The 144,179-nt window shown below is 40.0% G+C and overlaps 1 long non-coding RNA gene across 1 annotated transcript; it reads left to right on the forward strand.

The window, feature by feature from the left end:
- The first annotated feature begins 25,179 nt into the window (after positions 1-25,179).
- On the forward strand, positions 25,180-102,726 carry LOC131576757 (uncharacterized). Its single transcript, XR_009277064.1, has 5 exons — positions 25,180-25,305; positions 51,101-51,253; positions 80,888-81,079; positions 95,132-95,196; positions 95,760-102,726. It is a non-coding gene; the product is annotated as an uncharacterized LOC131576757 (long non-coding RNA).
- The last annotated feature ends 41,453 nt before the right edge of the window (positions 102,727-144,179 follow it).

Genomic DNA, 144,179 nt, shown 5'->3' on the forward strand with positions numbered 1-144,179 from the left:
TCATGTAGTCACAAGGAGGCAATAGCACTATATTAGAAATTAGAATTCTAGCCATATATAGAGCCTTTCAATGTGGAGCCTCTGTGAGATGTGAGCAGTACATACTTCCTAGAGATAAGGAAGGATTTCTCTCAGTGTGCTGCTGGTTTGTGCAAACACAAGGCCACAGAGTGGACCATAAACTAAAATCTCAGCTTTGTCTTGGATGTAGATGCTCAAAATAAAGGCTGCCTTTTGATACTCCTAAAAAATCCCAGACAGTATTTTGAGACATGCATTCATTTTTTTTTTTACTACATTACATGGAATAGAGAGCAGACCAATACAAATATGTGAAAGAGAAAACAAAGGATGTAGTAAGTGGCAGGACTTTGTAGCTGGATGAAATTTTTGGCCAGTGAAAGTCTAGGGAACAAAATCTGGGCATTTATTTTAAAATCTGGAAAAGAAAAGGGGTTTTGCCCACTTGATTGTTTCCTTGCCTGATGGGTCTGGAGACCTGCCAATGCTGGATCAGCTAAACCTGGGCTTGACCAAGCATTTCATTTCCAGAAGCCCTGTTCCTGGCAGCATTGCACCCCTTTGCTTCTGCCCTTAGGTGAAAAGGCTCATTACTCCAGCAGGAATGGAACCACAGCCTGAGTGTGGTGAGTGCTGGTGGATGCCAGAGCTGCCTCCTGCAACTGTGTTTGTGGGGAAAAGTGTCCAAAAATCTCACTCTTTGCCTCACACCTGTGTTTGCACATAGCAGTTCTGTGGCCTGTCTGGCACCTGCAAGACAGCAGACTGTAAGTTAATGAAAGTTTGCCACCAGAAGGATGCATCACAAAAAGAGAAAGTGAAGTGGGAAAGTGAAATCCTTCTTGCTCTGTTTGGATTAGTAAAATTAAATAAAATAATTGCTTGAAATCAAGTGTGAAGGAATATTATTTTTCTATTATCAGTATTAATATTTATGTATTCTAGAAGGTAACCCTGTCTTAGAAATTAAATAGCTTGAATTGGACTATAAGATTTTCTCTTTAATTTCAGGGTAAGTTTGAAAGAAATTAGGCCTCTAAATTTTGGACAGCATTCTGCCACCAGCAGGAGTAAGAGAAATTAAACAGGAATCTCTTTTTCTGGACCTTTGACTTCTGGAATATTTTTTGAAAGCTCTTCCTGGCTACTGATGATGTAAGAATGAAAATTAGAGTATGATTTTTCAGTCCTCAATTGTGCAAGCACCTTCCTTTAGACTGTGAATTCAGCAAAGTTCATATTTGAGTAACTGAGAGGGAATAAACAGGGAACCCCACAGCGGCATTTTTCCCATATTCAGAATATAAGTTAAGTTAAAGATTTCCAGGAACTAGAAATGCATTGCTGTCATTTCTCTCTTTATAGACCATAGCAATAAACTTCCCTTTCATTTTCACAGATAACCTAACTGTTCAACTTTCTGGTGGTTATTTCAATGATTAAGACACAGATCTGAGATCAAATTTCTGGCCCTGAAACAGATTCCTGTGTGACCTGGGGCAAAACAACTACTGTTTCTGTGATTTCACTCCTTGAGTGTAAAACAAAGATGGTATTGCTTTTACCTGTCTACAGAAGTACATTGCCAGGTACCAGCAACATAAAATTTTGGAAGGAAAATTATTTCCTTTTTCCTGCTCTTCATCTTCCAACTCTTTAGTGTTAGTACAAGTATTTGTAGGATCCAGCAGGTAGGGGGGAAAAAAAGAAGTTGTGGGCATTTAAACCTGTATCAGATCACTAAGCTGGTGGATACTAAACTGAGGAGATAGTGCTGGGGACCTGGGGAGAAGCAAGAAAGCTTCAGCTGAGCATCTTTACTGAGAAAAAGCTAAATGGAATTGTACCCCATCTTCCAGTTGCTCATGAGCCCCACCAGCACAGTTGCTGTTTATAGCACCGTAGCTAGACAGCCAAATCGCTATTGGACTCAAATTGTGATAGAATCTAGAAATGAAAGCATTTGTTAAATGACTATTGTCCTGAACAGCTACTTTAGAATTGGATATGTTGATCAAAGAAAATATCTCTGTTTTCCACTTGGGACAGTGAGTACAGGCTAATGAAGTAATTTGTTGACAGTTGAAGCTGCATCAACACTAAGAACTGAATTCAGTTCCCTACAATTCCTGCTTAGTGCTTTTCTCAGGGGGCTTTGTTTCCTCCCCATCAGGTTGGTGCACATAAATTAAATGGACTCAAACGGTACCTTTAGTGGAATTAGTGAGTGTTTCTGCCAGGAAAACATTAATCTCCAGGGGATAAGTTTTGGACAGGGCCTCATAATATAGCATAAATGCAAATGCTAGTCCAAGTAGATGAGGTTATGAGGAGGGAATAAATATTTCCTGCCCCAGAAAACAGAGGCGTTCCCATTCTGCAGGCAAACACTGCAGCTTTCAAAAAAAGGGTAATAGCCAGAAGTGGAAGTTTATGGGTTAAACAGTTAACAGCATCCCCCACCCAAGGGCTCTGCAATTCAAACCAGGTGCCTCTGCCCCCATCCTTTCATCTACCAGCCACTCCTGCTGCCCTGCTTGAGGAAGCCCGGGGATTTTAACAGCAAAAGAGATGTCACAACTTCCGCTGGGCTTCCCTAGGTGCCTGCAGTTCCATGTTGGTCCAGGCAGTAATTGTATGATCTTGCAGGGCTGACAGGACCTGCCCTTCTCCCACCTGAGTGTGGCAGGCTGCAGAGCCATACTGGGCCCAGCAGCTGGGAATCTGAGGAGCTGGAACAGGCACCCTATCCCAGACAGGCACACAAGGTGTGTGGCTCTGCCCTTCACCTTTTGTAAGTGGAGAAATGGCTTTGTCAGCCGATTCCTGGCATAATTACAGAGCGAGGGCACGGCACCTTCTCTGGTGGAACTCTACAGCCTACTTACAGCATTAGTATCTGTGTATGGTTGATTGCTCTCTGTTGGGGCAATCATCTTGCTTTAATTTAGGACACTAATGATATCATAAGATAGTTTGATGACAGTGTAATTCTTTCGATGGTTGTTGTTACTGGATATAACAGCTGGTTTTGATACAATAAAACACAACATTTCATGTCCTCCCAGGGAGTGGAAAGGGGAAGAAAGAGTGTGGTAGCAGGGAGACAGGCAGAGGAGGAGGGAGAGAAGGAAAGCGAAGTCATTCAGCGCTTGCCTGATCTGCTATTTGGAGTGAATGATAATTTTTTAGTACAGCAAAGCTGGCAGCAGTGCTTTTGCTATCAGGGTTTTACCGTGCTTCTCTGCTTATCTCTCAGCATGACCACTGAAATCTGTGAGCGCACACTACGAGCCACGGTGTCCTGTCAGGTTTGAAATTATTTCCGACAGGCTACAAAAACAATTGGGCCCTCACTTTGGCTGCTTTTACACTAGTTGAAGTCTAATTTATAAGATAGATCATTCGCTCCACTGGTTCTGTCCTTGATACTTTTCAAGCTATGGCTGGTGTTGGTGACTTTTGTTTTGTGATTCTTGCATCTTCTGTGGGTTCATTTTATTTGCTTTGGGTTTGGGGTGGTTTCCTATTGTTTTTCCAGCTCATATCCCTATTTCATAGGCACAACTTCTTTATCCAAATGCATTATTTCCCTGCAAGTAGCTACTTCACTGTTCATATCAGCTGTGACCTTCACAATACATCATGGCCTGCCTGAGCCGAGATTTATTTAATACTCTCTAGAAAGCTCTCCAGTTAGATTTTAATAGTATTTGTTCTACCTTTGTGTATGAAATAGGAGAAAGCTTATTTTCCTTTTAGACCACAGGGCAATGCACAATTACTGCTAGGGACTGCTAAAGAATTAAATAATAATCATTTAAAGCTCCAATTTTGCTGAGCTCCATTGGACCTGCCTAGTTATAATCCTACTCTTTGTTATGTAAAATCAGGTATTAAATTGAAATCATACTTCATTTATAGAGAAATACACAGTGAGACTGGGCTTAAATAAACTAACTGGGCTGCTCTGTTCCCACCAAAATGCCTTTGAAAATCTCACCTCTGTGGGATTGACTGTAAGAATTAGATATTCCTTTTGATCCTTTTGTCTCTAGCACAGAACACAGTGAAATAAAATTTCAGTAAAATATGAAAAGTTAAAACTTGCACCTCATCTATGCTCCTTTGTGAATTGAAACCAGGTTTTATTTTATGACTACTGAAATATAACTGTATTTTAAAACTATTGCGTGCAATATTGTTTTCCTGGTGACATTATGAATATTTAGCATGTGAGATAGTCGGGGAATGACACCCATATAAGTAAAACAACTTTGTTCCTCTTCACAGCTTTACTCTTCAACTTTCTAAAAATCCAAGGGTCCATTGAAAATCCATGAATTCTTTGTACTTTACGTTTTTCAAATATTGTGCATTAATTTCATCATGAAGGCTTCTGATCCTGCAGTACTGAGCCCCATATTTAAATGAAACATCCCAGTAGACTTCAGGGAGCTCTTCTTATGTGAAAAGCTCAGTAAAAGGAGCACTGTGGTGAAACTCAGGAGGTGCAGGTTTCATCCTTCTTCCTATATTTGCCTTGTGGCTTTCTGGGATAAAGGACTCAGCTTCACAAAATGCCTTGTTATGTTTGATGGATTACTGCTATAGCCTGATGTTGTTCTAGAGTTTCTGTTTCACCATCCATTAAGCAAGATCTGTGCTACCTAGGATTTTAGTGAAGTGCATGGACAAGTTTTTGATGAAAAGAGTCCTGTAGCATGTAGCTATCATTAATTGCTGGCCAGATCACTGCGCACTTTGTAAAACATTTTTAACCAGGCTCTAAAATCAATGAGAAGACACAGGAACTTGAATTTCTTCGGTGCTAAAGAACTTTCCTATATCATGGCAACAGTTTTTAGGGCTTCATGGTATAAAACCCAAAGCCCAGAAGATGCCATCAATATGCCATTTGTTATTTTTGCAGATGTGATACAGATATGCCATGCTAAGACCATTCCTCTCAACAGCAAAACTGTTCAGCTCAAGAAATGTGACATTTTTGTTTCTACACTTCTCTTTCTATGATCTTTTTGACTGATTCCAAGGTGACAGACGACTGGGTGGCAGAATGTGTGATGGATAGCTTGATTATTTTAACAATTAAATATGTAATGAAGAGCTGGAAAGGTTCCATGTAAGTCTCATTTTCACCCTGGTTAAATATGGTGTGCATAATTAATTTTCATATATGAAAGGGCTCCAGCAAGGAAAGAAATGAAAGAAAGTTGAAGAGATGGTGAATATTTTATCAAACGTCACTCATTCAAAACTCATTAATATACATAGTCCAGGAGTAACCATCTCTTATGAAGTTAAATGCAGCAGTGCTTATTTTCTTTGCAGATTATCCAGTTTATTGTTGAACGTAATGGTTTAATATCATCTATGGACCAAACCCAAACTTGCGTTCATCTCAGAGAGGCCATCAGAAGGTGAAAAGTCATGGCTTTCTGTGGGGAGGTCAGAGACAGTGCAAATTTAAAAGAAAGGAGACTTTGTGGTTTTGGTCAATACACAGGTTTCTTTAACAGTAAAGCCAAATGAGTCGCTTTTCCTCATCCACAAGGGATTAATCTTGTCTACGTAGAAACACCTCAGAGCTCTGACCTAAGAAAAATGACTTCTTCACACTCAGTGAAGTGAAACAGACATGCTTGGGAAGATTTTGACCCACCTGTGTCAGTCATGCATCTTGTGCAGAGACCACCAGTAAACCTCCTTCTCCCTCTGAGACCACTGGTGACCAAGGATGAGTGAATAGTCTTGTGTTCCTGTGCTGGCATGCTGTACTTACATGCTTTGCTGTACTTACATGCATTTGAAGTTTGGAAAAATCCCAAATCCCAGTACTGGCCTTTCCCCACTTAAGAACACAATTTCCTCTTTGTGCTCTTTCTTCAGTTGAAGACAGTGATTTCCCCATTTGCTTTCTGAGACCTTGGTTCACAAAGCAACTGGTTAGAGATGAGGAAAATGGCACAATGCTCTGTCACTGTTTTGGACTTAATGGAGATGATGAAAACTCGGACATTCATCTTGAAGGAAAGTCCATTATTTCAAAATTTATGTGTTCTAAATTACAATATTTAAAATGCCTCTCTATGCCATTCTATTTTTTTTCCTGTCTGTTTATCTTTTCATAATTGTGAAAGTGTTTTTAAAAATAATCAACTAAATGTTCTATTTCAATTTGTTGGGCCAAATCTACCTATCCCTGTTCAGTATTCCTCTGAGTTGTTTGAATACCACACATGGAAAGGCTGTGGTCCTTATCTTTTCCCAAAGGAACTTTGAAACTGAACTGAAAGCTCCAGATATTCTGGTTCAAATATGAGCTAATGATACTGATCCACATCATAAAATCAGAACTTTAAAAAACTGTTTTCCTTTCAAAAAATATCAGGGAAATCCTAGCTAGTTCTATAACTTGTGAGCAGTGTGATTCATAGCTAGAGAATGCTTTGAAGATATAGTGTTATGTAAATTCTAAGAAATAATAATTATTATAATTAGAATACTATTAACTATGGGAGGAGAGAAGATTAAACAATGGGCTTCATTATGAAATGCTTTTGAGTGAACTAAGGCTGAGGACATTACTAAATGCAGTGCCATTCCTCTGCAAAAGAAACATCCTTGCTCCTGCATGCTGCCTTCTGATCTTAGCGCACATCCTTAGTCTTTCGGCATGAATCAGATATGAGCAAGAAACCCAGCATAAGGAGGAAAAATGAGTGTAGTAATAGAGGTATTACTGTATTCCTGCTGCCAAGAAGTGACTGTTTTTATTCTTAGTTACCCAATCATGGTCACCAAATTCCCAGATATGTAATCCAAGAGACTTTGAGCTTGTCAGTAAAGTTGGATGCAACATCCTGGTCCATCTGAAAAGTTAAAATTTTGTTATATTGAATTTTCCATACGTTATTACTTCTCACCTTCTGACATTGTGGACATAAACTTCAGAATTCCTTTCTTCTTTGTTATTCTGAACATTCAATATTTTTAGAGGAGCCACTTATCACTATGATTATTATTTACTAACTTTGTTTGCTGTAGTCCCTAGAAGGGACTAATCAAGCTCAGAACACCTCTCTGCTATGTGCTCTTATTTAGCATTTTACCAAAGCCCAGAGTAACTGAAAATTATCTTCCAAACAGCAAGGAAACTGATCTTCATCACCTTGCTAAAATAAGGATTCAATCTCACATAAGGAGAAGCAGTGATATCCCTTCGCAATCACTGTCAGCCTACCAATTATGGACTCCATTTTTTTGGCTGTTAACCACAGTGCTACAAAATTCCTGGTTGATTTAGGGTTTCCTCTGTATCTCTGGACACAGCTGTCAGAAAAAAGACAACTCCACCATAAAGGGTGTACTGAAAAACATTCCACTGGCTCCCATCAATCCCAGTTTACCTCAAAATGCACTGCCGTACAAGACAGAAAGTGGAAGAGTAAAGGGGGCAGCTTCAAATGTTGTGTAGGCAACTGTAACTGCATAAAATATGGCCCCTGTGGTAGTCAGGGGTATCCTTGATGTTGACTTCAATGAGCCCAGACACTCATTGTCTGTGGCTGATGAACAGAGATCCAGGCTGGGTGTGGTGGGCCCAAAGGAGACAAAACTGGAATGTGGTGTATCGATGGCTGGCTGGCCTTTATAGAATCTTCTTTATGTGTGCTTTTAGCTTAGGACAATCTGTGGCTCCATTCATCATGAAAGTAACTGCATCCAGGAAAGCAAACTGAGGTTTGGGGCTCCTTTGCAGCTCTTTGTGTGATAATTTAGGTGGGTCATTTCTCCAGCATTTGTGTGACTGGTCAAGCTCACATTTTGTTTCTCTGATCTCACTGGGTTAATTCTGCCAAGTCAATGCTGAAGCTTGTGTTGACTTCACAGACAGCACAGGCAAACTCTCTTCTTCTAGAGGAGCATCATATGCTAAAATTTTTGGTTTATTCCCATCAAATTGTGTTATATAACAAATAGTTGTATCAGTAATTCTTGCTAAGAATCTGAGTCACCTTGTATCTCTGCAGATTACTTAGCTGGATCTAATGATCCAAGAACTTGTTGATTCTCCACATATTTTTGTAGCATTTCTTATGGGCATATCTGTAAAAGATGTTATTTTTGGTATACAGTAAATTTTATCTAAAATTGCAGGTTTAGCTGTTGGTGCATTGGTCTTCTATAAGGAAAACAAGTCTTCTAAATGTGTTCTTTGTTGTTGTTTCCCTTGAGTCCCGTTTATTGTTTCTTCAGTTCACAAAAGTCTTCTGTTCTTTAGAATATCTTAATAAATTCTGAATTCCCAGAGTCAATTGTCCAAACCCACTTATTTATCCACTTTCCCATGATTCTGTCACTGAATCCAGCTTGCTGCCATAGAGCTATGTGGAATTTATTGTAGAGAAAATATTAATATTGCCAGTAGATAAAACAATCTTCAAAAATAAATAACTTTTTGAGAAGTGAGACAGTGCAACTTTTTAAGCAGCACCATGCACTGTCAATATCAGCAAGGGACTGCGTAGCCACTGGCTGTTGATAAAATGGAGATCAGCAATTCCCTGAGTCAAGGTCACAGACGATAGAGTGACAAAGGCCCAGAAGCAGGGACAGAAGGCCTAAATATCAGAGCAGCTTCTGTGTCTTTCAATAGCAAAATGCTTTCAATATTTAACTTCCTTTTCTGCCTAAGCCTTCAAGGTCCACAGTGGGTAAGAAGTCACTTGAGTTGTCCTCTTCGTCAGTTTTAAATCATTTCAAGAGCTGCAAATCACTTCCTAACAGAGACCCCTCCTGAGCTGTGTTTGCATTTTGCAGAATAATAATAATCAAAGCTTTTTAAAGCTTTCCACTCCATAAAGGGGCTAATATCTTCTATTCTCTTTGTCAAGTGACTCTTGAGAGAATATGTGGTACAGTACCTTTGGAACATTAAAATGAGAGGAGATAATCCCTTATTCTCCAGGGAGTTTGAAACCCAGATATTGCAGATCAAAAAGAGCATCTTGAAGAGATTTGCTGATGTGAGGCTATTATGAAACATCATTTTTATGGATTTTAGCTCATGTCAGGAGCAGTTTATTTACAATAATTGATCTATTCCAACAATGCTTCTGGTTAGTTTGGTACTTTATTGTCATTATTTTTAAAATATTCACATTGTGCCCAGTTCTGCCTGGATGCTCTTTTAGAATTCAGTTAGCATTTTTGACTAAATACTCATTTTAGGACTGTGCCAAGATAACATGAGGCAAAAGTGCCAAGGAAAGAACTATACCTAGAGGTATACTGAATGATGTATCTCCTCTAGATTGCATTTAAATAACTATGTGTTTAATCACAATGACAAAAATCCCAACTGTGTATTTCCTACATTTCTTCTTAAACTGGCAGTGCAGGAATAGGGTCTAATTAGCAATAGTGTCCTTGTCTGACGGAATAACATAAAAATTCCAATAAAGTGTTTATTTTCCAGCAACATTTATACTAATCTTAATAGACCTCTTCCAACTCCATCCCAAAGACAAGATGGTTTGCCAAGCAGACGGTGGAGAAAAGTTAGGCTGGCCAAAACCCCCCAAAAATTCTATTTAATGACAAATTTTGAGATTTCAAGACCTGTTTTCACAACAATGCAGAATGAAACCAAAACCCCCAGCATTTACACACACAAACAGTGACTCCACAGTAGTCTCTATCTTACCTATTACAACTCAGCTCAGATGTGAGAAATAGAACTATGAAATGTTGGAGAAAAAAAAAAAGAGATAAAACAGTGCAAAAGTACCACAAGGAAGACAGTAGTGTCTCTCAGTATCCTGTCTATCACTCTGAGATATGTAGCATGTGATGGCTTCTGAATGCATCCTGGTCCAGAGCTGTCATGAGCCTGGAAGGTAGTTTCCAATAACTTCATTTAGAATTCAATCTGCATGGATTCTGAGAGCAAACCAAACATGTCCAGCTTCAGGATCTGGGTCTGTGATGGTATTTTACCACTGTTTCACTTAAGTTAGTATTTTCTAGTTAAAAATTAAATCTGCGCAGCTTGTGGACGTTCTTGATGGCACCTTAGAGCACACTTTGTGATCTGTGGCCTGCAAGACTTATTGTAATCAGTGAGTCATACTTTTAAACAATCCTGATGATATGCATCCTTGAAGATTCAAACAAACTCTGAAAGTTTCTGGTGAATTTATGAATTACTGGCTTCAAGTGCTGCTAAATATTTGTGCTTTTTTAATATCAGGTGAGAAAAGAAATTTTGACACAGTCTTAGAAAAATGCATCTTCCAACCAGAAAAAAGGTTTTATTCCATCACCTTATCGAGTTATTTTTTACTATGTAGGCTGGAACTACTTTGTATGAAGATTATTTTTCCTCTGATCTCTATAAAATGCTCACCACAATATAATCCTCATTTGAGCCTAATGACATAACTGGTATCAACTGCATTCATACAGATTTCTAGCATGAAAGAAAATTGCCAAGCGAATGTCCTGGTCCCCCTGCTAGCTGTACATATATGTATAAGGACACACATGATTACATATGTATATGTATGATGTACATATATGTATGTACATATATGATTAAATATGTACTTTGCATCTGCATGTACTTTGGAATTTTTCTGTATATACTTTGAGAAACAATTAGGCAAGGAATGTTGCGACATGCATTTGTCTCTGGTGGAGAAACACAGAATTTATAGAGGGAAAGACAGACACTTGAGTATCTTGACTAGTTTATAAGAAGAGAGAAAAGTTTCAAATTAAATAATTGTCTCTAGCAGACTCAAACACCTGCTACAAGTCAAAGGAAGAGGATGAAGAAACATGCCTATTTTCACAGAGTTAAAAGGCTTCTTCTGCTACATGTAATGCAGACAGAACTGATTCTGGAGGACGGTGTCTTTCCATCTGATTTGGGATACCAAATGAAAAATACAGTTTGCATGCTAACCACCATTTCCCCATAAACCAGAAGAGCAGAGGTTTGGGGGAAGGTGAAGGAGAGAGCTGTGGCTAAGTAGAATCAAGAAGCAAAAAAATTAACTGAATCAAGTAGTTGACCAGCTGTCTTCACAGCATCATGGCTTCTGAAGACCCTAGTAGAGTTAGGATGTTGCAGTGCTCTACAAAACACTCCCTCACCTTGGTTTTAAAAGGCTTCATTGCACGTTATCACATCAAAGCAAAAAGCATCTGCATGTTTCAGTTGTGGGGCATCATGTGTCTGGCTCCCCTCTGGCTCTCACTAATCCCCTGGATTATCACAGCTCTCTAAAGCGGCTCTTAAAAACCCTGTGAAAATAGGACTCCAAGTGGGTGTGTGAGAAGTGGGGACTGAAGCAATAAGGCTGCCTGTGCCTATGGAATTCATATAATCACAGCCTACGTTACCCAAAAAAGGTGTTGAAAAGTCTGCCTTTGCCCCAGCTGATCCCAGACAATACTGGTTCTCAGTGAGACAAAACAAGATTCGTTCATTTGCTGGAGCACATCTGAACTGCTGCTACGAGTTATAGCTCATGCTGAGCACAAGAGGCAGTGCTCCTCAATGATCTTCCATCATTCAGGTTTTTTGGTGACTTCTTCAAAGTCACCATCTGCAAAATCAGGGAGTTCTGCAAGGTGATGATGCCCTCCCAGAGGGGCTGTGGTTTGTGCAGGGTAGTCTTTGGAACAGGCTGCAAAGAGAGGAGATGATGTGGGAAGCCTTTGCTATAGAGGTGACATCTGACTCTTCTGTGTCTGTCCCTTCAGATCTGTGGGGAGGAGATGGTCTCATAGTGCTGCTATCCCAGCAGTTCAGGTGTGAGAAAAGAGAGGTCTCCAGTCTGTACTGTCAGTCCAGTGCCTTTCATAATCCTCAAATCCACTTCAGAGAAAAGAAGCCAAGCAACAAACACAAAAGGCAAAGGTTTCACAGTGTAAAGGGGCAAGAAGTTTATACAGACAGTATGGCTCTTCCCCTCTCTTAGATCTGTTGGCTGCTCATTCCCAAAGGAAAATATAATAATCCCCATGAAAGTCATGGTATTGAGAACTAAATGATAGTAAACCCTAAAATCTCCAGTAGTTCATGAGATTTTTTTTTTTTCCTTTTCTCTCATTTAAAAATAAAAAAGATTATGCGTGTCTGACATTGACACAAAGTCTGGAGAACTGACCCATAAAGTAATTAGAAGAGGAATTCACCCTCTGCTCTGCCCCCCTCCCCAACCTTTCCCATCTCAAAGCCAGATCAGATGAAAGGCAAGCTCTGTTTACTTCCTGATCTGTCTAATTTCAGTAACGAGGACCATCCTGACTTCATCTTCCTGCAGCTGCTAGAAGTGAAACTCAAGAGGCTGCCCGAGGCACTGCAGCACCTTCTCAGAACTGCTTGACCTTAATGGATTAGCGTTTCCCTGAGCAGGTGGCAATATAACAAGAGGAGACAAACTTTTACACTTAGGAGACCTCTGGTGAATGGCATCAAATTTCAGAAGGCTGAAACAGAGCAGAGACTTCTGATGCCTTCCCACCTTAACCCTGTGCCACCTTAACCCCCTTGCTATGCACATAAGTTACAGCTTTCCAGTTAGGAGCCTAAGTCCGTTTATTAAAGAATCAAAGTAAAAACAGCCTTATATTCTTAACATGTCCTACCCTCACAAATCCTGTTGAATTACAGGAGAGCAATGGGTGCTTTGATTTCAGTCTGCTTATGTCTGAGTGTCTGAATAGGGTGTTAGGAGTATTACTTTAGGCTCTTCATTTTGCAAGTATGTGCCACAGTAAATGCATCATAGTCAAAGCAATAATAACATCTTTTGCCTTGAGGTTGTAATTCTACCAAATAATTCAGCTTTTAAACTGGCAGTGCCAAATGCATTGTACTGTATGCTTTCAGTAGGTAGAAAAGCAGAAAAAAATGCTGATTTATTTTAAAAAATAAAAAAGTATTTGTTGGTTCCTCCTACACACATCAGCCCAAGTAACAGACCAGATTCTACTTTAACCTAGTGTACTTTCCACTGTCTGCTATGGTCTGTTTGTTTAAGGATTCATCATAATAATTACATGTCAAAACTGTCAAACAGATGTCCAAGATCTGATAGCCAGCTGTCCGTTACCATATCAAAACCTAAAGACAGGTTAAGTAAGTAGGTAAGTAGCTACCTCTACTTAGGCTTCTTTTCATTATCTCTTCATTTGCTCAGCACCTGCAGCTCCCACTATGATGACTTACAAGATCAGACTGTGCATGTTTTCAAACAGGTTAGTTGCTAGATTTTCCAATCAGCAGCTAAGAAATGTGAGATTGGCTTTTACCAGAATACAAAGGAACACTTCAAGGAGACAGACAAGGCAGCAAAACAAGAGCAAGTAAAACATAGTGATAAAATTTCTTGTTTTTTAATAAGCAAACCTGCTGCCCTCTGAATAGTTCTTGTCAATAATGTGTTGGAATCTTACGTAAATACGCATATGCATATGTTTATATATTTAATTTTCTATATGTCTGTGTGTCTATTATTACACATACATGTGCATATATTTGTTTGTGTATTTTTAATCCACATAAGGTGCCATCAGATACTTATTTATGAGGTATTTATTTTTGGGCTCCAGTAGTTAATGCATTTCTTCTTCAGCAGAGTAAGTCTTTTTTGTATCTAAAAGTTGTCATGTCAAATGATTTCAGTGGAAAGTACTGACATCACTTAAAACCTGCAGTCATTCAAGATCAAGGACATTGTCCCTATAAGAAAATAATGTCCTGAGAAGCATTGCTTCTGGGATCACATCATGTGTTTGTCCAGTGACATCCAACTGTTCTGAACACATCTGGCTCTGTATTGTCCTGTCCCTAGAGACCTGTATCACCATATACCTTTCATGAATATTAAAAGCACGATTATACTTTTCACCCCAGCATAGTTCATCTGTCTTTCCAGATATGTATGTCAGCTATTTTAACTGAAACTGTCTCCCTGACTAGTACCTCACATACAGTATAGTACTTTCATGACTTCATGAATATATCAAAATTGTAAAGCTGCATGTCCTACATGCGCATTTTTGAATTTTTTTAGTAAGGGTGAATTCCCCAGGGCCTGCACAAAGCAGGAGGAGAAGTAACTGTCAGACAGAAAGATCAGCGAAGATGAGATCAGTGGATTTCTCCCCTAGTCTGGTGGAGGCCCCTCAGACCCCTTGCTGACGCTGTGTCCGTGCTAGTTTTGTGGGCAGTGATACACAGCTTTGCAGGTATGACCACCTAAAAATCCCTCTCCTGTCCTCTAGAAGGAAACAAACTACTGTAGAGCTTAGAAGCAGAGGCCAGCAGGTTTCAGCATGTGGCTTGATTTCACTCGCTGCAAGGCAGACCTCCATGCTCTCAGACCTCCTCTGTGGACAGCCCAACAGGTGGGTCTCCTGCCCAGCATATTCAGATGCTTTTTCTGCAAAAGATTGGAAAGAGGAAAATATTACATGAGTGAAGCAAAGGCAGAAGCATTCAAATTAATACACAGCACATATCTTTTAACTTCATCAGAAATCTCACATACAGGTGAGAGTCAGGGAAATCCTGGAAATTTCTGGCACTCCCTGAGATTTGGGGGTCTATAAACTAATTAATGGATGATATCATCTCTACAATGTTATAGGTAGATTTTTTATTTGTGGCAGATATAATAATGACAGTTTCTTTCATTAAATTTTAGTAATAATCTTTATTTAATAATTAATACAAGTATAATTTAATACAGTACAAATTAAAAGTATTCTTCATTTCTCTGTAATGTTTCAGAAAGCTGTGTCAAAGGACAAACGATTATAATTGCTTACAAAATACACGCATTAGCCAGATTATATGTAGACATTTACTTTGCAATACCTAAGGGCCTTATCCTGATGTTAGTTTACAACACTGTTACTACTCTGAATAGTAAACTTTTGGTTTGTCGAAAGAAACCAGTCAGATATAGCCCCTACCCTTGCATGTTATAGCTATAAAATATGGACAATCACTTTTGCTTGAACATTGAACTTCATGGTAACTGTTGGTCAGATTTCACCCAGAAATCCTTTCATCAGTTGCCGTTTTAATTATGGTATCAGTCTTACTGAATAAAACAATATCTCTCTTTTCCGTAGTCAGATAAGAAGTAAGACATTTTCCAGGAAAGTCTATGCAGACAATTCCCACCAGCAAAGGCTGGTCACATTATTTAGTGGGGCACATGTAATTTCTCAAGTGTCTCCACCACAGTATTACACTGACATGTCACAGTCTTGAGGTATTCAAATTAGCAGCGCAGATAAGCCATTATTCTGCTGTGATGTTATCCCCAGGCCAAAATGAATCTTCCACCTTCAACCAAAGCCTTTAGTTATGCCAAAAGCCCACAACAAGGAGCGGTAAAGTTGTTGTGACGTGATCAGTTAATGAGGCTTATGTATCTTTCTTTACTCTATGGTTTGGTTCTTACCTCTTCTTCCAAAATCATTGTATGATAGCAGTTATGATTTCCCAGCACTTTATGATTTTGGTAGAGAAAGGATAAAATCATTTCATATGACTAAAACTTAGCATAAGGCACGTTAAACATTGTTTTATATTCATTCTGGAAGCTAAAAGGAAAAATATGAGTATTTTTCAATCTTTATTTGAATTTCTTATTGTTCTGCCATATAAAGGAGTCTCAAGAATTGGTGTATGACTACATATATAATATTAGGATGGGTCTTCCACTGCAAGTGAGTACTTGCTGTCTTTAAAAGAGCTAATAATTAGGCTGTGTGTATACCAAAATATTTGGTTTTCCTCATAACCATTAGAGACCATGGCATTTTCGGTTCAAATGCTTCCTACCCACAGATAGTATCTTAGTTTTGGCTGGCTTTTCAGTCAAAAAACAGGAAAGGAGTGGCAAAGAACAGTGAATTTTTAATAAAGCAATAATGGCTTTAATCTTCCTTGCTCAACAGTTGCAAAAGACTGAAACATCAAAGAAATATAAGTAAAAGATGAAGAATATATAGCAGACAAAAAAAAAAACCAACAAAACAAACAAAAGAACAAAAGTTGTCTCTTAGCATTCCCTTAGAGTTGTTCAGTTTTCCAGCTTCAGACTCAATTCCACAAGTGGTCACAGATAAAGAAAAGACTGGGAACCTTTTACAAAGAAGAATCAATTCTGAAATAGAAAAGAGATCAGTTATTGGTGAGGATGCTTTCAGGAAAAAATAATGTAAATTTTTCATTATGCAGACTTCAAATGTTGTAAAACCAGCTGCTAAAAAAGTGTCTCTGGGGAAAAGGCTTGACTTGGGGAAAAAAATCAGAGTGGATAAAAGCTTTGTGAAAGAAACCTCTTTCCTCACCTTAGGAAAGATGTTTATTGTGACAAGAGATGGCATTTGGAGCTCCTGTGTGTTGCACCATATTTGTGCACCTCTCCTGATAGGAAAAAAAAAGGAAGATATTTGCATGGAGTTGTGAAGAAATTCAGTCCTAGGCCTAATGAAGATAGGAAAATAATTGCTTTGATTACTGTGCATGCAAATGCAGGGTCTTTATGTCATGTGCATCAAGATGATCAAACTCATGGATGTAATGAGCTTAAAAAGGAAACATCAATCCTGACACCTTTAATCCGTGAGATTTTTATGGTGCCAGGAAGCTGTGTATTTTTATAATGGTCTAAGTCTTCAGATGATGCAAAAGACATCTATTTGGTGGATTTTCAGAACCAGAGATTTTAGAAAACTTGATTGTTTGTATTTCTCCAAAGTAAATTTAAAAGGAATTGAAATTGGCATGTATATGAGACCTTAGACTACTACATGTAAAAATACCATCTTTTATAAATCGAAGGACATTTTTGTTGCTTGGCATGTTTAGAGAGATATAGTACTCACTTTTGGGCTTTTTAATTTTATCCTTTTTTAAAAATTACAAATTCCTTGTTTTAGGAAAACATTCAAATAACTTCATGACCATCTATCTCCCAAAATTCTCTTATAATTTCCAATTGGCTGCAATATGTTTTTCTATATTTCCTGCCCTAAACTACCATATCATGTCACATCATGTCACATCCATTAGCTGCCAAACTTGTCCTTGTCCCTGTCTCTGACAGGAGACAACAATATTCTGTACCAGATCCTGAAGGGTTGCTATCGCATCCTCACATGAAGGCATAGGGATCAGGTTTCTTGTTGCCAAACGTCAGCTGAGAAATTTATCCTTCCTAAAGATCTGGGTTTATTTATCACATCTAGCATTTTATTTGGAAAGATTTCGGGGGAAAAAATAGTAAAAGGACAGCTCACCATGCCAGTGGACTGAAACACCTTCAGGACTCTTTTTCCCCCATCATTTCTCTGTTGCCTTAAATTTAAATTGTCTAAGGCTTCTGAGCACACAGTGAAACTTCTTTTAAAGAGATTTTGCTTGCCTTGTGTTTCTCAAACTCTCTACTCCATCTCTGACTCATTCCACGTGGGAGTATTTGCAAAACTCTTTGGCTCACCCAGTCTTTGATTGACGTCACCATTGTCTCCTTGCTATTTTTATCCACCTTGTCAGGGCTAGTAAGCACAGTGCAGCATGTTGATTCTGAGTCAATTTTTCATCAATGTTATGCAGCTTGAAGGTTTTAGTGATGTCTTTAAAGCTGCTTAGTTGATCTTTATGTGGAAGCTTAAATAAACGCTGTTTGCATTTAGGACTAGTAAATCTGGAGGATTTCTGTTCCTCATTCCTTGCCACCTCAGCAGCAGTAAGGTGCTTTGCAGAATTTCAGCCAGTGCCTACATGTCATTTATACTTAGTTATGTATTGGTATTCTCGTGATTCATCACAGAAGAGGGAGGATGGCAGGGAATTTGTGAGAAGAAAAGAGGATGAAATAATACAACTGCACCTTGCCACAGTTTTCACATATAACCTCTGGCAAAATCACTCAGTCTTTCCACCCCTGTGGTTCATGTCTGCAGCTGGAGATTCAGCACTCATTTCTCTCTGACTTGCAGAACTCAGTTCATGCTTGATGGAGAGGTAGAAGAAGAGCAAAGTTCAAACAAATCCTGAGGGAGAACCTGAAAAGTGGGGTTAACCTCTATTCTGTTGCTGTCATCAAAAAGGGACCTGTAAATATATAGGTTACTATTATGTTTAATTAACTCTTGAAGGCTCCAGGCACTATGGCCCAAATCCAGCTTCCACCTCTGCAGGCTTTGAAGTGCTGGAGGAAGCGTGTCTATGGTAGCGTAATCAATTTCTTCTCACAAGGTGAGAGGACTTTAATGAAGGAAAGAATGATCGATGGATGTTTGCCAGCATGCTTGGCTTTGCTTCACAAATGTTCTCATTGCTGGCATTAAACCAAGCCAGAGGATCCACTTATCCACCCACATGTTGCTTACTCGTGGTGGGAGGTAGAAGAACATGGCAGAATGAGCAAGAGAGATCACATTTCCTTAGCTTTCTATTCCACCAAGTAATCCGTTCCATTTCCTAGTATGCAGGTCTTACCAAAATCACCTCTTTTTCTTTAGACACTTGTTTATTCTGTCTCCCAACCTGCCTGCATTGTGGTCCTTGTATAGCCTTGCAAGCAGTTGCAGGATTTTGTCCAGAGTAGACCTACTATCAGGGCTGGCAGGATCAGATGCATGGGCTAGTCTAAAACAGCTCAGGAAACACTTGCTGAAATTCCTGCTTGTTCAGCTGCTCTGTGTGCTCAGATAGCCTTGACCAGCTGCTGATTGCTACTTCAGCTCTACTCCCTGCTCATGTGTGGAGGACTTCCTATTAGACAGCTTTATATCCTTGGCACAAGAGCCAAGTGTTGGAGCAAACCTCTTCCAACTGATCATACTGCACTTAACAACTTCCGCTCCTTGATTACTGAGGAAATTATTAGAAGAAGAAAGTGTGTAGATCTTTCATCGTGCCTGCCTTAACTTAAGGGAGGTCAGGAATGGTAAGGGGAGGAGAGACTTGAGCAATCATTTAACTTTCTTAAAAGCTCTCATTCCTCTATTTTCTCTACTTTGCATATTGTCTGCTATCTAATTACTTCCATATCAATATCTTTAACCCAGCATCCCACCTCCTCTGCAGGCTTTTAAAATTTCATACAGGTCTGTGTCTGAAAGTGCAGTTGTTAGACTCTTCTCACAAACATGGAGCCTGTAACTTCCAAAACCAGATGCATTACAGCTGCAACTTTCATCCACACTTGATGTATTCCACTCTTGTCCCTGTGATGTCAATGAAACTGCACAGTTCAAGTTCACTGCAAATGCAAGTCTTTCCTGAAGCTGGTCCCTTATGTGCTTGTTTGTGATCCTCAGTAAAATATTTGAAACTAGAATAACTGGAAAGGGTTTAGGTAATTTCAGGTGCTTGTTATGTGACTTGGGCATTTGTGTGGTAGGATGTAAGAGGTTAAAAAATATTATTTCATGCAGAATGAAGGAAGCCCTCAATAAAAAGCAATGAAAAAAAACCTGCAGTACAGCATGGTGTTTCTGCTCTTCGGAGCAGATTTCAGAAGCAGAGAAATACAAATTCCTGTTGCTATATTTTAATTCATATAGAAGAATGAATTAGCTGGGAAGGTGTATGGCCAGTAGAAGTTTCATTACCATGGAAATTACAATGATTTTTAAACTGCTTGTAATAGGAAGAAATTTTCTTTGATGAGGACTCGGTCTCTTATGTGGTGCTGAATTTAGACACCTTAGTGGTGAAAGAAGCAGTTAAAATCAGTGCTGACAGATAACAACACTTATTGGGCCAAATAAATAGGACTAAGACCCATATTTTAAAAGATATTTATCTTCAACTTCCAGTGTCTTTGATTTCAACTTTAAGTAGGCAAATGCTCATTTTCCTGAAGACTCTTTCAGGTATCAGAGCCTGATCTTGTATGAGAGGTATTGTGCTCAGTATTCAATTTGGGCAACACCAGGAGATCCAATATTTATAGGTTGAAATAATCTTTATACATGCAAATCAAGTAGTTTGATAGCTAAATGTCAACAACTGTATTTGTAACTGATGACACATATATTCCTTTAGGCTAAGACTGACAAGTCAAGCCTTTGGGCTATGTTTTTCAAAAGCTTTGGGATTTGTATGCATACTTCCCTGTAAGAGAATAATAAACCAGGCACTCAGGTCCTATAGTGAGCTTTAGTGATGACTTCCTAAAATCATTCAGCCTCTTTCTTTCTCTTACCAATACAGTGAATGCTTGGATGCCTTTTGGAAACAATTCCTCTGAGAAAATGACCATTTTAACTAAACTGTGCTTAGATGAATGAACCAGGCTGGACAGCAAAAGAGCTAAAAGTTGCTCTCTGATCTTAAAGTTAGTAAAAAGACTGATCCCAAGGAAGAAGAAATGACAGGATAAGCTGATGGAGTTCTTTCCAACTCACACATACAAGCTAAGTACAATGATATGCCTCACGGCCCTAGAGGACTTCCAGTAGTTTCAGGGAGAATGGATCTCCTGTTTCTTTTCTCTACAGCAAAGTTTTCCAACAGCATAGATAATGCCCAATAAACGAGGGTTTTTTTCCCTGACTATTTGTTATTGCAATATTCCATTTTATTTCATATTTTCTGTACCATGTAATCTGGGCCTTGTACACAGTGTTAATACATGCAATAATTATAATTCTCCTTGACTGCATCATATTTAAAGGTGTAAGCTTCTCAATTCATCTCCTTGAGGCAGATTACCCAGGAGACAACCCGCACATTACAGATGGAGCTACTCTGATCCCATTAACTGAACAGTGAGGAGAGCATTTGAATCACAGACTCCAGAGCCTAGTGAAACCCTGATCTCATTAAAAGCAAAGCCGGCAAGACTGCACCATTGGGGTGCCACTTTGGGTGTGCCTTTGAACTTCAGACTGCATCCAAGGGGCAAGTGTTGAGTGGAAATGGGACTGAGACATCAGGATGAGGTCCCTTATACCACATGCACCTGTGCCTGTGAACTTCTGATCCTTTCTACCAGACACCTCTCAGTAATATCTAAAGGTGCCAGGGGGCTCAAACCACCAAAGTGAGCCACAGAAGGAAAATAAAAGAGCAGACAACTTAAAACCAAGTGGATTAATTAAATAATCTATATATTTACCAGTGATAATTCTACAGTAAAAAGCCTCCAGGGTTAGATATTTTATAGGGATTTCAATTCCTTAATTTGGAAGGTTTGAAGCCCTGAGGATTGTTACTCTTTTTGGATTTTTAAGTGATTTTGTGGAATTGTCATGGTGCAGGCTTTGTCTTTTGGGCTGTTTGCTGTCAATACAAACATCTTTCAAGGACAAGCTGTAAGACACCCCCACTGTTGTAATACAACATGTAGTTCATTGATTTTTGTGGTGCTTAATGGTCTATAGGTACACATACTGATCTGGAAAATTAGGAAATCTGGACTACATTTGCTGCCTCACCAAAAAAATACGTTTTCTATGACTAGGTTAAGAGACTTGTTTACCAAATTTTGCATTTTTCTGTCTGATCTACTGCTATGGTGAAAAATATTCTGTGTAAGAATTAAGTACTGATCATTACTGTGGTCACATTAATCCTGGATGTGCATAAGTACATTGCATCTATACATTGAGTAACGCTCAAAAAGAAAAACATATAGATCTCACTTACCCTTACTCTCCTTCCTTCTTTGTCCCAGAATATCTCCTTAAAATCTAATAATTGTACACCTTTATCATTGGGAGACACAAGTTCAAATATATTTTTGTTTTCCTCCCCACTTCTTTTTCCCAATCACACCTCTCCTCCCACCCCTTTCAACTGTGCTTGTCAGAAATGAGAATCCAATATCCTGTTTGACTGGTAGGCTTTTCTAAAGCATGGCTCTGGAATTGTAATATAATGACAGTGGATACAGAGGCATAAAACTCTTCTTTCTCCTGCAAGGAACCTGAAAAGTTTTAAGATGAAAATGTTAGTGAATCAGCTGTTTAAGTAGAAATGGAAGCTGTGTTCAAACTCCAGCAGGACATTTCAGTATGGGGAAAAAAAAATGGCAGCAAGGTTAAAAACAGTGGCATTGCAAGTGTAGCTTGAGCCTCAGGAAGCTCATTTTTCCTTATTATGATACCCCTGTTAGTGTCCCTGTTAGTTTGAGTCTTCCAGTACAATGAAAGGAAATTGCAAATCCTATTAAAAAAAAAAAACCAAACAAAAAACCACCCAGTTTTTTATTTCTATTTTTCTTTTTGATAAAAATGCAGAAATCTTTCCACACCAAGAGGGAACAGGGACACAGCATTATGTTTTTCTTTTAGGCACTTCAAGGATGGAAGAAAGCAAAGGCAAACTAAATGCCTAAACTAAATGAGAGTTAAACTTACCTTAGGGATAAAGAGAATCAGAAACTAGAAATAATATTTGCTTTTAAGCAGCGATGTGCTATAGATAAGACTGTTTTGTCCAGCCTCCAATAAGTGCTCTGTCCTTGAATGCTCCCACAGGAGGGGAGGAGAAATCAGCCAAATCAGTAACATTTCCTGCCATTTAAGTCACAAAAATTTTGCATAGAGAAGGTGAGGTGAAAGCACTGCTTAGAAAGCTGGCAATATCACATTGCTGTGAAGGGGATTTATCTGTATGAAGTTATATATTGCAAGAATAGGTCAGATGAGCTCTGGGTGGGCAGTGGAAAAGGCTCAAGTGAGGTGCTGATGTTGCTCAGAGGAGCAGGAGACCCGTGTGACAGATGGGAGCAGCTGCCTCAGAGGTGATGGGAAGGCTTTCCCAAAACATCAGGCAGGTTTAGCTGCTGGACAGTGAGTCATAGCAAGCCAAACATAGAAACTGCAAAGACATAGTGGGAAAAACTGGAGTTGGATTTAAGCTTCTTCCTTTCTTCTTCGTGGGGGAGTTTAGTGGTGGGGGTTTTTTTTGTTTGTTTTTGTTTTTGTTTTTGTTTTTGTTTTTGTTTTTTTTTTTGTTTAGTTGGTTCAGGTTTGGGGTGTGTGTGTTATTTATTTATTTAATCTGCTACCTATTTGGCATATGTGCTTTTAACAGCTTCTAGCTTTTATTCAAGTGAAGTTACGACTATTTTTTCCCTATCTTCTCTGTGAATCTCCTTCAAATATTGGGCAGAGGAACCTCAGCTGCAGCTTCAGCTGCAGTCGTATTTCTCTCACAGTTACACAGTTCCACTTTCCTGGAAATAGGTAGGTACTTTTTCCTTAAAAATATACTCTCTTTTAGAAGGTATTACTGTATTATTTTGACAGTATTATTGTAGGATGAGTGTCAGAGCTAGAAGACCCTGTGGAATGTCAGTATACTGTAAAAACACCTGTTATCTTAATAAATCAAATTAATTGCAGGGCCAAAAATTATTCTTATGAAGTGTAGAAAAGGAAGGGATAAGTCATTGCTCACAGCAATGTTTTAGCCTCTATCCAGAGAGTCAATGTGTGTGGAAGAGATCTGAGGCAAAGAAAGTGTCTCAAAAATCCCTTTACTCTGGTTGCAAAATTTTAAAGAGATGCTTCCCAGATCCCCCTCTTAATATGTCAGGAGTATTGGGGTGGCCATACCTGCATCATGGTTGTTTTATTCATTTTTCTAAGAGAATTACTAGAGAGCTGGAAGAGAATAGCTTATTAATTTGCTTCTCCCCATACTTCAGGCAGCATAGCAGTTTAGAGACTACCCTAGTGTCTTTCCTGAGCTCTCCAGAGGTCACACAGCAGAGCTTCTGTGGAACTGACACCTTCTGTGAGTGGTAGGGTTGAGTTTTGTGGCAAGAAAACTTCCCTTTATGGAGCAGGATGGACAATGCAGGCCAATAAAAAAACGCATCCATTGTACAGCATGAAAGAGGCTTCTCAGAAAAGATTGTTGTGTGTTTTCCTTTATGTCTTCTCTGCTGCCAAACACAGACTTCTTCTGCTCCTTCTCTCTCATCACCATCTCCCACTCAGTGTGCCTCCTTAGCACGCTCTGTGATGGTGACACACACTCTATTGAACCCTGCTGGAGTCTGAAATTCCCCAGCATGAGACATATAAACAGCCTTTTTTTCTTTTTTTTTTTTTTTTTTTTAATTTTTCTTTTTTGTCTAACTTCCCAGGCTGACATGCTGTAAAGTAAAATAAACAAGGATTTTGAAACCTATTTTGATCAACACTGGTGTGGTATGCAGAAAATATGTTGTGAAACAAATGCTTTGAATTAGGACAAATGCAGAGGCTTAGGGCTGATTAATAGCTACTGCAGTCAAAGACTTCTGAGATTTTTTTTTCAGTGCTGTGGGCCAGGATAGAATTTCAAACATATTAATTAGCAATAGTGTGCATGTTTGTTGCTGAGCCACGAAGCAAAGGAAAGTAAGTGCTAGAACAAGCCAAGAAATACTTTTGGATACTCTGTCACAAAGTAATCAAAGCAAGAGTACCACTGTCAGCCTCTGCATTAATCAGTCTCTAGAAGAGTATGACTTTGAAGATAGGGAGGAATGAAAGACAGATAGACTAAGGATAGATTTCACTTGCTAGTCATGCACCAATATTTGGTGGATTGATTCAGTCTGACTGATGAAAGGCTCTATCAGCCTTCTGCTGCATCAAAATAAAAACATGTCCAAACAGGTAAAAATGTTCATCTGAATAAACTTGTCATCCTAGTGGTGTATGAATAGGACCTCTACAACAGCTGGAAGAATCCCTCACTGTAAAAATAATATTTCACTCTTTGATGTGGTGAATATAGATTCAATAATTGTGGACTTTTTTTTTTTTTTTTTTTTAATCAAACCATCCACTAGGAATGGGTTGATTAGACACCCTTTTTACCTCCTCATTGGACTGGGATTTCACATGATGAAGATAGAGGTAACAACAGAAAGTTGTTGACCCTCTATGATCTCTTCACCTAAAGTTAGTCAGAGGTGAGGAGCTGGCTGCCAACCAGAAAAATCACCTGCTCTCATGAGCTGGTAACTGAGTAACTGACTATCTAACAAAGAAATCTGGTGATTACAGTGGAAAAGGTCTCAAGGTCTTTTGTCATCTCATTTATTGGGAAGCAGAAATGCCCTGCAACCTCAGTGGCTGCCGGAATAAATGGGATGCCCAGTGCTTAAGAGAAAATAATACCAGTCTATATGCAAGGGGAAAGGCAAGATCCTGAAAACCTAAAAGGACTCAGATGAATGTTGAAGAATGGGGAAAAAAACTTAGGTAAGTGAAGGCATATACTTATATCACTATTTCCTTTAGCTCCATTTAGCTTTTCTCCTAAAGCATGGACTAATGGCATAAAAGCCCTTAGAGAAGCCGTTATGTTACATGTTCCACAGCATCTGTGAAGAGGTGAACTGTGATCCAGAGCCTTAACAAAGCTGGTGAAAAATTATAAGCTCAAGCAACTGTGTTGCAGTGAGGGAGCAGCACAGATCCTGGTTCCTTGCTTTAGCAGCTGAAGCCAAAGTGCCCAAGTTGAAAGAGTACTGAGACATGCTCTGGTTAAGGGAAGCAGGAGATCTTTGTTCACTATGGTGGGACCCACCACTGCAGACTTGAAATTGTTTGCTAAGAGACAATTATTAGGCTCCTGGTCTCCATAATATTGACACCACTGAGAAGTTTCTCTGTCTAATTTCTCTCCAGTCTGGAGCTGAAGCAGATATTTAGATGTCCTCTGAAATTCGTTGAGCACCCATTCAGGGCAGGAGATCCATACTGGGAAAATCAAAATATGCCTGTGAAACTACTGTGCAAGGCAGTCAAGCTGGGAAATACTTTCAGTTCTGACCACATGGTGCTCCTTGATCTGGGAAGATGTCTAACTGTTCAGTGCTGTAAAAAAAAATAAATCTTTGGCTTCCCCAGGCAGAAGAGAGTCCAGCAACAAAGATACTGCCAGTTTCAAACCAAGCATAGTGAGAGAGGCAGAAGTTAGTACAGATGCCTCCAGAAATGGTATTGTTAAGGCTCCATCTCCTGGAGTCATGCAATTATGCAAAACACTAATGGTTTAACGGTTTGGACTTATAACACCTTCTCTTATTCTGCTTGAAAAGTCAAATTGGAAATGGCTGTAGAGCACAAGACAAACAAAGGTAACCAGCCACTTGTTGGCCAGTTGGTTTTCAACTGCAAGATTAGGGTAAAGGTTTGGGAGTTCAGAAAACCCTCTCTTCAGCAGTAGTGAGAGCTCCCTCTAGAAGATTCTGTAGCAAGCACTAGCAGCAACTCTCATAAGGTCTATATCTGACCCCTTTTTGCTGTGATATTATTTACTTCATACCAGTCCTGGTATGTAGTGAATGATGATGCCATTTGGAGGCGTTCCAAGGCCAGCACAGCCCTGTATTCCCAGCACAGGACTGTATTGTGCCATGTGAAACTTTCAAGTGCTGAGTAACCACTGCCTGAGAACCCACCTCTTCCCTTCCGGTCACTTCTAGAGACCAAAAGCCAGAATTTGCTTTAAACCACAATTTGCTCCTGCAAAACCTCAGCTGTGCAGCACACAAGTCCCTCCCCAACAGAGCCACACTCCCCCACAGGTCAGTCCTGGTTCTACGTCCCAAGTGCCACAGATGCCCTTTGCATCTGTTAACACCACCCTTGTCAGGAAAGTGGACAATTACCTGTGATTACTCCAGCTTAAAATATTAATGTTGGGGCTCCATAAGTAAGGACATCAAAGTAGTAATGAAATCTATGCTATTCAAAGAAGTCACAACTTTATCATAACACTAAAGGTTTCTCGTATTCCCTGTTTTAACTGGTGGCTGATGGCTGTTGCTTTGCTAAAGCTTTCCTTTATATACAAATAACATGCTGAATTTTCTGTTATGAAAACTGATTTTCCTAATTGTTGTATTTTCTTCCATGAACCTTTGGGCTGTTTCTGCAGTTATTAACCAGGTTGATTTTTCCAGTAACAATTTGTATCAAGGTATTAGAGTCCTAATCAGTTCCCAGACACATATACACCTATCTTCCAGTGTTTTTGCAGTGTGATGGCAAATACAGTATTTTGCTTTCTAAGCTATAAAAGCATTTTTAAAAGTTCAAATATATTTAATCCATAAAACTAATTTATGCCTGTGCAAGTAGGAGAAACAAAGGTTACCAATTAATGGCCTGAGTTATTTAAAAATTACTGAGGTAGGCACTTTTCCTCCCGATTTTTGATGACTTTTCACATGCAAATGTTGGCCTATATTATACAGGCGCTTACTAAAGGTAGACTCATGCAGATATGGAATTCCTTGCACAGTATTGAAAAGATAGATTTAATGTGCACTCTGACTACACCATAATGTTGTGGTGGTGTAAAGTACATCTGTTATGCTTGCACATTACTCTAATCACATGAACAGATGAGAAAAAGCCAGGGAAAAAAATCTGGGCCAAATAAAGTAAATGCCAAAACTTCTCATTGATTTGGGATGAGGAACATGTTTTCATTGCCTTGCAATCTTTCATGGCTAGCACTATCAGCATAAGATACAGTTACAGTAAGAACTGTTTTATTTAATCAATAGTGTTACTTCATTCTCCTGAAGTTTCCTACATATTTCTTTTTACTTCTTTAAACAGTCACTTTTCCCCTGTGATACCCATTAAGTATATTGGACCAAAATCAGTAAAACACCTACATGCATATTTAATATCAAAGACCTCTGAAGCTTATTTAGTGAATAGCATTGTGCTGAATGTTTGGAGGTTGTTGGTTTTTTTTGGTTTTTGGGGTTTTTTTTATCAAAAATTTGGTTGGATCATGTCCTTACCTATCATAACAATGATACAACACAGAAATGTGTTTGATTATGTTTTCTTGATGGTTACTGAAACTAGTTTAAATAATGTGATTCTACTGAGATGTTACAGAAGTATCATCTCGGGGAGCAGATTGAGACAAAAAAAATGTAAGGAAGAGTGGTGGGAACTCAGGGTCACTCATGCCCTTCCACAGGATGTTTTATATATAGAAGGTGGTCAGCTAGACTAGTCAACAGCAGGGCACATTATGAAATGGGAAAATAAATACCTTCTTAGAGGTTTTCATTGACACGTTCAAAAAGAGCATCTGTGGATCCAGAGAGTGGATTAAGCCCTCGCTGATCATAGTATTTTATGTGAATAATATTGAAAACTTTAGCCTTGATTTGGTAATACAAGCTTGGTTTTGTTTATTCAAATACTACTGATTTATTAGGTACCCTTAACTCTACATCACAGACCAAGAAAGGGGAGGGAAGGAGTGAAAAACTACTGCTTATTCACAGCTTTAAAGAAAGTCTTTAAGGCATTTTGTTCTGGGAGGTGAAATTATCTATTCCCCTAAAGGTTCAATGCAGACTAGCTGAGCTTTTTTAATTGGTTGAAATTACACTTAAGCTCTGCGGTTTTTCTCTCCTTCTCTCTCTCTCCTCCTTTATTTGCTTATTTTTTTCTCTCCTCTTTCCCTCTCTTTCCTGCCTCTCTTTTTTCCTGCTTTTCCTTCTTTCTTCCTTTCTGTCTCTCAGAGGTTTGTATTTTTTTCCTTCTACATCCTACTAAAAAGAGTCTCAAAATATTCCTGATGGACTGAGGCTTCACAAGGAGAATAATAGGCATAATAACTATCATACAGTTAGAGTGGAAAAGAGGCATGCTGGGTATATCTGTCTCCCTATAGATGCTGTTCCATTTTTATTCAAGTGGAAATTGCAAGAGTTGTGTAGATGGGTCCTCTGAAGATCTCTGAATCAAACCAGTTTTAATTAATCTTATCAATCATTTCAGAATAATCAAATTAATGAAAAAAATGTGGTTGACTCTTTGATTCCAGCAGCAGCTACATTTTATCATATGAAAAAATGGCTTTTCCCTTTGTATTCTAAATGACTGAAATTTGAAAAATAGATTTGTTAACTTCATAAAGGGCAGTAAATGTTATTACAAAAGTGGTTGGTTAACTTGTCACTGTTCTGTTCTGAGGTTTGGAGTAACACTCACAATGGTATTATTGATATAAATAGCATCTTTTTAGGAGGAGGAAGGCAACATGTTCCTTTGCAGCAGTTCATTTATTAAAACCTCAAGTAATCTTCACCCTTTCAGAAGATGGGAGCTCCCTGAAAATAAAGGGTATATTAATGAGGGGCATATAACTCACCAAGCTTAGAGATATTCTATCACTCTTTAGGACCATAATATGGATTTTGATGGAGTCAGGTGTATGATGAAGAGCTGTGGTCGCTGCGTGGCACTCTGCAAAAGCAACGGGAGTACCTAGCCCATCTGCTAACTGCAATTTAATAGCTTGACTTCTGGCACATTGCTGGCAGAAAAAGTGACAAGCACTGCTTTATACGCTGAGCAATGTGCAGTCTACACTGGTTCCATTTTATTTAGACTGTAAACTCCTTGCGGCAAGGTATCTTTCTGTGCTGTGTTTGTCAAACCCTCTGCACAACGAGGCTCTAGGTTTGGGACTAGATGTTTTTACACGGTGCAGAGATGCTCAGGCCAGCAGCACCTGAGCTCCTGCTGGGAGCAGAGACAGCCCAGCTAGAGCACCGTAGCACTGTGCTTGCATGGCTGAGACAGTGCCAGGCTCTCGTGTGTCTCTGACAAGGATGGTGCTGTGCCATGCCAGCACCACCACGCCACTGTGGGATCCGTGTTGGTGGAGCTGTGCCCACCTGATGTGCCAGCTTGGATCTCCTTTGCTCAGGCACCTTTGTGCCATGACTTGTATCCCAGGACAGAATGGCACTTAGGCTCCAAGGTGCAGTGACACTGCTAAAAAACACAGCCCTGCAGACACTGCTCTGTGACCTGCGCCCAAGTAAATCCGCACAAGCAGCTCCTTTTGCCAGACACATCCAAACCATTCCAGGTTTCCTGCCTGTTTGGGGGGAGCTTGGTTCCACCGTGTGCCTGCTCTCGTGAAACTTTTAGGCATGGAAGTAGCACCAGGGATTTCATCAGATCATGTTACCTATCTAATATATTTAAACTCGATTATGGTGCTTTCTTGATGGCATGTCTGAGCATTCTGTGCTTTATAGGGTGTTTCTCAGATTGGTTTAAATGGGATTAAAGAGCTTTTAGAAGTTGTTTCTATAGGAATTTGACCCAAACTTTTTTATGCTATAAGATCTACTTTGACCATAGGAATTTATTGATGTCCTTCAGATCCAGGGTATGTTGGTTCTCCTCTCTGACCTTGTGTCTCACCATTGACCTGAATGTTTTCAATGACACATTCTTCATTCCATTTCTCTGATCACCTTTTTTTCTGTACCTTGCAACTCATCCTTGCTTTGGGAACAACAGTGCAGTTTGGGCAGTGCAGTAGTGACAGGTGACAATGATTCTAAGTGCTGATGCCAATACTATGACATGGTAATACTAAAGCAGCATTCATAGCATTAGTCTTGAGTCCCCTTCTTTCCATGGACATGTTCTCCCATCTCTGTTTTTCACCTTCCACAGTATCTTTCTGTGAGCTCCCTTACAGCTGGGAGGCTGCTACTTGCACTTTTCCCAAATGAGAGAAGGAGAAGGGAGAGGCAGGAGACTGGCACATGCACTTCTCTGCATGACTCTGTGGCTGTGCTAATTACTGAGCTGCAAACAGGTAAGGAGCAAAAGAGTAGGAGAGGGAAGGAGGCCATGCTAGGGAGGGATACCCTGTATCACAAGAGATTTGGGTCAAAAAAGGGTTCAGGTACCTCTGGTAACACCTTGTTAACATCCCTTTGAGTGACAGATGCAAGAACTCAATACCTAAGTTGAACTATTTTTTCTTTTCTAATGAATTTTTCTTTCTAAAGAACTTTTTAAATATAGCTTAGAAATGGAGTGTCCCACAAATATCAAGAAAAAGTAAATTAAATATTTTTACCATTTCAAATCATCCTAATTGAATGAGAAGGCTGTGTATAGAAATGTAATTCTGTCCAGAGGCTGCTTGTCAAGTCATGTTTTTATTGTAATTACCTGATTTGTTCAGCTTTAATCGTATTTACTTTCGAAGGTCAGCTGTCCTGCTCTGAAATGGTTAGTGAAGGCTATGAGAATACATAATACCCATGGGGAGAAAAGCAAAGACCACATATGCTCTTTTAATATTTACTTCACAGCAGAAGAGGTAGAATTTTTTTTCACTTCTTAGCATATTTCTTCCATCAATACTATTTATTATTTGGTACATAATAACTCCTATAAGTGCTGCTTGTGTCTGGTCTCCAGTGAATACTTCAAAATATATGTCCATAATCAGCATCAACCCATACTTCAGAGACCTTATAATTTGAAGTGGCAAAACAAAGCACAAGAAAATCAGTATCATTCTCTTCACAGAGAACAGAAAGGCCCAAAATGTTGTGCTACACCCTTCCAACTTCAGTTAATATCATAATCACAGAGTTGTCAGTTCTCTCTATGTCACATGACTGTGTAGGTGAACAAATCATGTTCTGTCTTCCTGTCTGTGTGAGACATGTACAAAAAAATACTTAGTTTCCCTCCTCCAAAATAATTTCTACAAACTGGAAGAAGACCAATAAGTTTACTTAGTTACTTACAGTTTACTTAGAAGCAATCAAATATACATTATGAGTTTTCAAAGTTAATCCGAGATTTTGTTGTTGTTGCTTACCGTTAGATGTTACAAATTCAGCTGTCTAAAAAACATTTGAAGAAAATAAATCCATTCCCCTAGGAAGATGAGAGGAATTTTTATTATTCTTCTGACTCAAAAACAGTTTCAGGTTGAAAGCTAAACTTTGAGCTTCTAATCATTGGTGTTGGGTACAGGTCTCTCTGTAAGGCAAACCTTTACATTTCAATTACCACATATAACAAAGGAAAAAAGAGCAGCTTCAATCTTTCTTTTCAAAATAAAACTATTTTTAAAAAATAAAGCTAGCTCATTATTTTCTTTGTTTAGCAGTCCTTTTTTCAGTTAATCAGTTTAGTCTTCAGTTTAGTTTCCAAACTCCGGCCATGCAATGGAAGACCACAACTGCAAGGAGGGCCCAGTGGCACCTGACTTGTGGGATTTTCCATGGAACAGCCATTTGGTGTGCAGCCTGCCGATTAACTGTGCTACAGCATAAATCCAGCAGATAAAAATCCCCAAATAACAAAATAACCTAACATGTAAAACCAGCAGTAGACTTTTAAATACACTTCATTATTTTTAAAGCCTTTGTGTTCCTTACAATTTGAAAGGAACGTTAATATATTCATAAGCACTAACCTTAAGTCAGTGCTGCGTGCTCAAGCATAAATTCTATTATCAGTGGATCTACTGCAATTCTTGGAAGAGGGAAAGTTGCTGAGTACTAACATTGTTGGCAGTTTCTTGTTGAATATAAGAACTTTATCCTAGAGCTCACCTAAAGAGAAAGACTTTTGTAACTCCTTTCTCACCTACATCTCCTCAATTACCCTCTCTCCTATTCCTAACCATATTGAATTGCTACTTTTAAATAAAATCTTCTTTACTTTTTACTTTACTTTTAAGCAAAATCAAACAAAGTTAAATTTCTGTATTAAATTTATCTTAAAAGGATGACCACAATAATTTATAACTTACAAGTAAGTTATACTGTTTCTATTTTTGTAGTGGACTCTTCTTTTCTCCAAAGTATGCTCTATAAGGAAAAAAAAAAATAAAATCTAGCTGGTTATTCAACTCAAGTAGCTGGACACTGTGTTACTCAGTGGTGTAGTGAAAAAATTAATGGAAAAACTCACCCATTTGCTCTTCCAAAGTGGGCAATGTGGGAATAATCACTCTTCTACCTACCCTAGAAACAGATGTATTAAATTTTCCTATGATTACCTATAACTGCACTCTTCAGGCAAGTGGTCCTTTCTGGAAACCTAAAAAAATCCCACTGTAGTATCTCCCTTTCCAGGCTTGCATGAGCCTCTTTGACCCTCTGCTCAAGGAGATATATTTCCAGTTTCTTTTCCAGTGAGATTCTTAGAGGACTGGAATAAGGATTTTGTCAGTTTGCATTAGCAAAGCTGGGCAGAGGAAATGACACCACACCCGCTTATGCAAAGCATATTATATATCCATAGGCACACCTCAACAGCATTAAACCATAATCTAAAGAAGCCAGAGGAAGTGTGGGACAGGGAGAATTAGGTCCATCACAGGGTTTATCATGGTTCCCCCAGGTCCTCACAGTAACTCCCTGTGGCAGTTTGAGGTCCATCAACACAGAATTTCCTGCAGCACACGCCTCCTCACCTGCTGCCGGCTCAAAACATGACTAGAAGAGCCCTAGAGGAAGCAGAAACAAGGTAAACCATGTAAATAAGGATACTGTGGTTCATCTCAGCTGTGGTCTCCTCCTGCAAATGAGAAATGCACCCTGTTGAAACACTGGACTCTTTCACTTTCAGTTAAAGAGTTGTACACATCAAAGGATATTTACACCAAAAGGAGACCAAGTCCGGGCTATTCTATCTACTGGAATATCAAAGGATTGCATATAGAACTCCTTTGCTTAGTGACATTTTAACAGCAGCCCAAGATACACAGGAAGATGCCGATTCCATAATAAAGAGAGCTAAAATTTAGAAATAAGGGCTTTCATCACTATAAGATAGGAATTCTGGAACTATGCTTAAAAACAAACAAACAAACAAAAACAGTTTTCTAATTAGAACTGAGATAAATTATTTTTTCAGTAAAATCCCTTCCCTAAAACTGAGCTGTATCCATTAACAGTGCAAATAGTGACAGCATTGCTAACACTCTACTTTCTGACAGACATAATTTCATATCAAAATCAGACCAAATTCTTTACTTTTATATATGAATAAGGAGCAGTTTTCTTCATATAAACTCCTCCAAATTTTACCCACCTTCACTTCTGACTGCTTTTTTGAAAAGGATATGCTGTAATGAAAAGCTCACATATAGGATTATGGGGTTAAACTAAGCAAGCCCGTAAAAAATAATAATTCTATTGTACGTAATTCAATACTTTGCTACCTTCCTTTCAAACTGTAACCTTATATTTTGTTTTCAAACTTAGACCTCTTACTCTTTCTCTTTGTTATATTGTATGGTTAACAATTTCAAATTGTACCATGTCTCCTCCCTCACTTAGAAAGCTTTTGTTCACTGCTTCATCACCACCTGCATGTAGAGACAGGTAACCATAGTCTGTAGGCTACAATAATAATGGCACACTAGATAACATCAGATCAGCTTCATGCTACAAACACATCTGAAATTTACCATGCTTCAGAACTGCTAGGAGGCTCAGTAATCTCATGAGTATTAGGAAACTCCTAATGATTACAATGGGATCTAGTTATGCCAAGGAAAAAAATGTCTTGCACAGAGAAGTTGACACCTGAAATATATAAAAAAGGGGGAGACTAGAATTCATAAAAAAGTAAGAGCAGAAATAAAAATGGCAACATGAAATTAGGCCAAAAAAAAAAAAAAAAGAGAGGGAGAAAGATAATTAAGAGCATAATCATACTACTAATCCCCTCAGAAGGCAGAATTTCACCAAACCCTGACTTTTCCAGGTTCAACATTTCTGCCAGAAACTTCCCTGACTTGAATTTGAAGACAGTACTTAGCATTTGTGTGACACAGGGGATGGAGAAGAGGTAGTATGTCTTTTAAAAGTAAGGGGTGACCAGTGGGTAATGATGCAGTTATTTCCCTTTTCAGCTTGTGTTTTCAAGATGTTACTAATCATGATTGGGATTTTCTAAAGGTGTGAGCTAACTGTTTTGCAAAAAATAAGACTAGAACCAAAATGCAATACAATTTCTTAGGGAATTTACAGGAGCTGAAGTTCTGGGGACATTAAGTTACAAATTTATTGAGTGCAAAGTCACACAGGCCACAGGCCAAATATGACTCTCATTTCTCAGTCATACTAGGCCCTCGTAAACCATATGCATGGTTTATCTGTATGTTGATCAGTAATTTGTTTTTTATTAAAATACCTCTTCAAAGAAGACATAAGATCATGATTTGGTGCTCGGTTGTGTCAATTTATCCCTACCTACCATTACTGTTAAAGATGTGCCCCTATCTGAATGAGACTCCTGCCTTGTCCTTGAACTCTATTGTTCTTCTTAGATAGAAGTAATTAGCTGTATTCAAAACAGTTCATTTGAACAAGCTTAGCTACAGTTGATCCAGATCACTTTGTGTGCTTGTCTCCATGATGTCTTGGTTGTCTAGAATCCCCCACACCTGCAATTCATTATTTCCCAGTTACTGATTGCCAGCACCAAAAATGCTGAAGAGTACCGGCCCAGTATTGATCCTTATGGTGAATTCCCAACGTTAGGATACAACTGTTCAGCAGCAAGTCAGCATTACCCATTGACCACTGATGACTGTGATTTTGAAAGCTGTCAGGTGGCCAACTTTTAATCCATTTAACGTGTTCATTATTGGTATTGCATAGCATTGATTCCATAATCAGAATACTATGCACCACTGATTCAAAGGTCTTTGAAAAGTCTGTTACATTTACAGAATATCCCATCAATCAATTCTCAAAACCAAGAAGTGAAATTATACTTTCTTCCTCAAGTGTAAGAGATGCTTATTTCCTAGGAGTTGTTTCTGTTATTCCATTAGAAATAAAGGTTAGTAATATACCTCATTATCAGATAGAGGGATACAACCCCCTCATTTCCAAATGCAGGGAACAGAAGAATTTATTGAAGTTCTCTGTTCTTTTCACATCCTGAATAATACTGCCATTTCCCCTCTACCGTGTTTTGTTGCCATCTTGATGGAAGAAACCTTCCAAACATTTTAGATCATCCAACATCAACAACATCCAACATCATTTATCCTATCATATGTTTGTCTATTATGACAAATGTAGATGAATACGCTTTTTTCTCCTCTCTCTGCATCAAAATATGATTTATGGCTATGGAGTTTTTTTCATAGAATTCCAACTTTTCATTCATATTTTTCTTTCTGGATTTTGTTTAGGATTTTATCAATTTTTTCTTTTAATCACCATGCTGTGTGCATATATATCATCATTATTATCAATCAATGTCAATGTGAGAGTAGTGGCTTGAGAAACCAAATCTCTTCGTGTTTTGCCTCTTATTAAACTTGTTACCCGATTGACTGAATATTGGAAAAATTGGTATGACAAAAGACCTTAAAATATGGAGCATGTAGTTAAAATGACAGTCACTGAGGATGCATGAAAAGAAAAGGCTTATGTGGCTTATGCGCATGAACTGGGCAAGGGACACAGAAGAATCAGCAGAACTGAGAGCCATTGTGGTTCTTGCTTGCTTCTGTGAAGAGGGAACTTTGACAGTCTACAGGTTCTTTCCCAGATCCTGCTCTTACCTTTGTAAACGGCTATTCTTCACACAATTTCTTCCAGCAAAGCAAATTGCTTTTGTTATTTGCTTTCAAGCTGAGCCTTCAGTTCATAATGAATCTTGATTCATAATGAATTTTCTAGGTCTGATATTGTCAGGTCTTTTTCTGAAAATCCCATTCACAAAAATTATCTTGAATAAGACTATAAACATAAATTATCTCTTCCAATTATTGAAGCTTTAATTCCTGCTAAAACCTTTTGGGTAGTATATGCCCGGCCAGAGATACAGTTGCCTGCCCTGAGCTTGTAATTCCTCTGTGAACAGGGCAATCGGTACTTTTCCTTAAATTGTTAATAAACCATTATTTCACTTGCTAGGATCTCTTTGTGGCCATCTGTGTTAGTATACTAAAGAGATAAAGCAACAGCAAGCTTGCTACCTTATCCTTTTCTGGAGTACAAACCACTTTCCTATTTTTTCACAGTAACACGTCAATTAAGCATGTAATGTATCAAGTAAACATGGTGGACATACAATCTTCAAGTCAAAGCTTTTTTTCTCATAATTAAATCCTTTAAAATCAGCTAATCAGACATATAGTTGGGACTAGTATCCCATCTGATGATCTCTTGTGCCCCCTTCTTGATGTGACTGGCATGTGTTTGACAGCTGTTTGCAATTCCTACTTCTTTGGCTTTTACCAGCCTTTCCTTTGTAACAGCTGAGGGACCTCTGTGCACTCTTCCTAGCTGACTTCCTGAGGCACCAGCATGTGGAATGATCCTACCAAACAATCTCATTTCACCATATGTAACATAACCGTGCTTTGGACTGAGGCTACCCTATATTCAATGTAATCAAATCAGGCTCACTGATCCTTAGACAACCACTGGTCATTCCAGCAAGAAAGGAATTAATTTTTACTCTATAAAATCTAGTAAGTCTATATATCTGAATTGTAGTTCAAAAGAAAAGCATTTGAAAATATTTGTAATGAGCATCCTTTGATTACAATGGGACCATGATTTTTTCTTTGACCAACTTTTTTGTTTCCATTTTGAAATGCTGAAGAATGGATAATCCATCAGTACTGTCTACACAGTTCAAGAACTATTGTCAGGACATATAAAAAATGCCTGAAATGTGAAGGCCTGACACAATGCACATTTATGCCAATAACAGTGCATTTTTCTACAGAAGTCATGGACTTTGCATCGGATTTCATCACGAAGGAAATGATAAAATGCTTGAGAACTCCAATCCTGTTCTGTTAAATTAAATGAAATTGCTATAGATCAAAGGAAAGCCCAAACAGTTAGTATGGAGAAACAATAGGATCATGCATTCTTAAAGAAAATGGAAAATAGTAATCATATTCAGAAGAAAAATGCAATAAAGAAAACAATTTGACGTAATATTCTGTTGGCAAAAAAGATATCACATTTTCAATTTAATATTAAAAAATTGCTCAGATTAATTCTCTTCAGTTTTCCAATATACATGTATGAGCTACAGATTGAGCTGTGCAATTCATCATAAGTGTTATTTGCCAATATAATGTCCAGACTACTGACTCTGACAGGAGGGAACAACTTACTTGGTACTTTCTACTACATCCTTCATATTCTCAGTTCCTTATCCCTGTCAGAGACTGAAATAGCTCGGACCTCAAACATTGATATAAAGTTTCACTCATTTTAACAAAAACTGTACAAAGAGGCTACAATCAAAGAAGCCTCCCTGAAGATGCCTGACTGAGACTTTGGACTCAAAGTCAAACTGCTGAGATTAGATAAAGTGAAAACCCATTATTCAATCACCTGAAACAAACAACTAAAGAAGGAAAAGAATGTGAGTCAAACCCAGCAGCCATGCCAAGAATCATCTCTGGGTTGTTTTGAGGTGGGGGAGGCCATAGCCCACTGTCCCAGTTCCTGGGAGCAGGTTTGTACAGATTCTCCCCCCAGCCAAGGTGGAGGGAGGAAGTTTCCGTGTGTTGTAACCTCTGCTCAGGGGCAGGGAACCCATCCTCCCTTACACAAACTGGCTGTGGAACCCCCAGCCCGGGGAAGGCCACATCCATGGGACATCCAGGTGAGAGGCAGCTGAGAGGGTGCCTTAATCCATCAAAGGCCCCCCTGAAGTAACCCCTAGAGTAATTCCTGAGGCCTTGCACCACAGGACTACATGTGATGCAAGAAATCCCATGTGCTGTAAGAGACAGTGGCAAACTCCCCCTGTGCTCAGTGAGCTGCCTGGATTTTCCTACCTGGCCTGAGCATATACTAACCCATCAGATTCTAAGCTTTTCAGGGTGACCTTCACCACCAAGAAGATGAGCTGGAGAGGATCAATGGTTGTGATCCAAGGAGTGGTGATATTTTCCTTACTCTCTTTCTGTCCCCACAACCTTTTTCCTATTTCCTTCTTTCTTTCTCTCTCTCTCTCTCTCTCTCTCTCTCTCTCTCTCTCTCTCTCTCTCTCTCTCTCTCTCTCTCTCTCTCTCTCTCTCTCTCTCTCTCTCTCTCTCTCTCTCTCTCTCTCTCTCTCTCTCTCATACTTACTATCAAATAAAACCCTTCCTATTGTCACTGGCATAAGGTCCGCACCTTAATTAGGACAGGGGCATTTCCAAGAACCTTAGTAATCTAAGTAGATCTTGACAACTCCTTACATATATTACAGTGCAGTAGTGTTATTTAGTTCATTAAAAAAAAAAAAAAAAATAAAATATATGTAAAATGGTTGATATTGCCCGCCAGTGTTTTTTATAAGCAGCAGTGTGAATAGTATGTGAAGTCCAAAGTGAGGGAACAGTAAAGACTAGGAGTACTGCAAATACGTTTTACACTGCCTGAACATCAATCCACGAAATGTGTACATTATTTGGTTTTAATCAGGTAATTTCACTTATTTACTGAAATAGTTCAGTTCTTAGGATCATGAAGATAGATAGGTGAGAAAAATGGAAGTATTACTTAAAAAATTTACACAAACATGCCTACAATGGTTCAGACAGATCTCTGTCCAAATAGAAGAACATGGACAAAATGATCCCTTCATCAAACTACAGTTGTCCAGGATGTCTTTTTTCTCCAGTTTTTCAGTGCCCAGATTACATAGCCTAGCTTAAATCCTAACTCTGCTGTCTGTGTACTCACAGATTCTGGGGAAAACCTGAATAGACCGTATTTATTAAAAACCCAATCTGCAGAGTGCCAAAATCCAGTTTCACTGAGACCCCTGATCATTCCCATAATGCAAACTTATATTATCTTTCAAAATAGTAATGGGAGAGTCAACATAAACCACACTGAGAGAATTGTTTTCGTGTTGAGTTTCACTGGGTATTTGTTCTTCCATAGCCTGGCTGCATCAAAGGTGCCTTCCCTGTGTGTCATTTAGGTTAATGAGATCCCACACATTGATGAAAATTTGACTGTGACACTGTAGATGAACAAAACCAACATTTTTAGTCTCTAAAGTAGGAAAGCTATTCAAGGTTACAGTTTTGGTGTGGAATAATGTACATTGAGATTTCAGGCTTCACAGAATGTCAAGTAAGTGTAGTATTGGTTTTGGGGCTGTTTTTCTACTCTAGTGCAATCTTTGGCAGAACCATGGTTTGAACTTAGCCCACCCATATCACAGGCAATATTGTACCAACACAAATATTGGCCTGTTGCAGTTAATGCCACAAATACAGCTCTTAATTGGGCTACAAAAATATGTTCAGCCAAGAAGGAAGACATGCTGTAGACATAGGTTAAAAAAGCCATTTCTCAGGGTAGCAGGCTTCCATAGACACAGAGAAATGACACAGGTCCCAGTGCCCATTTCCATCTGTACCTCTGTGGATGGCAGGATGGCTGCAGCTGCCACCTGAGAAGCAGCAACCAAATTTATGATCCAGTCATGCTCTCTCTCAACCAGGTCCAGGTTTTCTTGTCTTATAGACACAGTGACTGTTCTTACCTCTAACTTCTGGATCTATAAAACTAATTTTCTGCCTACTCTACTGAGGAGCCTTGAGTTGGCTCTGCCACCAGCTTAGTTCTTACCACTTCAAAACTATTATGAATAAATAGATGTGCTTACAACCCAGCCTACAGCCTGAATAGCAATTTGCCTTTCTTTTTTTAGAACTAAATACCAAAGAGATTTTTTTCTCTCCCTGTTTGTACCATATCCTGGCTTCTTATACACAAAGCAATTCACTGGAAATAGAACTCATCTCTATTTTTAAGTACTTTCATTCTTTACATTAATCAGAAGTTAATCAGAGTAAGTGGGAGTCCCACATTCCCAGAATACCCCCAGAAAGCATTTAGGAAGCAAGAGCTGCACTGGTACTGTTCTGCAAAAGGCTGCCATGACAAGAGAACAGTTCCTTCTTCTAAGTATTTTTTGATTGTTTCTGAGGTCATCTTGGGCAGCCAGCACTATGTGAGAGAAGAATGAGAAGCTCAAAATCATCATAATAATACCAAAATAGGCTAATTTTCACATTTTGTAACTAAATGGGAAAGGAAGGAAATGAAGATAGCATTGGATTAAATTAATGTAGTTGCAGATCACTGTAGTCAGAGTAATCATCTTGTGTATGATTTAAAAAGGAGAGGGTGTTGGTTTATTTTAATGGATCCAGCTGCAAGCAATTGTGAAGAAACTAAATAGTCTAAGAAAGAAGCAAATGTTTCTTTCTTTCTTTCTGGGAAAATTAAATAAATAAATGACTCAGAACTTGAGACAGTCAGACTCCGCAAAGAGAACATTTGATAGGTTGTCACAAACCCAACCAGTCCTCCATGAGATGTCTGAAAGGTGGTGTACAGAAAGATTAACTTCAACATCCTCCAAGTCAGTGGGTAAAGAAATCTTCTTTCAGAATAGAGGTTTTATCTACCTGCTGGGATTTACCTCTTTGGGCAACCTGTGTCTCTCCACTTTCAGCATTTCCTCACTCGCTAGGTTATCACTGGTGACTATGATTCCTTCTTTACCTTCAACTGCTGTAGAAGTTAATCCTGATGATACTCAGATAAACCTACCAGTTTATTAATAAAACCACTTCTAACTTTTAAAAAAGATCAAACAATATAATCAGTTAGAAACAACAGCCACCAAGACCCAAAATTTAGAAACAGAAGCAGGCCTTGGTCAAACTCGTAAGTCAGTAAAGGGATGAAATATACTGCTTGTCCAACAGGGATCCCTTGATGTTCAGGCAACTGGTCTCCGCACTCCAGGGAATTATCTCTCATCTTGCCTGTAGTGTAGCCAGCCCTTCACAATGTATTGGCAAAGAAGTAGGGGGGAAGGCAAGAGAGGAAAGGGGAGGAGTTGATTAATTTTTCCCAGAAGCTATAGAAAATTACTCCTTCTACCCTTCCAACTGAAATAATTTCAACCTGCCTGGTGTGATTTACTGCATCAACCCATCCTTAAGGACTACAGTAATCAAGTTGTCCTTTAGTAACATGTAATTGTCACCTTTCCTCCATTGTCTTGCAATACAGGAAGGACTATCTAAATAGATAAATGCTGGAGAGGGTTCAAGGCTATGAAACAAATCCTGGGGCAGCACCGGGTGTCTAATTATCAGTGAAATAATTAAATGTCTCTTTTCTTCCCCCAACAAACTGGTCACCTCTGAACATTTCTTGGTTGCTCCTTGCTGTCCTTGTAGCAAGGCAATGATATGACTTTCATAAGGAGCAATCCCACTGATGGCAACAGGACCACTCAACTGCTTGTACAATCTTTGCAGATCTGGGCTTCTTGACTTGGCCAAACTCCCACATGACAGAGCCGTCACACACTGGGAGAAGCACGATTTACTTTTTAAAGTGCAGAATGAGACAGAGAATGGGAGACAAAGGAATTATAATGGCAGATTAATTTCCTATCAGAGAACACAGATTATAAAGGGTGATATTTTTTGGACCTTTTCAAATTCACCATTTTGTAGCAGTCTGAATGTAAAATGCTATGAGGAAACACAAACTATTACAGAGTGATGCTGTTTGGCCTGCCTGTTCAATGGGCTCACTTTTTTGTTTTGTTTTGTTTTTAGTTTAAGGGGAGAAATTTAATTTTTTGCCTTGGAGATTATTAATTTTACGCAGCAATTTGAAAATAGTGTTTGTCAAAAAATACTCTGGGATTTGTAAATATTAGACTGCTTGTATTCAGAGTACTTGTGACTTTTCCAAACTATTCTGCACATATGAGCTCTTCTTAAAAGGAAGTATAGAAACGCTTTGTTGATTCTTAACACTGGTAGCAGTTTAAACGTCACCCTGCAATAGCACTCATTAGTGAGGTATAATTTCTCTTTCCCATTCCAGTAATAATTCATTTAAACAAATAAGCCATGCATCTGTTGGGCATGACCGTGCTGAAACTAAATGTAGAGAAAACTATATGTTATTCAACTGGAATATGTTATGGGTAACACTAGTTTTCCCAAACCTTTTCTATCCAGTAAATCACCTCTTCTCCAAAGGATACTTTATGGATAACTGTGCATTTTCAATAGGTTGTTCTCCTGTGTTTCTGAGATAAACAGCATGAATTTTATTGTACCAAATTCAGTATCCAAATATGACAAATAGAATAAAAGACCAGAGAATTAGCAGGTGATTTATTCTATTAATTGCAGCTGTGAATTGTCAACTACTGAAATACTGTTTTTCTTTCATTGACTACCTGTTGCAAATATTCTGATGTTTTAAAAATCATTCTTAATCACTCTTAGCTTACCATTTACTCTGGATTGGTTGACTGCAAATGAACTAAAGTAGAATGAACTTTATTGGACTATGGCTAATTTTTCATGTTTATGTCACACATTGACCTTCAGTTTACTAATGGTTTATAGTACAGATTCTTATTATGAGAAATGCAGATTTTACTCCTTTTTTTGTTTGTTTTTGGTGTTTTTTTTGTTTTGTTTTTTATTTTTGGGTTTTTTTTTTGGTGAGTTACCTGGACCTTAAAATATTTCATTTGGACAAACATACCTACCAAGAAATCATTCACTAGAATGATCAGATAAATGTACATGAAATATGCATTAACATAATTGGAATAAGTTAAGAGCTCAAATGAGTATTTGTGTGCAGCTTTCTGAAGCATTTATCCAGCACTTTTGAAAACAGCATAATTATTGAATAAAAAGAAATGACACCTGATAAATGTAGGGCTCACAGCACACTGGAGGAAAACTATACAAGATATTACTAAGAAGGAAAATCGTTTCATGGATAAAAACCAAACCCACCAAACAATTAATTCATTGCATATCCTATACTGAAAATGTTCTTACTTGTCTGGGCAAACACAAACTCGTGTTGTTAAAAGGGAGTTAAAATCGGAAGGAAAAACACATGGTAGAATCATCATAAATGCCAGTAATGCAAAATGGGGAGACTGAAGACTGTTTGATAGAATTTTGAATTACCAGGGTGTGTTCCAAACCAGATTTATTCAGTCACTGGTTCTTTATACTCTACAGGAACACTGATTTCACATTCAACTTGTTCACTCTTGTTTCTGAGGGGGGAAAAAAGAGAATGTTTTGTATATTTATATTATTTATATATTTTTCACCCTGCATTTGGGATGTTCCTCACTTAAAAAAAAATCCAAACTAGTTATTTGGTGAGGCTTCAAAGCCTTTTGGAGACATTGCCTAGTTAAATTTCACAACACTTCTCTGAGGCAGAAAATTAAGTTTTAAAATTCCCAATTGTTGAATAAGGAAATTTAGGGACAAAGGTTAAGCAATTTACTGAGGCCACAGGAAAAAGTACAAGCAGTGGAATAAGCCATTCTGCGGCTGGTAACATACCGGAGCACAGGACAATTATAAAATTTCACACACTTTATCCATAGTCTACCTTTTTGCTCCTTCCCCTTTCCAGCCAGACAAAAAACATTTTCAGCCAAGCATTATCCCACATAAAGTCCTGGTATTTCTATTTCTTTCATCTTGTTTCTTCAAATGAACTAACTTTTTGCTCTTTGTTTAAAAGGCTTAATTATCTTATAGGCAAGTTAGTCTTCTCAGGAAAAAATAAGTGTTTGTGGATACTGAAAATGTGACCACCACCAAAGTGTCCAAGAACCACACTCTCAGAGACCACAAATGATGGCTTCACACCTTTGTTGGAGCCTTTGGAATAATGCAAATCAAGTAGTTAGTCAAACCAAATGGCTTTTTTCAAAGCTAAAATGTTATCTTATTGAAAAGAGTTACTGAAATAAAATTAATTAAGAATACATTTCCAAATATTTTAGACTGGAAATTTTGAAATCAGATTAAATTTCTGTTTTCTGACTTAAGTATCTACTTATGGATTTAAAAGAAAAATATTAACACATTAAATCAAAATTTTCCCCACTCTTTATTCTTATCATCTTTGTTATGGTTGCAAAAAAAGAGGACAAATTGTGGATTTAGTTCTTTTATCTTCATCTGTGTGTCACCATTGTTTCCTCCTCCCCTTCATTCCTTTTACATGTCCCCTATGTTCAATTTTCAAACCTTTCTTGAATTTGGAAGGCAGAAGGGAAAAGTGAAATAGTGTGAATAAGCTACCACATATCCTGAAGTATTGAGAAAATGGTAAAAAAGTACAAAAGGTGGAGAGAAGAAGAAAACCTGATGCTTCATAAATTAAAGGTTTTGAGGTAAAGTGACTTAGAACAAAAATTTTGCCTGCAAGTACATTTGAAATGAGTATTTTTAAATTGTTTGGGGGGCTGGGGTAGGGATCAGGTAGGGTCTATATTTAAAATTCCCCCTGAAACTTTCATGACTGGAAAAGGTGAAGAGTATTTTGGGAAGCCTTTTCCATAACGAAACCTGAGATTTTAAGTGAATGGGGCAAACTACACAACACCATTTAGGGCATTTTTATTATGTTCACTAAAAGTAACTTTCATTTTTCTGCATTCAGGTAACTTTGTTTACGTAGGGCACATCAAGAAAACGCAGTTGTCAAGAAGTTAATTGCCATATAATCTTTATATAAACTTGCTCTAACAGGCCAAGCTTCCTTGAAAAGTTTCCCTCCCCCTCCTGCAAATGTCTTTCAAATACACAATTTGTGTAAGCAGTGTGTTTTGTCAGATGGTTCAGGCTGCCTAGAAACAGGCTCTCCTGGGCAGGAGCTGGAGACCAACCCTAGCTCCTCCTCCACTGGATGCACCCTGCCCCAGGACACCTGGAGCCTTCAGTGAGGCAGTGCTGTGTGATAAGCACAGCAAACACAGGGCTGCAGCGAGAGGAGGTTGCAGCAGACAGCCTGGGAATCCCTAGAACATCAGCTGGGCTTGCACACATTTCAGTAGTGCTCAGGGTTGCCCTCATGCAGGCAGAGACTTGTTTTGGCCTGCCTGCTCTGAGAACCTTTCATAGGATACATAGCCCCTCAGTTGTTTCTCCCATAGCTTCCAAGAGAGAGCAAAAGCAACTCACAGCATACGTTAAGTTTGTACTGGGTACACGTGGATCTGTCAACCGCAAAACAGGAAAAAAAAATGCTTTCACATAAAATTCCTTTTTATTTCAGTTAAATTGCAAAGTTAATTTCTTGAATACCTTATCACAGCAATATGACAAATGGGATATAATGCTTTTGGTACTTGATGGAGCTTCCCATGTGATTCACAACATATTTTAAATAATACCTAATTCCTTTTAAAAGTTGATTCATTTAGGTAATACCACCAACTGAAGAAACACCTGAACCCCACATGAAGCACTTGCTAATCAATGTGTTGGTTAAATCCAAAGATCTAGTTTTAAGCGGCATGTGGAATGTGTGCCAGAAAAATGCAGCAGGCTTCCATCTGTACTTTGCTTCGATTTGATACAATTAGATGGACCTTTGTGTGACCTCCCTGACCTATCCAGAACTCCCACTGGCTTTCAAGATTGACCATAATGCCAGCGAGAATCTTATGAAACAGGGAAAATCTGCTAAGGCATGTAAACCCCTTTTCCAATAGTGCCTCAAGCATTTAGGCACAGATCTTGGAAGTGATCTTAGTAATAAACTTCTTAAAGACCACAGTCTCAATACCTAAGTTTTCCAGTCTTTGACATAACCTACCCAGCCAGGGGTCTTAAGAGTCTAAATCATAAACAGGCCTAAGGTGCTTTGAGATGCACAGAGTGCAACATACAGGTTTAAACAAGTACATCCTTGACAAATCCCAAAAGCATGCCAAAATCCTGACTCAGGACTCTACTGAGTAGAGTTTCTAACTCACAGAAAATGGACAGAGATTGCAGAAGTAAGGCTGTGTTTTGTTTTGTTGGACTGTGGGTTTTGTTTTGTTTTGTTTCTTATAATGCTTCACATTATGGCCTTCCACTGAGCTGTTTTGTGTCCTTAGAGACAAAAAGCCAGTCTAACTCAGTATTGGAATTATTAATCCCAGAGCACCATGGAGCTAGTGTGGTCAGTCAAGAGCAGTGACTATCCTGTAATTGAAGGTGTCTAAGAAAAGCCTTATATGGTTTTGACCTGCAATGAATGCATCTCAAGGGCAGGGTTATTATGCTTTAACTAAACATTTCACTTATGAATGTCTCTGCTGTTATCTAAATTGTTGATATCTTGTTGAGGAGCAAACCCAGGGGAGTCTAGTGTGAAGAGAACACCACAAGAATGTGGAAATAATGGTGAGAGACAGAAAGAATATTAAAACAGAACAGAGAAATCGAATGGCAAGAGATACAGAGGAATAAAATATGCCTTGCAAGAAGCAAGTCACACAAGGCATGAAGAGGGAGGTTATTTTGGAAAATGCATCGAACCCACCTCCATTTCTATTTACAAGCTGATTCAGCAGTGCCTGTCATTCAAATCATGTCTCAACAGCAAAGGAATTGTTGTGAGAAGCAAATCATAAAACCAACAGGTGCAGAGAACATGCTGCTGCTGCTGCTATGTTTGAAAAAAAAATAAATTACAGGTCTCACATTTAACATCAACTACAAAAAGTTGAGGTAGAAAAAACTGCTATAAGAATGTGAGCGAGCAAGCTCCTATCCCTACAATGGTATTTTTTTTAACTCATCACACCTCCCATGCAGGATCTCTGTGTGTACGTGTGTTTGCATGTATGTGTGCATTTGTCTTTCGGGTTTTTTCAATCTACTTCACCAAATTTCTCACTGGTTTCTCTAATGAAAGGTCTACTGCTAGAAGATAGAATCTACTTTCTTCCTCTTATTATTTTAAATTACATTTTGTGAGCTGCTTAGGGACTTTGTGGCCACAACTGGCCTATTTACTTTGCTGCCTTCTTCTTCCTTTTTTCATTATTATTATTATTATTATTATTATTATTATTATTATTATTATTATTATTATTATTATTATTATTATTATTATTACAAGCCTGTGAATGCTGTGACTGAAAATGCAGAATGCCTCAGCCCACACAACTGGGGCAGCAGAGGTGTCTGTGTCTGAGGGAGGACAGCTAACCGCACTAACCGGCAAATTTTAGCCTTTTCTACCGCAACCCAGCACAGATTTCATGTGAGCTACTCTTCTCCAGCAGCAATAGCAGCAGTCACTGGGTGCCAAACTGATAGCACCCACACAAGTCCCTGCCCTTTAGCCGTGGCAAGCACCCACGCACCCGCACACAACTTGGGCAGCAGGCAGAGGAGTGTCAGCTGAGCCCGCCAGCCAAATCCAGAGGTAACACGGTGAGAGGAAACCTCACACAAGCTGCAGTTAGCCAACTGCCATATGCCCTGACAAAGCTACTGACAGCAGTGGCGAGCCCAGGGAGGGCTTTTGTCATTAGCCCCTCACCCAGCAGTGGAGGAAACTCATTTAGCCCCATGCTGGACTTTCATTAGGAGCGACTTGCATCAGATGGTCGCAGCGTTCTGGCACTGGTGTCGCCTGGTCCGTTGCTGGAGACGTGGCCATATCTCACCCCAGCAGGGATCTCCAGATTGGAGCAGCTCTTTGTCGACAGATGCCAAGACAGCAGCGGTAGTAGTGACAAAGGCAGCTTGGTTTGGTGTTATCTTTCATGCTGGCGTGTCGCAGCCCTGAACTTTTCAAGAGGTGGCTTTTTTACAAACTACTTCTTCCTGTTGTAGACAGAAAGGCAGGGAGTTTATATAGATGGAGAAAAATAATCTAAAACAAAATATGCTTGAAATTACCACTTGAAGCTGAAGCAAGCAGCAAAGAAGCTGTCACTGACAATCATTATTTCTAACCTTGGGACTGTAATAAAAAATCAATGAAGCAAGAGATGTCAATATTCCAGTAACTAAGATGTGATACCAGCACCCTCTCCTCCCAACATCCTAGCTGCTTATGGTAAAAATATACAAAAGCGGAAGGACAGGAATGGAAACACTTCTCTTTCCAAAAATATCCTATCATTTTGGGACAACTGCTTGCATTACTTGCAGGATAGGGTTTTCAAGAAATGAACCAAAACAGTATTTTTTGACACTGAACTGCCAATTCTTTGAAGAGCATAGCGACTCTTGTCAGATGTAATTTGAAAAACACCAAAACACCTTGAATGGTTCACTTCTTTCCTGCCTGCTTCCAAAACATGGATATTCAGGATTTAAATCCCTCACACATCTTGCAGTTGACTACCTCACCATGAAGATTCAGTATAAACTGATACGCGCTAACAAAGAAACCCCTAAATACATCTCCTGATTTTTATCAGTACGTTTTAATGAATTTCTGTGTTTAATTAAAAACTAACACACCCTAAGAAGAAAATGAGCTTCTTAAAAATCTATAGTTTCCTTCCCTTACTTTTCTCATCACCATGATAGAAGGCCATCCTACGCCATTTAGTGGGGTTGACTTCGGGGAAGGCAAAACATCAGCAGCCCCTTTTCATAGTCAGGGAACAAATCCCAGTAGTACAAACGAGGCCCTGGCTTCTTGAGTGGAGCTTGCAGCCCCGATTTGCGCTGAGAGGGACTGATACAGCCTGTGTGAAAGGCAGGCACTGCGGGGCATGGGACGAGGCAGTCGGGAAACTGAGTTGGGAGCTCTGGGAAGAGGGTGCAAGGGGCTCACATTAACTTTACTTGGTGCCTAGTTCTCCCCTGCTTCAGGTGGCGACCCACAGCACAGCAGCCTCTCCTGAGACAGCAGCTTTTCATCTCCAAAAGGGAGATCTTCGCCTTTCCACTGAGCCAGTTTTGTGCCAGTACAGCCCCGCTGCACGCATCGTGTGATCCCAGGGGATGGGAAAACCTCTAATGCCCGGGCACCGACTGCAGCAGTGACCGGTGCTGCAGCTGGGCAGGCTCGGGCAGGCCGCGCTGACCCGAGACTAGAGTGGTTTTAATTCGCTTTTTTTTTTCTTCTTCCTTAAGCCAAAAGCCCATTGGGGGCGGACAGCCGGGCAAGCCGGACCGTGGCGTTGGTGTCCTCACGCCGGCAGCGGGCTGCAGCCCCATGCTGCCGCTCCGCTCTTCAGAAGAGATCGCGCAGGGGGCGCAGGGGGGAGCGTTCGGCAGCTTTGCTCATCCGATTTATTACTTTAATATTTTATTTTATTCCGTCCTCCCGAGCAGGCCGGGCCGGGCCGGGCCAGGCCAGGCCCGCGCAGGTGGGCGGTGTTGAGGCGCCACCTACCGGGCGGCGGCGGCAGCGGCCCCTCAGCGGGGCGGCGGGGCCGAGGTGGGGCTGTGGGCGCCTGCCCGTACACACGGACATGGCGCAAAACAAGGAAATACATCGCCCCTTCATTTCAGCAGAAAGACCCCCCCGAGCCCTTCTGCCTAGCCGCGGGGCCCGGCAAAGGTCGGTGGCGCCGCCGCGTTCGGGGCTGGGCGGCGGCACACGGACATCGTGGTTCCTGGCTTTAATTGCTTCCATTTGGCCTCAGCCAGGGGTGGGCGCGACACGGACGTAAGCGAATGTGTCCTGACCACAGGAAGGAACAGTGTTAAACATTTCAATTATACGGGGAGTGAAACAAAGTAAAAGCAGAACAATGAAGAGCAAATATAAAGAAAGGGAAGCTAATTAATGGAACATGAACGTAAGAGTTTAATGCAACCAGGCTGAATCTGTTTTGCAGCATGAAAGGAAGGAACACAGTGCCATTGTCCTGGAAAGAAGTGAGCGCTACCCAGCTCCCAGCCTGTCGTACTGCCCTGGCCCTGAGCGGGTAGATTCCACTGGAGAGATGCTTTAGATCCACTTTAGGGATCTGAGAACCAGCTATCTAGCCTTGAAATCCATAGAAATTCCAGGTACACAGCTGTTCATTCTGATTGCTTAATCTCCATTGTCAAAGTGTAGCTCAGGATATACTCTAAGCTACCCTTGCCTCTTGCTGCAGACCTACCTTTACGATGAGTCATATTTGAGAAGGGCCATCCAGTTGCCAGGACACCATTTTTAGCACATATCACACTTGGTTATTCTTGTACCCCAAATGTGGGCATTTCTTGAGGGTCAAGTTTCCCCTGCTACTCCCTGTGGTCAGAGGGAAAAAGAGGCTGTGTTAATGATATATTAATATAATTATAATGTACTAACAATGTCAATATGCTGGTATTGTGCAATGTGCTAATATGATTGTGGTACATAATAATATGATGCTAATGCCAAAATTTACCTTCTGCTCTTCCCAGGGGAAAGCCACTCTCTTCCACTGGCCTGCTGACTACAGAGGGAGCCCAGGGTGACCACCTGGCTGGTTTAACTGCTCATCAATGAATCACAATGCTGCACGGAACTAGTAACTTTCCTTAAAGGACCCCCTCTAAAATCTGTTCAGGTTTCAGGTAAACTCTTTCCTATTCCAAGCGTCTTTGGTTTTCCCACAGTTAGTGTGAGGCATTACAACATATGTGCATGAGCAGAAGAGATGGAGGTCAGGTTAAGGATCCTTTGCTTATTTGTCCCAAATGCTGTCTCAGCTTGTGTGACAGCTGGTGCTGTGATGAAGTTTTCATTACAGCCCCTGAACTTTAGCCAGGTTTTCAGACCTGTTGATGACACTTCAGAAAACGCAAAAGAATCAAAGCGTTTTCAGCAGAAAGCATTTACGTGTCATGAGATACATATTCTAACCAGAAACTTGCAGTTCCTGGCAGACTGTGACTGGTTTAGTTAAGCTTCCATAAATCAAAGCACAATGCACAGACTATGAACATCAAAAACATCAGAATCCCACAGACAGGTATGTCAGTGCCTGGCAGCTTTGGCTAAAATTTGCAAAAAGGGATCAAAGAGTTTCTATTCAACATTTAGGACTTAATGTAAATCATAGTCATCCTAGTGGGGGTTTCGCAATTGCCTTTACTAGGAGGCAAAGTCATCCTTCTGTGGGGAGGCAGAAAGCAAGAGGAGTCATCCTTAATATGAAAGGGTGTCCTAATATATTGTGCAGTCACTTGAACAAGTAGTTGTTTTGTGTCATGTTTTTTAAAGCAGCTAACTAGCTGGTATCACCAAGTCAGTATACAAGCAAGTCAATAATGCAAGCAATATGTTATTTCATAGTCGTTTTTTAATCATCTTAATATGCTTTTGTGTAATGCATATTCATAGCAAATGCACTACAGCTTTGAGAAAATGCTGCTAGTGAACAGTGAGATGGTAAAAACTTGTTTAAAGTTATATCATACTTTTCCAAATTTCACTGCGATGTTTAGATCTGAATATTTTCCACTGAATAGTAGGACCTTTTCCAAATGCCACTTCAGGGACAAGTGTTAGGCTGTTTATGCAATGGATGGATCAAAGCTTAAAGTCTCAAGTCTTCAAGTTTTGAATATTATCTGATACTAGACCTAGGCCAGGATCAAAATAACCTTCCCCCAATTCTAAAAAACTTTCATTTTAAAAGCTGACTGTTGCCAAACTTCATAAAATTTTTAATCCAGAAACAGATATAGTTCTGATTCTTTCAACATTATCACTCTAATGCAGTGTGTCTGGATATGGGAGGAATATTTAAGCATTGGAGACAAAATGAATCAACTTTTTTGTGTCTCCCATCTTGTAGTTTATTCCATCATAAATACCTGCATTGTGTCACACTCTGTGTAAAGCTTCATTAAAATAAGCCATTGAGCATGGAAACCAGAGTGAATGTGGATAACCAGATTTTTTTTCTGTTTCTACTGGAAGTCTTAATCTAGCAAAATTAATGTACCGCCACAGAAGGCCAATGTTTGCTCTTCTGCTCTACATCTTCTAACCGTATTTATAGTCCATTTCAGAAGTGAAACTAATTAACACAGCTCTTGACTTTTCTATTCCATCATCAGAATGAATGAAGGATGGTGCGTAAATCTATTTGGAATTATGGCCTTTTTAGGAACATTTCTTCTTACTCAATGTTAAGCCAGTTAAAACAGCTGTCAGTTGAGCAGAGCTTGGAATACGTTCCTCAGAGGTTTACCTGCTTCACCTTCTACTGTCCTAGTATTTCACCTTCTACTGTCCTAGTATCCACAAATTTTCCCCACAAGCCACCCAGTGGAAGACTATTTTACTGCCATTCCTCTGTTCCAGGAGTACTTGAGAAGGTTGCAGAGGCCAGGCCAGTTATCCTGATGGCTAATGGAGAAAAAACCCTGTGCATTTCAGGGGAGTCTTAATGGGAGTATATCTGAAATCTACAGTGCATTGCATCAGTAGTGCCGGGTCAAAGCTTTTGGGCCCAGATGTTCTCTTGCATGTAAATACAAAAGTGCTTGCAAAAAATGGAACAAACTTTCTTCCTGGAGCTGATCATGTACATAAGCAGTAATTCCAATCACCCCTGTGGTGTCAATACCACCCTCTGTGGTTTCAAAGCCTTCCTTCTGGAGAAGATCAGACTCTGTTCTTCACTGAGGATAGTTTTCCACAGTATTCAGGTACACATACAGCTGGTAAGGCAGAGGGCTTGGCAGCACTTCACTGCAGGCATCCCAGCTCTAACAAGAGGCCCTTCTAAACTCCACTAGAAGCAAATTGGTTTGCATTTTCCTTGGTATGTGCTCTGTACCATAAGGCCACAACCTCAAGCAATGAAAGTGCAGCATTGATGGAAGCTCTGCAATGTCTGTGTGAAGGGTAATGAAGTATCAGCAGTAAGAAGCAGGAGACATGCATGAAAATATTAATCTCTGGCTTCATCTATTAACATCCAGTAGGATTGATGCATGAACATAGTAGATGAAGGACATAAGCAGGCAAGAGACTAGCAAATATCTCATTAATAGCTGATAAAGCTGTGGCATCTTCTTTTGGAAGATGGTTGAGCAGAAGGTACTCGGAAATACTTCCCAGTGTTATGAATGCAAGTAACAGCAGGTAAACTATAGCAAACTGTACAAATGTTGGTGGTTAAGCTTGCTTCAAGTCCAGAAAAGTTAAAGACCAGGGAGTGTTATGTGCTGGAAAGTATGTCTGTGGCCTTTGTGGTTTTCTCTCAAATGGACTACTGACTCCTGACCATTAAATAATGTCTGTCTTCAGCCTAGCTCATATTCTGAAACTGATAATGGGTTCTGAGGCTACAATACTAAGGATAAATAACAGATTTGCAAGTCCATTTTACCATCTACCTCACACATTTTAATGATGGGGAATAAATACAAGGGGTGCAGTGAAGGTGAACACATTTTTAATGCTTTTTATTAAAGTGCCACCTCCATTCATTCACATGAATGAAATTTAGCAGCAAAACATGTGTGAGTATGTGTCTCTGTTTCCATGTATTTAAATAAGGTAAACTTCAAGAAGGACACATGGAATGGGCTTTCCAAGATGATGAAATAATTCAGTAGGGTATCAAGACAAAAAAACTCGAGTGATTATTACAAATAGAGATTCCAACCTTTTTTTTTAATGCACTAGAAGCAATTTTGCCAATACATATGATTTCTTTGTAATTTCTTAATGGAATGATGTAATGTGCATATTTTACAGAAAAATCGGGATATAGCAAAGTCCTGCTTTGAATGTTATTAATTTAAAAGTTTCTAGAGTTATTTATAGGGATCTGTAGGGATTTTGAATGCAATGCAGTTTTTCAGAGTAAATAAAAGGTATCTCTTAAATAATACTGGCAACTAAAATCACCCATATGTAAGGCGATCTCCAAATGACATTTCTATGGGAATGACCAATAATTATCAAAATGCAGAATATCTGCCAAATACTCAATAACGTAGCAAATTTTTATACAGAAATGAAAGCCTATTTTTGGAAAAAAAAAAATTAAAAACAGTCTACAAAATGTGGAGCAACTTTGGAGTTTCTCCTTTAGTGTAGAAGTAGTAGCAATGGGAGAAACAACCTGGAGAAAAAACAGATGTATAGATAGAATGTAAATTCAGGACATAGTGATGAAAGCATCTCTTCGTGTTTTATATAGTTCTAATGAAAGACAATTGCTAATAAGAAGTGACTGGTTAAATTGTGTCAATGACCAATCCTATTCTGCATGTTCTGCTGAAGCCAGGCACCCTCTGAGGACAGCTGGAGCTAAGCCAGAATGCCATGACCGTGGTCAAGGTCATAGGTCCTCATGTTCCAAGCAACACAGTCTTGTTCCTAATCTTTACAAACTCTTTTTTTTCCATGGGGAAACAGACTGGAATATACTCAGTTAGACACCATTAGTATTTTTAATCCTTATCTCCTTTTGATATAAAAATAAAGCTACCAGTTATTTTTTGTTTCATTATTAAGCCCTTGTTTTTTACAAGGATTTCAGAACTTGGCCTAGATTAGAAACAAAAATAGTAAGAGCTCTTTTTCACAAGAAATAAGATTTAAAGGTATTAGGGGGCATATGCCCTCCTTTTTAGCAATCAGCACAGGAAGTTCTTTTATTCTGACCCCGAAAAAATCAACTACAGTAGATCAAAATATGTTTTTATGGTTTTGGGTTTTTTTTGTAAATGCTGTTTGTAGTAATATTCCACTAACACACATACACATGAGTCCTTTCATAGCCTTTTTCTGGCTTAAATTTGACTTGCTATGAATAGTTGGTAGGCAGCCCAGTGAGGGAGATTGGACTGAATGTTGAGACAGGTGTATTTTTGGCTCAGCTAGTGCCTCAGTATGTAATTGTGGTCTCTGCATTTTCCATCTACCCTAGTTTTTCTGTTCTACTTAAACAAAAGCTTTGAGTTTTAAGGCATGACATCTCACTATGTATTTGTAGGTAACCATACCCAAAACAAGGGTTTGTAATTGAATTCTCATGCTCCATTAACATTGAAATAACAGCAGCCTTTCAATGGTTGCCTCTTCAGAGGACTTGGGCAGTTTTGACATCATGCTTTTCTATTAAACTGGGCTTAGTTCAGAGCTGTAGCAGTCAGGAACAAACTGTTATGTGTGGGCATGTGAATGCAGTAACAAATGGAAATGGCTGCATCCAGGACTCTGGAAATCATTATGTTCTTGCCATCATGGGCTACCACATATTGCACAGTTCTTTCCAGAACCAGAGCCTCAGCTTGAAGGATGATTAGACTCTCCAGATTTTGCAAAAACCAAAACCTGGCTATTTTTTTGGAGGTTCCTGATGGTTATGATTCTACATCCTGAACCAGTGCCACTGCTGAATGTTCAGTGGCCTCATCAGTCTCCAACACTGATGCTGGCCAGTTCCCTTTCATTCCTTGGTGCTGGCAGCAATGTTCTGATACAAGACTAAATCTGTGTCCTCAGTGTATTTTTTAGAAAAGGACGAAGTGCCGGACAATATCAGACTAGGCCTATGGCTCAAGTACTGTAGCACCTGTTCTCTGGCTCTCTGGCATGAAAATAGCTCTCATCTTGATCTCTAAGTTAGAAGAATTAAATGTTCACACCCAGCTTTGCATGGTTTATCTGCCTTTCAGGAGAAAAGGTGAAATAGTTTTGCATAGTTTTATTACTGTTCAGAGAAATTTCCTTTTCACATTCCATGTCTTCTGGGCCTCATTGCCTAGGCATGTTTCAATCCGAGGTGCATTTTTTATCTTGCAGTTCAACAAGGGCCTTTCTTCTCCTTGCACTGTGAGATGTTAACTCCTCCCAGCCTTTCTTACGAATATACACTACGTTCCCTAATCTAATTTTAAAGGGGAAAATTTATTTCCTCATTAGATGTTTGAATTACCTAAGGCCTGTTTATCATGGTCCTCTTTCTTAAATATTCTTTAATCCTGCAATATCCTTTTGAAGTATATGGCCATATACCACAGCTGAGATCAGGCATTGCTAGTGATTTATGTAACGATATTCCATTATTTCCTGTATTACTGTCCGTTCCATCTCTAATTTACCCTGCTTGGGTTTGCCAAGCAAAATGGCAATATTGATCATGGCTTTTCTAGCAATTGTCTGCATCTGTTTTCTGTCCCATACAGTCATTATTAAAGGCAGCAAACAAAGCCTAATGAGTTTCAGAAAGCCCAGTTTGGAACTCATAGTACTTTTTTTGTGCAGACACGAAGAGTCGGGTTTGTCCACAGACTCCATTTAGATGCACAAGACTAGATCATTTGCAAAAATTGCCATTCAGACAAGTTAGACAAGTGACCTATGGAAACACTTTTCATGACCAAATTCCCTGAATCCAAACCACGTAACACTTTTGCTATGCCATCCCCATTGGTATCCTTTTGAAAATATATATATTTTTTTGTGAGCTCAACCAGTCAAATAAGCAATAGCAAATAAGTTCTCTTTCCTTCTCTTCCTGCACTCCCATCTTACAATGTAGCTTATTCATAAGTAAGTAGAGTAATCCCAGCTAGAATTGCTGCTGTTGTCTGCTCATTCATTCCTAGATTTTTATGACTTTAATCACCATTTTCTTACCTTACCTGGACACGAGGAAAGTTGTGCAAATTGCCTCCAGTTGATGAAATGCAGCAAAACCATGAAAGACCAACAGAAAGACTATTTTACCACTAGGCTGGAAGAGAAAAGACAGCAACCTTACTTTTGTATTGAAAGAATGTATATGCTATAGTCCATAAAAATGGACTATTTAACCTGCTCTTGAACTTCCCAAAAATGTTCTCACACCAAGCATCCATATATGAAGGATTCTGCTTGTTCATATTTCTGAGCTTAAGTTTTGGTCTTCTGGTACAACTGTGCACAAGCCCAAGAGCCTGGCATTTTGTCTCTCTTCCTACATCCAGATAAAAATGGAACTCCAGTCTTGCCCTGGAGACTCTTAACTGTTCTGCATGCATGGAAAAGTGATTTCCAAAAAACAAGCTGATAGAAATAAGCTATTTTGTCCAACATGCACAAGAGTTTTGTGCACAGGCAGCTGTGTTGTATGAGTGCATGCCTGTCTACAGAAACAGGAGCTTGAGAATTGTAGACCTAGTTGGTAAAAAGAAAGAGTTAAACAAGAAAAGCTTTTCAGACCTCACAGTTTTTTTCATAATTATAATGTAGTTGGCTTCTCTGGAGAAACAGAACTATTTGCCTCTTTCTCCTCAATGGTTAAAACTACATTTCTTGGGAAAGGCTAATAAAATGAACAATAGAACCCTGGCGCCTGCAGAGCTTGGGTCCAGTTCGTACAAAGAGAAAACAAAAAACAACCTCAGAAAAGGCTGTCTTCTTAAATTTTGCCACAACAACCTCATGCCTAGAACCGCAGGAGGAGGTCCACACACAGCTTGGCTATTAATTACAATTTTTGCATCCTTTTGGTTGTATTTTTTAATGACAAGAGCAACTACAGAAAATCAGAACAGAGTTTGGAATCATTCTGAGTAACTTCTTGCTTTCCCTGTCTCGTCTCAGGGGGTGGCAGCCCCTGGACTTATTTCTGCAATTTCCTGAACATTTTCCATGAAATGCTGACTTGCAGTCTGCAGTCTGTATCACTTAGAGCGATATTCAGCATCACAAAGGATCAGATCCTGTAGCAGAACCCAACCAATCTGGACTTACAACTTGTCAGCAGTAATCCACTGTGAGCAAGGTGACGGAGTACCAAAGATCAGCATGGCTGGATGGTTGGCACATGTGTCCCACATTTTTGGGGGCACATGTATGACTGTGTGTTACATTAATATGCTCTGACTTAGTCTTACGGTAAAGAACCATCAGCCTCCTTCAATAAATTCATTGTGGTTGAGTGCTCACTGATTATCTGTAGGAGTGCAAATACAGCTGTTTGTTAGACATGAGACATTCATTTAGTTCTCTGAATTGTCAAATACATTATTAGCTAACTTGTAGCATGAGAGTCTTTACCTTCAGTATGTGTGATGAACCTCATTTGAACCTATTTTCCACCTTGCTCTGGGTAATGGGTAGTGATGTGTGTGAGCCAGAAAGAGCTGCTTGACTTTCATAAACATAATGAGTTTCCAAGAGTGGCAATTAAAAAAAGAAATATGCATAAATTAATTTCTAATTTCTTACTGGTAAGTGCAATGTATTTTGTGTTGATTAACAAAGACACAATGCCCATGAAATCCTACAAAACCAGTTTTTTCCCCTATCATGTTTCAGAATATAAATTTGCTTTAATACTTAGTGCTAAAAACAGCTCAAAAATGAGACATGACAGTCCTAGAAATCGTAAAGCACCAAATGTGAATTTCTCCAAAAGGATTTGATCTCAGTTTCCTATTCAGCATTTTTTTCTTACTGGTTTATTTGGAGCATATAAAAGTATTAATTTATTTCTGCATTTCATATGGAGAGTGGTGAGTAGCTGGATTTTGAACCAACTTGTCATTGTTGAAAATGTTAGGGCCATTTCTTCAACACTCATTGAAATTTTTGGTTAAACAATGACAGATATATATAACAAACAAGCAGTCTAAGAGAAGCACACCTTATGTCAATGAAACAGTGCATAACATCACCTTCCCGTGAGGATAGAAATTATTGCTTTTAGAGAAATCACTCAGATTTTTCAGGTTTAAATCAAAGATGTGTGAGAAGCCATATCTTTCCTTTTCCACCTAAAGGCCACAGGACATAATTCAGCCTCACAAGTAGGGAGATTCAGATCAGATAGAGGGAGGCCAGGAAGAAGCAATGAGAACTACGAAGGAGCATCCCAGGGCACATGGGATGTAAGGAAACAGTGATAGTCTGCCAGTGGTGGTCAAAAGCAACTGCTAAAGAAAACTAAACAGAGAAAAAATGGTAAGAGTCTGGCTACATAGAAAGGAGTGAAAAACATCTTTTCATGTCCACTGAAGATAAAGGAAAAATTTATGTCAAGTAAGAGTGACTTAGGTTTAGATTTCAGGTAAAAAAATTCTAGTGATACAAGTAATGAAATACCAGAATACATTGCCAAGAGATGCTGTTGATTTTCATATGTCACTCAAGTTTTTAAAAAATGCATTGAGAAGATGCTTTCATGTATGGATAGTTATTCCCATCAGAAAGGTGGAAGGAGAGATGTTTTGACAAACAGGATCCTACATTGAAGCCTATTTTCCATGTTTCTGTTATAGTTATTTTTTCTATGGTCTGGGATTAAACTAACGTCTAATAGCTTTAGACCTGGAGATGTTGGAAACAAAAAAGAAAAATCTTACTTTTTTCACATGTTCCTGCTTTCTTTTAATTTTTTCTATTCTGTTTTTTCTTCTGGATCCATTGAAAAGGGATTGTTTTTTGTCTCACTGCTAGACTAACTGTAATCTTTCTTCCACATCTGTGCAAAGCTACTCTCTTTTTCTTGTGTGTTTCCAGAGTAGATCCCTGCAAAGTTATGCTAAATCACCCAGTTTTCAATGACAGAAATAATCCTGTTCCTGTAGAAAATACCAAGATTTGTTCCCAGCTTCTGATCCTCAAGTTAGCAGAAGCAGTTTTTATTATATGCAGCTTTGGTCACCATGAACTTGGCAGTGAAAGAGGATTCTCAGTCACTGAACTGCTGTGAGGTTTTTTTAAGAACCAGGCCTATACAAAAGCTTGAAGTTACTTGCTGGTCTTCCAAAATACCCCAGAAGTTTTGTTACACATTTCAGTAGCAGCAGTAGGACTACTTCATTGTACTGGGAAGATATTATTTACCCTCCTTTATTTTTTTTTTTTATTTTTATTTTTTTTTTACTTTGCATGACAGTTCTCATAGAATACTAAATAATGCCAGCAGGATTTAAAATTGAAATAAGAATTATTTTAATTACCTTAAATGTTTTACTTTTTTTTCAAACTAAATGCATAAATAGGATCTTCTCAAACATGCCTAGCAGGAGGCATTTAAATGCTTCATGCAGATAGGCTGTTCCCTGCCTCCTTGTTTGGTTTGCTTTTCCCTTTCTTGTTTAAAAAAACCCAGTAGTGAATGAATGAAACATAATTATGCAAATATGCTAAATCCAGTTGACAGGCAGGATGCAGGCAATGCTAAAGCAAAACTGGTGAGCTAAGGGCAACGTCTATGTTTCATTATTTATTAGGGGCCAGATATGAAAAGGCATTTGAGCACCCAGAGAGACAGCCAGTCAGTAATATTTACAAAAACACCTCAGCGAATGAGGTGCATTATTCCTGTACAGTTTTACTAGTGGCAATGTGGGGAAATTAGTGGGGGAAATTAGTAAGCAGTGGCCCTCCAAATTAATCTACTTTATGAGTCAGCAATCTTATGTTTTTCTCTGAATGCAAATCCCAAGTGCAAACAAGTGTTATGAATACATCTACGCTCTCATTTTTTTTAAATTACTGTATGCTATATGTAAGAAAAGAACATTTTGTGCAGTATATAGACACTCTGCTAGTGACAGTTTTACCAGTTCCTATTGAAATGCTGTAGGAAATTATAGATCATGAGCTATAATTTCAGTGGTAAACCCAAAAGTTATTTCCAAGTCTCTGCAAAGGTGTGTCATAAATCTGGTCAAAGAGAACATGACAAAGAACCTACCTAGTTTTTCTCCTGTAAGGAACTGAAGAAAAACTGAAAAAAAAAAAAAAAAAAAAAAAAAAGCAAGCGATGGCACTATTGCTTCTATGTGCAATTTATGAAAGACATTGCTTCTGCCCCAGCTACTTATGGATGCTGACCTTTGTAAAGGAATAAGGATTCAAACCTTCTTATGTTGAGGTAGATTGGCTGTTATAAGCAATTGAATTAAGTGGGGGATTCCAAACAAATTAAACTCTAAAATTTGTTAGTTTTAGCAGTTTGCTAGAAAACTCACACAACAAATTTGTGTTGGGTCCAATCTATTGAACAGTCACATTACTGATTTGGACAATGAATTATGGATTACACATAAAACTGGCAGATGGCATCTTTCTTGGAGGGATTCTAAGCATCTGGGAGGACAAGATTAGTACTCACAGCAATCCTAAAAATGTTACTGAAATACTCCAAAACCCAACAATATTAAATTCTAAGGAATACTATGCTTGGGAAGAAAGAAAACCAACAGAAAATGTGAAATGCCCAAACGGAAAAATAACTAGCAGCAATAATGAATTAAAATGTTTATTAAAATCTTAATATGTTTGAACATTATATTGAGTAAAAATACCAGTGTCATTCTGGAGTGTGCTAGGGTATGCCGTAAGTTAGAGATGGATGTCTGTGTTCTGTCCTGTGCAGCAGTAACAGGACTTCACCTAAAATATGTGGTCAGGTTTTGAGCATGGCATTTTAAGAAAAGATGCAAACTAGCTAGAGTGTAGGCCGAGAGCATAAACACTGCTAAGATATTTAAAAATGTGACAGAAGGTTGAAAGAAATGGGTTTGTTTAGTTTTGAAGAGTGAGGAGCAATTCAGTAATCATCTAAAATAGTAGTAATATGGAAAAAGATTCTATAATGAGCACAGTCATCAGTTACTCTCCATGTTCACCCAATGTAAAAAAGAAATCACAGCCTTAATATTTCAGAAGGGAAAAAAAGGTTAGATTAGATTAAATTAGACATTAAACAAAAAAAAAACTTTCCATCTGCAAAGACTTTTAAGGATTGAAAGAACCTGCTTAGGGAGCTTCTTTACTTCATAATTGAAGACCTCTGTGAACAGATTAGACAAAAATCAAATGGTCTGAGAATATTTGACAATCTCTCAAAGCAGGGAGAGCTGACTTTTAAAGATGATTTTCATTCCTGCATTTCTATGATGCTACTGCTAAAGCTCTTAAAAAATAATACTCTAAAATTACCCAAAATCCATATTTACTTTTTTAAGTTACATTTTTAGAAAAGATTCAATGCAATCAGAAATTCATATTGGTCATGTCAGTTGCAGAGATAGTCCCTTTGGGATTTACATTCCAGTGTGGAAGGCTTCATTAAGACAAACAAACAAACAAAATCTGGATAAACTCTTTTTACTTGTCTTAGAAAATGCAGGGAGAGTTTATATCCCATTGAAATAAAAGGCATGATTTGTATTTGTTGCAAGAGGGAATACTGTATTCAGGATTGAGATTTGTTATGCTTCTTCCTGGAGAAGTATACTTGGGTTATCAGCAGATTTGCAAAAATTTTAAGTCAAATTTAGTAGGACTGGCTACCTATTGAGCTCATAAAACATGCTGTGTACATTGATTGTGTGTTTATTTTAATTATGATACGCAGGTGTAATGCTATAATTTTTTTGGTTTTTTTGAATGTAGAATTTTCAGAGTTATTTCTAAAGGTACTGTCTATACACTTGTCACTGAAGTGTTATATCCTCTTAAACTCATGCAATAAAATAGCATTTTTAGCTAATAAAATTATTAAACTTGTGCTCTTTGTGATTGCCAGTGCCAAAAATCCTGCTAGGAAAGTAGCCTTATCTGAACCTTAAATCGTGACAGACAGATTACAAAGATTTACATGTCTGTAATCTACATTTAAGTAATTTGATTTGAAAACAGTAGGACTTGCAGAAGGAAAGTTTTCCCAGGTGCCAATGTGCTTTAACTAAGCCTTAGTAAGTAACATTGTAAATATTACAATTACATGCATTTCAAAGGGAGTCAAATAGCCTTCCCCTTAAACCCTCTGCCAAGTTAAATTCTTCCTAAAATTACAGAGTGACTGTTCTTCCGACACTGAAGTGATCTGCCACGTAGATACCAATATGCAGTTAGTAACAACAGCACCATGCAGATCCGTGGCAAAAAAATACAGCAGCCTGCTCAGAATTAGGTTTTATGTTAATGACTTTCTAAGATCAAGGGCTGCCTCTTCCTCCTGTCTCACTGTCTTTCCCTTCGCATACATGCTGCATTCAGATCACTTTTACAAAAATGATGTTCTCATTGTGAGCATGTGCTTGAGACCTTACTTATACCTTATAGGCTGATGATTGGCTTTATCCTGCCGAACATGAAGGTGTCAGTAGGTATTAATAATACTGTGAAAGAGATAACAGTATTTCCATAAATTGACCTTCTTGATGATGACTTCACCCCATTTTCTTCAGTTCAGTTTAATGACTTGAAGAGTGTTCAGTGATGAAACCATTCCCAAGCATAAATTATTCACTACAGGAAAAGAAGTAGTAGTTCCATTTTGCAATTTTCCATCAGTGGCTGAACCTCTGTAGGTGAATTGTCTGCAGAGGCAGAACAATTCTTCTGACCCTCGTAAACTTATTCACACCCTTTTTTAAAACAAGATAGCAATAAAAAAATTGAATAAGGAGAAAAAGCATTTTCTTTAAATTAATGTTGACCCATCCATTTGTGCTCTTTAAAATGTGTGTGTGTATATAAATGCATATACATACAGCATGAGGAAGAAAACGACTTCTTTAAAATATGTTTACTCTAGTTTATTAACAAGGAACTTCATTTAAAAGATACAAATAGGAAAGATCAAGGAGCTGGACTAGAACCAACATGACCATAAATATTTTAAGTGTTTGCCATTGCATACCAGACACAAATAAACAGAGAAGGAGATTATAACTTGTATTTCTAAATATAAAATTATTTACCATCTGCTTAATATTTGCATATTCAGTACTAGTTCTTTAGCTACATTTCTGAAATTATGATTTCCCTATTATCTCTCTATTGCTTATTATATCACACTGCCACATTCATCTGGAATTCAGTGAAGAGAAAAAATCTCTGACTTTTTGCAGCGAGATTTTTTCCAGGTGGTATGTACAGTATCTGCTGTCCTTCCCTGGTGTTTTTCCTGATCTGTTTCCTTGACATCTTGCATCTGCAGGAGGTGGTGGGGTGGAGGCAGCCTGCTGCTGGACTGCAGTGTCTGCTACTGTCTGAGAGAAATCTGCTCAGAGATGAGTCATAAATTCGCAGCCAGATCATAAGAATGGGCACCATACAGGGAAGCCTGTTTAGAGTTCCAGAATGCCTGCTTTCTGATTTATATATATATATATATATATATATATATTTTAATACATATCACACCCCTAACAGACTGAAAGTATGGACTTTTAGGGTACAAGGTCTATTTAAGCTTATACACTGTCATGAATGGAAACTACTGTTGAATTTATGCTGTGCATAAAGTCAGAGAGCAGAGATTTTGTTCCATCAGCACAATTTGGTCATACGATAATAGGCCTGTAAAGGATGGAAATTCTGCAGAGATTTTTGTAAATTAGTTTCCCACTTAAGCACATTAAAACACCAAAATGTTTCCTTTCCTTTTATGATGTATCCATTCAAAGATATCCCTTTCCCTGATGCTATTGGGATGATCATTTTTAAGCCACTAGTCAGAAGGTAGGATATGAGGAAATAAAAGGAAAGCTGTTCTATATATGCATCATAATCTTCTGATATTCAAGGGAACATAATCTTATATTAGGAACTACCTGGCTGTTCCAAGTGGTCCCGAATTATGAAGATCTAAATCAAACCTGGTAGACCATCATATTTTAGCAATTCGATGCATTTTCTCTTGCCTTTTACCCTTATTACTGTGTAACCGCACAGAAGTTGTAATTCCTGAAAAGTCCCAGAATGGTAAATGCAGTTCAGATCTGAGCACGTGCTGGTTTCTCCGCTTTGAAAGGTAATTGAATGGGAACAAGTACAAGTGCAATTGAATATGTAGGCTAGAGGCACTAAGTTGCAGCCTCAAAGAGGTCATGCAGAAATGAATTTTTAAAAAGGACTATAAAATTGCATCTAAGATAGATGGGGTGCAAAAGCAATATTTAAATGAAATTGTTATGGATATAAGTCACTTGCCAGGCATTCTAACTATTTCCAACATAAAATATGTTTTCGCTTCATATATAAAACATTGTTATTATTCACATCCTGTGTCATGTTAACATATTAAAACTTAAATGTTTAATGCATATATTAAAATTTTGTGTCATCATTAACACCGCTGATGAATACCCTTTAACAAAAATAATGGAAAAGATATGTCAAGGCAGATAATTTTTACAATTAGAATAAAAATATGTAACTTAAAGTGTGATAAGATAGAATCGCTTAATTCAAAGTTTCACAATCCCCTCTCCTTGCTCGTGGGAATCTAACTGCCATTTGTTTTCCTATTAAATGACATTTCAAATACTTTATTATAAACATAAATCACATCTCCTTTTGAGAAGGCAAATGACAAACTAAATTTGAGGTCTGACTTGCATTTCTATGCTCTACCCAGGACTAAATAGATGAGCAGTTGCTATATAGATTGTATTTGATGGATAAACAAAGAGAGGCAGTAGGTTATGGAAAACATGTCACTTGGAACTGACATCTGCCCTCATAATTCGTGAGTGTCTTACCCTGCCGTGTCACCTCCGCAGACATCAGTTCTCCATCCTGGTTCACAACATCCAGGGGAAGAAATTTACTGTTTTTTAAGTCAAGCTGCCTTGTGTAAAATGCATACCTTGCCCTAATGGGGGATGTTCTCTTCTGTGTGGTCAGGTAGCCAGGGAGAAATGCCCTCAGTACTGGGGATGAGGTGTGCAGAGCAACATGCAGTTGCAGGGGAGCAGGAGAGTGCTGCCAGGGAGATGGGATCAGAGGAAGCGTGCTCAGACTGTCCTTTGTGGGGATGCCGTAGTATGGGTGACACTATTCCAGCCAGCAAGGTGTCACCAGCATCGTCTCAGCTTCATGGTCACTGGGTGTGTTTAAATGGAACCTTACAGAGAAATTTTTTTCCATCAGCAATGATTTCCTTCCCTGACATGCAGGAGGTGTTGGTGCTAGCAATCCATCAACACTTCTCCCATAGACCCACACAGAGCGAGTGCACGCACGGGTGCCACCGAGGCAAAACCTCTGTTTGATCAGCAGGGTGATACATCTGGGCTAGATATTTTAATATAGAGACATGATTAGGTTTGTCTGTGCCAAATCTAGAGATACCCTTGGACCCCACTGAATTCACTTGAATTAATGAAACAAGGGTTCACTCATTAAGGTTCTAAAAGTGGAGAAAGGAATTCAATTATCTTAATAAAATTGCTGAAAACTACAAGGTGCAACATACTGGAGTGGCAATCCCTAACCTTTACATCACATCATTTCTATCTCTTACAGTTTATTATCATTTTTATAAAGATAAGGTGTTTGGGTATGTTTTTTTCCCTAAAAACATATTCATACAATCAAGTAGTTAAAAAATTATCTCAACTTTCATTTAAATATGATGCACTTATTGATCATACAGCTGTAAAGAAAAATTTAAGGATTTGACTCCTCAGGGTCCACAATCAAAAAGAAAAGCAAATAAAACTTTAAGTTGGGTTTTTTTTTTTCCTTTGGTAAGCTTATGGGGTTGTAATTGACCAGTATTCAGTGAACCAGCTCAAGATTTCTGAAATCTGGACAGTGGCAATATCAATGCTCTTGTTCTGCAAGAGCATTTTGTCAGCACATATTTGGACTGACGCCCATAATTCATTCATGAGCTACACATTCAACCCAAATATGTACTGGAAAAATTCCTTAACCATGTCATTCACTTCTATTTGGGTGATATGTTCTTATAATGTGTAATGGAGAAACACAAGCTGCTCTCATACTGTAGTATGCTTTTTATTTTCACCTGTTATTGTGGGTGAGAAAATTAGTTTAGCCTGATTATTAGCCAAATTAATTGTAATGGGGAAGAGAGTGTCCCACTAGAACACCAAGAATAAACTTAATTTCACTCTCTTTCTTTGTGATACAAATCAGTAAATGAGTTTAGATATTTGCTTTCTGCCTAGTATTTCTCTGTCTTCCACTAGCACAAAATTATTTAAGAATAGTTTAATGATATTTTTTTCAAATAGACAGATTAACCACATTTATTTTCAGGGAAAGAGTGAGAGGGATTTGTAAAGCTTTAAAAGTTCCTGTGCATAACTGTCACTTTTAAAAACCTATCTCTTAATATATTTTAATCTTTCCTCTGTCACTTGAAGACTTTTTTCATTTCAATCTTTCTTAAAAAATTGAAGTATTTGAGGTTTTTTGTTTAGTTTTTCTTTGGCGTTTTTGGGGTATTTTTGTTCTGTTTTGCTTTATTTTGTTTTGTTTTTGTATTTGTTTGTTTTAGGAGCATAAGAAATATTAAATTTGTCCTTTTTTAGTTTGGCTTAAAAATAGGGTTTTTTTAACTCAGCTAATGTGATGCTGATATTCATGATACCTTAAAAAAATTTACAGGAACAACCAATTGTGAAATATGTAGGTTTTTCCTCATATTTTCTGGAATTACTTGACTTAATGTTAGTCAATCTGAATTAAAAAATAGAACAAAAAACCATCATTTTTCTAATGATCTGAGTCTGAAAGAAATTTTGAAGGAAGGTTGTTTCTGAAAGAATTCCATGACATAGAAAATGATCCACCAATAGGCAAGAAAAGAGGAATATTCAGTTCTAATAACTAATGATAAAAATACCAGGAAATTTTTAAAACACCCTGATATGTAGCAGAACACATCAGATTCAGGTGAATCTGATAAATACAAGGAATAAGAATTATAAGAGTTGTAATTTTATTAACTGTTTAACATGGCATTTTCTGACACTGAATCATTAAAGGAAAATAAAAGAGGGCTAGTTTATATAAAAAACTTCTATATCTTTAATTATCCATTTTTAATCAGTTAAGCATAAATCAGTAGTCTTAAAAAAGAAAGTTTTCAGAAAATATATCCTTAGCCTTTGAAGTACAAGGATTACAACTATAACAAATTCTCTGAAATTAAGTTAAATTGAAACTGTCTTTTACCCTGTACAATGTCTAAAAAGGCTACTCTGAAATATAATGTAAATGTCAAAAAAGGGGAAAAATAATACCTGAGAAGTTATGGCAGACCTAATAGTGTTCCTATAAAAATAATGCAGAAAATTTGACTGTAGTTTCCATCTAAGTAATATATATTTTGGAAATAAAAACTTTCATTAAAATGAATTTTAAAAAAACAAATTAAAATGAATTAAAAAAAAAAAAAAGACAAACCCAAAAAGATGACAGAGCTTATAATCATGGTATCATCATCGTGAGATAGGGTGGAACATAGCAGGATAAAAAGTTAACTGTTACACAATTTCCCATACTCATGCCTATTTAGGAAAAAAATAACCCTGTAATTTGAAATATTGTAGGTGTACATCACGGATTACTGAATAAAAAATGCATATAAGGTGTAGTGCAATTTCAACTTCATAATGTTTTGTCCTGAGATGTTAATAGGGTAGCTTTAAAAAGAGATTGGGCAACATTTGCCTATAAATATTTTTCTGGACCATTTATATACTGAAGCAAATAAAATTCTAAAAGTATAATATATATAAATTAAGTATAATAAAGTATAATATATATATTTAAAAATTCCCTTTTCAAAGGATCATAAGGGAAGTACAATCACCATATTTTACCATATCATATATATAATTATTATATATTATATATTGTATATTATATATTATATATTAATATATTATATATTTATATATTCCCTTATATGCATTTCCTTATAGATTATCTTGGAAGATCCCAGTGTACATGATAATACAAATCAAAGCAGCTGTTCTTTTATCCATTGCACTACAAACAGAGACCTACTGCAGTCAGTGCTGACTACCAGAGTTGTCAGATTAACACACCGGGGCAATTGAGCAAGGGAGGTGATTTCCTCTTCTCAGTGTGCAACTTGAGAGTGTGTCACAAATCACTGCTCTGTATCTGTTTTTTGCTGTTGTGTCTAAAACCTGCCTTCTGCATTCCTCTGTATATATCTTCATGGAACCAGATACACATAAATCATCACTTTACAAATCTCAGCTTCTTAAATACAGCCTTGCATACCTGGCCTGATGACAGCAGCCTTGAGCACCTGGCAGCTCCCACTGCTACCAGCAGCAGCAGATGAATTATCGACACAGCTTTGGAGTCAGGTACCAACATGGACACAACACAGGCAATTTGGTCATACAGGGGACCATGCTCTGGTGATGACACCACTAGCACAAAATGTCCTAGATTATCTGAAATAGGACTTAAGCACTCTTACTTTCTAAAGCAGGACAGTTGCACACAGACAGGACACTGGAAATTATCTGTTCCCCTTCAAATCTCCTGAAACATGCCTAGGAGTTGCTCAGGGTGGTATTGGCTGGTGGTGCTAGCAAGTCCAAAGCAATGGAAGAGCCTAAACTAACAATTCAATACTACAGAGGGTCAGGGTCCAATCCTAAGGAATATTCCCTGGCAGGTGTCAGTAGAGGAGCATGAGTCTTGCTGCAGAAACCACATTTACTTTCCAATCAATAAAGTATTAGAGACAAATCTTTTCTTCAGCAGCCATGGGAAAGTGAAAACAGAGAAAAACATTCAGATAAGATGAAAAATTGTGTTTCAGTGTTTAATGGTAATAGACACTCAGATTTTTTCCAGATGCAGTATATTTCACTCACACTTTAAGCAGCCAAGTGTTTCTGTGGCAAATCTCAAACCAAACTTCACAGTTTAGTCTCAGAAAAAGTGAGTGTTTAATTAAAAACTGCCACTTATAAAACAAGTTTCAGTTTATTTGTATATGTATATTTAGTCAGTTAATGTGCTGGAAATTAGCATTTACTGATGGAAGGGTAACACATAGTTCTAAATGCCATCAAAACAGAAAGTAAAGGAGGGAAACTTAGCAGTGTTTCTGATGAAATGAAAAACATGATGTGTAGTGATTTCAACTAGCCACCAGGTATCCAGGCCAACAGGCTGAGTTGCTCTAAATACACATAAACAGGGATGGAGGAAAAAGTCTTTTCACACTCCTGAAGCTTTCTTTACCAATATTCTCACACAGGCTTGGTGTGACTGTAGTTTTGAAAGGCTGAGGTCAAATACTCCGTTTCAGAGTTCAGGTTGTTTTCTCCCTTTCCCAAAGAGCAGCCACTATCTGTTATTTCCTGCAGGGCGTGTGTCAAGCCCATCTCAGTGGGGCTGGCTCTCCTCTCTAGAAGGCTTTCCCAGGGAAAGGTAGGCTGACCACCCTCATGATGGTGGCTGCCACTTCTACCGCTTGCAGTGAGGAAATTCAGCTTGACTCAAGGAAGGGGACCCCCTCCTGATTTCCACGGACAGGGAATGCAGTAGTAAGCAAAAAATGAATGGGGGAAGCAGAAGGCATTCTGGAGTGCCAAGGGGAAAGTACTTTGAGAGTGGTTGAAGAGAGTTGAAGGGATGGGTCTGAAGGGACTTTGAGAAAAGAGTGCATGAACATAAAACATGGGGGAAGGTTGTCAGAAATCAGACAGCACCATGTAAATGTAGGCTAAAAGAGAGTGTGGGGTCTCTAGGCAGAATACAGGATGCAGTCTGTACATAAAAAATTATTGAAGTGCTAAGCATCTAAAAATAATTGCATGCAAAACATCTGATGAACATGAGGTGCTAATGTAAATGAACTGCTAAATGTACATATATATGTATACAATCAAGTAAAATATAATTATCATTGCAATATCAGTAGGTAATAAATATACACTATATAATACCATATATTATATATTGTATATATAATATATTATATATATATTTATATATAAAATATAAAATATAAAATATAAAATATAAAATATATAAGATATAAGATATATAAGATATAAGATATAAGATATAAGATAAAATATACATTATATAATATATAATGATTTTTAGGGTTTCAGCAGCACAGGGTCTTTCAGCACAGGAGAGCTGTACACACTTCCTCCATTGCACACTGAACAAGCAGAACTTTCACTCTTTTAAAAAGAGTCAGAACACAAAAACAATTTTTAAAAAATGGAGCAACAGTGAGATTAAGTATGTCTGTCTCCAAAACAAATGGAAATTGAAGGCTGTCCTGAGGACCTTGCAGATTAATGAGGAAAGAAGACATCACTAGCTTAAAAAAGTTACCCAGTCTGGGGACCGGGCAGTTGTTTCACCCTCCAGTGCAACTGGATATTAGCAGCTTCTTGACCTGCAGGAGTGTGAGTTGTCCAGACACCTCAAAATGTAAAATGCAATGCAATACAGTGTTGTAGCCATTTTCCTTGGGTCCATAAGCCAGTTGTCTACCTTTGTACAGGGATAACCACATACAACATAAAAACACATATAATAGCTAGCTTAACGCCTGCTGAGTTTAAATGCACACATATTTACAAGGTATTTATTGAAGGAACTACTGCCTCTGAATCTCCTTTTGCATTTTAATAAAATCAGCCTTTCTGAAGAAGATAGTTATGTAGAGCCTCTCTGTATCTCAAAAATCTCACCCATCTTACTCCAATTAAAAACTGGAATACAACTTGCTTTTAGATTGCTCTGACTAGGAAGACCTGAAGAATGTTCCCCCGCCCAACATCATTTCAATTCATCTTTACTTTACTTTGCTGGAAGTGCGTCTTTGTAACTCGCGGTGCTGAGTGAAGTGCCCTGCTGTGACATGAGACGTCGGGTTCTGTCAGTCACATCAACTGATGTGATGTGACGGAGCCTAATGTGATGGGACCAATGCCCTGCTGAATGTCTACTGTGTCACTGCGGTATTTTGGTTTCTCTGAGAAGAAATGCAGTGAAGGAAGCTGGGCTTCCCACAGCTGATGAAGCTAAATGATTTTGTAAATGAAAATTCAATAAGGTGTTTGCTGCATATGCAGGCACAAGTAGCATATTTGGTATGTTTTTTTTTATTATTTGTTTCCAATGGCAAACCAATGATATCCATTCATGAATTTTGCATAAATTTTCCGTCCATCCTATAAAACTCTGACTAGGGTCTATCTGAGGGCGGGACTTGGAGTGCTGCCTCTTGGAGTGCTGCTCTGCTTGGAACAAATGCTGTTTCTGGAAGACTCATCCACTACTCCCTGGTGGGTACCACAGTGCAAATTTGAAGGTCTCCTCTTGCAGCCCCTTCTTGCTCAGAGCCAACAGCAACTGCTTTTACTAGCAGCTTTTTCACACCAATCCTACCCTAAGCCCCTGATCCTCAGCAACAAAACATCTTGAGGCAGTTTGTCCTAGTGGCAGTTCCTCTCAGAATGCAAACTAGTCTCTGAAAAAGCACCATAAAGTTTACTCAGATCTTAAAAATGTTTTCAGAATACTTCCAAGGAAATAAACCCAGTAATCACCCATTAAGACATCACACTTAGCAGAAATGTTGATTTTTAAGGATATGGCTTTCCCTACTCTTTTGGCAGTGACAGCCCTCAGATCTCTGTATCTCGTTTCTCTTAGCAGTCCTTCCACATGAGACAGCCACAGGAGCTGGTGAAGCCCATAAAAGAAAGCGAGTCTTGTCCTCATCATCTGCCAGTAATACAGCTCCCTGTGAAATTGGATGGGTAATGAGAGTAAATTATCTTTTTCTCAAGTCAGCCCCAGGTGGGAGTTCTAGCAAGAATTTTTTATATCTTTTGGCTAAGTGCTCCACTCTGTGAAATGTTAACCATTCCAACATTGTATTATCACTAGTTTTACCATAGTGATCTAAAACGATTGTCCTGGCACTAAGCAGCTATTTCAAGAGAAAGCAAGTTTTGCGAAAATCTTTCAAAATGGCTTTACTTTTTCTCAATCACAGAGAAATTGCAGATTAGCTTTTTACTCCTAGCCCCCCAGTTTCTGTACATATTGATTATGGTAGAAATGCACCCCTGTTTATTATTCTCATTATGGAGTAGTCCAATAAATAGCATGGAGCATGTTGCAGGAACAGGGAAAGCCCTTTGGGTTACATATAGATAGACATGGATGAAACATCTTGTGTCAGAATTCACAGAAATGTGCAAGAATGATGGTACATATCTTCTGGCACAATTTCTTAGGAATGTGTCAGCCATGTTGCTATTATACAAAAGCTTATTTGAAAAAAACCCTAACAAATAAACCCCAACTCAATCCAAGCTATCAATTTTTATGTAGCTAAACAATCAATTTATGCTCCCACTCCATTTAAGAGTCTCCTGAGCATTGCAAGTTCCATCACTGAAACTTCTTTGTTTTTATTTTACATTGGAAATTGCTGGCTTAGACAAAGGTGGACCAAGCACATCAAAAGGGAAAAATAAGCAAAAAAGCCTGCATTTAAGGAAAGAATAATTGGGATTATTTGTTGCTAGTACAAAATGTGTTATCTTGGTAGAAAACAGAAAAAGTGCTGTGTGGAGGAGAACAGGGAGACAGAGAGCAAACCTAATAACTGGAGCTTAAAAGGGACTTGGAAAATATTCATTTCAATGTGTAGAATTCACAAAGACAAGGTCCACATACAAAAAACAGATGAAGTTGTGTGTTCAACAGTCCCAACACTGAGATGCATGGCAGAGGGGCTATCAAAATGAACTCATACCAAATGCTGCTGCATGGAGCACATGAACAACACCTTCCTCCACTGCCATACAAAGCTGCCAACACACAGCACTGAGTAAAGCAGGTTTTTAAAACTCTTTCTTTAAGCCAAGATATAGATTCTTGTGCATAGAACTATAAAACAGTCTTTTGAATGTAGATGACTGTCTCATTCCTCATGAAGGGAAGATGAGGTGGCAGAAATATCATTCCTCCTTGGAAATAAGTTCAGACAGTTTCAAACTGGGTGCATGGCTCAGGTTTCCCAGTCATGTGCAAGAACTCCAACCTACTAATCATCTCCTGTTTTCCAAAAGGCAGGCTTTCTTTTTTGACTGCACCACACCCCTTGCCCCTCAGGCCTTCACACCATGTGTCTGACTTACAGTGACTGTGCACTGGGGTAATGACAGTGCTGCTGGGTGCACTCTTACCTCCCCAGGCCCATCACATTTGAGGTTCAGATGTAGGAATGGTAAGGCTGCAAAGCCCTACAGGGCTTTGGATCTGCAGTGCTCTGTCCAAATAAGATAAGGGCAACCCTCTATGCATGTGGTAACATCAAGGCTATAAATAAGCTTTGTGGTGTAAACAGAGGTTCCTGGATAGGCTCTCTTACCCTTAATAGTTAGGCAATGTAATTGTTACTTATTTTTTAATTGTTCCCTTTGATTTAATTGCCTATATGCTCCCTAGGGTGCATTTTAGTTACCAAACTACTACTTTGGATCCTGGCTAAGTACTTCCACATAAAAGTGAGTCTTGAAATTCAGGAAAAGGTGAGTTCCTCATTGCTGGACCACAACTGGCAGTGGCCCGTAGTTTAAAATTGAGGATTTACAAGGTACAAGTGGAATTCTCCCACTCATGGCATAAGTGGAGACAGTTGGTGGGAAGGAGGTTATGAGGGTGACATCTACCTATTTTCTCCATACCCATTAATGTGCACAGATGGGTGTGGTGGCCATGTTCCAGCACATGGGACAGTTGTGGTGCACTGTGTCCCACTTGCATTTCCACAATGGCTACTGGAGAGATGAAAGCTTGCAGGCAGGAATTTCCAGGAATGGGCTGTTGGCTGCCAGCACTACTCCTCTGAGATTTGGGACCGGTAGGTGCTGACATCGCACTCTGTGCTCTAGTGCTCCAGCACTGGATGGGGAGATGGCAATCCTGTATGAAGAATGTCATCAGAGCATCATCAGTCTGAATCCAGAGGAGAAGGAAATATTTTCTTCTGGACATGGTCTCTGAAAGGGTGCAATGAAATCATCTCCATCTGCAATGGCTGAAAAAGCTTTGGGAGTTGTCCAGGAGGAGGGTCACTGGAGGGAATGGCTGTGCCTTGGCAAGGAGATGACTTGCGTGATCAAACAGGCATCCTCTCCCTCCAGTATTTATGTCTCATGATTATTGGAAAGGAACAAGGTAGAGAAAGACACAGCAGTTGATGGATTAGGATGCTACTTAATTTTCATTTTGTGTATCTTCAGATGAAAAATGAGACCTTTTAACCTTCTAGCAAGCTCCCTGCTATAATCTCCATTGTGGATTCTGTAAAAATTTGGCTGTTTAGACACATAAGGATGCTTCTTCACCCTTGGTACAAGTGGCTGTTAAACAGTGCTGTTATGTCTATATCTAAGATTTAGGCACTTGGATTCTGCTTGTGCAGAGACAACAGCAGCAACAATGGGACAGGCAGTACTGCAGAAAACAGTGAAGATGCTTCTGTCAGGGTACCTTGGCTAGTCTTTGTTCAGAGCAGGATAGCAATTTTAGACAAAGACTTAGGGGTAAGTATGAAAATTAAAGGGTCAGTTGCATTTGCAAGGGAAAAGAGGATTCTGTAGCTTGATTAGTCTTAAGTCTATCTCAGATAAAATTATTTATTCTTTCTATAATTATTTCTAAGACACTTGACTCTTCATTACATACAGCATGACAAACTCAGGTCTTGCCATTATATTCATTAATTCTGCATAGTTTTTCCCTGCCTCTTTCTGTTTTCTACTCCTCCCTTAGTTTCAATCTCGAAGAAATATCATGTAATAATAGAATAAAACTTTATTTCATTTTTCTGTGTGCATATAGATCCCAAATGCTTGGAGGAGCATCAGAAAATATTATTTTGTCTGGAACTTTTAACAGGCACAAGAAAAAGTGACAGCAATTGTATTTGAAGTGTGGACATTGTACATAAAACAATTACATCTCATGCCTTTTCCTTTTGGGTAAAAGAATTGCCATTATAAAAGTAGTTTCCATGGGGTGAGATTTTCAAAACACCAAGCATACACCATTGGGACCAAATTTCTAGAAAGCTTTAGCTCTGGCATAGAAATAACTGGCCAGATGTCCAAAGAGCTCTAAACACTAGATTGTGAGCATTTATAAAAATCTGTCCTGTATTTAAGAGCATAAATGAGAGATGAGCTATTTGGAAAAATCTCATCTCCATGCTGGGTGTTGAGCTGGCTTGAAAAAAAAGTCTTGGTCTGAGGCTCTTTTTGTGGGGGGATTGTTTTTTGTTTTGGGGTTTTTTTGGTCTTGTTTAGAGATTTTTTTTCTGTTGTTTTTAAAAGGGAACTGGTCTTGCATGTCATTGTTTACTGGTTTTGTGGAGCTTTTCACTTCTAAGCACATATTTCAGTTTGTCCATCCAAACAGTCCAGTTGCCTTTACGCAATATTGGTGTACTTAAACTAAGCATGTCCTTTGCTGGGTTGGAGATTAAATTTATTTTTTCAAATACTTCCCCGTGTAACTGTGAAATGTACACTGTCTTTACCAACAGGTGATATGCATGGCAGAGGTGTGACTGAATGGGGGCCAGTCACAGTAAAGCAAAGTTTATCTCAGTGTCTGTGGCTGTCTAACTCTGCAATAAGCTCTAAATATTGCAGTTGAGGCACAAATGCGAAAGTTTTTTTCGGGTAAAGTATTGGCAACATTTCTTCTGGAGATGTGCAGCAAGAGTCGAGTAGGCTAGAAATGTGCTGGAGAAAGTCCAGAGAAAGGCAATGGAGCTGGTGAAGGGTCTAGAGAGTAAGTCCTATGAGGAGCAGCTGACAGAGATGGGGGATGTTTAGTCTGGAGAAAATGAGACTCAGAAGTGACCTTTTCACTCTCTATCTGAAAGGGAACTGTAAGCAGGTGGGGGTCAGACTCTTTTCCCAGGCAAGAAGTGACAGGACAAGAGGAAATGGCTTCAAGCTGTGCCTGGAAGTCCAATCTGGACATCATGGAGAATTTTTTCACTGAATGGGTGGTTAAGTGGACTGCCCAGGGAGTTGGTGGAGTCACCAGTCCCTGGAAGGGTTCAAGAAGCAGATGAACATAGCACTCCGTGATGTGGTCTAGTTTATAAGGTGATGATTAGTCAAAGGTTGGACTTGATGATCTTGGGGGCCTTTTCCAAACTGGATGATGTTGTTATTCTGTGAAGTGGACCTATACCAAAAGAAACAGGAAACTTGTATCCACCCACTAAAAAATATTCCGCAGTCTGTAAAGTCTTTTGTGAGACTTGCTCTAAAGAACAGTGAAAATGGGCACCCTCCATTCCCTCTGGAGACCCAGTGTTGGTTAGAGCACTGAAGGGTAAAGTAATATATCTTCTATTTCTTTTAGAGGAATATATATCTACTTTAGGTATCAATTCAACTTTGGAGAATAATTTAGTCATACTTGTAAATGGCATTCCAACAAAAAAGGTCATCAGATTTGACAGCATTGGATTGAATTATGGAAAACTAAGCCTGACTTTCTGGTGTTAAAAATGTTAACCCTTTTTTCCAGCAGGTATATGATGGCAGGAATCTGCTACAAATTTCCATGAAGGTAGGAGGAGATAGGAACACAGAACTGACTACACATTAAGCCGTTCTTTCAGAATATCCCAGCAAAGCTTACTTTGAATATTTCATCCTCTATATAAGCCTAAAACTCTTTCCAGATATTGAAAAGGCATGGACAACAGCTCTTGTAGAGGATTGAATGTATTGCAGGTCAGGCAATCTCAAGGTTGGCTGATGGATGAGATAAACACCTCTCATCACTATGCTGGATCAATCCTTACTTAAGTGCTAGATTTATGACTGCTTCTCCCATCCATTTTCAGATTCTGTCATTGCTTCTGCTTTGGCTCAGGGCCACATTAAGTTGTTCTACTATAAGTCAATGTTTAGAGCCCCAGGTCCTGGAGTAGAAAGTGATTTCACAACCTCTGCTCTCAATTAAAAGAAAATACAATTTTTGTGCATCAGTGTTTGCCTGTGTATAGCACGTACTGCCTTGGCATGTCCACTCCCTGTTTCAGTGCTTTCAAAAAATGGGGCATTGCAACATATAACCCTGACTGGAATATTTTCTGGAGATGATGTCACCTGATTCTTAATTTCTAATTCTTCTGATCCCAATTTTTGGGAACTGAAATAAAGGGACAGAGTGAGCAGTTCTGTTACAGGCATCCAATTTTGCTTCACAGCTGAAACCATCACATCTCAGACCCCCTGATTTTTTGGAAGCGATGCAGTGTTTTCCTTCTACAGAAAACCCAAAATTTCATGGGCTGATGAGATTCTAATCCAGCAGGCAGTTACTATGTTGAAATGCCACCCAGGCATGGGTGTGGCCAAGCTGTGACAGAGAGGTCAGCACTTTCCAGCATCTCCAGGTCTGCCAATCTCAGAGCTAGAGAAACCCACAGGGGACAATTTTTCATCTTCTACATAAACTTCTTTTGGGAGCAGTTTTTTTTCCAGAAGAAAATTGCTAAGCATTTCTATATGACAGCTTCATTTTCTGTCCATCAGCAGCATAGTGCAGGCAGACTGCTGTGTCAGGCAGCTACCATGAACACGTGCCTTAGAGATCCACCAAACCTTTTTCCCATAGAGATATTGTTCAGTTCTGCTGGAGGTACTGAACAGCACAGTAGCTCTTGCCAAAACACTTCCTTGTACATTTATTTAGTGTGTACAAAGTAACTATTCCTCCAGCATTTATCCACTCTACTTACCTGCCTTTTCTTTCTTTTTTTTTTTTTTTCTTTTAGAAATATATTGCCAGTAGGGAATTAAAAGGGCAAAAAGTGTTGTTTAGCCTATCTGTAGAGAGAACGACATGAAATAACAGGAATATGCAAAACTAAACCAGCCCAACACTGGCAGCTGGACTAATCATCATAAAGGTATTCAGCATGAATGTCTTTCAGTAAGTACATGGGTCCACAAAACATCTATGCACACTTTTTAAACCTTGTGTGCCACAGAAGTTGTGTCCCTGCAGACCTTCTGTGGCCTGGTAAGAAAACCTCAGGTATATAGCAGTGCAAATCTTTATTTGTGTATGCACATCAAGATCAGTGGATCTTCCTCTGGTTAGACAGGCAACCATGACTGCAAACTCCTGGACAGGACCAGAACCTTGTAACTCCAAAGCAGTCATTTAACTGGTAGGAGCAGCCTTCTCTGTCTGTCTTACTCAAATTCTTGCACAAAACCCTTACTGAGGAAAAACTGAACCACAATCACAACTTCTGAATTCAATAGAATTTCTAAATCCAGAGCAAAGGAATTCTGCTCTCATGCTAAGAGCCTGGTAATCTTCACTGAGCAAAAAATCTTATCCCTGAAAGGGCTGTGAATGGTATTACAGCTGAAAATTTTCCAGTGATATTAATTTTCCATCTGAAAACAAATTCACTATTGTAAAAATATCTTGAAAGACAATGATGCAATATATCAAGGCAATAATGCAAAAAAGCATACTTAGCTCTCATCAACAAGAAGCAATTTGATAAAGTCAAATAAAAAATTTTACTGAAATTTACATTTACTGGATATTTTAAACAGTTATTTTAATTTATTTAAGATTTATCTGGGATTTCAATCTGTGTACCAGTCTGAGCTGAAGTAAAATTTTGAAAGATTTGTCTCTTAAATGGAATTTGAAGACTAAATTCTCAATACTAAGAATTACTGATGGAAATAAAGTTTTTTTTTACTCTGATGTGTAGCTGTGCAGCACTGGGGCCTGCTAGAAACTAACAGAAATGAAGCGCTTAAGTACCACCATAGAGGAGGGAACTCACTTCCTTCTTCTTTGATTTAATCTGCCATTGACTTGAAGAGTATCTTTAAAGGACTGAATATATAATGATCACGTAATACACTTAATAAGCAGTCACTTGCTGAGTGCTGTCTATACAGTTACTTCTAGCTGGAATGCTGGTGCTGAATATTTGAATTCCCTCTTTTGCCTTTCACCTCCTTTTCTCTGCCAAGCTGCGATTTCCATACTGGGTTATATCAACAGTGGTGGGAATAATGCTTCTAACTGCATCTCCGCTTCTATTAAAAACAAACATTTCCACATAAATCTGCTAATGTAAGGCATGGTATTACTTACTTTTTTTTTTTCCCTGTTAATGATGAAAACAAATGAGTAAGATTTATCTCTTTGACAAGTCATGTGGGTGTGAATCTTTAATTAGCATATAACAGGTTTAGACTTCAAGTCCCTATAGGCGTGGGAATCACTTAAAGAAGAAAATCCCACTTGGTAAATCTTTGGCTTGGGAAGCCAAGAATGTTATTTTAAGAGATACCTGTAAAGATGAAGATTGCGATCTTAGTGCATGTCAAGGTAAAAAAGCAAGCTATTTCATCTCCCAGAAACTCAGTGACCATACTTTGATGACAAGCCAGATGGCAGCTGTTCCCCAAGCCTGGTGCCAAGAAAGATGATTGGAGCTGCAATTTACCTTCCGTGGTGAAGCTCAATGCTGGAGCATACCACAGCTGCGGATTTGGCTGCTGCCAGTAGGTGTGTGCACAGTTGGTTTCCTCCCAATTTGGATTCATCAGGTAAGAGGCTGTATCAGTACCCAGCAATTATGAAATTGGCATGCGTTGGATTGTTTACTCACAGTAATATTCCTACTGGACTTTATTAAAACACCATCTGTTGTCAGTACAGACAAAGAATCAAACCGGAAATATCCACGGAGAGAGAGTGTGCATGTGCACGTGTGTGTGTGTGTGTGTATGTTCAGCTGTGTTGCAGGATCAGGTCACATTTCATATTCTCTTTTTTTCTTTCATCTTCCTTTACAGGTTGCTTTTCATAAAATGCCTATATTCCTAATCAATTTTTTCCCTCTCCTAATTCCACCCAGAAAAAGAAAATTAGAGCGATAAAAATAAAAACTGGTCAAAAGGAAGTTATACCTCTGTGAGTCATGCTGGAATGGAAATAAATGAGTCTTTGCATATGGGTGGGAGCAACATCAGCTTTACTACAAATTAAGGCTGAAATGGTTGAAGAAAAAAAATCATCTGGCTAAATGATATTCAGTTAGAACAAACTTCTGAGTTAATGTGTAGTATATAGGGTGAGTAATAAAGGATATCTGCCAATAATAATATCTTTAGGGCTTGAGAAAAAAAGGGACTAGCTTTTACAATCAGCTGTTTGCTCTTGATTACTTTTTTTCTTTAATCTTTCAGATGGGGATCAGATATTCTTAATACACAGCTGGTCTCCACAAATGGCCAAGAATAATTTTTCATATACCTACATATAATTCCAGGTGAAATTAATTAGTTGGAATTCTTCATCGGGTAACACACTAATAAAATATGATGCAAGTAATTAAAAATGCAAATACAGGGAAGAGAGTAGTAAAACTTAGATATGTCATTTCAGTCCTACAAAAAGGCATCTGTCAATTTAGATCTTTAGTGCATCCACTCACACATACACATACACAAAAAAAACCCTTTAAAAATAAAAATGTAAACAAGTCCCAGTTCACATCGTAAGATTAAAGCTGTAATAAAGGGAGAGAACACAAGCCAAGAACATCCCCTGGGAGAAGGAGGAAAGTGCGTTAAAATGCTTGGGTTGTTTATGAACTAAGTGTTTGGAGATCTCTCAGTGCTGAATGAAGGAGTTGGGGTATTTTAGAGGACCCACAGGGAGGTTATTTACTACTGTGGGGAGTCACTAAAGCCTGTTTTGCTCACTACACCCAGCCATCAGAAAGAAAATATTAGTCCTAATATAAGTGTGTGCAATCTACCACCTGTGGTGGGATTGTGCATAGTCAAGAGGGAGGGGATTTGCCCCAAATATGAGCCTAACCTTGTTGCATTATTTAATTTTATCCACATGTGGGCCAAAGCTCTTCCCTAAGTTATAACCACAAAGCCATTGCAGAAGTTTGACTCTGGGCAGTGTAGGGCATAATTTCCATGCCTATGGTATAATAAAAAAAAAATTCTCTCCCTTTTAATTTCATCATCTTCATCATCATCATCATCATCATCATCACTCCACCAAATTACTTAAGCCCTGAGTGCTTAAGTCATGTAGCCTACTCTATGAAGACTAAAATGGACCCACTGTATGAAAGCAGCAACCTCTCCTTGGGAGCAATAATGCTCCCAAAACCTAGGCTTTTGTTTATTGAAGCTCACAGAGGATTATCTCCTCAAGTATATACCAATGTTCCTCAAATCGGGAAGTTACAGTACTTTGCTTTTGTGCTTCAGTTTATGTATCTATTTATTCTCTTGATGAGAGGAATGTAACGTTTTACCTTGACTTATATCCTATGTAGAATTTTTTTTTTTTATTTTTTTTTTTTTTTTAAATCATGTTAGTAGTAATAATCTCAATAGTTAGACACTGGAAGAAGTTTCCCAGAGAAGCTGTGGATGTTGAAGGCCAGGTTGGATGGGTCTTTGTGCAACCTGGTTTGGTGGAAGATGTCCCTGCCTGTGGCAGGGGGAATGTAGCTAGATGTTCATAGAATCATAGATGAGAATCACAGGCTGAGTTGGAAGGGACCCAGAAGGATCATTGAAGCCCAGGACAGGATGCTCCCCAAGAATCACATCATGTGCCTGAGAACATTACCCAAATATTTAAGGTCCCTTCCAACCCAAACTTTGTAAGACTCTATGATCTTTTCCATTCCATCCATCAGCACATCACAGTAGCAGGTTCATTTTTCAATCAAATATATTTCTGCTAGTGCAACTAAGATGTGAGGTTTTTTTCTCTTATTAATGGAAATTTTGGACAAAATAGGATGTTGCTTAGCACACTCAAAAACCATTCTGCCATATGGCCTGAAGCTATGAAATTAGCCTGCATCAAGGGCCAGGCCAGCTCCCCAGGCAGCAGAACCAGGCAAGTTAGGAGATAACTGGATAATGGAGGGTAACTTCCTGGTAATAGACAGCTCTACCAGAGGGAGTGTGTTACTGGATCTGTTGGTCACCAACAGATCATGCACTCGTGGAATTTGCACTCCTGAGGAATATGGGTCAGGTAAAGAGTAAACTTATGTCCCTGAACTTTAGAAAAGAAGTCGTCCAGCTCTTCTGGAAGATATTTAGCAGAATCCCCTGCTAGGCTACCCTTAGGGAAAAGGGAGGGAACAGAGCTGACAGATATTTAAGGAAGTCTTTCACAGAGTGCAAAAGCTGGCAATCCCCAGGGGCAAGAAATTGGGCAAAGAGGGAAAGAGACCAGCATGGCTGGGTAGGGACCTGCTGGTTAAATTACAGGGAAAGAAGTAAATGCAAAGACAGTTTAAGCAAGGACAAGTGACCTGGGAAGAGTATAGAGATGAAATACAGTTGTGCAGGAATGGGGTGAGGAAGGCCAAGACAAAGCTGGAATTGAACTTGGCAAGGAGTGCAAAGAATAATAGGAAGGGCTTTTACAGATATGTTAACCAGAAAAGGAAGGTCAAAGAATGTATACTCCCCCTGATAAACAGTGCTGAAAATCTGAACAGATCAGGAGAAGGCTGAGGTACTGAACAACTTTCTTCCTCAGTCTTCCCTAACAACCTCTCTAGTCACACCTCTCAAGTGGATGGACAGCAGGATGGGGACTGGAGGAGCAAAGTCCCTCCCACTGCAAGTGAAGATTAGGTTCACGACCACCTAACATCCTAATGTACGTAAGTCTATGAGAGCTGATGAGATGTGTCCCAGAGACTTCTGGGAACTGGCTCGCATAGTTCCCAAGCCAGTCTCCATGATGTTTGAAAAGTCATGGCAATCACAGAATCACTACTTTGGAAGAGACCTTCAAGATCATTGAGTCCAACCCCTGCCCTAACACCTCAACTAAACCATGGCACCGAGTGCCACATCCATTTTTTAAACACATCGGGGGATTTTGACTCCACCACCTCCCCATGCAGACAATTCCACTACTTTCAGGTGAAGTCCCAGGTGACTGGAAAAGGGAAAACATTGTTCCCTTTTTTCAAAAGGGTAGAAAGGAAGTCACTGGGAACTACTGACCTTTCAGCCTCACCTCTGTGCCTGGGAATATCATGGAAGAAATCCTCCTAAGAAGCTATGTTAAGAAACATGGAGGACAGGGAAGTGATTCAGGACAGGCCAGCATGCCTTCACCAAGGCCAAGTCTGGTCTGATCAACTTTTTGGCCTTCTGTCATAGAGTGACTCCATCAGAGGACAAGGGAAGGGCTAGAGATATAATTTATGTGGGCTTCTCTAAAGCCTGTGACATAGTTCCCCATGATATCCTTCTCTTTAAACTGGAGAGAGATGGATTTGATGAGTGGACTGTAAGAAGGTAAAGAAAGTTGTTGGATGGTCACGTCCAGAGGTTAGAGGTCAATGGCTTAGAGTCTCAATATGCTTCAGTGACAAGTGGCATTCATCAGGGGTCCATACTGGGACCAGTGTTATTTCATATGTTCATTAATGACGTAGATGAAGGGATCAAGTGCCCCCTCATCAGATTTGCAGGTGGTACCAAGCTGAGCTGTGTGGAAAAGTGGTAGGATTCCTATTTATCCCAAACTCCTTTCTCAGCCTTCAAGGTCTGTGAATGGAAGTGCTTAGAAAAAGGAGATATTTGGATCAGTACTGCAGCAGTTAGACTAGGTAGACTCCCACACTTCACTTCATTATGTAATATGAAACATCTTTAAGCTACTTAAATTTAATTTTTTAGAGGGATTACAGTGCTCACAATATGGCTTTCCAATGGATTATTCTTCCTGAATGCTAACCTTTGAGATGTGGATTTTGATTATTTGCTCTGATATTACTTACTTACAAGCGCAAACAAAACTTCCCAATAATGCAAAGCTTTTTGGAGAAGGAGGAAGACAGTTTCCATAGCAAAGTACATTTTCGTTCTGTGTATCCACTCAGCCTCCAAGCCTCCTCTATGGGGGTGGTGGGCAGGGAAGAGAAGAGAAAAAAGTAAAAATGTAAAATGGAGCTGCCGACTGTTCCAAAACAGAAAGTCTTTTATGGCACACAGGTCCATTAGAAATTCAACAGAAGCAACTAATTACAAGAACTAAACAATCCTCCTCCCCAAAGTGCAGTATGCAGAAGTGACCTGTTAGAAAGATGGATGCCAAATATGTTTGCCAGCAGTGAGGCCAAGGTTTGCCCTGCACTGGAGCTGGGAGGGCACTGCTGGCACACAGGCTGCCTCCTGCCCTACCTGTGCATCAACGCTTCCAGAATAGTCTGCCACGCTGTGCACTGCAAACATGCTGAGGCTGTATAACATCTGTGCCAGCACTTCTGCATCCTTATAAATCATTTCCCAGCTCTTGCTGGGGCAACAAGGAGGAAAATGTTGGCATATAAATGTAAATCACTGTATGTCCTATGGAATAGAATAATAATTGTGTTGATTTACCAGCCATGCACTGTTCCCAGGGATGGATGGGAAATATTGGCAAAGAAAGGACTGTACTTCCAGCAAAAGAACAGATCTGCTGAACTATATAAAAATGGTTGGAATAATCAGTTGTTTCTGTCTAGGAAATTTGTTTCCTTTTAGACTGAGCATGAGGGTTTCACTTCATTGCTGGTTGAACCTCTAGTCATGTTAAAAGTGTTCATAGACACTTTTATTATCACCATGTTATTGTCATTATATTATCACCATATTATTTAATCAGTTACATGGTGAGCATATGTGGGCAATTTTTTTCCCCTCCTATGTGGCATTATGGATACCTCTGAAGTCACTGGCTGCATGCATTCCCTGTGCATTCAATCTTAGTTAATGTTAAAACTTTCACTGGGACCAAGGTTTTATGCACCAAATCTAAGTTCATTTTTTGACTGTAACTATGAAGCCTATGACAAACTGTGCAGGGTTTTGTGTGGTTTTTTTTTCCTCTCAATTTTTTATTTAAGACAAGCTCACTATCATGTTTAGTATCTCACCATCTACAAATGTGTTATGAAAAGAGCATGGTAAATCTAGCACACAGTAAGAGCATCAACCTAGAGCTACACCAATGGGATGAAATGCCCATTAGTCAGTTTATGCTTTCTCACTAGCTTCCAGAAAGAACACTGTTTAATTTTCCATACCTCAAGAAGGAGAAATTTTATTTATCATGATAAATTATGTAAAGCAATTTTTCAAATGTTTCAGGATTTTTTGGGAGATTGACAGACTGCTTTGCTTGCATGACTGTTAGATGATGCTAACAATTCTTATCAAGATATACAGTGACATTTCATAATACTATTTTTCTTTCAAATTTCCCCGTGTTCTGCACCTGTACTTTTTGAACACACAACCACCCAAACACACATGGTCTAGTACATTTCAGCACATTATGTGTTCCAGTTGTAGTGCTGAAGCTGAAAAACTTTTCTGACACTGGGGCTGAATTCACACCTCAAAGCACAAGCAGAAACGTATGAAAAATCATGTGATACAAAATTTTGTTCTAAGGCATTTAGACCTGAGTTTGAAAAATATACCTATGTGCCGCCTATGAAATAGCACATTGTATTCCAAACCAGTATCATGGCATTAGTCTGAATACCTTAAAAGGATTTTTTTCTGCTTTAACCTATATGTGTATGACAGATATTTTTTTTTATTTTCTTAGGTTCCAGTATTTTTCCCATGTATATAGATATGTCATTGTGAAAGACCCAGATGCTTCATATTTTTTGAGTGTGTGTGGCTGAAGGTAGTAATATTCCAAATCAAAATTAAAAATTATGCAAAAATCATAATATTTTTATCTAAAATATGTCAAACAAAATGCTTGGCCACAAATTTTCCATAATTATATACACAGACTAGTGTATATTGTGTGCTACTTTATTCTTATATGCTTCATTCTTCTACACTACACAGCATTATTATATACAATCATTATATATTATTTCATGATCAGTATCTTACTGTGAAGAAAATCACTAAAGGCCAAACAAAGCGAGGCAAAAAGAAAGCAAAGCCAAATATCTCAATCTGTTTTTACAATGAACATAGCACCAGAGTAGCTCTAATGTGTACCACCCTTTATTCTAACCCCTCAAGTGAACAATACCACACAGCAATCATGGTGTCCAAAATGACAAAAATATGATGTAGTATTTCAAGAAGTTAAACCTTAGACTTTCCAACACATCTCAGACATAATAATATTATTCTTACTTGACATAAATACTTACTTGAATTCCCATCAAATAATCTAAGCAAATTATATAAAATGCATTTCAGGATGGGATAAGTCATCTGTCAGTGCTGGCTTTCTTTTCAGGGAAACCAAACAGGTTGTTTAAGCTAGAAATGAAGTTCAACCAACTTAACTTCAGACAAGGAGCTAGGATGCAGGAAGAGTGCATTTGAGGGCAAAAAATGAAGAGTTCTACAGAAGTTACCTTGTTGTTCGCTAGAGACACAGCCAAGCACAAAAAAAAGAGCTGGGTTTTGGGTTTTTTTGAGAGCATGCTAAAGGTGGAGAAACTCTATACAGCTTGGGGTTTGCAGGTTCATATGCCCAAACTGAACATAACTGATAAAAAAGGTATGCCAGATACACATGTACACATGACCTCAGAGTCCATGCTCAAGAATTAATTAAGCACAGTTGAAAAAATGGAAGCTAGTTGTATGGGTCTTCACTCTTACCACATCAGAGATACCTGTCTGAGTAGCACAAATCTAAACCCACCTTTTCTCAAAGGAAAATGCATGTCCTACTTTTCTTGTGGTTCTCCTACAGTTGATGATGAGTCTGTCTCCCTATCCACCACTGGATAGACAGGTATTCCATACTTACAGCACCACAGCTCTGATCCAGACTTCACACTCTGTTTTCTAATAAGAAATAAAACCAAGAAAACAAAACCATCGGTGCCATTTGGCAGATGTTTGAAAGCTCTGACCAGCAGATTTAGAGCCAATGGCCAGGCTTTTTTGGTTCTTATATGGCCATACATCTCCTTTGTAAGAAAGACACAACTGCACACATTCTGTGCAACAGATGTAATGCTGTCTATCATCTAACGTTCTACTTCTACCTCCAAAAGACAACAGAAAAAATGGAAATGAAATTAAGAGCCTCAGGTTTTCCTACCAGACCAAGCTCACTGGGATAACAAAGATAGTTTTCCATTGACAATGCAGCTGTCAATGAATTTCCAACTCTATTCTCAATACTTTATACCTCAATACTTAATGTCTAACTTGAAATCGAGCTGGTGAGGTAGCATGCAGAAGTTAAAGAGAACAATGTCTAGATAAGGCCATCTGAGTAATTCTCATATGCAGACAAATAGACCAAACCTTATAAATACTCAATAAAATAATTCTCATAAATGCCTTAAAAAAAGAGAGACATTGCTGTTTATTGTTGTTATTCTACCTATTTTAAAAAATCATGGGATACACTCAGATAAAAAGGTTCTAGGAGACATAAAAAGAGACAGAGAGGGAGAGAGAGAAAAAAATACTGCATTTTTGGAAATGAGAGTCACGTTATTGAAGAAATAAACATTTCCTACATAAATGAAAATACTAATCACTGCAGTTTGCATAAAAGCTCTGCATACGGAATCTGAATAAGATATTTCTCTAACTTCTGTGTTTTCCTTGCTTTCTTTTTATTTTCCGTTTATTTGTTCTTCTGTTCTCCTGATTAAACAGGGAAAAGAAAAGAAGACTCAAAAGGTGGGGAATCAGGTAGCTAGGAACTGTAAGCTAAGAAATAAAGCTTTTTCTGTTTAAAAAACCAAAACAAAAACCCCCAAACAAATAATTCAAAATAATTCCCAGAATAATCTCACCCATTACCTTCTACACATTCTCAACCATTACAAATGGATTTGCTTCTGTTGCTGAAGCTGTGCTTTTTGCTGGGATCCTTTAGAAGACCAGACTCAGAATTCTGGTATTAAGACTTGCTACAATTCTCCAAGGCATTCAGGTTTGTGTGCTTGGTTGTCATGTCTTACACCTCTATAGGCATCATGCCAGTAGATGCTACTAGCAATATGACAAAATAAAAATGCATTTAGATTCATAATTATTTTGGTGTTAAGATTTTTACATTTATTTAAATACAGAGAAATAACACTAGATTGTCATGGCTTTTGGGCTTTAAAAAATACTTATCACACCATTTTTGCTTCTCTTGATTCTCCCTTCTTGATCCTTTGTTTTGCTAATTTATATTTTGCCTGATGCACTAAGTTCAACAGTGAAAGTTTCCAGTTTTTCTGGAAAAATGTGACTCCAGGTCCTGTTCTGCTTTTCTAAATTGTAAATATTTAGACAATTATTGAAACAAAATACGTATGTATGTAGGTACTGCACATTCATTCATTGATTATCTGCAAAAGCCTAGAAATTCTCTCATGAAAATACAACAGAGAAGGGGCATTACTTGATGTTTTCTCTTCGGCATCTTCAATTTTAATGAAAATTCTTTTAATGTGGAGTAAATCCTGATCAGCAGTGGAAAAATTCTGCTTCAAAGATTATTTAGTCTTCTTCTGCTACCCCAACCATCAGTTTTCATTCTGAAGTACATCTGAGTTTAGCAGTGCTACAGGCGTTTTCTCTGAGGACAAAAAAGCTTCCTGAAGAGAAGCAAATAGCTGTGCTATATTGCTGCTTTGCACCAAACAGGCACCTAAGTTCACCACTTCTGGTGTATAAGTAGCATTTATCTGTGCTGTGTGGATGCAGCCTAATCACTAGGAAGCAGATTTTCACCAGCAATTATACTGACACGAGTCAATGGTCATTGGTCAGAGACATGGCAAGGCTCCTAAGATCCTGGTGTTTAACAATAGGTCCTTTGCCTTGAATAATTACAAATCTTATATGGCTGACATATCTTAATTCATGAGATCCTGGTGTGTATAATTGGATAGAAGTATGAACTTGATTACACTAGTGAACTTGCTTTCCAGAGGGGGGAAAAAAGTGATAACAGGCTTCATTGTCATCAAAGGGTAAAGAAATGTGACAATCTGGGAACCAGTTTTAGGACCCCATCTGCTAAACCAGAGAGAAATCAAGATTTTACAGTTCTATAAATATTTTAGTGTATGCCATCATTTATGAACTCTGGCAGCTATCATAAAATCTCTCTGACTTTTGTTACAACTGCATATAAGGCCAGAAAATTGCATCTCATGGTAAACCATAAAAACCTAAGTAAAAGCACCATTCCTTTCAGTATATTCTAAAAATATACAACCTCCCTGTCAGTACATGGCAGGGTTGTTACTATCCCAAGATGCCTGTTTCTTTCTCATTTTTTTTTATCTGATCTTACCCTGGTCTTTTCAAACCCTTTTGTATTTCAGTATCCTTTTATGTTCCATAAATAACAGCCATCACAGCATAACAGCTGAAATAGCTTTTACTTTGTCACAACGTACTGTAAGCAAGAGACTCTTGGGTGATGCTAATGCCCTGGATACAGGAAGAATTTATGCGGACTTTCTCTCTAATTGTTCCTGAAATGATTTTCATTCAGTGGTGAGTTCCTTTAGAGCCCTGAAATAGAGCTAGCCTCAGAGCAGGTTTTGATGCTTTAATCACCCAAGTAGAAAACCTCTGTAAAAGAAAGGATATAAATAAAGAATTATCCTGAGATTAACAATGTTCCTTCTAAACTTAAACTCCCAGTCTGGCCCTGTGTTACAAAGTGTCTCTAAAAGACACAGAGATCATGAATTATCAAGTTTTTGATTGCACAGGCTATTTTGACATTCTAGGTAGCATCTGCACAGCTTGAATTATAGGACAATATTGTCTAAAACAACCTGTCAGTCTGAATAATACTAATTTATATTTTACCACTACAGAGTTTCTAGAATACATTTAATTGAACAGGTTAGGGGGGAATGGGAGGGAGGGACGGGAAGGCTGGGTGTGTGGGGGTGTGGATGTGTGTGTGTATAGCCAAACAGGAGAAGAGACTATCACTCTATTAAAAATAAATATAGAAGTCAATGGGTTGTCAAAGACCCTTAATTCAAGAAAGATATTTACCAAATTTAAGACTGAATTTCAGAAGATGTCTGGACAGCACAAGATGTGAAATCACTGTCATCTCATTTGCAGAGGCAAAGCAGAAAGCTGAACATTGAAGCAACTGCACATGCAACTATTTCCAAAATAAATGTACAAATCAGATTTCAGACATATTCATTACATACCTGAGCTGGTCATGTGCCTTTGCAATGGCAACTGGTTAAAACACTACACATGTTGCTTTTCCTTTTTGATCCAAGGCCTCCTGTAGGTCCTGCTATTACTTTGTCTTAGGATGTGCATTTCTTTTAACCAAACATATGCTCTGATCTTCATAAAATATATGGAATTGTCTCATGTATGTATAGATGCATATATATGTACATATATGTATTAATATATGCACATTATGTGCTGTATAAATCAATATATATATAAGGTATTTTTGGACAGTGTGGTAACCATCAGGCTGAATGCTTCTTGTGTCATAGCTCTCATAACAGCCCAAAACTCTCATCTACTGAAAGAGGTAAAATTTAAATGAAGGGTCATGTGGAATGACTGAAGTGTAAATAGGTAAACACTTTTTTTCTGTAAAAAACAAGCTTTCAAATGTACTTCATTTAAGAACAAAAAAAGGAAAAAAACCATACAAAAGTCAAAAAGCAGCTACCAGGATTTCAGATGAAAATGGGTTTTGTTTTGTCTGTTTAATGATATAGTTAGTCACATTTCTACACTTCATCTGAAAAGCAAACAGCAGCATGATTAGTTGTGGAGATGTTTATGCAGTCCTACTTTAACAAAATTCCAACTCCTAACCCTTATCCCTGCTTCAGTGTCACATCTCTGTGGAAGTTTCATGGAAACTCCTTTAAAAGAACTTAAGAACTAGGAGCCCATGTACCAGCTCACACCACCAGCAATCCCTTTGGACTGATACACAGTAGTGGGCTGATGTGAAAATATTAGACTGGGAAATGATGCTAGTCCACCAGGAGGACAGCAGCCTCAGGCTGGAAAGCAAGCAGTCACCTCATCATCATGAAACCCACCTGGAGTCCTGAGTCCATGGACCTGTTGGAATGAGTTTAGAAGAGGCCACAGAGATAATCAGAGGTCTGAAACTCCTCACCTATGAAGACAGGCTGAGGGAGTTGGGACTGTTCATCCTGGAGAAGAGAAGGCTTCAGGGAGACCTCAGAGCAACTTTCCAGTACCTAAAGCAGACCTGTAAGAAAGATGATGACAAACCTTTTAGTAGGATATGTTGTGATAGAACAAAGACAATGGTTTAAAACTAAAGAGTTGGTTTGGAATAGATATAAAGAAAAAATTTTTACAGTGCAAGTGGTAAAACACTGGAACATGTTTCCCAGAGAAGTTGTGGATGCCCCATCCCTGGAAATAATTAAAGGGCTCTGAGCAACCTGGTCTAGCTGAAGATGTCCCTGCTTATTGCAGGGAGGTTGGCCTGGATGACCTTTAAAGGTGCCTTCTCAGCCCAAACTATTCTGTAGTTCTGTAATTCTATTTTATTATTCTGCTGATAGTACACAGCAATGGGAGTGATCAAGTTTATGTTGTGTCATTTCTAAAGGTGATTAAAATTAATTCAGAAATAAGTCAAAAGATAGAAGTTTCAATGGCTGGAGAGAGATTACATCGAAGAAAACTGTAGATGTGAAAAAATTTGATGCTACTTGCACCAAAGCCTACCTAAAAATGGCAAACATGATTTAAAAAGATGGCAACCAAAATCAGAGAACATTCCACATTTGCACATTTAAACTCTGGGTGATGTGTTGAGGCACCAGATTCATGAACTTTGATCGGAGAATGAGATGTGACTTCATTACGTTCCGCTATTTTCCTTGGGTCACAACTACTCAGTGTAACTGTGCTTGAGGATCTTTTTGCTGGAAGGGATGTTTGCATTGAAATCTCAAGAAGATGTGAATAGCTGTAAACCACATCTTCTAACTCACAGGCTTTCAAGAGGTTTGGCATATTCAGACCTCTTTAATTAAAATGTCCCTTTTCAATCATCATCTCCAAGACTGTTGACACCAATTCACATTTTTTAAAGCTTGATAAAATTTTCCAGTTTTGCTTTGCATGGCATTTGATTTATTGTTAGTTTATTTCAACACTTTCAGGGACAGATCCCCACTGGCTTTAACTTGATATTCAGAGAAGCTTCTTACTGTAGGAATTCAGTTTTATGTTTTCCAGAATCCAATTGGTTGATGGCAAAATTAAGCATAAAACTCACAGATGTTTTGATTTCTCCATAGAGAACAAAGTTTATGGTTATGAAGAGCAATCAGCTGATTGCTGTAAAAAGTCATGTCATGTGAAAATACTGAGATTACAAAAGTCAAGCCAGAAGAATTTGACCCTTATTGCTAAAGCAGTAACAGAACTTTTTTCACAGTTTCTGTTTAACCGTAAATGTTACATATACTTTTAGAAAGTTTTCATGCTACCAGGCATTTTTTAGTAGAAATTGTTCCAGGAAGTAATCTTTTAAACTAAATACTTAGCAAAAGACTACAGTAAGAACATAAACATTTCAGCCAGTGTAACTAAACCATTCAACCAGGACAAAGAAAATGTTCTTCTAATATTTATGTAGAGAAAATTAATATAGCATGTGATACCATTAATTACAGCTGTTCATATTTCCTTATGAACCCATCAAGAATGTCAGCAGTCCAAATTTCATCATTTGAAAGACCTAAAAGGAAAAATATTACCCTAAAGTTCAATAAGACCTTCTAATAATGTTACAAGAAATGATGAAAATTAAAGACACATTATCTTTTAAAGATTTATTGAAAATGTTTTTTCTGAAATCAACAAAAAAATTCCCTACATCACTGTTCTTCAAGTCTTGCAAAATTTTCCAAGACTGACACCTATTGACTGAATATAATTGGACCCTTCTCCTTGGTATCTATGAACAATGGATCAAAACCTCACTTTAGTTAAGTTTGTTGTCCAAACCATCCCAGGAATCCAACCACAGCACAGATAGAACAGATTTAATTGTAGTTATCTGCTTGGTAGTGGGAATACATGCTTCACGAATTATTTATCCAGTCTTCCAGACTGTTAAAAAATGATGCTGTAGAAAAGTAGGCCATATGACAATTCCCACAAAAACTCAAACTCCTCATGTCAAAACCTGTTGTAATTCATTTCTATTTTCACTTTGGAAACATTTAACAGCTTTCAGCCCATGCTATGTAGTGTTCCCATCCCTACCACTTGGCATTGTTTTCCAAAGGCAGGTTTGTGAAGCACATATCCTGATGTTTAAACATTCAGAAATATGACCTCTGCTCTCTTCCTTTCTGCCATACAGCTGAGAACAGCCACAATACTCAAGCTGCTGTGACACAGTTTGAAATAGGTACTTCCTAGTTATGTAATATTCTTTGCTACCAGTTTTCAGATTTTCTGTCCTAATAGCTCCATCATTTTACTGGACAGGCAAATTACTTTTGCTTGATGCTAAATGACCTTATTTCCCTTTCCCCATTCTCACTCCCTCTGCACTTTACAATGTAAACATACTCTATTTTATTGCAGGGACCAGTGGTCTGGCTTGGAAAACTACTTCTTAGTGTTTCAGTATGTTCACAAATTTCCTTAAGGTAAAGTAAGTACTGCTGATCTGTGCATTTAATTTTCCCAGGTATTTACTTACCTGTATTTATCAATAACCACACCAGCTATAATCTTCTTTGCTTCTTAATTGCCCATACTCTTTTATTTCCCTTTAAATGATAGATTCAAAAAAAAGCAGCTTAGCGGTTCAGTCATATTAAAATCATAATTGATTTTGCCTCACTCCTCATTTATTAATGGACTTAGACTACCTTCTTGCTAATAAACCTCCCAGTAATGAGTTTAGTCCACAGAGGATACATTTCCACCTCAACAAACCACCAAGCAATTTAGGACAGTTGGTAGTCTCTGCTTAAGGCAGTCCGAAAACTGGAATAGAAATTTATGCAGGCCATAATTAAAGTACTTTCTGGGAGCTGTGTGGGGAGTTTACCGACATTCTTTGTACCATGCCCATCTGTGGTCAGTGTAATTAATCCTTGACTCGCAATCCAATGAGAACTAATCCTCACTGACAATTTTTGATGAAGATAAGGCCTCAAACACTTATGCAGTGATTAGACTCTGGTTATTTTCTTTCTTTAAACAGAGAAGGTGTGTGAAGGTGATGAGGACAGATCCTTTTGGAGCTGCTCAGCGCTGGGGAAGGCATGCAGACAGCAGAAAAGCCATTTGCTGGGATAACAGCTGTTCCAGATGTGTGAAAAGCCCAACATGCATAGAAAAATATGAAGCAGAACTTTGGCAGTGGACAGTTACAAGAGGAGAGTATGTTGTTGAAGTAAAATATAACTTGTTTCTACTGGAATTACTTAATTGAAGGCACAATTATACATTTGAGGGAGGGAAGATCAGTGGGCTGAGGGATAATACACTGAGAGACAAGCTGAAACTCTGAGATTGAGAATGTTTTATTATGTCCCTGTCTGGTTTTAAGGACAAATCCCTATGACCTCCTTCCCTTCTTGGACTGAAAGATTTTAGGAGCAAAAAACTTAGTTGTCCAGCACCTAAAAAAATGGGCTCATGGTGCGGGATGGGGGCTCTCATAAATCTAAGCTTGTAGTGCTGCCTAGCAAGAAACTCCTGTAATAATGCAATTTTCTCCTTTCTTCACACATGATTACTTAGAGACAAGAGGATAGTGAGGAGGTAAGTCTTCCTCCCTGCTGCCCTGTGGGAGCAGCACAGCAGATCTTTGCCAGACTGATAGGATGCTGAGGGGAAGAAAATGGGCTGAACTAGGGAAGAGGAGAGTCCTGTTGGGAGCCATCTCATCAGAGACTGTTGACTGGGACTGTGATGCTCCCTGTTTTCCATCTCACACGGAGAGTGAGGTTGAGGTCTTGCCTTTTCAATTTGCTGATACATAACAATACTTTGCAAAGTAAAATACCACCTACAACATAAAGAAGAAGCGGGTCTAGAAAGAGCAAAACTTTCATGTTCAACACTTTCAACACTTTCAACACTCACTTTCTTCTGGACCTCTTCTTTTGGGATCTTTGGATTTTGGAGGTATAATTGGTATTTTTTGGTGCACTCTGGGAAGGACAAGGAATATTTCTTTTCAGCCATTTTCTTACAGTTTCCCCCAGTTTCACATGCATAAATACAAATGCTAAAGGGAGATCAGTTCAAGACTTTACATTCCTCTATAAGCAAGTTACCCACATACAGTTTTATCAATGGTATTTTAGCACCAATAATTTATATGGACACACACACCAAATGCAGGTGGCAGCCAATCAGAATAACAGCAAACTGAAGTCCCATTTGCAAGATAAAGATAAAGAATTCTACTAAGAATTTGGGAAAGGTTTCAGGGAGAGAATACAAGAGAGTGTAGCTTTTCTAAAGGCATTTTTAGTTGTCATTAAACACAGTCAGGGTTTCCAAAGCTATAATACATGTTAACACATTCCAAAACACTTCTAATAGAATATTTTTTCAGTACTTCAGTACAGCAAATGATGCAAAGCCAAAATTCCCCAGACAATGCACAGAACATTAGAGAATTAGTTTAACATTCTTACAACCCTGCAATTTTATTTAAACAAATTCTTCCCTACCCAATTCCCTGCAGAGAAGTATTGTACCCTTTTGTTGATTGTAGTGGACATATTGCAGATCTCCGATTACCTTCCCAAAGGACCACCCACAACAAGAAGTTTTTTGTGTTGCAAGCACAGCTTAGTTCATTCCCTCCTGGTCACCTTTTTTTTCTTTTCTTCTTGTTTTTTCTTTTTTTCCCCCTCAGTTTTAATTTTCTTAACATTCTTATAGGCTGTGGATGAACTGACAGACTAGCCTGCCATCTGTTCTTTCATGACATGGTGCAACCTAATCAATTTTCCCCAAACCACTTTGGAGTAAATAACATGTCTACAATAATAATAATTAGTCAGTTAAAAAGAAAACAGCATCATGCAACTCCTGGTGGGAATTAGGTAGATTTCAGAACACAGCATTTTATTAACTGAGATTTTCAGACCAAGGGAAGATAACTTTGGAAGGAAAAAAAATCACCTTCAGTAATTTCTTCTGAAACTTGAGTATAAGACAGTATCCCTAGACTTTGGACATCAGATTCAAGTAAATGTGCCACTTATGAGTTTCTAAGATTTTGCTGTTAATATATGTGTTAGAATAAGCCTAAGCATTTGTATTAGTATAGAAACCCTATTAAAATCATAAGGAGTATTTTAAAAAATCACCCAATGACAAGCAGATTACATTATTATAGTATTATATTCCTCAAACACAAGGAGAAAATTGCATTTACAGGAGTTTCTTGCTAAGCAGCACTATAAGCTTAGATTTATGAGAGCCCAATCCTGTATCATGAGGCCTGCCATCTTCAGGGAGAGATTTGTCTTCAGCAACCATCACAAGTAAAAATCTGTGGATTACATGACACATGCACCCACTTGAAGAACAGGCAAAATGCAGAAACACAAACTGCTACAGACAGAAAATAGGTTTGCAATAAGTGAAAGGACTTCAGAATTTCAGGAAGACTGCAGTTATATAGTGGATATCAAGATCCCATTGAAGTTAATTATTCCTTATGAAGTTAATCTTAACATCGTTTTTCACAATGCAACTGTTTGCTATTTTAACCCTTTGACATTGATTTAGACAGAATACACTAGAAACTATTCTACCTAATCAATTGATCAACATTTAAAATACATCTTAGTACTTGAGTGCTTAGCACATTCTCAGTATTTTCACTTTTGCAGTATGATGGAAGCAACAGATAAATCAGAAAGATTCAATGATCCAGTGAGCTAATCAGCAAATTGCCAACTAAAATTTCAGTCGAGGAGTCAGTGCAATCTCAGTGAAGAGATCACACTGATGGATCAGAAGGAAGAATTCACTCTTTACTGTCTTTACATTGAATATTAAAGTATTGATATTGTGTGTATTCTATGGGCTGTGTTGAAAGACGACAATAATTTTGTAGCTGTGCTACCAAATGATATTTCTGCCATGTTTTTAAGTATTAAGAACATGGCAATACATAAAATAACTCCAAGCTGACAAGTGCTGTCCCAGATCTTTTCTAAATGGTCAAAACTTCTCATCCTTGAACCAGGTGCCTTTAACCTTCTCCTGGAAAGCCAATGCAATTTTACCAGTAAGTTAGAAAACAACATATCAATGTAAATCTGGACATTTTTCCCAAAACTGCCTGATCAGCCTGAGACAATGTAGACTATCTCCTGTGAAATAAGAACCAAGAAGAATTGTATAAAACATCTTAGAGGCTTTGACATATATAAATATCAGACCACCTACCATAGCATATCATAATCTAAGTAACTCTAAGTGAGAATACTGAGCACATTGGATATATGTGTTTGCTCTCATGCTGCCTCATCTACCAAAGAAAGTATCCATAAAATTCCATGGCAGCAAGGAATCTCACACTTTATGATGCAGTCCTTCACAGGCTAGATTTTGTCTGTTCTTGCACACAGATGGTGAGGTGTGAGGCAGACTCGAGCTCACACACATGTGGCCTTGTTGCGGCTTCTCAGAAGATAAACAATTAGGTGGGATCAGAGAGCGAGAGAGTGAAGAGAAGTCTCTGCCATGACGCAGGCCAGTGAAGATAAAGCAATGAACCACGGATGATCTTCACTGGTCCGTCCATGACTGCTCTGCTGTGATTTCTGTGACAAGTATGTACCAACATATTTGCCTGTTTAGGTTCTCGTACCACTCCTCCTCCTGAAGAAGCCAAATGCTTCTGGCATCCTGACAATTATGTTTCACTTCCAATTTTCTAGGTCCTTCAAAAGAGCATTCACCTTTCTGTTGCAGCTGCTGACCTCTTGCTTCTGCCTGTTTCTCCATGTTTTACCATCTACTTCAGAAAGGGGCTAGCAATTATGTGCCTGATGTTTCCCTAACCTTGACCACCTTGAAATGTGATTTTGTGATTTTTGTTGAAATATAGGACATGGATCCCTTGCAGGCTTTTACAAACATGAGAGTTCCCATGTGTCGTTGACACTGATGAATTGCTAGATCACTACAGAACAACTTGGAAATGGCAACGAAGCTGGCTCCACTGCAGCTAACTTGAGCTCCTGAGAGGGACCAGAGGGGTTTTTTGATTCTTTTTATTATGTGATATCAATTAAGCATTTAACAAGTTACAATAAAAAGCAACTTTCCAATGGAATTTTTAATGCAATGAAAACAAATTACCTTCAAGATGGTTATCATTTGGAATCTTGAAGAGAATGAAAATAAGGCAAATGCCAACACATATTCATCCAGATTGCCCATAACAACTTGCCAGGCATCCCTGTTTCAAATCAAGTAAATCTGTGCAGCTTCTCTTTGACAGCAACACAAAATCCCTTGTGAAATGCATTGAATGGCACAGCTGAGGCAGAATGTTAGCAGAAGATACTGCGCCAAACAGCTTTTGTTTTGAAGTGGGTACTTCTGTTATGCAATCCTCTTAGAATTTGCTTCTTTCAAAGAATGAAAGACAAAAAAAAAATAGCCTCAGCAAACAAAAACCACAAATCCCATACATTTCTTAACTTGGTTGATGTTTCTCCACTTGGACACAGTATATTCGCAGCAATTCCAAAATTCTGGCATTGTCACATACTATATTTGTGTCACTCAGGACAAAAAAGACACATAAAGGACCAAACAGTGCATGATGGCTGGGATGAAGGTGTTTAGTGGAAGAGTGAGGCTTCAACTCTCTCAACAAGAAACATAAACAGAAAATAGAAGTGGAATTCACTAATATCAACAATGTGCTAAATAAGCCCATGAGCAACTTTAACAACTCACTTTAATTCTGAGATTTTCTGTAGTCACAAGGAAGATGAGACTATGGACAGAACTTTCTTAATATGGAAACATTAATTTATAAACTTAAGATCTTGTCCATGTAATTTTGCATATATCCAAAATAAGGAAACCTAAACTTAATATTGAAAACTTCTGAGCCCTTCATCAAAGACTCACTTTATCAACAGGTATGAGGGAGAGTGCAGGTGGTTAACTCCCCGTACCATTTCTCACAAAAAAGCACTCTCAAATCCACAAATGCACTCTCAGGCTGTGGGGATGAATACCATATTTTGCCCTTTCCCTGCTTCTTTGCCGTAGTGAGAAGTGGGGAAGGAGGCACAGAGTGGAGACAAGACGAGGTGTGGACTGTGTTTCCTGTCCGTGAGGCACACCCAGCCAAACAGATCATGTGTGAAGGCAAAGAATTGCTCTGAAGAGTGGTCTGGGCTCTGCAGGCCACCTGTTCTGGAGGGAGAAGCTGTCCCTCACTGAGCTCTCCCACATTTGTACAACATCTGACACTACACTTTTGCAAGCTCACTCTACACATGGTTTCTCACCAGTGTACACAATGTTACAGGCACCATTCCTCCTCCCCCAAACAAGAGGATCCTTTCATTTCACTTAGGCACATTGTCACGGCTGCAGACTCTCACAGCTTATTTATGGTGTGATGTGAATATGCACAGCACTTCTAGAGATGCGTTGCTGTCTTTGAAGTACAGGCAGAGAATTATCATCTTTGTCGTCTCCCATGACCAATGCTGCCTCCACACTGCTCATTTTTTTGGAGATTACTTATTGTGTGCCAAATATGCCACAGAGCAAGAATATGCTTGGTGCTTCCCCAAGACATGTTAGCAACATTAGTATCTTTCATCTTCTCTGACCTTTTCCCTGATGTTCTCAGAAGCTCAGAAAGTCTCATGACAATATGGAAAAAAACCCTCCCATGCTCCCATGCACATATGTGGGCTTTCTCTTCTGTTGCACTCAAGTTCAGTTAGATGTTCTTCAGCCTTTGATCTTCTTTAATCAGAAGGAAGGAGGCTGAGGAAGGAGAATATGAGCTTTCTTTCATGCTTGTTTTAATTCTTAGGTCCAATAAAGAGGACAGAATGAGGATGGTCAGGGAATTAAAGGGAATCAAATAAATGACTGAGAGGAGTCTGCACCCTGCCAGCTATCCTGAGCTTTGCCCCTCACTCACGCAGCTAAGCTTTGGGGAGGGAGGGATTCTCTGTTAACAGGGGTTAGTGTCTTTACTCCCCCACCCCCTTCTCTACCACCTCATGCTCATCTTTATTAGCTTTTTCACACTACACAGTCCTCTCATCGATTACAAGGGCCAGCACAAAGCAGCCTAATGATGGGTCAGTCTTAATGAGAAAAGCGGCTGCTCTTGAAGTGGTGTGGCTTCGTCCTGCACCCTGCAGAGTCCTGGCACGCAGAGCTTTGCCTCCTTTTAGAGAGCAGAGCCATGGAAAATCAACAGTGAGCAGCCTGGTGCCTCTGAACAGAAAGGGCCATGTGCATGGCTATTTAGTGCTGTAAAAGAGAGAGCATTTGCACAAACGGGAGTGAACATAAGGAGGCCTTCAGAGAAGAATGGGGCCTTGGCAAATTTATAGACTCCCCTGAAAGAAAGTGATTACAGATCATTATCCAATTGAGGCAGATTGATGGGTTAGGGTCAAAGTAATACTGCAGAGCTCACTGGAGGGACAATGACTGCTTGTCAGTTCTGTCCAGGAAAAGAAAGAGAAGGGAAACTACCACACAGAGAGGAAAGGCTTAAGCTTTTCCAGCCCCTATCTGAAAAATAGTTTCTTATCTTGAACATGCATCCTTTAAAAAAAACCACAAAACAAAAATCAAGGAAAAAACAAACCCCGAAACTGCAGGACCAGTATCACTGACTTAAAACTGCGCATCCAGAATTGCAAAGTATTTGTGTGAATAGTGTGCGAACAGCACTCACCCAAAGCCTTGTGACCAGTACTCTCAGAAATCACAATGAGTACTAGCACTAGTAAGGGATAAATTGCATCTGTTTCATTTATATTAAAAAAACCAAGGAGATCTTCTGAAATAAATGTGTATATTTTTTTTAAATTTGGTGAAAGAAGGACATTTTGTTAACAGCTATGGTTGAACAGATTTGAAACTCTGTAACATCTGGTCAGACAAAACTCGGCAACACTGACATTGAATAAAACAAGAATAAATGTGTTTCTATTGTTTCTTCTGTATTAATTTTTAGAGTGTTTAAAAGTCCTCTGCATTCATGCACTTTTCAAATAGCCATAGAAATGGAAACAGCATGGCCCAAAAAGCAGCTCACAGCATTTATTGTGCATTTGCCTCACATTTTCCAATATGATCTTGGAATGTGGAGAATTTTAGAAAAGAGAGAGGGCAATGCATTCACGAGAGACCTGATTTGTTTAATCGTGTTTATTTTTTAACTTCTCCGTTGTTCCCATGTCTCAGAAGCAGAGCACCACACACACTTCAATGGATGTGTCCCCATGTCCCAGTGGATAGAAGAGTAACGTTGGCCTTGTTTCAAGTAAATGCTCAGCAGGGCAGCTTGGCCTTGGGGCCACTGTCTTGAGAGTTGAGCTAGGGTTCCCTCAAGTTTTGTTACAAAACCTCCACAGACATGAATGTTACAGCCCCATCATCTCGGGGCTCTGGTGTCTTTCCTGGAAACTGGTGTCCTCTTGCAGAGGGTGTTCAGACACAAAAGGACCTATCCTGACTCAGAGTCCATTGGAGAGAACACACCAATTGGCCTCATGGTAGAGTCACCTGAAAAATCTGTAGGAATACCAGATACAGGTACTGACACTCCGGCTCCCCTCTGTTGCAGTGACACAGATAACCTGTCCTGCAGCCATTAGATAAATTCTGTCTCAGCTTTGCAAGTAACTCTGAGTCCACTCCAGTTTGCTAGTTCTCACTTAAAGCAGTGAGGATAACAAAGAAAATAAAAACATTGCTGGTGTCATACTCATCTGCAAGTTGTAAAGGTATTAAAAGCACCAGGAGAGACTCAGACTCTCACTTCATGCAGTACCTCTGGCATTGAGGTGTTTTTTTTATATTCCTTTGGTAGCAACCCAGCTGCAGCATGATTGTGTGCCTTCTACAGAGTACTTCTAGAGAAAGTTTTCTGATATTTTTGCTGAAAGGAAAGAGATGGTTCACCAAATTACTCTTTCTTTTTTTGAGGGTTCCCCCAGACTTAACACCACCATTTTCACCTTCTCTCTTATGATTCTCAAAACCACTGAATTTTCAGTGTAACTGATAGGTCTTCTCCATTGCCCTGAGATGGTTTGTCATCTTATACTCTATCTGTAAACCAAAAAGGACCCAAATGACACCCTTCCCAGAAAAACTCTGAGAAAAGCCATGAGATGTCTCTGCAATGCCATTCCACATAAGACATTTTCCCCCACCTTGGTGTCAGTAAAAGCAGAGTTATGTTACGTAATGAAAAAAAATTTAAAAAAAATAAATCTGGGGTTGATTTCCTACCTTAATCTGTTGGCTAGGCTGGATTTCTAAATTGTACATGTATTCCCTGAACTAGGTGTAGCTCTTTCACGCTTTTCCCATTTTCCTTATTCATCATTTTGTTACTGGGTGTGACATGGGCTCCTCCATGTCACACATTATGGAATCTCTCAGCATATGATGGAGTTGTAATTGAGATGGGATACCACTGATGTCTTTTCCTGGTCTTAAAAAATTGAGAGCCAAACACAGTTCAGGGATAAGGGGTTTTACCTCAGTATTTTAATAGGGATCCTTATTGGTGAAGCTCTTTGCCAAGGTGCATTGCGGCACATTCCAATTTTCTAAAACCAGGAAAAGGCATCATCACCTATAAGGTGACACATATTGTACTAAGATATCTTTTGTCTTATCTTTCCTTAAAACTTTTTTCAGTTTTAGTCTAACAGTATTCTTTTTTTGTTGTTTATTGTTTAGAAACCACTTGTATCTACTTTTCCTGAAGTTTGCATTTGTTTCCACTTGATTTCTCTAGTTTGGCAGGAGATGTCCATATGTGCAGGACTCCATATGTTTTCAGAGATAATCTGCTTTTTACTACCAGTAAGAATAACCTTGAGTACATATTGCACTGTCACAGCACATTTTCTATATGAATCAGAAAGCAGAACTGGTGCATTGGAAAAGCAGACCATGTTTTTAAAGGCAAATTCATAAACCCTGCTTTTATGAACAGAGAAAGCTGAGGGATGGGGGTGGGGGATATCACAGGAAAACAGATGTGTGCTTATGATCTGAACTGTCTGTCCTACCAACATCATATTATGTTGGAGCTGATCCATGGAGAAGTCTCCCTGTAAATTGAGTCTGGGTGCTGAAATATCCACAGCAGTGAACTCAGCGTGAGCACACCAAGTGGAACACAGCACAGAACAAGGTCAAAGGAGTGAAGTGGCTGCTCCCTTCCACTCCAATCAAGAAAGCCATCAGCTATTCAGGGGAAAAAAAAACCCAAAACAACAAAAACCAAACCACAAATCCTAGAATCACTCAGCTGGGAATAAGGGAGCGGAAAAAAGAGCATTTCTCTTAAGGACACTTTCCATTCTATTTATAGCTGTAGTCTGTATGGTGCTTAATGCTTGACCCACAAGGTTCATAGGTAAGTAAGAAATGCACAAATGTGTGTATTCTAAGTTATATTTCATCCATATGTGCAAAATAGTCACAGGAGAGCTACAGAAAACTACACACTCAGGGTAGCAACCTTCCTAGTCCAGGAACAACATCTGATTCAAACTAAGTCTGTCCTCTGGCAAATCTTGAGTTTCAATGATGATTTTGTTTGAGTAAAAACTCAGGGCAAAATCCTGAGACATTCAGTATTGGTGGAAGCTGACACAAACCTCATAGGGTCAAGGAGTTTAGCATGAGGAAGCCGTGCTGTTTAATTGTTTTCATTGTACAATATTTACAATATTGTAGTGTCAAAGAAGATGCAATCTTTCCTCAAAAATTATGTATATACATCCTCCTAGTGTGAAAAGGGTGAGAGGAGAATCAGGTCTGCTTCAGATTTTGGTGTTCTGGAAGACTTTCCTTATTTATAAATTCTTGAGTCAAAGGGAAATTTAAAAAGCCTAAATTTCTGCCTAATATAATTTCCTCTGCTTTAATTTTATTTTTAAGTAATTTTATATTGTTGTTGTCTGAGGTATTGGCTAGGTATTTTTTAGAGACAAGGGGTACCTTGTCTGTGTGGGTGAATTGAACTCTCTTAAATATGTTTCTGCCTGCTGAGTCCTATTGCAATGGCTTACTGCATTCTTCCTGGTGATAGAGCATCTCCTCTACACAAAGCTGGCAGAGTACTGACAACAATTTCAGCTCCATAATTTTTTTAAGAAAAAATGCCAGAGTTGGGCTGTATTATCCATTATGAGCTCCTCAATTCTGCCTACAAACAACTTGAACTCCAAAATAACTTTGAGTTTAATACCTTTCTTCCCTGGAAAGATCATCTCCCTTGTGCTCTCAGGTGCAGAAGCCCTTAGGGATGCTGGCATAGCAGGTGCCTACACTTGTCGTGTAAATGGAGATTCCTACATAGAGAAAATCTCCCTGAACATCTGCTGAAGTCTCCTCTTCACCAACAGAGAACTGCTACTACTTCAGTTGTATGGGGTTGCTGCCTTTGCTTTATCAGAAGATGGATCCTGCTGCTCCATTACATATGGGTAGCAACATTTTTGTAGCCATAAAGGCTAAGAATATGAATTACATACATACACACACACACACACACACACACACACACACACACACACATATATATAAAATATAATTTCTATTTAGAATGGCAAAAACAAGTGCAATATTTTAGGAAATATTGACCAAATGAAATTTATAACCCTTCTATAAAACTTTTATTTATGTATAAGACCATGAGTAAAAAGGCATTTAATTTTACCAGTTAAGTAAAAAGGTCTAAAAAATGCTGTCACAATCTCTAGGATTTTTCCATCCCTAAAGACATGTTTTGCCACTGAAATTGTGACTTTATGCCCAATAAAAGATGGAGAACCTCTCTGCCCCAGGTCACTTCCTCCAATCAAACCCAGGTCTATAACGGGGTTGAAATTTGTTACCACGTGCCTGATCTTTACAGGCCTATGTAAAGGACAAGGTAGACAAACTGTAGCAGCAGACAGGCTGTAACATCTTCAGAAAAATACCAAAGAATCAGATTCAGCAAAAGAGGTCTGAACACGGAGGATATCTTGTACCCTTCCAAGTGGTCCTGCCCTATTGAGACTGAGAAAAATGAGTGATGAATATGCTGAGTTCTGTACTTTTGAGAATGTGAAAACTATTCTGTGGCTAAAACAAGGGTCATGCATTTTCAAAGTTAGTTCAATTAAGCAAAATGCCAGTCCCAGTTCCTCAGACCCACCAATTCATCTGCAGCCAAAAATGTTGCCCATTTGCCCCACAGAGGACTTGAGTGTATTTATAGTTCCCAAATGCCTATGGTGTAATCAAAACTGTCACATAACATGAAGCCAGCCAAGAAATTCAGACAGTTTGGTTAATCAGACAAAGAGCAGCTTCGTGTTCATTCCCTCCTAAACAAAGATCTAAGGAAAGGGTATTGACTGGTGGGGGAGAGAGACCGCAAGCACAGCAGGCCCAAAGTGAAGGGCACAAGCAGACAGTCAATTAGGCAATGCATCCAAGCCTGATCTGAAGACTCATGGCAAACAGAGCAGCCATTCATGCCCTGTGACGACACAGGTCAATAGAAGTAATCACATGCTCGCCTGGAACTTATGGATGTGGCCGCAAAACAGCACGTGGCAACATGTGATGAAACTCAACTCCTGATCACCACCTATGGTGACAAAATGAAAATAATATTTGAATTTTTTCTCATTAAAAAACAACTTTTTTGTTTTTTGTTTTTTTATTCAAAATAATTTTTCCCCGCTGAATAATTACCAGTATTTTTAAAGATCTCTCCATGCATTGTGCTCCATAACTGAGTTGTTTCTCTTTGTGATTATCTGACAGTTTTTATCTTCCAAGAACATCAAGCTCCTCCACGAAAACCACGGATGTTAACTATTCTTAAGCACAAGACAAATGCATTCTCTGTTTCAAGGCACACATTGATCAAAAGAAAAGCTAGAAAATAATTTTCTTTCCTATTGGGTGCTGCTTCCCATTTGGCCAGATGCATTATCTTGTTTGCACTCTCTGTTTCTGAAGCATCTACTAGCAGTAACTGCCAGAAATGTGATAATGGCCATGGTCAACCAGTAGTTTTAGCTGGTGGGTCCTGTGTTCTGAGCAAATTGCAGATATTGCTTTCACTAACTCAAGAAACACATGCCAGCAAGCACAGCAGAAGGGTTTGGCCTCAGTTTTCTACAAGGACAAGATCAAGCCTATCTACAGCAGATCAGAAAGACACAAAATGGACGGAATCCAGGCTAAAGGTTTTCCAACAAATAATCAGGCTATGGGCTCCAACAAGGGTTTGTATCTTTTTCTTTGAGAACCGAGTTAGGCAATTCAGCTCACTAGCAAGTTTGGGCAAAGAGGTTGCTCACAGGCCAAGACCTAAGTTAACACTCTCCTGGCAGAATTTTGGAAGCATTCATAATGTTGGCAGGGCAAGGACCTGTTGAGTTGTACCATTGTCTTTAGGAGGTGAGGTAGAAAGAGATTTCGCCACTCCTTTTTTTCAGGTGTCTAGTGAGTGTTGCCAAGAGACAAAGCAAAGAAAATTAGAAGAAACATCAGCATGAAGCATCAATTTTAAGCAGGGAAGTTTTTCTGATATTTTTGTTTTTCCTACCAATGTCTTGGAGGGAAGACAACCAAAACTCCAATGTAGCCCAAGAACCATGTTTTCTGCCAACATGATATGAAAGCAAGAATAATAAACATGAGGAATACAAATGAGCTGGTTGGTTAAAAGTGGTCACAAAACAATATATTAACAGGAAAAGAGATGGGGGGGGGGGGCGGGGGGGGGGGAAGATGATCAAAGAAACAGTGTCACCTAATTTGTTAAATCTGTGAAAACCTCACTTTGGAAAGAGTTTTGTTACATCTGCCTTGTAATCTCCAAAGATTAAAAGGGTAAACCAGCCAATTTTAGGATTGCTGGTACAAGAACTTCCTCAAATAAGGAATACAAGTAACTGTGCCTTTCATTTGAGTCTAGAGGAGCCCTCAAAAGCTATAAATAATTTGTGCAAGCCTCTTATCATCCTGAAATACGCGTGATTAGAAATCTGCTAGAACTAAGCTGCCAGAGGCAGCAGTCCCATTACATACTGTTGGCCTGTATGTTTGATATGTGACATTTTTCTAAATCCTGTCAGGGATAATCTGTCACATAACCATCTTTTAGATTATACTTTGAGACTGTGGTCTTTTAGTACAAATATAAATATGCTTAAATTATTATGCTGTCCATTAGGAAGATGATCACTGTTCTTTTACAGAGGAAAATATTACCAGATAACCAAATGCATTCTAAACACCAGAGCAATGTATCAGGGGTGAACAGAGCACAAACCAGCCCAAAGGCTTAGACACAGCAGTGACTATGACCTAAAGAGATTTTGTCTCCTCTGCTTGTATTCAGGAAATTCAGGTTTGCTTTTCCACCTATTCAAGATCTATAGATCCAATGGAAGGGCAGTACACTTCAGTATCTGTGCCACAAACTGATCTCCAGGAAATATCCAGATAATATCTTATTTTTGTTCTGAAGTCATAGGATAGTCCTGAATGCTGTTATTTCCTTTAATGTAAAATGGTAAAGTCTCAATTAGTTTTTTTTTCCAATACTTTCATCACCTCCCACTCCAAATCAACTAATTTTCATTCAGTTTTGCATGTTGTCACATGCAGGTGGAATTTGTCTTCTGAAGCCCAAAATGTTCTGATTCTGATTTTTTTTCTGTGAGAATAAATTAGCACACTGGGTCTTGGCATGGAAGAAACTGGCCACCAGAAATGTTGCTCAACAGCAGGACAGTTCAAAGGCTAGCAACTTGAAAATTAGACCATTGTAGCAATGATGAGGAATTCACATATTCTATAATGAATGATTTAATTTTCCTTTTTTGATAGACAAAATGTATTGGATTTCAGTAGTGTGAACACATGATGTGGGGCAAGCAGGAGTGGGACACATTGGGATTCCACTGAACCTATTCTGTAACACCTGTTGTTCAACCTACTCATGGATGATTTGGAAGACAGGGTTAACAATGAGGTGACTAAGATTGGGGTTGATACAAAGTGATCTGTGGTCATCAAATTGACTGTGAACAGCTGCAGAATGGTATCAGGGCATTGAGTGCTGCGGTAAAAAAATGGCAGATGGAATGCTTTGGTGATAAGTCCAAAATAACCCATATGGGAAAAACATATGCCGCTGTATATAACTGTGTTGTGTCTGATATTGCATCTGCTTCTGGATAACCAACATCTCAGGGAGTATGCAGGAGAGCTGGAACAGTAGGGACAGGAGCAGTACAGATTATCAGGAGTATGACATTGCTTCCTTATGAGTAGAGACTGAATAATCTGGGACTTGTGAAAGAGACACCTAAAATGTTAAAGGTCATAAAATCACAAATGTCATGAAGAAGATTACCATACATTATTTTCTTTTTAAGTTATGTGTATATATGTGTATGTATATTATTTTCCATAACCAAGGGACCACATCTGGTATCAACAGGAATGAGGTTTAGAACAAATGAAAGTGTTTGTTCCCAAGAGACAAATTTTTATCAATGGGCTACTTGGGATGTCAAATGTATAAAAGAATTCAAAACATCCTTAGACACATCCATGAAGGAAAGTTCCACTGGGACATCTGGAACACAAGGACAGAAATACAACGCCCAGCCCAGGAAGGTCAGGTCTTCAGGCATGAACAGCTTTGTCAGAAGCATCACCTCTCTGTGTTTGCCTCACTGACACCCTCACTCCCCAGGATCCTCTTACTGACCACAGTCAGAAACCCTTGGGTTTATATTGCGCCAGAGGGAAAAGTCTTAATTAACATGCCCCTGAGTAACTTAGAATCATTCTAAAGTGAAGCCAAAATGCTGGATTTTTTTTTTTTTTTAGGAGATCAACTCAGGATTTCTCATTGTACTGACAAATATTTGTTCGTTCACCACTTTTAATAATTATATTTGTAGTTTAATCCTATTTTAATCCTCTGTTTTAGTAAATACCCTCCCAAGCACTCCAGGTCTTTGAATGCAAAATAAGCTGTACACAAGTAAGCCAGGAGTGGACACGCTTGGTTGCCTGGTTGTTTAATTAGAAACTGAAGCAAAAGGCATCCTGCCTCAGGGAGACAACCAGGCTGCAGATTGTGACACTGCCATAGCCTTGCTCTGTCTCTCTTTAGCCTTAAGCAAATCTGATCTTGGGCATCCTGACCCTGACTAATTGCATACTGTTTCCTGTGATGCTCTGAAGCTCCTTCCACCCATTGCTGGACTATTAAGCTTCTCTGCTCTGTCTGGTAATTAAGCAGCAGAATACCAAACTCTTTTTTGTTGCTAATGTTTTGGGGTGGTTATTTTTGCATCCTTTTTCCCTCCTCCTCCTCCCCGATTCCCTTGTATACAAAGGCCAGTTGAATGCTTCGTTTGTCATTTTGTTACACTGTTGAGGGGCAAAAACGTCATATCACCTTTCAAAAGACACGGAAGGTGATAAATGCACTAACTTGAGAGACAAAGTGTCAGGACACTAATGAAAATCTCTAGTGACTAGACAGCAAGAAAGACCCCATTTTAAGAGGCTCTGTAAAAGAAGAAAACTTTTTCAGCCTATGCAAATGTCAAGTCTAAAGTACACTTGTTTAATGCAGCAGCGTATTTTTCTGTCAGGAACAAAAGTATAGGCGTTATAGGGAATCATTTGCGAGTAGCTATGTAAGCAAGTTTAAATGTCATCCATAAAATACGTGAGTTACAAGTCTCTTCTAGCTAATATCTTGGCATCTAGATTTACAAAAAAAAAAAAAAAAAAAAAAAAAAAGTGGCCTGGATTAGAAGATTTGTTTTCCAGATATCTTTTTTTTTAATTTAATGGGAACTGTGTGTGAGAATGACATGCATTTTTGATTTTTTAATGAAAATGGAGACTAAAATAATTCATCAAAATTTTAGCAGCCATAAAGACTTCACTGGGTCATCATATTAGTTCATTAGATAAAATTAAACAAAGACTCTTTAAATGAATTATAACTAGCTTGCAAAATAGCAAGTATATTGTATATGGGGAAAGTAGCTCCATCTGATGTGCACCAGCCAGCATGTGTAACATGGTCGTTATTTGTCCTGTCCCTTTGAAAATAATTTTATTGGAATGTATCAGTTAAACTAAAACACATGACCCTCCTTCTTGTGACATGAAAGAAACCACTGAAGAGAAGTCTTTTTTTTTCTCCCTTCTACTCTTGTGAACTTTCTGGGAAAAAAAAAAAAAGTAGCTTCAAGGATTTTTATCAGTGTCTGTGTAATGACAAGTGCATCACATGCATCCTGAACCATTAGCTGCCTACATCTGAAAGAATTTGCTCAACATTTAGGAATTCACTTAATGAAAGGCTGGCCTATTAAGCTCTGCTGGCTTTGGAAGTTGATTGAGCCTTTCTTTTCAACTTCCTGCATGGTTGTAAATGATGCTATGCAGTGCCCTCATGTGATCTATTCTAGACAAGTTTGCTTTGTAGCACCAAAAAATCCAAGTACCAGGTGATACATTTCTGATCAGAGATACAACTATACAGTACAAGAGTCTTCACAAATCTCTGTGTGAAATCACAAATTTAAAAAGCAGCAGCTCCAAAAAGCATCCATTTATACTCTGGGGACATAAAGAAACAACACTTCCCTCATATAGACACATGACTTCTGTGTGGAATAATTGGGGAAAAAAAAGTAGAAAATCAGTAAAAGGCCAAGAGTCAGTGGATGATATTTCTTCTCGCACACTACACTGCTAACCAACAAAGACCAGAATTAGGTCCCCTAAGCACTTCTCTGTAATTTTTGGCTGAAAGATGAACTTGCTTTTTTAATGGCTAAACACTCCCGACATTTTAAGACCATTGTGAAGGGGGCTGTGGGCGCAGTGTGCTCTGCACTGGGTAAGCACTGCTGCATCCTGCCCCCTGCTGATTAATGTAAATGCCTGATGTGGGGAAACACAGGACAGGACGGCATTAAAGGAAGAAGTTATCATGGGAGGACATACCAGAAGGTGAATCCACCGGCTTGTGGAGCACTCACCTGCATCCCAAACACAACTGTATCGTCAAATTTATGGGGCGAGCAAGACTTGTTTTCTCAAAATTGCAGAGAAACAGGTTTCCTTTCTGTGACCTCATTTTCTCTTCACGGTGAGTGTAAACACCACTAAACAGTGTCAGATGGGCAGCACTGGAGACTGGAATTGCTAACAAAAGAAGTTTTATCTTGTTTTGGGATCTACAGAGAGCCCATGAATGAGGATGGAACTGGGCTCTATTTCCATGGGATCAGTAAAGCACAGGGAAAACCAAGAAAGAGTTATTTTCTTTTTGAGGCTTGGGAAGAGAGTTGTGTCACATGAGTTTGGCATGGGGTTCTTCAACAAGACATCTGATGAATAGCTTATGAAATTAAATTTATGAAATTAAATTTAATTTTAGAACAAAACTACAGACAGAATGCATTCCAGTTAATTTTTCTTCAGGCTCCAAGGACTGAGGTCTTGGGTTTTTTGGTTTTCTTTTTTGTTTCCCAAACTGATTACCTACTTAACTCCTCAAATAATTATCCCTGATGACTTTGATCTACAGTTACTAGTGAAACAACACCTTCTTCTAGGGGGGGCAGGTTGCCAGCTTCCTCCAAATGAAAGGCCTGGATTTATGAAGTCATTTCTTGATGATCTCACTAATTATCTTCTTGTCTCTGATCTTCCCTTTTGGGTAAGGTTATTGGGAAAGCTGAGTAAGGTAACTGTAGTCTCAGGACAAATTTATCCTCATCTATTGTGTTATCTTGCCTTTAAGAGTTGATGCAGCACAAACTTTATTACACCCTATGGGGAAGAGCTCAATGTAATGACAGACAGGAGATGGGGCAAACATAGATATTTAAGTGCAGGCAAATCATAGCTCTTATACCAATGATCAGGAGATTTTCTTTCAAATTAAGTGTGAGTTTGATGTGGAGTACAGTCGTACTGATCCTGAATAGTTCTGCACCTCTAATTCCAAATAAGTCAATAGAGTACACATTGGTGCTTGTTCCAACAAGGAGGGCTTCTCCAAGAGAAATTCTTTTAAGCATATATAAGACTGATGATAATGGAAGTAAGACCTTATAGCATGTTTGTAGCACTATGCTTGTATTACCAGAGTCTAGCTGACAGCAGAATACTGAAGTTGCTTGTCATAAAATCCATTTTTCATAACTCCCACTCTGGCTAGATGTAAGCAAACACCAAGCCAAGAGAAAAGTAAGTGGCTAAAAATAGTGCCAGTAGCCATAATGGCTGGGGTTGGACACTGGAGGGAGACACAGTTGCACAGACTAACCCAAAAACACTCTTGTCCTTTCCTGCAGGAGTACTGAGTGCATGCCCCAAGAATGATGCATTGAAACCCCAGTTGATCTGCCTTGATTCCTCATTCTCCACATCAGCAAGGAAGGAAAGAGAAATAGAAAGCCTGGGCCAGTTAATGAATCATAAAGCCCTACTCTTTGTTGTTGTTGGAGGAGGAGTGTGAAGTTCCTGAATAAAGCCTGCAGGAATTCATCACCAATGGTGTGGAACTGTTTTTCCAATCAAGCCCTGAGAACCCATCATGATTTGCATTCATGTAAACACCTACATTTTTTCGTTAACTGAACTGATTTAACTGCTAATTAAAACTAGTCAGTAAGCACAACACAAAATTAATTAAACCATTTAGTCAGTAGAGGCAAATGAGGCAAAGTTATGGCTTGGACACAATGAAAAGAAGTACAAGTACTACTCATCATCTGGCAAAATAGTTCTTGAGGTAAATACTTTCCCCAGAGATGATGTAAAGCAATAAAAAACCACCAAAAACTGCTGCTGACTACGTATGATCTTTTATTGATAAAATGTGCTGGAATCCAGCTTCTTCTCTTTAAAACAGTGATGAAATGGACTCAGTGGATTTTAAAAATGCTCTCCCACACAAGAAATATTTCATAGTAAGGTCTGGATCCCAGCTCAATCTACACAGGCATGCAAAGTTGCTCCTGTCTGACACTGGCAAGTGTTTTGCCTCAACCTGGACCTTATATTTTTGACAGCTATTTTTATAGCTTTACATTTTCTCATGGGGGAAGTATCTGCTTGGTGAACTGTACTGTCTGATGATAAATGGAAGTAGTATTTTCTCAGCGAAAAAGCCAGAAATGTGTGGCTCTGTCTGTAGTATCTCTGCATTCTGCCTCTTCTTTTCACAGGACTCATGTGCCTCCCAACCCTAATTGTACTTATTCTCTTAAGATCTACCCTGGGACAAGGACACACACACACAGTTACCCATGTTGTATAACTGAACTGAAGTAGCTTAAAAATAAAAAAATTAGAGCAAAAAAAGAAGAACCAAGATGCACAAATGTGTGGTCTATCAACTATTCATGCGTGAGACTGAACCCAAGAGCAAGCCCAGTGCTCATGAGTTACTGGATCACCTGCGAGGTGCTTGACAGTGCTCAGGAGAGTTTCCTTAGGCAGGTTCAGGTATCCAGCAGGTGTCCACCCATGTGCCTTTCAGATCTAAGTGCGATGCCTCCAATTAGAAAGTGCTAACCATCCTTCCACCTCTTCCCTTATTACAGGTGCCCCAGAATGGTACCGAAAACAAGAATCCATGGAAGGGGAGATGTTTGCGTTCAAGAGACAGTCCAGCAAAAAGTGCTGGAGAAGAGGTGGAATCTAAATCTTTCCTCTTCCTCTGGGTCTCCACAGCAGTGTCCCCTCTCCTCTGGTTTCCGTCTCCCATCACGTGTCTTCCTGCTGAGCACACGCAGCTCACACTTCACTCTTTCTGAGTGCAGGATTCAAGTTTTCTTTTTTGTGGCACCCAGTTGCTGTCATGAAAGCTTTTTGCATTCACACAGTCCTTAAAGCACTCATCCAGGATGCAGGAGAGCTTGCTCTGTTTCCTTCTGCTGCCTGAGGGAATGTGAGCTCACACACCCTAATCCTGGAAGTCCAAGCCAGCAGCTCAGTGGCAATGCTGGTAGGCAAAGGAGAGCAAGCAGACTTGCCTCCCTCCTTCTGAGCTCATCATTCCACAGGGATATTCTTGGGGACCCTTGGGCCAAAGACAACTTCCCAGGGCACCGGCTGGGGAAGAACTTCTCTCAGCTGCTTGACCCTGCTCACAGGACCACATCCCCTACCAGTTTCACAGACAGGCTGGCCCTCAGGGTTTTTCACCAGCAAAATGTGTAATTCCTGACTTCCCAGTGGGGTTAGGTGGGAAGCTTTTGCCAGGAAGGCTGAGGCATTTCTATAATGAGTGAAGTGTGATCTGTCAGTAGGACACAGGGCAACGTAAAGCAGCTTTGGAGATTGGAGGCTGTGTGATCAGAGAGCTCGGTCTAAGGAAATGTTCTTGAGGCCTCCAGAGAAGCAAGCAACAGTCCTCAACTTCACCCACAGCCCCCAAAACTTTCTGCTGTCACTCCCGCCTTCCCCAGTCTCTCCTAAACAGCAAAACCAGCTGAGTGCAGGAGGGGTTGCATGTGCTAGTGAGATGTTCAAGGATACAGCAGCTGGAAAGGTCCCCGCTTGGCTGGATCCTTCCCAGTCTGACAACCAGCCTGCCAGCCAGGCATCCTGACCACCAGCAGTCAAGGGCTGTGCAAAGCATCATCCGTTTTGCCAGAACAATGCTTCATTTTACTATCTGTGCTACCAAACTGTTTGAATGAAGTTGGAAAAACTAAAAACAACAGCTTGATTATTTTTAGCTAAGCAAAAATGTCTGCCAGCCCCACATCTGATTTCTGGTTGGCTTTCACTTAATAATAGTCTTCTGTTTGAGATGTTACCACATCCTTTCTCATTACCATTACAGTTATGACAGTGTAAGAAGTCTTTGTTTCCTTAACCTTTCTTATCAGCCACCTTTAGATGGATTTCTGCCTTTAGCTGCTTCCATTCTAACACATAAAACACATGTTAAGGGGAAAAATAACTAAAAAACAAAATGAAACAAAAAAAAAAACCAAAACACAAATGAGGACACTTCTCCTTTCCTTGGATGATTCTGGAGAAAGAGAAAACAGGGCAAGGTGAAGGCTGTATATAAATATTCCCCTCTTCCTTTGTGATTTCTGCTAACTGTATGAATACCCCACTCCTCAAGTGTTCAGTCAGGGTGATGCTTACCATGCTCTGTCTCCCCTACTTTTATGTGGACCATTTTGAGCTGTGGGAGCTGGAAAGTGTGTGGAGCTCCTGCTACCACAGCACCCCTTACACAAGACACCTGTTATGGCTGTTGTGCACAGGGCTTGCTGACTGCCAGCTTTCAGGCAAACCTAATATAGTTACACTGTCAAAGGTATGGTACTTATCTGCATACTGCAAAGATGGAACTAATGCAAGCAAAAATAATTTTTCTTTTCTTTCTGTAAGTACCATTACTAATATATTTCACATGGTTAAAAATGCATTATATCTAGACTCCTTCTTTAAATGTGCGTGCATAAATTTAGCTTGGATACTGTTAAATATAATTTCAAGCAGCAGAAACAAAATAGCATTTTGTAAAAAAGCATTTAAGCAGAAACAAATGCATTACGGTTAAAGTTTCATGAACACTGATAAGATTGCTGAGTAAAGCAGCTTAGTAAAAACAAAGCAGAAACAAAGGACTGTATACCTCAGTTAGAGCTGTGGGAGGCAACTTCACTTTACAAAGTCCACACTGTAGGGAAAACTCAACCAAGAACTGTCCCTTCTGAGCAAAGAGGGCCACAAGGCATGTTTTTAATGTGGGCAGATCTTTGAGCTGTACAGGTGAAAGGAGCTGAACTAGAGGTGCTGCTGTCTCAGCTGTGGCACCATGCACAGCTCTGCAGGGCTACTTAGAGAGTGAGTGCTGGGGAACTCAGCACAAGTATGAACAGCCAGCTCTCTGCTTCGGCTGCTTCCTCCTGGCCCTGCTGCAATAGCAAACCCTGTCACTGCCTAAGGCAGCAGGCTGCTGCAGCCAGCACGGTAGCTGCCTGTTGTGCTTGTTTTCCCTGTCCCTGGAAACTCAGACGGCTGCAGCTGCCACCACCAGTGAGGACAGAGTCAGGATGCGTGGGACGTCCAGGACACCACGACCAACACCCCAGCAGTAACTGTATTTTCTTCACTCTTTTCAACCTATCCCACACCCCATAACTGTATTTTCTTCACTCTTTTCAACCTATCCCACACCCCATAGGCTGATACAGAAGCAGCAAGCCTGGCTCATTAGGCTTCTCCATCCTGGCTCTGCTACTTTCCCTTTTCCATCCCTGTCACCTCCTGCTCAGTTTTCCCAGCACAGCTGAGCTGGATAAAGGAAGCTGAGGATATCGGCTGAATGTGGTTGTTTTAGAGTTCAAGATAGTCCAAAAGGGCTGCACATCACTGTGCTGTAGAGCTGTATGCCCTGAGACAATATGACAACTGACAAAATGACAATAATCTCCTTTTCTGCACAGCACAGGTCTGTGTCAGCCATCTGAGCCTTTCTTCCAACTCAGAATATGTATAATTTAGTTTGAAGGTCCTTTGGAGCAGGGATTTTCCTCTGTTAAATACCTGCATGGTTGCCTGTTGAATAGAGACAAGCTTCTGATCAATGCTTCATGGAAATCCTGTAACCCAAATAATTTTCATAAGAAAATAAATATATCTCACATCAAATGTCTAATAATACTCTTCAAGACTTCCTGAGGGTGTTTCTAAAATGTTTCTAATGATATGAAAAATGTAGGGTCTTGGTATAATTTCATTACCTTCTACAGTATTTTATATGACCAAAAGGCCTTTTATCTCCCTCTTTCATCCACTTATAATCTTATGACCATTGCAGAGGGAACAAAGAGACTAGAGATCATACATGTGATTAAAAGATTCTACAGTTTGTCATAAACAACCCTACCTCTTTCCATCTCCCTGTGCCAGAATAGTATTACTTGGATTGCAAAATCAGGCATCCAAAAGTTTGGAAGTTCAGATTTTATCTGCATATCTAATTCAGCCACACTGTGTGTTTTACTACAGCATCTGAGTAATTAAACTCTATTATTATCAAGTGAAATTCACCTTATCCAGAGCAGACTGGATGGTGCACATTTAATGAGTGACTTTGCAATAACTTTTTCCTTATTACTCAGTGTGAGGTCTCCAGCTCTGCAGCTGGAACTCTGTTTAGATCATAAAATAATTTTTTTCACCATCTTTCCTGTGTGCCCACCATTATTGTGTTCTATGGGTATCAGTGCTTGGTTTGAATTTCTTTTTAGTAATATCCTCCCAAGATACCAATTGTTTATCTGTGTTTTACAAATAAGGAAGTGGGACACAGAAGGGTTGAGATCTTATGTGAAACCACATTCTGGGTACCTGATCTGAGACGCCACTGGTTTCTCTAAGCATGATGTATTTCTCTTGATTCCATTCTAACCTCTCATTAAGGTAAGATACCACAAACAGAAATTTTCCATGAAAATCACTGTGAGAACCTGATGGTAAGGGCAGAAAAGGAATCCTACTGATGTGAGCAACGCTTAAGTGCCTTTACTATGAAAGTAATCTCTTTCACATGCAGCCACCTGCCCTGTGCACCTACATCTTGTAGGTCTATCATACAAGCAAGGGTCCCTGAGACAACTGTCTCCTTCATTACAAAACCTTGGTTCGGGTCCAGGGTAGCCTGAGTAACAAGGAGCCCAACAGCCCCACCTATAATTATGAAGGGAGCTTCCAAATACAGTATCAAACACAAAGGCTTAAGGAATGTTAACTGCTGCATGTAGGACAAGCTCAAGTTAAAGTACTGACAGATTTATTTGTTCCAGTTGAAAAACCAAACAACATTCAATAAATTTTGTGTGTGATAGTCGCAAACAGTAATACTGCTACGGAGCACACACTGAGCCTCCCAGTGTGAGGTCTCCTTGTTTGCCATCTTCTGTGGAGAGCAGGTCTGCATCAGAGAGAGCAGACACAGAGTGTCACTGCTCTTCTCATTGTATGTACCAGTAAAATATTCACATCAGAGTCATTTAGCATGTAGTTTGCAGCAAAACCACAACATGTGCTTTTTGCTATAGCATGTCCCTACATTTGCTGTTTCTTAGACAGCAGAGTGTCTCATCTGATAGCTGGTGCAGAGTCCCCGTGCTGTCAGAGGTGCCTGGAGCTACAGCAAGGCAAGGGCAAGAAGGATCCCCAGGAGGGTGCTAAATACACCTGGGCTGTGCCATCAACACTGAGTGCCACCCAGGTCTGTGGTTGAAGTCTGTCTACACTATCAGTGTGATTAACTACACCAGCAACTTTTAATTACCTGCAGATGGGGTGGGAGTATGTGGGGAAACTGATATCTCGGAGTAAATCATTGCCTCCCTTCCTTTTATCCCTTATGCAATACAGATCACTGTGTCTGCCTACTGACAGCAACAGGACCAGGATTTCCTAAGCCTACTATTGGGGATCTAGTTCTGAAAATGATGGAAAATTCTGGCAGTATTTTGAACAGAGTTCTTCCAGCTGGAAGCCTTCAATTTTGATAAATGCTCTGTATGTGTTGGCTTGATGGAAAGCATTAAACTGGTGTAGGATCAGACCCATCACTGAGAACAGCAATGGTTTCCTTCTTCTGCCCGCACAACAACATATTTTTGTCTGATGCCATCAGGCTTTTTGAAAAGAAGCTAACCTCCTACTGGAGCCAGTGAAAGGAAGAAATGCAAAATGCACTAGGAATGGCTAGGTAAGTTTTTGAAAAAAAAAAAAAAAAAGCCTGAACAATATTCTTATTCTTAAATACTTTAAACATATGGATCAGTTGTAGCAGTTGATACTGAAAAACTGCCTTAGAAGGAACTGAGGTTAATGCCTCAGCTTTCTCATATGGGAGCTCAGTATTTTTTAAAAATCAGGATTCCTCCAAAATTCTTATGCATTCATACATATTCATATATCTCTTGTTTCTGAAAGTTTGAGCCAGTAATCATTATAAACATGTTGCTAGCTTGCAAAGTAGCAAGGAACCTTGAGTTCAGTCTTTTTAACATTATTCTAGCAAAATTAAATTCTGTACACAAAGTTTCTCTTTGTCAGGAAAGTGTTTATTCTAGAAGCACTGACATTAATTAAACACAATTTCTCAAGGTTATTTCAACTAAAAGCCCAGCTCTGCCACCTTAACTTTTATGACCCCTACCATCAACATGTGTGCTCATCTCTAGTAAGGAATGGTTTTGTGCCCATCTCAGCATATTTTTCTTTCTGTTCTTCCACATTTTTACTCAGTTTTGTCAGCTAAGCAGAAGATGCATGTGGCCTGCCCTCTGTGTAAACTGCCCAGCTACATGCTCGCCTCCTGCCTGGCCAGCCAGTTCCTCAGCTCCTGGGTCAGCCAAATGCCTTGGGAAAGGGCTAAACTTTATGCCATGGCTCTTTCTGGATAAAGGAGTGGACAAAGATTTTCTATGTGACCCAGCTTCAGTTTTCATAAGGCATCTGCTCCTCTCTGCAATTTGGGTGATGTTCTGACACTCAGGTTCAAAAGTTTCTAGAAGGGGAGTGACGGATTGACACGGAAGACTTGCAACTCCTCCAGCAACCAAGCCAGAAACATACTGTGCCAGGAATACTATGTGTTGATGAAAAGTTTTATGAAGAAGAACGCACATGTATCTGAAACAGAAGGAAATAAGGATCGAAAAAGCACAGCAAAGCCAGTATACAGAAACAACATATGCAATTACTTGAGTATATACCAAGAGAATTTTGTATACTACTTAGGGCACCATACTGGTGTTTAAAAAGAAAATCCTTTTAGATTTCATCACACTAAAAATTTACCATCTGTTATATGGAAGTTTGTTTTTCCCTTTCGTTGTAATTAACTTTTTATTGAATTAATTACTCCAGGTGAGCTGGAAGCGGCTGTTCTACCTCACCTGGTGTGGCTGAGTGTACCCACGCCCAGCCTTGCCATTCACCATTCAGATGCAAATCGTCCTGCTCCCCACACGAAATCCTTGGCACACACCCAAAAAGCCTGCTAGCGACAAAAAACAATAACATGGCAGGCAGCTGCTGCTGCACAGAAGGGAAAAAAGTTTTAGTTTGAAAGACATATATTTCCTGCTTGGTCATTTAAAAATGTGTATTTTACTGAACAAAGCAGGTGAGAAAATATTGCAGAAAAAGAGAGAGTGAATTTTAAATAACTTTTGCATGGCACCTACAGGACACTGACCCCTTTTGTGCATGACAGTGAATAAATTTGCTGCTTTGATACATTATGCTTCTGTCTCTGTCTGTATACACATATACACACAGGCACAAGCAGTGAAGAAAACCTGTCAAGAAATTAAAATAAAGCAGTGAGCTGAACTGGATTATGAAAGAGTTCTGTTAATTGCAGTAATATTATACTCAAACATATAAAAAAAGGTAGATGTCCTCATCTGAAGAGCCTGTCTGGAGATGATGAATTAATTCCATGCACATTTATAAATTGAGGTCACAAAAGAAATAGATGAAAGCTGCTTAAAATAAAATTACATATTGCATGCATGATTATCTCTCTATGAGACAGCAAGAAGGAATAATCTGTTGCTAAGTTTTATTTATTTTAGCTATTTACTAAATGTTCCTTTGGTGAAGAGTAGAAGAGAAGATAATAGAATAGAATAGAGAGCAGAGTGGCAGAAGCCAGACCCTTGTGGACTGATGAGTACTACACCACATGGCACAATCCATATATTTCGGGAATGTCCTGAGATACTGTGGCATTTTTTGCAGTAAAAGTGGTTGCAATGGTTCTCATGTACGTGCAAAGCCCAGTACAGCAATATGGCCCTCATTACCCTTGAGAAAGCACATGCTGTTCTTTTTTTAGCAAGTCAGTACCTGTTCATGTACTTTTGCTTTTGGTTATTTTGATGTGTTTTTTCTCTTCCTCTTTAAAACCTGCTCAAAGCTTAGGTTAAAGCTCCCCTTGTTGAGAGACAGATGCAGGGATGAGGTTCCTATTATCTGAGTTGCTCATAACCAACAGAAGAAGCAACAAAATAGGATCATGCAGAACAGGCATACATGTCATCACTGTTGCTGAAGTAATTACACATTTGGCACTGGTACAGGCTTTCTGCTTGCCAAAGCACTGGATGGAAGTTTAGGAAGAAAATGGTTATCCCTATCCAGGGCAAAGCTGGTCAATCAATCCTTTATCAACTCCCCTGTCACAGCAGCTCAAGATTGTGGTTGACTTCCCAGAGAGCACAGGGGATGTCTCCAGTTAGCTGACACACACTTCTGAGCATATCTATCCTGAAACCACAAGATCATTGGAGGCAATGAGCTCCAGTGACTTGCTAGAAAGGATAATTCCAATAAGATGCTTTTTTGGTCTGGATGCAGCATTGCAAAATGAGAAAAGACGCAGTCAGGAGAAGCTCTAATCCACACAACAAACTTAATAGTATTAGATTTGCCAGCCACACTGACTTTTATGCTTTTCTGAGTACTAGTGTGGAGCTCAGGTTTTGACAGCAATTGTCTCAGTAACTGTTTGCTGGATTGTCTTTGATTGTGTCACAACTAAAATGGAATAATGTGCTGAAATGATCAAAAATGAGAAATGTGTGAGTAACAATGACCAAACCTAGCACAGAAAATGTGGGGAAGAGTTCTCAGAGCTGGTGGAACAATACTATTGCAATACACCGCTGATGGGACTTGAGCCAATATCTCCACACGATGCTGCAACACACAGCGTGGACGTAACAGCTCAGGGCAAGTTGAATCCCAACACCTCTGCACCACATCATTGCACAGCACAGACATGCCAAAGAAGTCAACAGGGGGCCAGCTGGCACAGCAGCTGGAACACATACTCTTACCTGGCTGATAAACCCTCAGTGGCAGTGTAAAGGAAAATAATGACACAAGGGACACTGGCCCCCACCATGAGCACAATTAAACTCAATATCAAATCACATGAAAACTCTTACATGCCTCTTATTTATCCTTTTCTGCCCAAGCTATGTATAGCAGTTATTTGTGACTTCATGTATTTTAAGACTCATCCCCTGAACTGGTTGCTAAACCAAGGTGACCAAGCAACCACTCAGGTGGGGAATAGGATCAATAGGATTACAGATCTGGTTAAAGTGAGCTATCAGAAGCTGCAATAATTAGGTTGCCTGGGGACTCAGCTTCATGCCCAGCCCACCAGAATCATTGGAGAAAATGCTAACTCTGCTGGAAATTTGTCTTCTCTTTCTTATGAACCACTTCAGGAGATTTCCCTTCTCTCAAGCACAAGTTTTGTGATCGTAGCCACAGAAATACCATCCAAAGGCTGGAGAAAGTAGGCAATCCTGGACTAAATCCTTCTTTGTCTTGTATAGAAACTGACACATGCACGGTAAACTGTAATTTTTATTATATTTAAAAGCTACTTAAAGATCATATTCACGTGCTGTCAAACATGTTATTAATTTTGATAAGGCAAGTGCGAATACAATTTCACCCTTATTACACAAATGTGTGAAAGGACAGCTAGGGCATTCATCACACCAAAAATTAGTCACATATATTTCCATGTAAAAGCTATTTAAATGGATGTGTAAATCTGTGTCACTGTGTATGCATTCTATATATTTAATATATATATTCATAGATACATTACATGTATCTCTACAGATAGCCTCCGTATTTATTTAAACAGCTATTTATATATCTGACCTATGTGATTTTTGCTCAGTCTTTCTAGGCCTTAATATATTCAAATGTGACTTAAATTACTATGACTTGCCATTTATTTGTAAGAAAACGTACTTAAATATAAGACTCATCCTAAATAAAGAAAAAAAAATATAAAAATTTAGTGTGAATTTAACTCTGTGAAGGAAACAACAAAACCTTCAGTGACAGGATTTTTCCAGCTGTTTATTAACACTAATAGATAACATTTTCACATGTCACAAATAGAATAGAATCATAGAATGGTTTGGGTAGGCAGAGACTATGGGCAAGGATTTCCTGAAGGAGATTAGGATGTCCAGGTCCCCAACCAACCTGGCCTTGAACACTTCCAGGGAGGGGACATCCTCCACTCCTATGGGCAACCTGTCCAAGTGCCTCAGCAGCCTCATAGGAAAGAATTTCTTCCTAGTCTAAAACCACCCTCTGTCAGTTTAACGCCATTATTCCTTCTCCTGTCACTACCATCCTTGTAAAAACTCTTCCATGGACTTAAGCTAAACTCCATCAGTTTCACCAGAAGCAAGGAGGTGCAGTCTTGAAGCTCCACTTTGTGGAATAGTGTTGGATACTCTAAGTCACAACACCTGCATGCATTCATGTCTAAGCACCACCAAAAGGCAAGTGCATGAGCAGCTAAACAGGAGCTCCTCAGCTGCACTCAGTGGAAGCTTTGATATGCACTGAATAAGCTGCTGAGTGAGACCCACACACTCCTGACTGCAGTGAACATTTTGAGCTCAGTTTGAATCCAGGGAACACTGTCTCAGTCAAGGGACCCTTACTCCATGCTCCAGCTAGTTTCCACCACTCATATGACCAAAAATTACTCGGCTGAACCATCCCTTGGTCTCTTACCATGTTCAAGTTAACAAAGTATGAGTTGTTTGATAAGGTTCGGATGACTCATAAATTATACCAGAATGATAAATCTAAGGCATTTATGCTGCACAGGTAACTTTTTGAAGAGGAAATTGCACAAACTATAAAGATGTATTGTTCTTTTAAAATCTTCCTTTCCAGAAGTTTATACTGATTTTGGCTACTATCTCTAGCTAAAATGCAGAGAGAAAAGAGGTCCAGGGCTATGACAAGAACAACTTGGCTTATGAAGGAGCAGTATTTGCTTTCAGTTATTACAAAATTGTATACATCTAGTACAGCTTACAACGTTCTTCATTCATACAGAGGGCTTTCAATGAAGTATGTTTACATATTGTTTTCCTAGAGAAACATTTCAATAAAAACGAAAACGTAGCAATGATCCTGTAAGTAAATAAAATTATTTACTCTAACAGCACATGAATGATATTATTACTGTGGCAAAATCCACTGAACCCTGGAAACCCACTGGAGACGATTTCTGATATGCAGGGTTGATGGGAGTAGATGCAGGCATATCCCAGAAGGTTGCTAAGGAACTAGCAGATATATGCATTTTTTGCAGAACTGACATGTAAAATATATCCCTGATTCTTGGATCAGGCAAACTGAGAAAGCTATGTGGAACGAGATACTCACAACAAATTCTCCTTATTTCCCTTAATCAAGAAACCCCTGAGAACTATAACTATGAATAATTCAACCTTTCACTAACATTTGGTGCAATTAATAACAGTACTTTAAAGCTGCTAGCTTTGTTTATCTTTTTATGCATAATTAAAGGGTGTTGATATTTTAAGTTTGCAGCCAAGGAGCAAACTAGGTTTGGTTTTGCTGGCAGCAGCTGCTCCTGGCTTAACTACGATGTGATAACCTGATATTGCCCCATCTCAGCACATGCTGTGCCCTCAGCTTTCTTCTCTGCCACCACTCCTGTTCATGCTTAATTGTGCTGGAGTTCTGTGCTCTGTCTGAATCAGTAGCTGACTGTCTTCTTCCTCCTCCCCTCTTCTTTGCCACACATACATTAGCAGCTTGGAGCTGTGGTCAGAACTTGCCTAATTTTCTCAGGGGTACCTGTCACCGAAGGCATGGTTTTTGAAAAGTGATTTTCTGTTGCAGGCTTTTCAACAGTTTCAGATGCATATGCAAAATAAAGAAATATGAAAAACAGACAACTACCAGTGCACTAGATTTTCTGCTCCTGCGATTAAATGGATCCCTGGCTTCCAAAGTATAAATGAGGTCCAGAAAAATTTCTTTTTAAAAATATGTGCTCCAAATTTCTATGGTGCTACTACATGCTTTGTCATTTCAGTTTTCTTTTGTCTCATCAGAGAATCCCTCTAGCAGATTACTTTATCACTTTTGCTGAAAGGAAACTCTCCAACAAAGTCTCTAGTAAGAGATTTCACATAATTTTCCACTTTTCACAGTGTTTTTACTTATTAAAAAAAAAAGTGATTTTTAATCAACTAAAGTGTTTTGATTCTGGGGTAAGGTGTCTAACTACATTCAGTAATTTCTCACTTTCTTGTGAGAGCACACTTTGTAAAAGCAAAGTGATTACAGGTAGTAGGTGCATCCAGTTAGGAACTACAGCACTCAGTTACATGTATTCACACTCACAATTTGGTTCCCAACTGTTGTGGTTTTAAGCTAGTAACAAAAAACTACTTATTTCTTGCTAGAGATATGGATTAAAATAAGAGCAGAACAGGCTTAAAACTTAAAAGTAGTAAAGACAGTTTATTAACAAACTACTAGAATAAGAATACCAAAATAAACTTTAAGAGAACCCTTTTACTTTTCACTACTTGATCAATTCTTTGTACACATAACAACATAGAGACAAAAAATTTAGAATCTTGGTGGTCAAAAACAGTCTCAATTTTTAGAGTCTTTTCATTAGTCTCCGCAGAGAAACAGAAGTCTCTTTCTGCTAATCCATGGAGTTTCTAGAGTTTACTCCTCCCATTGTACACTCTTCCGAGGTGTGCAGGGGTCATTTTAAGTCCTGGGATGCCATTTTTAAGGAGAAGTAATTCAAAGGTAGAAATCTTCTTCATTTCTCTCTGTGAGCCCTCCTGGAAAACAGCCATCTCTCTGGCTCTTTTAAAGCTTCAAAATCTTCACTTCACTCTTAAGTTCCAGCAACTCACAGTTATCACAACCACTTTTCTCTAAAGTTCACACTTTGAATACTCTATTCCTCCCATACTCTAGTCATGAATTAAAGGAGTCTTTAAACTACTGTCCATCTCCATAGCTGTAACAGAAAGACTTTTCAGCAACAAGCATCTCCTTTTCTCTCTTTCTTATTTAAACTTAACTCTTTTCTTCACTGTTTTTGGTGGTTTTATGATGTCTTACATGTTAATTGTCTCTCTCTGTCTTTTTCTAATAAAAAGGAGTCATCTGTTTGTTTATTCAGGTAGTAAAAGAATTAAAAGTTTTAAGAAAGCTGCAAAAGTTCATAGTATCAAGTTTCAGTCTAACAACAGACCTTGAAAACTAAACAAAAGTGTTAAGCTCGGCTTTTTCTCTCCTCCTCCTCCCCCATCCCTGCGGCCTTGTCCCGGGCCTGGGAGGGGGGGGAAACCAACACAGTGCTTGTTACCTCTCAAACGCCGGAAACCAGAAAGAGAGTGAGATAGCTCAGCATGTACTTCTTAGGGGGGTGTTTACAAGTTGAATTCACTTTTTAATGGTCAGATCTGCTGTCAATTCTTGGAAATGGCTCGTAATTGGTCAGGAAAAAAAACTCCCATCAGTCACCAGTAGCTTCAACTTCCTCTTTTTTTCACTCGGTCTTAAAGGTGAAGCTAACCCATGACACCAACTTTTCCTGTTTTTCTGGTGATCACATAGCCCATATTCCTGAAGCCCTTTGAAGTGTTTTCAGAGATGTATGGATAATTGAATTATCCCTGTCAATCTGAGAAAGATTTTCTCAGCAATGGTGGATAAGGGAGAAGGGAACATGGTGTTTTCTGTGGACCCAGTCTGGTTTTATGCTTCAAGACAGTTCAGTGGACAGAGAAATAACACATTTTGTTTTCATTCATTATGTTCATACTTTGCCCTATGTTTGGAGAGAGAAGTCTATGTTCAACTATGTATATCCATGGTTCCATGCTTTGAAAGGTTGTTAAAGGATCTGAATACCCATGAAACCAACTGAGCCCAGCTGGAACTTTGGGACAGAAAATCAAAGTTAATATACTCAAACATGACAATGTCTTACAGAATCCAAAGTCCCAGTTACAAAATGTCACAGGATCATAAATTAAAAAACAAACAAACAAACAAACCCCACAACCAAACAACCAAAACTAACAACAACAAAACAACAAACAACAAACAAAAAACCACACACCAAAAAAACCCCACAAAATAAAACACTGAACAAAAAAATTCAAACTTTAGGGAATGATAGAATTCTGAGCCCTTCAAAGGGCTAAGATGATAGAGGAGCTTCATATGGTGACCTGGTTCCTAAATCTCTGAGTAACATCTGAAATAGGTTTTGGTTCTAGAGGTCACTTAGCTACCTCAGAATATTTTTCTCCCAGATACTAAATATGTGATTAAAGAGTCAGCTGCCTGTAAGGCTATTGGCTTGTTTCCCTAACCCAGGAAGGACTAACATCCTGCCAAAATCTTTTTCAGGCTTTTCCCTCAGGCTGACTTTATTAATTCAGGGGGGAAGGAAAAAGAAGAAAAGAAAAAGAAACAATCTCTCACAAAACATGAGCTGCAGGGGCCATTTTCCCAGGCTGCAGCTCTCCTTGCTCCAAAGCCAACATCTCCCCTTTTATTCCTCATCGTAATGAGCTTTCTCAACTCTTGGTAAGCACTGTCTGACCTAAATGAGTCAGGGAATGGGCAGAAGTTTCCACCTCCCGGGGCCCTTGACCCTTAACGTGGCTGCTTCTCCTGCTGTCATGCCTGACCTCAAACTCCAGGACTGGCATTAAGCTCTTTAGGAAATTAGCACAGTAGACATATAGTTAAGTACCTACTTGGATATCCAATTACTTGCTTCTGTTTTCGAAAACTTGCCTGCTGTTCCCTCTGCTGTAAGGCAGGATGTGGTTATTGCTGGCATTAAATGCTGTTCTGCATCCTTAACTTCCTATGGAAGGGGAAAAGTGAGTGAGGCACTCCACAGAGTGGAAGCAAGGTGCTTGTATGAAGCTGTCAGCTTGCTTAGCATTAGGCACCAAGAGCTGTACTGGTACCAACATATGGTTTATGAAGTTCTTGCTTCTTCTGTTGTAGCATTTCTGCTATGTTTCCCTAAGTAGAATAATTGGCCAGTTTGCTCAAAATGTGGCCTCAGTCTCTAGAGGGCAGGTAGAACAGAGACCACGTTATTACAGTGAGCCACAGCCCAGCACTCTGTCATTTAAATGTCATGAAGCACAAAAATGGATGTTGCACAAATATCAGAGTGGGCAGAACAAAGGCCCCGTTCTATAGATGGCCAGCAGTGCACACAGTTTAAGGGGAAGTGCTCTAAGTCATGATGATGTATGGAGGTTAAAAGCATAAAGAAGGCCAAGTTTGCGCTCCCAAGCGCTGCCAGTGTTTCCCAGGCTCATACAAGCAGGTGCCAAGCAGAGCAGTAACAGCCTTCAAAGAGCTACCCTTCCCCCACCCCAGATTCACTGTTACCTTCTGCTTTGGGATGCTGAAACCTCCTTTTGTAGGCTGTTCTCCACAGCCAATATCTTCCTACATTTATATACCAAATATTTCCCTCTCAGTACCTGTCATGCCTATATCACACCTTAACAGCATGACCAGCAACTTGTATTTTCTTTTTGTAGTGCAAGGATGTCTCCATCTTCAGTCCCAAGGCCTGAGAATGTCTCTAGCTCATTGTAGTTTATGTTGAAAGAGCAGTTAGACAGCACTAATATTCTCAGTAATTGCAGAAGGATCATGAAATACAGTGTTTTGTGTTAAATAGACCTCTATGTTTTTTAATTCTGGAAAAAGGAAAATTTTTTTTTGTTTGTTTGTTTTTTGTTTTAATCTTTCTTTGCTGACATTGAATTTAATGGGAGGGAAAATTTTAATGAAATTCAAAGCAGGTCTTTTTTGAAGTTAGCGCAGGAGATCAAAAAACATACCCTATGCAGGCAATAACTTTTAGCTAGAACAGCTGGGAAGGTTTGATCAGATTCTAGTTCTCCCAATGGAGAGAAGGAAGCCAAAAAGACAACTCAGAGGGGAAAAAAAGGATTTATTTTTGAAGGTATTTTTCTAGTTCCTTCCCACATGCATCTCCACAAGGGCAATAAAAGCAGATGGCTTCCTGCTCCTTGTTCCTACCACGACTTTGAGATTTTGTGTCATTTGACAAGGGTTATTGTCACTTATTAATTTCTAGAGTGCATTAGGTGAAAATGGCACTTTGCAAACAATTTGCAAATATAGATTCCACCTGTCCCAAGTGCTAGGGACAAATCTTTACAAATCCAGTGGCTCCGCAGTTCACGTTTATGCCACAAGGGCTCAGGAGCTCTCAGGAGTCAGCACCATTTCAGCTGGATCAGGCTCTGAATGAAGTCAATGGGATTTTTGCCAACGACTTCATTAGTTGAAGGCACGAGATATAATTCAGAGGACCAGGATGTCAGAGCCAGCAGGACAAGCTTAGAAGGGAGACAGCAACACATGAAAAGGAAAAACCGGCAGAATGCATAACCCTTCTGTTTGAGGTTGGACTTCAGCAGCTTGGGAGATAATAACTGGAATGAGGGGTGGAGAGGGAAGACTGCAGGAACAAATCCATCTTGTGATACATCCTTGACTAATTCCTTTGACTTCAGAAAGAGTTACTGGCCTGAGTAAGGTGAGGATTTAGAGGTGCATGTTCCTACACAGCACAATGCATGAACTGTAGACATTTACAAGCATTTCAGACGAACACCCAGCCTGTTAAAAGCAGGAAACTGGCCACTTGGGATTAACCTTGCAGTATGATATTCATTATTCACCAGCATGGCTATCCAAAAGAGACTGACTATGAAGTCTGATATTCATTAAATTGCAGTACAACATCTCTGAGGTGGCCCATGGTGCAGCCCTGTGTGTGTTCATTTCTCTGTGTGCACTTATGTACGTGTACTATAAAATATGATGGCAAGAGGGAGGGACGTCTATTTTAGAAAGGACACAAATTCAGCACAAGCAGTGGCTGGCCTTGCAGGGATCTCTGGTAGAGATGCCAAGTAATGCTTGGCTTCCAGGTCAGACAATTTTTTTTTATCCTAAATCTATTCATGCAAAGACACAGCTTATAGCTTGCAGATGGCTCATTCTGCTGATTTGCCAGTATTCACACTCAGAGTGTGGAATTATATCACATGAGCAAGGGGATTGCTGTCTTTTTTCATTGCTTTGTTATTGCAGGCGAAAAAATACAGCTAACCAGAAAATAAGAAAAAGGGGGGTACTGAATCATTCTTTTTGGAGAGATTTTAAAATTTAATTTAAAAAGACAAGGCAAACATGAGCTCGAGTCAAACACTGTCTCTTACTCATATGTTTATCAAGACAGCCAAAAAATGAGGATGGATTATATATTTTAAATAAAGCATCCAGTAACACTACTAGGCAAAAGTTTTTTCTCTCACTTGGATGCTTACTTGCATTTTTTCATACTTTGAAAAATTCCCTGAACAATGATAATCATTAAGAACAATTGCTAATGTTATAAATACTAAGAGTCTCAAATTAATTAACAACAGCAAGGAAAAAAAAAATAGTATGAATGCTTAAATTCAGTTCCTGAAAAGGAGAGACACAATCTATTTACACAATATTATAATCAATTTGGAAATCTCTGTAGAGTTGAACTTTTGTAAACCAGAAGTGATTGTATTAATTTATTGAAGTTATCTAGGGATTGCACCAATATAGCACAGAAAGGCTGACCTGTGAAAGATGTAGTCTGTAAAAAAACACAGAATAAATCCATTGCTGTAAGTTGGTCTAAAGAAAAAAGGTTAATATTTTGTCCTTTGGAAAATTATTTGGATTGATAAAAGCTATTCACACATTTGTGATGAAGTAGTTGGATATTTTCATCTGAAAAATGCATTTTTTAAGAGGGAAGGGCTAAGTGTTTCACAACAGCTGCAAGGCAACAGAAATATGGAGCCACAAGAGATATTTCTGCAAAGGGCCACAAAGATGATAAAGGGACTAGAGCATCCCTCCCATGAGGAAAGGCTGAGACAGATAGAACTGCTCTCTTAGAGGACAGATGACTCAGGGCGACTCTTATTAATATATATAAATACCTGGGGGGTCTTGTAAAGGACCCAGGTTCTTTCCAGTTGTGTTCAGTTACAGGACAAAAGGCAGTAAGCTGAAACACAGGGGGTTCTCTCTGAACATCAGGAAAGAATTTTCACTGAGGAAAAAGTGAGGATGACTGAGTAGTGGCACAGGTTGCCCAGAGAGGTGGAAGATTCTCCACCCTTGGAAACACTCAAAAGCTGTCTAGAAATGGTCCAGGGCAGCTTGTTCTAGAGGACCCTTTTTAAGCAGATGGGCTGGCCCAGATGACCTTCAGAGGTCCCTTCCAACCCCAGCCAGACTGTGATCCTGTGATTCATCATTTCACAGCATCACAGAATATTTGTAGTTGGAAAGGACTCACAAGGATCATCAAGTCCAGCTCTTAAGTGAAGGGTCCATATGGGGATTCAACCCACAACCTTGGGGCTGTCAGCACCGCGCTCTAACTGAGATAATCTCAGTTTTTTCTGTTTGAGTTGGTTTTGTTTTTGTTGTTGTTTTGTTTGTTTGTTTGTTGGTTTGTTTTTTTTTTTTTGTTTTTTTGGTTGTTGGTTTGTTTCTGAAAGATGTTATTCAACTAAAATGAGCCCTTTTTTGGGGTGTGAGGAAAGTGGCAAGGAAGAGCAAAGAGAGATCCTTTTAGCCCCAGTCTTAGAGTAGGAATGTGGGATGCCTCTCTTATGTTCCACTCCCCACTCCTGCAGGAATTCCTCCAGTTTCCTGGAGGTGTATGCTGGGCCATTATCTTTTTTTATTTCTTTGGGGACCCCCAGTACAGAGAAAGCCTGCATAAGGTGTTTGCAGACATGCTCGGCTTTCTCTCCTGTGTGGGCAGAGGCAAAGACAGCACCTGAGAAGGTGTCGATGGAAAGATGTACAAACCGAAACCTGCCGAACTCAGGGATGTGTGTTATATCCATCTGCCACACCTCGCAGCTCTCCAGGCCTCGAGGGTTAACTCCCGATCCCAGGGATGGCATGGCGGTAGATTGGCAGTGTGGGCATGTGGCCACAATGGCTCTGGCCTGATCCCGCCGCAGGTGGAATTGGCGGACCAGTCCAGGCACATTCTGGTGGAACATCTGATGACTCAGCTTGGCTTGTTGGAATACATCAGGAAGCTGAGCCATTGAAACAGGGGCAGCGAGGGAATCAGCTATTTTATTCCCCTCTGCTACCGGGCCAGGGAGCTCCGTGTGCGACCTTACGTGCATTACGAAGAAAGGCTGCTTTCTGTGGGAAACAGTATAAATTAATTTAGAAAGCAGCTCAAACAGCTTAGGATTGGAGACCTCCTTGAGAGCTGCATGTTCAGCTCTTGCAACTACCCCTGCTACATAAGCCGAATCTGTAACTAAATTGAAAGGTTCAGAGAACCTCTCAAAGGCTCTAACAACTGCATCCAAGTCAGCAACTTGTGGAGATCCCTCCACATATTCAACATCTGTTTCCCACTGCTGAGTCTGAGGATCTTGCCAAGTCACTACTGACTTGTGAGAGGCTCCGGATGCGTCTGTAAAAACAGTCAGAGCTTTGAGGGGCTTTCTGCTCCGAACTTCTCTTGGAATTATATTAAATTTTGCATTAAAGAATTTATGTGCAGGGGCGTGGACCGAAACTTGCCCACAGTAACTATCCAGAGCAATCTGGAGGGTCTCGTTCTCCTGTAGTAGCTGATTGAACATCTCCTTTGTCAGCTTATCTGGGGACGCTTTGTCCCGAGACAAACTAACAGGCACCCGAATGCATGAAAAGTCACACCCAGCCATCTCCCGAAGCCTAGCCCGAGCTCTCCTGATGAGCTGAGCCATCAGCTCCTGTAGCCGGGTGACACTTTTGGACCGCTGGTGACTCAGGAAAACCCACTCTATGATCAAGAGCGGGTCCCTGGAGCCCTGGTCCCATTGGAAGATGAGCCCACACAGGTGTGGCAGTCTTCCCAACACAATAAATTCAAAGGGCAGGCTCGGTTCGTACCGATGCGCCTGTCTTTCGACTAGCGCATCCTGCACCTTCTCTAGTGCTTCCCTCGCTTCTGGGGTCAGGGTCCTAGGAGAACTTAGCTCCTTCTCCCCCTTCAAAAGTATGAAGAGGGGGGCTAGGTCTTCAGTAGTGAGGCCCAGCCAAGGCCTGACCCAGTTTAAGGTCCCGCACAGAGAGTGGAGGTCCGCTAAAGTTTTCGGATTGCTGTTGATGGCCAATTTTTGAGGCACAATGGTCCTCTCAGCAATCCGCAGACCCAGATACCTCCAGGGTGGCATCCTTTGAACCTTATCCTCCTGGAGTTGAAAACCTGCAGATGTTAAAACTTTAACCACTAGGTCAAGAGATTGTGTAAGTAAATCGTCATGAGGGGCACACACTAGGACATCATCCATGTAATGATGGATGATGACCTCCCCCATTTTGGCGCGTACAGGAGACAGCAATGAGGAGACATACCACTGACAGATAGTCAGCGAGTTCTTCATGCCCTGGGGCAATACCCGCCAGTGGAACCTCCTCATTGGGGCTTCTCGGTTAAGGGTGGGCACCGAGAAGGCAAACCGTGGGGCATCTTCAGGGTGTAGAGGAATTTGAAAGAAGCAATCTTTGATGTCAATTATAGCCAAATTCCAATTTCTGGGGAGCATGGTTGGGGAAGGCATCCCTGGTTGAAGGGGCCCCATGTCTACAATGATTTTATTTATTGCACGAAGATCGTGGAGGATTCGCCACTTGTCCTTCCCCGGCTTACGAATGACAAAAACCAGAGAATTCCAAGGGCTCGTTGTTTCTACGATGTTGCCTTTCGCCAATTGCTCTTCCACGAGCTCGTTGAGCGCCCTTAATTTATCTTTCCTGAGCGGCCACTGATCAATCCAGACCGCTTCATCTGTGATCCAATCTAGCTTCTGGAAGGGGCGCTCTACAGTGGCCGCTACTAAAAATCCCGAGGGGTTTTCGGGATTTCAATTCTTGCCCCCCATTGGGACATGAGGTCCCTCCCCCACAAAGGAACCTGGAAGTCTGCAACAAATGGGCGCAAATTTGTCAATTGCCCATCCGGCCCCGCAATTTGTACCACGCTCTTTGATACTCGAGCCAATTGGGTACCCCCTATACCCTGTATTTTCCTCGCCACAGGTTGCAGCTCCCAATGTGACGGCCATCTCCTTTCGGGGATGATCGTCACATCCGCCCCTGTGTCAAGCAGACCCTTCATGTTGACAAATTCAGCACCCTGCTTGACGCTGCAGTCTATGATAGGCTTATCTTCACCCACCACTTCTGCCCAGTAGACGCCTGGCGCGTGGTCGTCTACTGGAATTCTTTCAGGCACTGGAATAACTTGGGCAATAACTCGCCCTTTCGGTAGAAAATATGGTGGGTGAATGCAGCGCGCTAGGAGAATGAGGTTCTCCTGACCACCTGGGAAGGTGATCGGAGAAATCTCAATCTCCGGGGGTGTGTATTTAGTGTCCCCGATGGCGATAAATATACAGTCGTGTCCGGTTTCCAGTTGATTCCCCTCCAGTGGGTCTACAGCTACCACCGTCCAGCGCTGGGACCGGAAGAGGATATCTTTGATCGTGATGAGATGTCGCATCTGGGATATTTGCCTCGTCCAGTGTTTAGGCCCCCCCCCTCTGCGATACCTGCCCCATTTTTTGCATCGCGCAGGGCAGGTCCGCGCCGCGCTCCTAGTTTTATTTATTAGATGTTCCCTCACGTGCCCTCTCCCCTGAACCGTTCCCCATAGGCCCCTGGTGAGGGTGGTTGACAGGACAGTTCCTCGCCATGTGGCCCAGCTGTCCACATCGGTAGCACTGCGTGGATCTAGCCAGTGGGATGACGATGTGCCCTGACGGGTGCTGGGTCACTGCTGCCGTTGGTGGTCTCCTGGCCGCCTGTGGTGGTGGTGGCACCCTGGACGCCCCCATTAATGGCACTTTCTTCTCACACGCATCAATGAGGACGTCCAAGGTTGGCGGTGGATACAAGGGCAGGCTGAAAATAACTTGTTTGCAGATGTCATTGCAATTAGCTTTTGCCATTTCGAGGATAAGCTGCTCTTGCAGCTCCGATCTATCAACCTGTCTTTGTATTTGTTCCTGTAAACGGTTCACAAATACAGTAAATGGCTCATTGGGGGACTGCTTGATGTTTTAGAAATTGGTCAGGGGTTCCCCCCCCGGCAAGATGTTAAATGCTTTTTCAGCGGCCTCCGTTATTTTAATCAAGACAGGCCGGGGCAAAGCCCTGGCCTGTTCTTCTGGCTTCTCCCAATTCCCCTCACCGCACAGGTGATCTATCGAGAGGGGGTTTTCGTCCGCGTCAACCGCGGACTCCTCTCTGCGCAGCAGCTCAGGAAGGATGGCCTCCAACGACTTCTTCCACCTCTGTTTCCACAGCCTATAGTCAGCTGGGGAAAGCAGGCAGGCAAACAACTCTTTTAAATCGTGGGGGACCATCTCGTTCGCGGAGAAGGTGGCTTTTAATAGGCCCTTAAAATATTCACTTCTCCTGCCGAACTCTTTCTGGGCTTTGCACAGCTCCCTCTTTGTCTGGAAGGAGAAGGGTTCCCATTCTCGGTACCTCCCTCCCCTTCCTCTAAAAGTGACCGGTGCGGCAAAGGGAATCACAACCTGTTCCGGGTTCTGGTCTCCAGGCCTGTCACTTCCGGTTCCCGAAGTGTGGGAACCGGAGGGGAAGGCGTGGGAACCGGGAGGAGGGGCGTGGGAACCGGAAGGAGGGGCGTGGGAACCAGAAGGAGGGGCGTGGGAACCAGAAGCCGGAAGAGGTGGGGCTGGAGGACCGACTGAGGAGGAGGGTTGGAGGGAGGAGCAGCGGCTGGAAGGGGTGGGGTTTTGGGAGGTTACACTTTGGGGATACACCCCCGAGGAGGAGGACCAACCCAAGGGAAAATGGGAGGAGTCAGGGCAGGCTGGAAGGGAGGGGCTAGGGAGGAAGGGGTTGGTTGTTGAGGGAGAGAAGGGGTTCTGGGAAGAAGGAGCACAAGGGAGGGGTCCGACCATGCGGTCCCCGCCATCTTGTGTCCTTCGGGGACCATTTTGAGGGTCGGGTAAGGGGTTAGGGGACATAGGGGAACACTGGGAATAAGGGAACGTAGGGGAACTTAGGTTTTGGGGAAATAACTGGGGATCAACAACTTTATTTAACAAGGGGTCATAAACTTGGGAAACTTTCAACTTTGGGTCATTAACTGGGGAAGTAGCGGATTGGATAAGGGCTCTGGCAGCTTGGCCAGGGCTGCCAGGGCAAGGGTTCTGAGGGAGACGTGGGGAGCCAGGGAGACTACTGCCATGCTTGGAGCCCTGCGTTAGACGGGTTGCCCCGCAGGTCTCCCCCAACTTGGGATCAGGGGTAGGGGAACTTGGGGATGGGGAAACTGGGGAAGGCTGCGTTGGCTCTCTCTGCACTCCCCTTTTCTCAATCAAAGCAGTCCGAATTAAAATAAAAAGCGGGACTAATTTAGCTGCCGTCTTGTCCCCCTGGTTTACTAAGGCAGATAATTTGGACCCGACCGAATTCCAAAACGAAACCGAAGGAATACTATCCGGGGACACCTGGGGGAAGTGCAGGAAGAGCCAGCGCACAAGCCTCTTCACCAACCCACTTGAGAACTTTTTCTTCCCACCCTCAAGGATTCCCACTACTTGGAGAAAAATCCCCCTCTGCAGAGCCGACAATCGCGCACCCATCTCTCACACCCCTGGCTCCACAGTTTCACCACCCCCCAACAGCAAACAAGAACTTAAGGAACTAAAAATAAGGGTCTGGACCCGGATTACACACACACCCCCCCCAGGGGAGTTAACAAAGGGCTACATGCCCTCCCCCTTTTCCCCCCCACCGGGGAAAACTTACCAGGTCCAGACACTGGCTGTGGGAGATGTCCAAAGCCCCAGGAGCGGTCCCTCGTGCGCTGAGAGATTGTCGCTCCTTCCCCCGGGAGCGCTGCCAAACAAAAACCGGCCTACTGCAACCGGGGTAGCTGCCGCCCAAAAGCCTTTGTAATCCAAAAAACGACTCCTTCGGGGGTCTCCTCTCGCCAAAGAGGCCCCACGTTGGGCGCCAAGCTGACGCTGCCCACCGCGGCCCGTCACCCCTGGGCTAGCTCTGCTCACTGGCCGCTGGCAACGCCAGGAGTGGGGAACGATCTGGGAGCAGCTTTCCCCAGACCGAACCTTCAGAGCTTCTCTGCCACTCAAGGCTCTGCGGATATTAGCGTCGTGGGCTTCAGTGAGGAGATGGAGGAGACCCAGAGTCCAAACAGCTTTCCAGGAACAGGATTTATTGAGGGAAAAGGAGCGGTGACAGGACGAGGGCTGGAAAGGCACACAGGGACCCAAGGACGCTGAGCACTGAGCACGCCTGTGCTCTGAAATTTAAAGAGGGGAGGGTACAAATCGAGGACCAATAAAAATGTAGCAAAGGAGGAGTCGAAGGAGGGGTTTACAATACACGAAACCAATGGGAGGAATACATGGGAGGGATGGCAGCTAAAACACCAATGGGGCCTCGAGTAAGGGATGAATGGCAAGGAACATGCTGGAACAGAGGGTTGGGTTTACATTGACAAACAGGGACTAAGGGCAGGCTAAAGGTGATAGACAAGGAAGGTTCAGGAAAAAGGGGAGGGGTTTACAAAACTGACAAGTGGGTAAAAACATTACAGAACCATAGGGGGATAACAGGAACAAACCATTAAATTTAACAATAAAATAAACTAAACAGACTGCAACAGCCTAGCTTGGCTCGGAGCAAGCTCCTGCAGGCCCCATCTCCCGGCCGGGAGACGGGAGATGCGGCAGGCCCGGCCCGGCCCTCGCCCGCGGCCGCATGGCCTGGGCAAGGGACCGGAGGCCAGCCGGAGCTCTGCTACCTTTCAGAGCCAAGCAACAAAGAACACCACAGACTTCTGGTTGTACACTTTAAGGTGGGATTCACAAGTTGATTCTACTTTTCAATGGCTAAAACTACTGTCAATTCTCAGCAATGACCGGTAATTGGTCAGGAGAGAAGACTCCCGGAAGCCCCCAGCAACTTTAACCTTCTTAAAGGTAAAGAAACCCCATGACACTCTGTCTTTCTCTCTCACTGAGTGTTCATTCAAACCCATCCTACTGGCTTGGGAGTGTGATGTGGTTTGCACCTTAATTTGGGCAGAGGCATTTTGGATCACTTTAATAAGCAGATGATAAGAAGGGGCTAGAAGGCCACAAGCCCAGGGGCTGCTCCATGACACTTGCGGCGGCTTTGGCCGTTGAAGGGCTGTGGGTGTGGCCCTTGGCAACACAGGCGTGATGTGTCAGGGCCCTTGGCGATGTGGAACGTTGGGGTGCCCAGAGAGCCTTGTGACACGGCGGAGCCACGCCCTGCAGGGGTGTACAGGGGCTGTAGAACCTTGCAGTGGCCAGTCCCGTGAGAGCCACCGTGTCGCAAGGCAGCAGCTCCCGGGATCTGGCGCTAGAGAAGGTCCGAGACACAGCGAGATCAGGTGAAGCCCAACTCCAAGGCAGCCAGCCCCTTGCCCAGCTGGCTGAAAAGCAGGCCCTGAGTGGGCACTGGTTGGGGGCAGGGGCTAGCTCAGTCCTGCCGCTCTTGAAGACTGAGAAGGAGGAGTGGCCCAGCCTAGGTCAACATGGACAAAGAGAGGCAACACGAGGCGGAGCAAGAGCTTTCCCAGTGCGGAGCTCTCAGTGGCCAAGAGCTCTGCGTGTGGGAAGAAGTAACAGCTCAAGAGTTTCACCAATGGCAAGAAGCAATGGTGCAGGAAATTTCCACACAGCAAGCTGTGAAAGCCCAAGAGTTCCAGCAGTGGGGAGAAGGCACACAGCAAGAGCTATACCAGTGGGAAGAAAGTGTGCCAGTTCAGGAGATGCAGGAGAAGGAAGATGAGGAAACATACCAAGAGTTGTCCCACTGGCAAGGATATGTGACAGGCCAGGAGCTGTCCCTGTGGGAAGCTGAGGGATACCAGCAAGTCTCACCTTTGGAAGAAGACGTGCAAGACCATCCACACGTTCTCCAAAGAGAAGAAGATGAGACAGACACAGAGTTGTCCCAGGAGCAAGACAAGGACGGCCACACTGGTACTCAGCTGGAGCCCAGCTCTCCCAGCAGTGAGGGAACCCAGGAGATGGGAGAGGCAGCACAGGACCTGCCCAGCACTTCTCCTGCCCCGAGGAGTCCCTTGGATACTGAGAAAACATCTGCTGCTGCCTGGGCTGCTACTGCTGGGGAGGAGGAAGCCACCAAGCCTCTGCCTCCTGCAGTGGAAAAGACACCAGCGTCTCCTGGCCTGGGCGAGAACATTCAAACAGCACAGAAAGACAGGTCAGTCCATGCCACATACAGCCCCATAGCAAGCAACCAAGCACAGCTGGACTCAGCACAGCACCTGAGCTCTGAGACCATGAGCCAGGTGTGTCTGGAGATGCAGGAATGGGCCCCGCAGACACAGGAACAGGGAGACCTGGAGCAAGGCATGGCTGCAGAAGAACATGCAGCAGCTCCAGAAAGAGAAAGGGAATTGGTCCCGATCTCGTCCCCTGCTTCCAGCCCAAGTTGTAGCCAGGCTCAGCTGGACTCAGCACAGGACATCAGCTCTGAGACCATGAGCCAGGTTTGCCTTGAGATGCAGGAATGGGCCCAGGAGACACCAGAACAGGGGGATCTGGAGCAAGGCATGGCTGCAGAAGAAGATGCAGCAGCTCCAGGAGGAGAAAGGGAATTGGTCCCGATCTCGTCCCCTGCTTCCAGCCCAAGCTGCAGCCAGGCTCAACTGGACTCAGCACAGGACATCAGCTCTGAGACCATGAGCCAGGTTTGTGTGGAGATGCAGGAATGGGCCCAGGAGACACCAGAACAGGGGGATCTGGAGCAAGGCATGGCTGCAGAAGAAGATGCAGCAGCTCCAGAAGTAGAAAGGGAATTGGTCCCGATCTCGTCCCCTGCTTCCAGCCCAAGCTGCAGCCAGGCTCAGCTGGACTCAGCACAGGACATCAGCTCTGAGACCATGAGCCAGGTTTGCCTTGAGATGCAGGAATGGGCCCAGCAGACACCAGAACAGGGGGATCTGGAGCAAGGCATGGCTTCAGAAGAAGATGCAGCAGCTCCAGAAGTAGAAAGGGAATTGGTCCCGATCTCGTCCCCTGCTTCCAGCCCAAGCTGCAGCCAGGCTCAGCTGGACTCAGCACAGCACCTGAGCTCTGAGACCATGAGCCAGGTTTGCCTTGAGATGCAGGAATGGGCCCAGGAGACACCAGAACAGGGGGATCTGGAGCAAGGCATGGCTGCAGAAGAAGATGCAGCAGCTCCAGAAGGAGAAAGGGAATTGGTCCCGATCTCGTCCCCTGCTTCCAGCCCAAGCTGCAGCCAGGCTCAGCTGGACTCAGCACAGGACATCAGCTCTGAGACCATGAGCCCGGTGTGTCTGGAGATGCAGGAATGGGCCCAGCAGACACCAGAACAGGGGGATCTGGAGCAAGGCATGGCTGCAGAAGAAGATGCAGCAGCTCCAGGAGGAGAAAGGGAATTGGTCCCAACCACTGCTCCACACAGTCCAAGCTGCTCCCCCAGCCCGTTATCCAGCCCACTGCAATCCTTGGCCCTCAGCAAGCAGCTGGAGGAGGAGGAGGCAGAGAGGGGCTCGGTCCAGGCAGAGCAAGAGGGTGAGGAGGCAGTATTGGCTGGGGAGCTTAAGCTTCCCCAGAATAAAGATGAGAAGGTGACAGAGCTGCTGCAAGGAGACACCAGTAGCTACGAGGACATGTCCCAGGGGGAAGCCTGTAGTAAACAAGACCTGTCCCAGGTAGAAGCCAATAACAACCATGAGCTCTCTGACTGGGATGATTACGATGAGCAAGAGATGTCCATAGGAGAAGGCAGGAGCTTCGACCAATTTTCTGACTGGGAAGAATGTCTGGAGCAAGGGCTCTCCCTCCAAGAAGTTGGTAGGTCCCCAGCACTTTCAGACTGGGAAGAATACAGAGAGCAAGAGCTTTCACAAAAAGAATTCGCTAGCTACCAAGAAGCGTCGGACTGGGAGGAGTCCCTTGACCAAGACTTTTCCCAGGAGGAAGACTTCAGCAGGCAGGAGGTGCCCAAAGAGTACGGTAATCGACCCTCCACGCAGCCAACCTGGAAAGATTACCGTGACAAAGAGCAGGAGCCAGACAACCGGCAAAATATGAGAGCACACAGCATCGCGGTCAAGCCCCTGCTGCCCGAGGACGAGGAATGGGATGGAGTGAGCCTCCTGGAGCTCCCTGAAGAAGCCAGCAAGCAAACACTGGGAGGCTTTGCAGGAGAAGAGCTGCCAGTGCCCACGCCTCGGGAGGCCTGGGGTGAGTGCCAGCCGGGCCCCCGCAGGAAACGTCCCTCGCTCATGAGGCGGGCACTGCGGGCGCTGCGCAGACTGTGCTGCTGGCCCTGCCTGGCACCACAGCTGGAGGAGTAGTGCCCGCTGCGGGTACCAGCACAGGCCCCGCAGATGGCAGCTGGCCTGCAGCCTAGCCACCGGCCTGAGGCTTGCTTGAAGATAGCAAAAACAATCCAAAGAAGATGAAGAAATGGTAGTAGCAAAGAAGAAGTAAGAATAAATTTGGAAGAAGAAGAAGACAATAAAGAAGATGAAGAAATAGTAGTAGCAGTAAGAAGAACTAAGAAAAATAAGACGGTTAAGAAGAGTAGGATGATTAAGAAGAGGAAGAAATTGTTGTAGTAGTACATAATAAGTCTAGGAATAAGAAGAATAAGAAGGATAAGAAAGATAAGATAAATAAGAAGAGTAAGAAGAGTTAGAAGAGTAAGTAGAAGAAATTGTAGTAGTAGTAAATAGTAAGAATAAGTCAAGGAATAAGAAAGATAAGATAGGAAGAAAAAGAATAAGAAGAATAAGAGTAATTAGAAGAGTAAGCAGAATAAGAAGAATAAGAAGAGTAAGAAGAATAAGACTAATTAGAAGAGAAAGTATAGTAAGAAGAATAAGAAGAGTGAGAAAAATAAGAAGAATTAGAAGAGTAAGTAGAGTAAGAAGAATAAGAAGAATTAGAAGAGTAAGAAGTGTAAGAAGAAGAAACTGTAGTAGTGGTAGTAGTAGTAAATAGTAAGAATAAGTCTAGGAATAAGAAGAAGATTAAATAGTAGTCTAGTGAATAAATAAACTAATTCTAATGATAATAATATTACTAGTAATATCAAGTTAATATACACATCCACACATCACCTAGAATCATGGAATGGTTGGGCTGGGGAAGGCCTTTAAAGATCGTCTCGTTCTTTTCCTGATAACCTCCTGCTGTCTTGCTCTCTCTGTTTCTCTACATCGCATTTCTTTGCAGCTGTCCTGTGGGAACCT

The sequence above is a fragment of the Poecile atricapillus genome, chromosome 2 (genome assembly GCF_030490865.1).
Source record: "Poecile atricapillus isolate bPoeAtr1 chromosome 2, bPoeAtr1.hap1, whole genome shotgun sequence".
Classification (NCBI taxonomy): Eukaryota; Metazoa; Chordata; class Aves; order Passeriformes; family Paridae; genus Poecile; species Poecile atricapillus.